The sequence below is a fragment of the Camelus dromedarius genome, chromosome 2, assembly GCF_036321535.1.
Source record: "Camelus dromedarius isolate mCamDro1 chromosome 2, mCamDro1.pat, whole genome shotgun sequence".
Lineage (NCBI taxonomy): Eukaryota > Metazoa > Chordata > Mammalia > Artiodactyla > Camelidae > Camelus > Camelus dromedarius.
Window position 1 is genome coordinate 15,061,492 of NC_087437.1, and position 143,149 is coordinate 15,204,640.

The 143,149-nt window shown below is 50.6% G+C and overlaps 1 protein-coding gene across 4 annotated transcripts; it reads right to left on the reverse strand.

Annotated features, from left to right (window-relative positions):
• Nucleotides 1-12,712: 12,712 nt before the first annotated feature.
• SLCO2A1 (solute carrier organic anion transporter family member 2A1) lies at nucleotides 12,713-89,487 on the reverse strand. Of its 4 annotated transcripts, none has more exons than XM_031438187.2 (14): nucleotides 89,228-89,486; nucleotides 55,442-55,579; nucleotides 48,726-48,888; nucleotides 31,490-31,717; nucleotides 30,601-30,699; nucleotides 28,580-28,716; nucleotides 26,679-26,757; nucleotides 26,019-26,183; nucleotides 24,780-24,969; nucleotides 22,964-23,129; nucleotides 20,543-20,706; nucleotides 17,841-17,905; nucleotides 15,767-15,890; nucleotides 14,411-14,647 (listed from the first exon to the last, which is right to left on the reverse strand). In XM_031438187.2, the coding sequence occupies exons 1-14, from the start codon at nucleotides 89,324-89,326 to the stop codon at nucleotides 14,527-14,529; spliced, it is 1,938 nt and encodes a 645-aa protein (XP_031294047.1). In that variant the 5' UTR covers nucleotides 89,327-89,486; the 3' UTR covers nucleotides 14,411-14,526. The 4 variants fall into 4 exon arrangements, with proteins under 4 accessions (XP_064347368.1, XP_031293969.1, XP_031294047.1 ...); XM_064491303.1 differs by having other exon boundaries at nucleotides 22,964-23,132; XM_064491298.1 differs by lacking the exon at nucleotides 17,841-17,905 and having other exon boundaries at nucleotides 12,713-14,647; nucleotides 89,228-89,487.
• Nucleotides 89,488-143,149: the final 53,662 nt, after the last annotated feature.

A 143,149-nucleotide genomic window follows, 5' to 3' on the forward strand; every position in this document is an offset into this window, starting at 1 on the left:
TCTTTCACATTTATTTTTCTTTCTGTGCTCTTTCCTCTTGATTAGTCGTGACTTGTGTTTTTCTTGAATCGCCTTGATCCAATCCTTCTAGCAGTGAATCATTCATCTGAGTGAGGAACTGAGCTTCTCTCCCATCAAGTTCTCGCCACGGTCCATTGAAGTGGTGCTTCCTGGCTGCTTAACCTACAAGGTGGGTGAGGAAAGTGATTTTAAACTATGTATAAATTGGCAAGCACATTCAGTGCTGGGTGGCCAGAGAACTAAGCAGTGGGTGGATTGATGAAAAGTTGTTCCCACAAGGAAAATATCAGGCCAGTGATGGAGGAAGTCTAAATGAGTCCAAATATGGGTAAAATTTCTGCCTCATGGTCTGTGGCTGTCCTGTTTGCTGATTACTCTTCAGTAAAAGGGATTGGTTACTGTAAGAAGATTAGAAGATTCACTTATTGGGAATATAGTTAACAGAGGGCTCCATGTTTAATAGGATACCATAAGACCCACATTCTCTGTTGCAAGAATTTTCATATGGCTGTGAGACAGTTAGGGTGCGGCTCACAGACCTCCTTGTTGTGTCTGTGGAATGCTGCGATCTTCTCTTGACGGCTGGGAAATGGAATGAGACTAGAAGAGCATCTTAGAAGGATATGGCTCCCTGTTCTATGGAGGGTCTGAGTTTCAGTGTTATTACTGGTTGGATCAGTTGAGAAACTGGTTGGATAAATAGATGAATTAATAGGATAAAAGGATCCAAGGGACATGAGATGGACTGATTTTTGACTGGGTGGCTTTGTGGGTGAATAGATGAATCGATGAAAGTCTGGATGAGTGGATGTAGGTAGGTACATATCCATGTATGGGTGGATGGATGCTGGAGAAAATGAATGTAGATAAATGGATGGATAGGTGACAGGAGGGGTGGCGGGTGGACTGGCAGACGGAATAGGGGAAACATCTGGACAGATAAATGGCTATGTATATACATGTAAGTTTGCATCATGGGTGTGTGAATGGAGTGAAGAAGAAGGAGGTAGATGGATGTTTGATGGGTAGATGGTGTAACAGATGGATAGAGACAGAGCTGCATCAGTGGGATTGATTGGTAACGAACAAGTGTGTAAGTGAATGAGGGCAGTGGGTGACAGAGAGATGACAAGAGGGTGCGCTTTGAAATTAGGCCCATGTTTGCCTCTTTGACTTTGCGCCCTTGCTGTGTGACATTGGGGAAAATCTTTTTTATTTCTCGAAATCTTGGGAAACCTTTAAATATTAAGAAACAATAAATCATAGTAAGTTAGAGGAAAAAATTTAAGGGGAAATAGTGTAGTAGATAAGTACTACTGAGAGTAAAAACATCCAAGAAATAAATATTATTAACAGAAAGGGATAAGGGTCTTACTTGAAGTTAAATGTCTGTAAATCAAAGTGAAGATTTCAGGAGTGGAGAAGCTGTGTAAGGAGTTGGAAACATTGAACTCTGACGTAGTAGTAATATAAAACATTTTACAAGTTATAGTTACAGACTAAAATAGAAATACTATTTATAGAAGAATATTATTATCCCAATATGTGATGACGTGGGGGGACAGGAAAGAAAGGCTCTGGATTTGACGTCTTCATCCTTTACGTCAGGGAGTCAAGTGATAATGCCTACACTGAAGGATGAAGTGTAAAAACAATTACTCTCATCTCAGTGTGTTCCCTGCCCCCAAATCTCTTTTCATAATTATAGAAGGATCTTTAAAAAAAAAAAAAAACTCTCTTGAGGTGAATAAATATTTATGTGAAATTTTACAATTCTTTCATTTTCCTTTTGATTTCTCTTTCATTCAAAATGAAATGAAATGAAATAATGAAATGAAATAATATAACCAGTAATGTATAAAAACAGTCGCATATGTATCACCATATTTCAATATATCTTTGTAGTCTTTCTGGAACACATGCATGAAATAATGTCTAGAATGATACCCTCCCAATGTAAATACTAATTATTTATGAGCAGTGACATTTGAATTTTTTTTAACCTCTATGCAGTGCTTGTTGAATAATTTATAATAAGTATGCATTCTTTTTTTCCAAAACTCGTCCTGGTTTTCCTTCATATAAGAGAAAATTTTTAAAAATTAATTCTCTGCTTATTTGAATCTTGTCATCATTACTGTAAGTAGTCTATTAGCAGGAGTGCTCTGCAAACTTCTAAGTTTAACTCTAGGTTTACTGTTACTTCTCTTTGGAACTTAACCCTTAATCTCAGGACATAGAAACATCTGCGCTTGTTTAACTTTGTATATTTGTTAGAGAAAAGTGTCATTATTAAGATGCTTGTTATAAAAAACTATGAATATTTATCTAGAGTCGCAAATCATATTTGTGGTAGGAAAATGAATTTGCTCACAACCCCTTGACAAGTAATCCTTGACCGTGTCCCCTCCAACCTTGCTGTAATTAACCTGAGAGTATTTAAACTAAATAGAGTCTCTGGGCAATAAGAATTTTAATGGTAAGCTTTCTTTTCTAAAAATACTTATGCAAGAACTAGTAGCATATTCACTTTTCGATAAAAACATAGCATCTTTTTTATGACAATTATGGGGTTTGGGGCATAGTGATGCCCAGTTCCCAGCATAGGGTGTCATTTCATGGGGGGGCCGGGTACACAGCAGACCCCAACCCCAGCTCCAGGCTAAGATTGTGCTTTACAACCACAAAGTTGTATAAAGAAAGGAAATCCTTCCTGTCTGCTGGCCAATTGGGTTGAAAACCAAAATTGTAGAAACTCTGTCAAGGGGAAGTTTTAAGAACACAGGTTTCTGGCTGAGGTGCAGTGTACCAGCTTCCTTCGGCGGCTGTGACAGATGACCACAGAGCTGGTCAACATTTGCTTGCACCAACAGAGAATAACAGCAGTTTCTTCTGACAGTTCGAGACGCAGCACTAGGATCGCTGGGCTGAGATGAAGACATCAGGAGGGCGGCACTCCGTTGGGAGGCTGCAGGGGAGAATCCTTGCCTCTTCCGGCTTCTGGTGACTGTCCGTGTGACTTGTCTCGCAGCCATTTCAGTCCAGTCTCTCTATGGTCCACTGCCTTCTCCTCGTGTCTCATCTTCCTCTCTCTCTCTCTTAGAAGGACACTTGTGGTTGTATTAGGGTCCACCCAGATAATCCCATAGAATCTCTTATGTTCAGATCCTTGATTACTGCTGCATAAAAGTAACCTTCGCAGGTTCTGGGATTAGGGAGAGGATATATTTTTGAGGGCCATTTAGCTAATCCCAGGGCCTACGCTTGGGAAAGAGCTAGCAATGTTTTTCTCTTCTCACACTGCATAAATTAAGATTTCCATCTGAAAGCTGTGAATGTGTGAATTTACTCTGATCCGAGTTGTGAAGCCCTGGCCTGGGAGGTCTCCATCACTGCCCCAGACCAAGGAAGAGCCCGGCTCTGCCCAGCAGCGCTGTGCGGGGCCCATGGCCTCTCTTCCTGAGGCCTCTCTGCAGGGAGAGGGGAAAGCCTCAGCCAGAGAAGATGCCCACGCTGGGGGCCTGAGTCTTTGCCCTTTTGGACCCTGGGTGAGGACAGGGAGGCAGAAAGGGACGTACTGATCCACAACTGGCCATGCTGGGCTTTCATGCTTCCAGCCCCGACTTGTTTCCGCCGGAGTCAGTTCTGACCACACGTCTCTCTCCTTTTCCTGACTGTGCCAGGGCCTGGGCGGGCAGCATCGTTCACATTGAAACAATGGGGCCCACAGTTTGTGAGCCAGAACTGAAAGGGGGCGCTCGCTGGGGCTGTGTCAGGGTGTGTAGTCCCTCTCTGGATGTGCGTCCTCTGCTACGCACCCCAGGAAATCTCCATTCTTATTTTTTTTTATAGCCTTCTTTTTTAAATTTTGTTTTTCATTGAAGTGTAGTTGATTCACAATGTTAGTTTCAGGTATACAGCAAAGTGATTCATTTATAGGTATATATGCATATATATTTTTCCAATTCGTTTTCATTATATGTTATTACAAGAAATTGAACGTAGTTCCCTATGCTATACAGTAGATCAGTTTTAGTTGTAGTTGTATTTTTTATTTCCTTGATGACTAATGATATAAAGTACATTTTAATATACTTGCTGGCCATTTGGACATCCTCTTTTGGGAGGTACGTGTTCACATTTGCTGTCCATTTCTCTAATGGGTGCATCTTTTTCTTGTTTATGTGTATAGGAGTTTTATGCACAGATTCTGGATACAATTTTTTTCCTGTTCTATAAATTGGAAATCTCTTTTTCTTCTCTGTGGCTTCCTGTTTCACTCTTTTAATGGCATTTTTGATGAAAAGAAGTTTGTTTGTTTGTTTGTTTGTTTGTTTATTTAATGCAGGTACTGGGGATCGAACCCAGGACCTCATGCATGCTAAGCATGTGTTGTACCACTGAGCTCTTTCTTTCTCCCAAAGGGTATTTTTTTTAATGCAGTTCAATTTATCAGTCTTTTTTTTTTTATTGTTAGTGCTACTTGAACTCTACATGAGAGATCATTACCAGGGTCTTCCATTTCCACTTCCACTTTGGAAACAGGCAGCTTCTTAGAAAGTTAAACACACACACATGCTATGATCAATTTTTACTACCAGGTATTTCTCCAAGGGAAATGCATCCACGAAAAGACTTGTGCCCAAATGTTCATAGCAGTTTTACTCATAGTAGTGAAAAAAAATGTTAACAACCAAAATACTCAGGTGAATGGGTAAGCAAATTATGGTCTATTCATCCAATGGAATACTAACCAGCAAGAAAAAGGAATAAACTGTTATGTATCCACAATCACATGAATGAATCTCAGAACCATTATGCTAAGCAAAAAAAGCCTGGCACTTAAGAGTATGTATTGTGTGATCCCATTTACATGAAATTCTAAAACAAGTAAAGTTATCTGTAGTGAAATAAAGCATATCAGTGATGGTTTACATGAGGAAGGAGGACGAGGTAAGGAGGTGATGGTAGTATTGACTGCAAAGGGATATCAAAAAATTTCCTGGCGGTCATGGAAATGTTCTATATCTGGATTAAAATGATGGTTGCATGCTTGCAAACACTGGCCAAAACTCACTGAACAGTAAATAGGCTTAAAATTACTGTCTTTTGTTGTATGCAGATTGTATGTCAATAAAGTTGATTATTTTAAAAGCTTATTTTTTATTGTTTCCAAGTTTTTGGTCTGATCAATAGGAGTGCCACTAAGTGAGATGGGAAAGTTGGTGAAAGGAGGTTTAGGGAGCAATATGGGAGTTCTGTTTGGACCAAACCAACCCCCTGCAGTCAACTGTCTCTAGTGGCTTCAACCAGGCAGTCATCCACCTGGCAGTTATTTCTCAAACGCAGCCCTTTGCTCCTTCTCCTGGCCCCAGTTCTGGACCAGTCCTTTCCAACATTCACCTGGATTTCTGGTGGCTTAGCTTGACTCTTTAAGGGTGGGTGTATGCAGGTGATGTGGGGACCGCAGCAACCCTCCGAATAGAGACCACCTGAAAGGGTGGTCTCTACTCAGCTCCAGTCCCTCAGTGTCTGGCTGGAGTGCTGGCCCAGGGTTTTTCCCAGAAAAAAAAAAATACCCAAGATACAAAGTCTCCCAATGTTTGCAGCTAATTAAAAACATAAATGTCATGTGGGCTAATTAGAACCCATGTGTTGGGCCCAGAGACAGCCAGTTTCCAACATCTGCTTCTAACAAGGCACATTCTGGTGCAGGGATCCCACTCCAGCTGGTCTCATGCTAACCCCCAGCACTCTGGGCAGCTCAGCCAGGCCACTGGGAGCCTGTGGGTCCTGGAAAGCTCTGGACCCACTGGAGCATCTCAGCTCTGATCTCCTCTAATGCTAGTGCCCCCAGCAGGGACAATGACAAGAAGGAGGCCTCCTTCCTAAGAACCTAGCTTTGTCAGCCAGTCTCCCTTTCCCAAGTACACATCCAGAGCCAGCAGCCTTTTAAACCCAGAAGTCTGGCTGCATCTTGCCTCTTAAAAACCTGTCAGTAGCTTCCTGTCACCCACAGGCAGCACCCAGTTACTAAAAGAGTTGTACATGGTGGGCCCTCCCTCTAGAGTCTGCCTCCTGCTACACTCTGCCTCCTGCAGCTTGTAACTGTGCCACCTACCCCTGCCCTCCAGGCAAACACACCTTAAGCTTCCTCATCTGAGTCTTCACTCCTGCAGTCCCCTGTGCCCAGAACACCTTTGCTCTAAGTCCCCTGCTCAACAGACTTGCTCTATCCTTCAAGATTCAGCCGGAGGGGAGCAGCCAAGAAGGCAGAGTAGGACACTCTTAGCTCACCCTCTCCCACAAATACACCAAGAGAGACGTCCACAGACCCACCCGTTCACTCAGAACACCTGCTGAACTTTGACAGCGCATTGCTTTCCTCAAAAGACAAAATTCCTCACAAACCTGGCAGGAGAAAAAAAAAAGAAGAAAAAGGAAATTAGTGCAGGACTCGCCCTGCAGGGAGAGAGCGGCAAAGCAGGAATAGCGCTCTTACGCTGGCATGCCCCATCTGCAACGGGGAGGTCAGCGGGGATGGAGCGGGAAGCCGTGAGGCTTGGAGAAGTGCACGGCAGCCTCTTGGCTGACAGAACTAAGAGAAACGGGCACAAAGGTTAAAAAACTAAAAATAGACTTACCATATGATCCAGCAATCCCACTCCTGGGTATGTATCCAAACGGAACTCTAATTCAAAAAGATACATGCACCTCAATGTTCATAGTAGCACTATTTACAACAGCCAAGACATGGAAACAACCTAAATGTCCATTGACAGATGACTGGATAAAGAAGATGTGGTATATTTACACAATGGAATACTACTCAGCCATAAAAAACAATGCCATTCGTAGCAACATGGATGGACCTGGAGATTGTCATTCTAAGTGAAGTTAAGACAAAAAGAGAAAGAAAAATACCGTGTGATATCACTCATGTGGAATCTGAAAAAGAAAAAGAAAAAAAGAAAGTACACTATGAACTCATCTACAAAACAGAAATAGACTTGCAGACATAGTAAACAATCTTATGGTTACCAGGGGAAAAGCGGGGGGTTGGGAACGGATAAATTTGGGAGTTTGAGATTTGCAAATGTTAGCTACTATATATAAAAATAGATTTAAAAACAAGTGTCTTCTGTATAGCACAGGGAACTGTATTCAATATCTTGTAATAATCTTTAATGAAAAAGAATATGAAAATGAATGTATGTATGTGTATGTATGACTGGGACATTGTGCTGTTCGCCAGAGACCAACACATTGTAACAGACTGTACTTCAATAAAAAAATAAAATAAAATAAAAGCTAATTTAAAAAAGAGAGAGAGAGATTCAGCTAGAGCGCGCCTCCTCAGCTCCTGATCCCCAGTGCCCTTAGGGAACTGGCCTGTATTACCTTCGTGTTACCACCGCATACCCCACCTTCACCCTGCATTTCGATCCACGCATCTGTCTGTCTACACTTTTCCTTCGTGGTACTGCTGCACCTGTAATTGATTATTAGCCAATTGCAGCCACACGATTTGTGAACCTTCTTGGTTATGTCAGTCTTCCTTCCCAAAGTGTAAATTGCAGGGGAGAAGGGGTTCTGTTTGTCTTGTTCACCGCCACAAGCCTAGTGCCCAGCACTTGCCTGATGCGACAGGATGGGCGACAGGGTTCGGGATGTAGACTTGGGTTTCACTCTGGTGCCCGCTCCTATCTCAGGGCCCAGGAGGTGCTCTAGAAACGAGAGGAAGGAGGGACCCGAGGATACCTGAGCCCCCTGCAGTGGCGGAACTGGGGGAGGGACCCCACACGGAGGGCTAGGGTGACCGCCCGCCCTGCCCACGACACGGCGGACAGCATGGAGGAAGCCGGGTGTGTGCCCGCGGGCCCTTTCGCTGCTTCCTGGCATCCTTTTCTCTACTTTTCTCATTCTGTAATGTGTTTATTACACTTTCGTAATATATATATTATATTTTATATATTTATCTGTATACAGATAAACAGACTAAATGGTGCTTTATCGCGGGACAGGAGAGGGAAACCTCAAGGCCACGTCCGGTGGACAGGCGCAGGCGGGCTCAGACCCGGGCTGCTAGGGGAGGTCAGGATGGGAGGGTGCATGCGGGAGTGGGATGGGCGAGAGGAGCCCAGTAGGCCCGAGGACGCCGGGGCGAGGACGTTGGTTTGAGAGAGGAACGTGGGGCCAGGTGGCGGGGAGCCCACGGCAAGGTGCGCGGTCGGGACGCAGAGCGGGGCTCCCCTGCGTCAGTCCGGCCGGCCGGCGGGGCGTGGTGCGCCCGCGTGTCGCTGCAGGGCCCCGGCGCGGCGGGCGGCGCCCCCTGGTGGCCACCTGTCGCTCGGCCTGGCTCCCGCGGCTCCGGTCTGGGCTCTGCAGACCCCAGCCGCCTGCCCTGCGCCGCCTGTCTGCGGTGGAAAGGAGAGAAAAGGAACCTGGACTACAGCCCGCTGTGCCTCAGGTTCCTCACGGCAAACGGCCTGATAACTGCATCTCATTGGACTGTGGTGACGATTAAATGTGCAAACGTATGGGAAGCTCTTAGAACCATGTCTGAGCGCTCAACACACCTGAGCTATTGAAAGGCTGGGCTGCAGGAGCCCTTCTGGAATCTCAGCGTGTCTGGGGAGGCAACCGGGGCGAACGAGCTGGACCGGAACACTGAAACCTGCCTGGGTCTGCTAGTGGGGACCCGAGGGAAAGCTTCTGCCTCATAATGAAGACCAAGGTTTAAGCAAATGTTGGCCCCTATCTGGGACCTCTGAGGTCACGTTTATGGATTTGGTGTCTGTAGAAGGGGACACCCGACGTATCGCACATTTATGGACGACAAAGCAAAGAGAAAGGGGTTGACGACAGACACACCGGGGGCCTGAATGGACACTCCTTTGAATTAGCTGCCCCAGTCTGCCCTGAGACTGTCTCTCCGATTCCCAGCTCCAAGCCTGGACTTTCAGCACCCAGAAGGGAAGAGAGAGGAGGTGGAGGGGGAAGGGAGGGGATAGAGCAGCTTCCATCCCACCCGACCCTGCCAGCCCCTGCCCCGGGGCTGGGGCAGCCCTGGAGCTCCGACCAAGAAGGAGGCTGCAAAGGCGTGGTTCCTCCCAGCACCAGAAGCGGGGACTCCCTGGGAGTGTGCTGGGTGGGCTGGTGTGTGCTGGGGGTACTGGGGGCCCCTCTCTGAGGGATGACATGGCCCATGCAGGAGCCCCTTCCCAGGGTAGCCAGAGTCCAGGAGGTGACCCAAGCTGGAAGCACCTCCCTGGGATCGGTTGGCTGGGGCTTCTAGGCCCTCCTCCCAGGCCCTGAATGGGAAGAGGTGGGCTTGGGCCCTGAGCCAGGAGACAGGACCAGGCTGGCCCCACCACTCATGGTGCAAGGCAGCCCTCAAGACCCTCCAGTTCTAAGCCGGGACATGACCACCTCTCCAGAGATGACCCTGGCTCTCCTTCACACACCCTGTGTCCAGCAAGTTCTCAGAACTGGCACAGGTTTCCTTGCTTCCTGACCTACGCCTGGAATGTCTTCACCTGCACTTTGAAATCTCTTGGAATCTAGTCTATCCTGCAAGACGAGGATCAAGCCGCTTCTCTGACCTCTCTGAATGAGCTCGCAGCACTTGGCCTTTGCCTTCTGTTAAAGTCTTATTCTTGCTCCTAATTATGTGCCCTTGAAGGTTGGGGACCAGGTGTGTGTTCCCTTTTGTCCTCATGGACATCAGGTACTAAGTGAATAAATGAGGCACGAGTGACAACTCGGAGGGGCTTTGTTTCCTCCATCTGTAGGACAGGACTAGTTGTACCGGCCTCCCCGGGGCTGGGGGAAGATCTGGGTGAGACTCCTCCACTGGGGATCAACTCACCAACCCCCCTCCTCAGGGCCCTTCTCTTTGACTCCTCAGCCTCCTCGATCCCATGGCCCTTTGCCCCAGCACATCTCTACCATCTCAGGAGAACCCTTCCCTGACCCTGCATCGCCCTCTGCCACCACTCCACTCTGCTTCCTCAGAGCCGGCCTCCGAGTGCAGGCGAGGAGTGTTACTTCTGGGCCAAAACATTTCCTTAGCAGTGCAAGACCTGCGAGGACTTCCTGGCCCTGCCCCGTCACCTGAGGCAGGACGTTATGAAATAAAGGTACTCAGCCACCACATGTCCCGGAGAGTCACCCAGACCCACAGTAGACTTTAGGTGAGCAAGACATGCACTCCCGTTGTGTCACATGACAGATGGATGACGTTTGTTACCACAGCACAGCCAAGCCTATGCTGAGTTACAGTTAAAGGAATTTGTTTAATGAATGGGTGGTTTTGCAAACTGTAAAGGTCCGTGCACTGTTATTGAGTCGGAGCAGGTGCCCGGGGGGCAGGGACGCCAGCAGGCTGCGGTGACACCATGCTGTGTGGCAACAGCACTGCAGGGGCGGGGATGGGGCAGAGAGTGGATGAACGGGCAGGGTGTGTCATGGGAGAAAAACTTTCTCTCCGGTAACGATTTGCCAAGGGCTTGCCCACGACCTGTTCACATATTTAACCTCTGATGGAAGTTTATAGTGAAATCTGTGCTATTAGCAGGAGGTAGACACTTCTCCCAGGTGTGTAGTTCCTGTGGTTGTAAAAGGTAAGGTTTTTCTCTTGGATTCACAGGTTTTTGGGTTGTTGTTTTGGGTTTTTTTTCCCTGTTTCTTTCTTTCACACACACACACACACACAGCACCTGCCAACCCCTCTGGGAATCTGTAATATAATATTTTAATATCAACTTGATACTGACTAGATCCAGCCCCAAACTTAGCTGTATCTCTCCATCTTCGAGGACGGTTGGAGAAAATCACAACGTGGCTTCGTGAGAATCTCCCAAGCGAGAATCTGCTAACCCGTCACCAGGTGGAGGTGTCCCCTTGAAGGTCTGTCTGTGTGCAGCCCTCTCGGGGCCTTTTCTCCTGATGGCCTTTTTTCCCTTTGTCCCTTTTCTCTGTGACTTTCTTTTGACTCTGGGTGCGATAGGGCTGACGCTGCCTTGGTTAATGAACAGTTGTAATGTTGTGACCTGAATAGAAGGTGGGTAAGTGAAACACTACCTGGCTCTCTCCACCTCCATCACCCACTTCCCTTCACCCTCAGTAGATGCCCCCACCTGCCCCTGGCGGTCCAGTGAACTCCCGTGGGAACAGAGGCACTTCCACCCGCCTCCAATTTCAGAATAAGCTGGAGCTGGAGCAGACAGACAGGGCTGGACAGCCTGGTTTGAGTCCAGGTCTGGCTAGTTATTTGCATAGAGTTGACCCCAATGGTTACTTCCTTGATTGCAAATTCCTCATCTTCAAATGGGGCTTGAAGACCAGTCTGGCCTCTACCATGGGGCTATGGGAAGGATCACTCCAGAGGGCTTTGGGCCAAAGGATAATTTATGACAATATGGTGTTTAATTATCACTGCATTTTCTCTCTCTGGAGCCAAGAAAGGTCAAGGAAGGATGCAATTAAAAGGTTCCTGCAGACTCTTCCTTTCCTTCCTTTTCGTTCATCCCTTGAGGGACTGGGAGAGGGAGTGAGGCAGAGGGCAGGCTTCCTAGGACTGGACGTGGCAGGGAGCATGGCTGGGGTGTGCCCAGGGAGCTGGCCCTAGTCTTGGGATCTGGCCTCTGCAGGGTTTCCAGGCTCTGGGGAGAAGCAGGGCTGACAGGGGGCCTCAGACTGGGAACGGACCAAAGACCCCCGGTGGCAGGATCCAAGGACCTGTGGATGGCTCTGGGAGCCAGGCCCAAGGCTGGTTGATACTGAATTTCCAGGCAGCCAGCAGCATGAAGGCTTGAAGTCAGACACAACCGATTTAAAGAACTAACTGTGACACATTTCGCACTCCCAGGCTTGAATTCCCCTCTCAGAACTGGTGAGAACCTAATATAAATGTGAGCTCTTGCACCGTCTTCTGAGCCCACTGGCCCCTGATGGCAGCCACCCAGGAGATCAGATTCACCCTGTCCACATCCACTCACATCTGAGCTAACCAAAGGCCTACTGAGTGTCAATGTCTCGGTGGTCTAAGCATAAGTGGGCGTCCCTGACGCTCTGAGGACCCACCACACTGGGTTTGACCACCACCCGCATCAGCCTCACACAAGGGGCCGGTGAGAAGTGTCACTCCTGGGTCCCCCTCAGACCTAAATAAATAGCCCTGGAGCTGGGTGGAGAGGGCTGGGAGCCTGCTTTAACAACACCCTCTACGAGAGTCTGACACTCAAGGAGGCTTGTTAAGCTTTGCTCCAGACATGAAATGAAGGTGAGTGTTACGGTCCCTGTTGGCAGTTGGAAAGATTTGCTGCGGAAACAGCAGGATTGGCTGTGACCAAGTGATCGGTGATGATTATGACATTAGTTCTGTTCTGTATCGTGGACTTAGCTGTTCGTGTCCAACCCCACTTCTGCACAGAAACTCAAGGGCAGGGATCAGGTCCCCCAGAGCCCTGCACCGTGGGCATTTGACAGTCCCCTGCAGAGATTCACTGACCAAACAAAAGGTGTCTGCTGCCTGCTCTGTACCAGGCTGATGGGTTGAGTTGTGTTACCTCCCATCCCCCCAGCCGTGGGCCCCTGAGGGTCGTGTCACGGCATCCCCTCTGGCCAGAGGCACAAGTTCTGTTGGCTCTCTGACAGATATACATGACAATGCAAATTCATGACCAAGTTACATCAGTAGCAAAATTATAATATATTAATAGCAATATCATAATAGAATAAAGGCTTCAGAGGGCAACCATCTTCCAGAATCTAAAGGTTGGCATTCTCTGTTGATGAGCTCAGCTGAAGGCAGCGCCTTCAGAATTTGGTTAAATTGCAGCGAGAAGGACCAGGATTAGTCGCAGGGAATCATTTTCCAAGCAGGACCATTTTAAAGGCTGACACTGGCCCCTGAGGTTGCATAGAGCCTCCCTTCCTGAGTGAGAGCTTAGGAAACAGAGCTGGTGGCTTTGGAATCAGGTTGTCTGTAGCGGTGGCCTTCACAAAGACTTTGGTCCCATGGCAGAGTGGCCATTGACATTCTACCATATGAGGCCTTCCCCAAAGTGGCTTCTGGAAGGGTCTTCCAAGAGGAGAGGCACTCAACAGCTCCATTCACCTGTGACCATGACCAACGGCCAGCTGCCCCAGGGGACAGGGTGAGTCAGCTCTCTGTCTCTGAAGGCCAGGTGTGGGCTCAGTCCATCTCTGGTTCCTGCTGTGAATCCCCCGCGTTGCCCAGCAAGCCCTCTCTACAGATGGAGGGCGGGGAGGCGAGACCACAGGGAAGCTCAGGGGAGAACCACACACTAGCGCTGCCTTATACAAAAGTCAGTCTCCAATAAATAAAGTATTTGTGGATGAAAGGCCTCCTTTGTTGGCTTCTAACTCTGAACCTCCACCCCACAGCAGCAGCGCCTCTCTGCCCTGGGGGGTTGAGAAGAGGCTGAGAAATGTTGACGATTATAACAGGCATGTTGGGAACCCGGGAAGTCACCTTCTGAGGCCTGTCCTTTCTGGGCTCAGCTGGCCGTCCAGCTTGGCAGCTTCTGACAACCTCTCGGTTTCGGCACTTGTTTGGCTGACATCTCTGACCACCTCTTTACTCCACGACCCACAGGCTAAGTCCAGACAGGGGAGCCAGTGTGAAGCCACGGTCATCTGCACCCGAGGAAACTTGGGGAGGGTCTTCCCATCACTTTGAGAGGAGGAGTCTTGTCTTCACACTGTGGGGCGGGGGTGGCATCATGGCCACCCACAGCCTGCCTCGGCTTCCCCAGGATGTGGCTTTCCCAGTTTGAGAAGTACCCCCGGAAAGACAGATAAATGTGCGCAGAGCCGCGCACGGCAGGGTCCAGAGTTCATGGGAACAGCACTTGGATGACCCATTCTCAGGGTGTCTTAGTCCCAGTTCTGGTGCCTGAGTGTGGGTGAGAGAGGGCGCAGCTGGCTGACCACACTTCCCAACCCGGCAGTTCCCAAAGTGGCCTCTCGGGGCAGGGAGCGAGCATCTGAGGGGAAGGGAGCCAGCCCCTCCTGGGGTCTGTGCTGGTGCTAAACCCAGATGCAGAGGCGGCTGAGCCAGGCTACCCCTAGGCTGGTTCGGGCCAATAATAACTCAGCCCCTCACTTCTTCCTCTGGGCAGAGACCCAGAGGTCTCCCCACTTAGGAAACCACCCCCTGCAGGGTTGGTGGGGGACAGAGCTGCCTCAGTGAGCATCCTCATCGGGCAGGGTGAGCCTGGGCCTCTGGGGGCCCCTCCCAAGGAGCCAGGGAAGACCCAGCCCTCCAGCTCTGTGCCCACCGGGCCCAGGTGCACAGCAGCCCTAAGGGACCCTAGGGGTGGGGGTTTTGGGAGGAGGGGACAGGGAGGGAAAATGGCAATGGGGTTTTCTTTCTTATTTAGGAAACAAAAAGGAGACGCCATGTTAACATTAGTAATATAGGCAGGTGTGGGGCAGGGTCCGCTCCCGCAAGCAGGGCGCGGGCCGAGGTCACAGTCAGATGAGGCCGGCAGCCTTGTCCTGCACATTGTACTCCTTGTTCTTCTTCACCCGCCAGCTGATGAAGAGGAGCAGCAGCGTGCCCAGGGCCTTGTAGCCCACCTGCAGGCCCAGGTACCTGGGGGCAGGAGACGGGACCGCTGAGGGGTGTGGAGGCCCTGGGGCCTGCATCCCAGGGCCAGGGCCACCAGGAAGAGTGGCATCATTGTCACAGTGGCCTAGACAGTGTGTCGTCACCACCCAGGTAAGGACCCGACCCCAGCCAGGTGGGGACCAGGTGGGGACCGCTTTCCTCATTGTTTTTATCCTCAAGGGTACAAGCCTCCCAGGGACTGGGCGGGGAGTAGACATGGAGCACCCAGTGCTCCTCATCCCTGCCCTGGCGCCCCCCAGAGGGCCAGAGGCAACACTGCAGCCTCAGCCAGCCTGCAGGGTCCCAACTTCCCAGCAGAGCCAGAAGGAGAGGGTAGCTTCCCGCTGCCCTCTCGGCCGACCCTCTCCCGGCCTTCTATGCCACTCCTACAGCACTTCCAGACCCCATGCAGCCCCTCGAGCCCACTCTCCCACGGTTGCTTTTTGTTTGTTTGTTTTCATGTTTTTGTTTTAAGTTTTTTGAGGGGGAGGTAATTAGGTTTGTTTGTTCGTTAATTAATTAATTAATGGAGGTACTGGGAATTGAACCCAGGGCCTTGTGCATGCTAAGCACATGTTCTACAATTGAGCTATACCCCCACCCCCTACCTCACTGCTTCTGTCTGCATGAGGCAGCAGGTGAGGTGGCCATAAGGGGTGCAGAACTCAGGGGCGCTGCAGCTGGGCTCGGACACCTGAGGCAGGTTGCACCCACCTGCCCTTGGCCTCTGCAAGGAGCCAGGAAGGGCCACCTCTTTCTGAGCAGCAGGAGGCTGGCCTGGCATCATCACTGCACAGCCATGGCTTCTCCCTTGGGCTCCAGCCACCCTCTGTCCCTTTGACAAAACTCTTTCTGCTGCTGTCCCTCCCAAGAGCCAGGGGGGATCACAGACAGGGGGCCACATCGGAGCAGCCCCTGGGGCTTGTTTCTTGGACGGCTCTCTGTGAGCCCCAAAATGCGTGTCACTGGTGGCCCCCGCTCCCTGCCCATGGCAGCACCCCTCTGGTCCTCCCAGTCAGAGGCCTGACAGCTCCCTGACTGCTAGAGCAGACAACTGCCCTCAGCTCGGGCCTGGGGCCTGGCCTGGGCACGCGGGGCCCTCACCTGTCTCGGAGAGCATCGTTGTCGTAGTAGGCGCAGGCCCCTCGCCTCCCTGAGCACTGTGAGCTCCACCGGATGCAGGAGTAGTCGATGGTGAGGCCGTAGAGGGCTGGAGACGGCAGCCAGGCTGGCACCAGCGGGAAGAGAGTTCAGAGAGCCCAGGTCACACGGTGCTGCTGTCGGCGAGCCCCACCCACATCCCTTGGCGCCCCTGCACGGCTCACATGCATGAGGGCAGCTCTGCCCCACCCCAGGATCCACAGCAACTTTGCAAAGCAGAATAGCTTTCCGTGAAGCCTGAATTACTCTCTCACTTGAGTCTTAGGAGAGAAAAGAGACCTGAGCCATCCTTTCGGGGCCATGTGAGTCACAGATGTCACCGTGCGCCAGCTCAGACAAATTACACAGTTCCCCTACTTGGAATCAGCCCAAGTGGAGCCGTGCTGGGCTCCACTGGGTGGCAGGAGGCTCCTGAGAGCACGAGTCCTTAAGGCCTCCCAGCAGCCGGGAGGTGGGTGGGCGCCCTCATTTTAACAGGGAGAAAGGTGGGCTCGGCCGGCTTACCACGGCGTAGCAGGGCGGGATCAGGGCTGGACTTTGAACTCTTGTTTTTGGAAGTTTGAGTCCCATGTTCTTCCACTAGGCCAAGCTGCCCTGCTGGCTTAGACAACACCCTCCGAAGACCCTCAACACCCTGGCTGCTCAGAGCCTCTGCCCCAGGCCCCCTGAACTTCCACACTGCTGAGAGGTGAGACCCAGGCCCTACAGCTGCCAAATACTCACACCAGCCCCTGCATCCTTAGCCACAGTTCTGGGCAGACCCTGGACTGGGGAGCGGCTTGGCTGGATCCACACCTAGGCCAGGCCACCCCATTCTCAGAACCACTGTGCTGAGAACAGCCTCCCTGATTCTGTTTAGGACCCTGTGAGATGCTGCTTTAGAGGAAAGGAAGAGGCAGTCTTCTGCTGCGGCTCCATCCAGAAATGAGAACCTTCAAGAACCAGCCTCTCTTCTCAGACCCTGCTGATTCCCGAGTCTCCAGGTTAATTAGGGGTAGAAACTGGCCACAAGAACTGACCTTCCTGAATGATGTTCCCTGAATAGAAATAAAGTCCAGAGAAATGTTCAACCACTGAAAAAGCTGGTTCACTCCTCACCCAACACCTTGCACAACCTTGGTTGGAGAGGGCCCCCTGGGGCTTGCATGCAGCAGGCCCCAGGAGAGACGTCTCCCCAGAGCGATCCCGGAAGCCACTGCGGGGTCAAGTGCAGACCAGACTGTGGGCTCCACAGGGATTTCAGCGTTCAAGGTCAGAAAGTGCGCCGTGATCGCAACAGAAGTCCCTCCACTGCAGCCACCAGACTCCCCACGGCCATGTGGGCCCCCGGGTCTTTAATAAACGTGTCCAGTCCTTTTACTTTGAGTACCTGTCACTGCAGGGTCTCCACGTTAGTGTGCTGTGTTTAATCTGGTGCCTGTAAGTGTCTAGAAGGGACAGTCTAGCATGAGCCATCTGGGAAAGGCCCGCAGTGTCCCCACTCCCAGGGAGGGGACCCCGCACTCAGCTCACACTCCCTTCCACGCACACAGCACCCTTCCTCCGTGGGCTCCAGGCTGCTGGAGAGCATGCAGGGTTGCCGGCAGAGGTCCCCGCTTTGCTGAATTGAGGTGGGAGGAGTGGGTTTTGTAAAATGGAAGGGAAGCCAGGGCAGGGCTCTGCAGCTGTTCTGGCTGGGACAGGAATACGAGGTTTTTGTTCCTACAGCGAATTCTTGGAGAGAGATGAAAAAACACCTGCCTTCAACGTGCTCTTAGACATTCTCCACTGTGTCCACTTTTCCTTTTTCTTACATAATTTAGTTTGGAATTAATGTCTGAGATGGAATCTTTCCTAACCTCAAATGACAGGGAAACCGCCCATACGGGGTTTGGCATTTGCTGTTGCGTTGGTACAGCTTCTCTTTACAACAGAGATGAGATGGGGCTTTCCCCCATCCGCGTCCTGCACTGCACAGCCCTCCGATTTCCCCTCACCTGGGGTCACTCGTCAGGAAGGGCGCGTCTGCAACACTTACCCAGCAGACGCATCAGCAAGAACTGCACCCCGATGGCAAATGACTTCTCCTCCTGGTTCACCACGCTGCCAAGGAAAACAGGCAATCAGCAGCGGGAGGACCCAGAGCTGTGCCTTCCCTCCGTCAGAACCTGCCCTCGCGTGGCCTGTCTGGCTTCCCCTTGGCCAGCGCTTCTGTTTTTGGTTTCAGAGATTCTCAGAGCAGGATGGCTGGACCAGCCACATCTGCATCCCTGGGAACGTGTTGGAGATGAACATTCTCAGGCCTTGCCTCAGAGGACGAATTGGACACTCTGGCGGGGGGCCCGGCAGTCTGTGTCGCGAGGAGCCCTCCGGGAGAGTCTGTGCACACTCAGGTCTGGGAACCACTGGTTGAGGGAAAGCATCTGGGGCTGAGGTGACAGTAAGGAGGGAAACTCAGATCTCGGCGTGGGTTTTGTGTTACTTCCATAGTTCTGCTAGCAAACGGGAAAGGGACCCTCTTTCAGTTTCTCAGAATGCCCACTGGGGTGGAGCAGGGGAGAGGTACCTGCTGGGATCCCCCCAGTGGAAAGCGCCTCAGATCTCAATCTAATGGACGCGCCCTTTACTGCCCACAGACCCCTCCTTTGGCCTAGTCCACAGCAGACCTTCCATGTTGTGGTCCTTAACCCCAGGCAGACTCCCTGCATTCTCAATCAAGTGGGTCTCGGGAACCTCAATTTGGTTCTGATGGAGATCTTGGGCCCCTCCTGGTCTCTGCCCCTTCAGCCCTGAATTAACACTGGCCCGCTGACCACCCCCTCTCCTGACATGTTTCCGGCAAACCTTCACTCCCAACCTGTATTTCTGTGCCTGGCCAGGGGCCAGGATGGACACAAAGGAGGCTCCTGTCACAGACAAAGTCATCTTTAAACCTCAGCTTCTCCACATTACACAGCATCCACTCTTTTCTCTTTCTCAGAGGGATTTATCTTTAAACCATTTTGGGATCCTGGGGCCTCTTCTCCAGATTCAGTCCAGCCCCTGACCAGACTTCGAAGGGAGAGGTTTTCCAGAAAAGCCCATCCTGTGCTCTCCCTCCCTCCTTCCCCACCACTGGGGCTTGAGCGTCCTCGGGGAAGTGATCTGACGCACCCCAACCCTCAGCCTCACTGCTCAGGGATTTCCTTATGAAATCTCTTTCTCCTATTCCCGCTCCTCGTCATGGCCACCCACACACCTGTCTAAGGATTCCTGGGTCCACCATGGTCCATCTGACGCCGGGTGCCAGAAGGGAGCCCCACAGGGGCCTTGGGTGAAGGTGCAGGTACTTGGAATGCGCGGATGGGGGCAGCAGAGGAGAGGCTGAGGTGGTGCTGGGAGAGGAATACTCCCTGGGCTCTGAGCATCCTAGGCGGTCTTGCAGAGTATGCTAAGAATGCAGGATCTGACTGCTCGCTTCTGGGTCACTTCTCAGGGTCGTGGTTGCAAGGAGCAACCTCGAGGCCTGAGGACAAAATCTTCCCCTAGACCAGGCGCAAGCTTGCTCTGTACTAGCAGTGGCTCTCCCAGGCTCGGTGCTCCTCAGCTGTGACCTAACCCACTGCAGGTGAAACATACACCTGGGCCCCTCCATGTCACCCAGCAGGACTTGGCGGGGCACAGATAAATGATGCAATAGGGGGTTCACGCTGTTTGCTGTGCTGTGAGCAACAAAGTCCTTTGCCTTTGACCCAGGAGTCTCCTGGCTTCTGCCAGCATCCTTGTGAAGCAGTAACAGAAACAGGAGCTTGGTAGTTTGCAAGTTAACTTGTAAACAGGGTAAAATCCCAGACCCTCCTCATCTTCTAGCCTTCTGGGAAATAGGTCATTGCTACTTAGCTAGCTAGTAATAATAATAATGTTAATAGTGACAATCAATATGCAGAGTACCTTGTCTTTACAAACCATTTTACCATATAAACCCTCACACCCATCTTTTGAGGTCAGTATCATTAACCCACTTTCATAAATGAGAAAACTGAGACCCGGCGAGGCTGGCAACACCCAAGCACATTCCGCCAGCGTAGGGGAGAGATGGGTCTTTGACCCTGGCCCTGGGCTTCCAAATCCTGTGGTTCTCCCTCTCTGCGTGCGTGCGAGGCAGGAGAGGACAGGAGGGAGGCGAGCAGGGGGTGAGTATGCGAACTTGGTTGAAATGTTATTTCCTCCTTCACAGAGTGTGAGGTGAAGGGAGGGTCATTCGCTGTCCAAACCTCAGGGACACCTCTGCCCTCCCCCACCTCCTGCCTGGTCAGCCCCGCCCTTCTGACCTGGCTCCTAGCACACTGGACTTTCCTCATTTGCATCCTTTCCCATAGTCATCATTCTGCCCCTAGAACCTTCCTCATTTTCCTTCCTTGATTTTGTGCATCCAACTGAAATTCTCCTCCCTCCTCTCAGTTCTTTTAGGACTTAAAGATAAGTGAATCTATAGGCGAGTCCACAGTGTGGAGCCAGGTAGCCTGGCGTGGTCCCTCCACGTGCAGGACAGAAGTGCACGGACGCCGTGAGACGAGTGAGGCTGCAGTGAGGGATGTCACACGGGCCCCTGGCACTGCTGCACCAGCATTATCTCCCTGTATCACCCCAAGACCATCACACATCCGTGTCCGGAGGACTCTGAGGGCCAGGAGAGCCGAGATGGGGGCAGCTGGGTACATACAAAGTGAGGGAAGCACGGGGAAGAAGAGGCACACTCACCGCAGAACCATCATGTAGAGGGGGTTGTGAGAAATGCAGGCTATGAGGGCCACGAAAGAGATGAGGAAGACGGTCGGCAGCAGGAAGTGGGCACAGGGGATGGGGCACGGGCCGGTCTTTGCTGAAGCCGATCCCCCGCTCACGCAGCTGCAGTTCAAGTAGGTCTTGGAGGGAGAGGGAGGGAAACGGGAAACCTGCTGTTACTGTTATGCCTCCCCACACTTCAAATGCCTTCTCGCCCCTCTGCCCTGGTGATGCTGGATGCAGAGGCTGAAGAGACCAGGTGAGAGTTTCAGGTGCCCCCTGGAGCCCGCGTCTGACCACTGTTTGGGCAACAGAAATCATCTTCACCAAAAGCAGTTGACCAGGGTGGGCTGGGCTCCTCCCACAGTTCCACCCACAAGGATACACAGGATTCCACCACCAGGCGAGGCCCACCCAGCTAGGGACCAGGAGCTGGGAGGGCTCTCCTCTGGGCCAGGCCATCCTGTGCCCAGCAGTTGTGGTTTTGTGGGTTGTTGTTTTTGTTGTTTGTGTGTTTACTGCAGGGATGGTTAGGAAGATAAAAACAAGAGGAGACAGCAGTGGAAACACAGTGGAATCCACTGAGCTTCCTGCCTGAGAGGAATTCCTCCTATCTGTAAAGGATTCTGTTTCTAGTCTGCAAGTCTCACTTCCCTTGGCAGCCACTGCCAGTGTCAGGTGGCCTCAACTTCCCTCTCACAGTGTCTGATGGACCAGCCTACGACTATTCAAGTGTCAAAGCAGTTATAGAGCCAAGATTGGAGCTAATGAGCTGGTATGCTTCCTTCTATCAGACATTGGAACTACATACCCTCTTTACTTTGGCTGCTGGGAAGCTCAGAATTAAGTTATCTACACTGTTGCTGCTACTTCCCTCAGTCTGGATTTTTTTAAACATCAATATTTTTCCTTATAATTTGCTATTCTTTTTTCTTGATATGATGCTAATGGGTTTTGGTCCTGATGTGCTTGTGCTGTTATTGGAAACTTGTCAAGATTATTTCTGGAAGTAGATGAGTCAGAGGTAAGTAAATAAAGATAAGAAAGCCACAAAAGCCACCACAGACTCCTCCGGCAAGGAGGCAGCCGAGGGAGCATCCTGTCCCAATTCTCTGGCCTCCTGCTGCCGAGAACCATGCTCCTCTGCCCACACAGGTGGCTGTGGATGCAGCCTTGCCCTGTCCTCTCAGAGGAGGATAGTAATCCCTGCCTGTGGATGGGCTAGCCTTGCCCCTGCCCTCCACACAGGCTTAAAGGAATAAGACTCAGTCCTCTCCTTGGGGCATCCTCAGGGAGGACAGACTTCCCAGTGCTCACAGGAAAAGGACACCCAAGTCCTAAGCCTGGCCTGCCGGGCTCTGGCCCCTGCCTGTTCCCTGGTCAGAGCACTCTGCCACTGCCCCTCACTCCGCACCAGCCCTGGCCTTCTCTCTCTTCTACACAAGCTCATTCACACCCTGGGGCCTTGTGCTTGCCCTTCCTGCACCTGGAACACTTTACTCCCAGGTCTTCATAACATTGTCTTCTCTTGGTTGTTCAGTTCTTAAAGTCACCTCCTCAGGAAGGCCCCCAGGCACTCTCTGTCCGATTAAGTCTCTTCATGGGATGGGTTACTTTCTAAATTTCCCTTGTGCATTTATTTGGTAGAATGCAAACTTGTGAGGGCAGGGACCTGGTCTGGTGGGTTCCTTGCTGAATCCTCAGCACCGTGGCTGTCTGGTGTTCACTAAGTATTTGTTGAACAACTTGAATTGGCTTGCAGCTGGCTGATCCCAGAAGGCCGGGAGCTGCAGTGCTCAGAAGGCTGGCCAGGACCTTGCCAAGTGAGCACAGTGAATGTGGGTTGTGTGATCAGAAGACTGGTGGCTGGGAGATACCTGATCTTGAACAGATGTGCCCCAGGCTGAGGCAGGGCCCTGGGTTCTAGTCCCAGATTTGCCCCTGAACAGATGTAGACTTCAGGTCAGCTGCGGAGTGTCAGGAGGGGTGGAACCAAATGCCCTCCGTCACTACTGCCAGCTCTAACCATCCGGGGCCACACTGCAGAGGTCTTCTGCCCTTTATTTATCTGGGCCCACCCATGTGGCTCGGCAGCAAGGCCAGGGCGCAGGACTGCGACATGCCCACTAGCACCCGTCAGGGTGAGACTGGAAGGCCTCCGTGGAAGGAGTGCTCTGGCTCATTTCTGCTCTGAGCACTGTTGGGCCTCAGGAATGTGAATTTTTGGACATCAGCCAATCGTTAATTGACTTTGGGCTGTAGGAATCTGGTCATGACCTTAAAGGAGGGAGGTGCAGAGAAGATGGGTGTGTCCAGGATGCTGGGAATTAGTTGGGTGGAGCCCCGCCCATCCCCGGAGGAGCAGGCTGCGAGGACACACACTGCCCTGGCCCTTACCGCCTGCTTGGTGGCTATCGAGCTGACATTGATGTAGCTGCAGCCGGCATGGCAAGGGGAGAGGTACTCAACCCCATTGTCTCCGCAGACCGGGTGGAAGATAGAGTCCGGGCACGAGCAGTGCCTGCGGCAGGCGGGAGGCTGTGGATGTATAGAACTTGGTGTCCTGCTAACAAAACAGGAAACGGGAATCAAACAAAGCAAGACCAAAGGAAAACCTCTCCTTTCCAGCCCAGTGTGAGTTCCCCGCCTGTTAGTGTGCCTGTGCGTCTCTGTTTGTCTTGGGCCAGCGCCACCCAGGGATCCGAATTATGCCTCTTGGAGCCAACGGGGAGTTTGACGCTGGCCTGTGCTCAGGGCCCCTCTCCATTTCTTCTACCAGGAGGAGCCTGAACCTATCAACTAGTTGTTGGAAAGTCTCGGTTGACAAACCCCTTACTGTAGAAGGGTCAAGACAGCCAACCAATCAGGACTCTGATGAGACAGATGGCAGGTGCTATGGGAGAGTCATGGGCGATATTTCCCTTCCCTTCTCTTTCATCTGGGCTTGGGCTGCGGCCCCTTGAGGCCATTCAGGGTCTAGATGGCTCCTGCCTCTGGGTCTACGTAGCCAGTGTCCAGGTCACTCCATCCCCCAAGCTTCAACCAAGGGGTTTCACTGGCTGATCTCATCAGTCTCATTGTCCCCCATATCTGAAATTCAGGATCTTCTTTGGGGAAAGTTGGGATAGGAGGCCGATAAACCACAGTTTGGAGCTTTGCTGAAATTATAATAAAATTATACTAATGCCAGTTAACAGTAATGGAGCATCTCTTAATGCCAGGCACTGCGCCCGAGGGCTGTTCATGCACCGTCATCACTGTAAGTCTACAATGAATGACACTCCTTTTGTGAATGAGAAAACTGAAGATCAGATAAGTTAAGAAACTCTCCCCAACTAATAAAGAACAGGGCCAGAACCAGAAGCCAGTCTGATGACAAAGCCCTGGGCTAACCTCCCAGTGAAAGCTTTCTTGGTCTCTCAACTCACAGTCAAAACACCAATACTAACGGGGGGAGGGGGCGTTCTGGGGGACCCTCCCTTCCCTCAAACCCACCAGGGACAGGAGAGGTTCTTTCACAGTGAAAGACAGAGGAAACAACAAGGCTGAAAAGTAAGGCATCTCCAAGTGTTGCCACCTCATTAGGCAAAATCTAAAAGAAGAGGTGTTGAAAGGTGGCTCCCAGTGGAAAAAAAGTTAAGTGCTCCTTCTCAGCACCTCCCCTCCTGGGCCTCAAAGCCCTTCCTGAACACGAAGCCAGACCTAAAACTTAAAACCCTGCTGCCTTGTGCAAACCGACAGGTGTACTTTACCTGCCCTCTTCCTCACCTGTCCTAATTTTTCAAGTCTGCCATCACTTTCATTGTTCTTTCTCAGATCTTTTCAAATCCCCATCTCTCATCTTTCTTTGGCAGTTCAATGAGACCCTGTAATTCTAGCCAGTATAGAGCTGATGCTAAACATAGCTATTTCCTGGTTCCTGAGGCTCACAGCCCTACAGATTTATCCTGAGACCAAACCAGTTCGTTTCTGGTGCTTCTAAAAAAACAGAACCCTAACCCTGATTGCTGGTGGTCCACTAGGACTCCCTGGTTTCTTCTCATAATTGAGCATACTATTCAAGACCTGATTTTCTCTTTCACCACATAAGAGATAAGGTCAAAAGAGGAAAAGAAGAGAGGAGAGTGGAAGAAGCAGAAAGGAAGATGTGTGGCAGCCACATCTGGGTTCTGGCCTCAGCAAAGAGCATCTCCTCACCATTGGCTCCCATTACCTGGGGGGATAGACCTCTGCCACAGTGGGGGTGGAGCACCCCATGAAGAAGAGAGGGGCACAGAGGATCATGGAGATGGTGATGATGGTGGCGGCCACTCGGGGAATGGTTTGCAGAGAGAAAACGAAACGCTTCATGAGGATTCCTCCAAACAGCATCCCCAAGGCTGCAGCAGGGAGGTTCACAGCACCTAGAGATAGAAAGAAACTGGTCTGGGTGTACAGGCCTCGGAGTGGGTGGGGCTACCCACAAAGCTGGACCACAGAGAAGGGGGCATGGTCTCCTGAAAGGACATTTGGTATGTTTTACTGCAGTAACTGCAAAAACCAGATGTCATTAACTGAGCATCTACTATTTGCACGTTGACAGTTCTCTTGACATGGAGGCTTGCCCTACCTGTGCAAAGAATAAAGAAAGTGGGGCCCTTGCCAGAGGGATGTGGGCAGAATGTGCATTTATGAAGCACCTTTCATTACCTGTCCCCTCACTGCATCCTTACTATGACCACACGGGGTTAGCAAGACACTGGTGGTGCCTCCTGCCTGATGTGCTAGACAGAGGCCAAAGGCTAGAGGGGTGAGGTCACAGCCAGGAGCCACACAAGAGGTCAGAGGACCTTGACCACATCCATATGGTCAAGCTCACCTGTGAACTGGGCCCCTTAATTCACTTGGGCACTTGGTGGGACCACATTAGTGCTTCTAAGCCTCAGCTGCAAAAAACACTGGTGCTGGATGCTGGCCCCCCCACAGAGATTCTGCTTTCACTGATCCAGGGTGGGGCCTGGGTGTCTGCATGTTTTAAAGCTCTCCAGGGGAGCCTAAAGTGCAGCTGGGGTTGGGAATCACTGGGCCACATACCCCTCATCCAGGTGAATGTCTTCAAATCCTTGGAGAAGAAGGAAAAAAACCCAGAGGCATTTTTCTTAACCCCCAATTCAATCCTCTCTTTCCTCTGTTGCCCCAGTGATGTCAGGCCCTTTGGGAAGCAGTCAGGCCTTCAGCCTCTCTGAGAAAGACAGCCCTCCTCCACCCCAGCCTCCGCCCACTCCTGCCTGGAATGATAGGGACCCAAGAAATCTGCCAAGAACATTCTAGATTGCCAACCAGGAAAAATGTCCTTAAAATTCTTTCTCCTGGGCAAGAACCCTATGGCTCCTGTCTGCGTCCGGTCTGGTCACGCCTGTCTCTGGATGGGCGACAGGAGGGCCCAGAGCCGGCAGTGCCCGGGGGAGCTCACCGATGAGGAGGTTGGCATAGGCTGCAGAGGCACCGTACTGCTTCTCCAGGAACTTGTTGAGGAAGGTGGAGAGGCCGGCAATGACGGAGGAGAATGTGCACTGGGCCAGGACCACCAGCATGAAGAGCGGGTTCACCAGGAGCCGCAGGAAGATGCGGGGAAAGCCTGCGGACAGACTGTCGTCAGGGCCGGGCCTCTGGGCAGCGGTCACCCTGGCCGCCCCCAGGCGGCTCCCCTCTCTCCTTCAGCGCAGAATCCAGCGGCCGGAGCAGTCCAGCGGCCAGTGGGGGGACACGGCCACTCAGACTCGCACTCAGCCTGCTTATGGGCTAAATAAAATGAGGATGGGCCTGGAAGAAATCAGGCGGCGGGTGGATAGAAATAGAACAAACACGGGAACATTCTCCTCATGTGATGGCCGCCTCCACAGGAAGGGAGGAGAGAGGAGAACGTGGGCCAGACCATGGGGCTGGGGCTGCCTCTGCCTGCGTGTGGGTCTCCTGCCCTCGGCAAAGCAGCAGTCACCAGAACCCCCTGAGGGAACGGCCAATTTTAGACCACCCGCTCTTCCTGTGCCTCGCCACACCCTATACCCCACGGGCTGGGCTACCCTTGACCGTCCCCCCACCCCCACCCCCAAGCCAGCCGTCACTCAGTTACGTTTAATGAAATCCAGCAGGGAGCTTCTTGACTTGGCCTTCTCCATCTTCCTTGCCTCATCCGTGATGGCAGGAGTCCTCTGAAGGCAGCAAAGGGGCTGAGTGTGAATGGCCCAGGTTCCCCGCAGCCACCCTTCCCTGGGCTCTTGATCTTGCTGGTCTTGGTGGCCCAGGGCTGGGCAGCGGTCAGCTACCCCAGGTGGTGGTGGGGGGCACTGAAAGCCATCACCACCTGCATGTCGGTGAGCCTAGTGCTCTGGCTCCGACCAGAACGCATCCACGCCATTGCCTTCCAAGGCAGCCTTGGGCGTATCACTTTGTATCTGGTTGCTGACTGATGCCAAAGGTATCTGAGTGGACCTCACTCCTTGACTGTCTGTCATGGCCACTGACATGTCCTCAGACATGTTCTTCCCTGTCCTCAGATTCCAGGGGCTGCTGGCTTCTGAGACACTTGGGTCTAGAACGACCTCTGTTCCCAGATTTCTCTTTCAGTCTCCCCTGTGGAGTCCCTGCTCCAAAAGTTGAGTCCTGCTCACAGCTCTGACCTGGCTCTAAGCCTGGACTTTATGTGCAGAGCCCCTCAGTGAACTCACCAACCACTTCTGAACTCATCAGCTGCAGCCTGAAGCCCCAGCTCTGAACCACCATACCTGCGCTCAGACACCATTAAGAACCCCTGGGGAGACTCATCACAGGCCCAGGAGCTCCCGTTCATTTAGGGCTCACTCCACAGTGGGCACCATGCCTGGTGTCCCACACACATGGTCCCATTCCTCACAGCCTCCTCCAGAGACACGTGCTCTCCCTCGTATCTTAGAGGAGAGGAAACTTAGGAGCAAGGAAACTTGCCTAAGGTCCCTTAACTAGTTTATAAGTAGCAGGGCTGGATTCAAACTCAGGTTTACCTGACTCCAAAACCACCATAATATGCTGCCAACCTCTGAAATTCTTCCCTAAGACAAGCCAAGAAGCCCCTCCCCCATCGCCCCTCACCCCCAAGCTGGGTCTGGATCGCACACACCTCACTGCCTAATGTCTAGCTCTGCCCCTGGCTCTAAACTTTGGTACAAACTTTAGCTCCTCTTCTCCAGTCCTGCTCACTGCTCAGTCCTTCTTGGCTCCGCCTCCAAGAACATCTACCCCTGCCTTTGTCTCAGTTGTCTGGGAGCCACTGCCCTGGTCCTCAGCTGCAGCCCCCATCTCTCCACTGGCGTCATCAGACCTCCAGCTTTCATTCCTTCCCGACTGCCTGACCTCAACTCGACCCAGCTGCCATATTGTCACCCAAGTGGTCACCATTCACTGCAGCGCCTCAGAACTTCACAGGATCAGAACAAGGTTTAGAACCATCAGCCTAATGTCAAGACCCCCACCCAGACTTCTCCCTGTTTTCCATTCTCAGCCTTCCCTGATTTTTTTTCCCCAACAGAGATGACTGGAAGATGCATGGTAGGTCAGTCTGCCCAAAATACGTTCCACTCTCACACTCCTCAGCACTCGAGTCCTCTCCTGACTCAGTCTTTTAGAATTAGACATGATGGGCCCCATTGAATGCAAATGTCAACTGCATGAGGTTACATATTCGGCTTTTATTGGCTCTTAACCCTTTATCCCACTTTAGATGAACTCAGTGGTTCCCAAACTACATTCCCTGGAGCCCTCCTGATCCCTGGGATGCTAACATGGTAAGGGAACACTGATGTGACACCATCTTTTGGAAATTCACAAGCACTCTCACATCTTAAAGCCTCTGAGAAGTCCTGCATCATGAAACTGCTTTACGTTTTACCGAGAATTTACTTAACTTGCTGTAGCTTCTCAGCTGTGTTTATTTTCTATACATATCTCCCTTTCTTAAACTCCTGTAACAGGTAGAACTGTGGGTTCTCAGAAGCTTACCTCCACTCCTCTGGGTATCGCTCGAGGAAAGAAAAAAAAGGGGCAAGAGGTGAGAACCAAGGAGGCTGAGGAAATGAGTAGGCCCAGCCACCAGGCTCCTATCCAACGAGGATCTCTAGGGCTCAAGTTGACTGCAGCTGAAGAGAAAGCAAAGGACACAGTGTTTGTTGGATGAATGCATGATTTCACGTTACTAGAAAGAGACCCTCTGATCAGGGGGACCTCTCTTCCCACCCTGGAGAAGAGGTGAGCCTTGAGCTAGCACCTTGGTCAAGACAACACTCCTCTCCAGGCCATTCTGGTCTTCCCAGAGAACAGAGGCCACTGGGAAGATCATTGAGGTTAACCTTGGCTTGTCCAAGGTTAAGGCTAGCAAGCGCCCTTCCATTGGTTAATTTCAAACCTATGTCTCCGCGGTGTCCAAACCTGCACTCAATCACTGAGTGCTACTGCCTCCCAATTTTATTGCTCCCTAAGAAAGGAGGCTTCATAATCTTCAGATGCTCAAAAAAACCCAACCATCTACAGAGTGGGCTACCAGGCCTCCGAAAGAGATTGCTTTCTCCTGGCAAGTATCCATCCACATCTAAGGGTCTGCCATTGTGTTTCTCTTTGTAAAGAAACTACATGGGCATGGAAGGAGGGAGAAGGTAGCAGAACGGCCCTCAGCCCAGCCCTGTCCTGGGGTACTGTCCCCGGGGGCCCAGGGGCTCCGTTGCTACTCTCTGGGCAACTCAGAGCCAGGTAACAACTCAGGAAGTGCCAGCGAAGGGTGAAGATGGCTTGACCCTGAGCAGAGAGCTGCCCCGTCAGTCCATGCCCTTTCATTTGAACTACAGGTGGATGATGCTGAGTAGGTGAAATCATGGCCAGACAGTGCCAGGGACAGGAGTCTGTGGACTCTGGCAGCATGACTGGGTTTAAGGCCTGACCACATTCTTTGTGAGATGGGCAGGCTCTGACCTGTGTGCTGGACACTGGAGGCTTCTTACTCCTGAGGGTCTGGCTGAGACCTTCCTTCCAGCCATATCTTCCAGCTGCTGGGAACTTATGAACCCACACCCTCTGCTTGTGATCCCCCTCTTGGCTTTGTCCAGATGGTTTCCCCACCTGGGAAGGCCCCTCTCATCACTACCTGCAGAATTCCCACCCATCCACGGGACTTGATGCAGCCGCGACCTCCCTGGGGGGCCCTCCCTGGTCACCCCACACAGGCATGCTCTTCCCGCCTTGGGGGAGGCTGGGGGTGTCAAACAACCGCTCAGCGGCTCTAAGCCCTTTCAGGATCCATCCTGGGGCGGCTGCCTGAACGGTTAACTCAGCACGTGTGCTCTTGTCTATGGATTCTATTTTCTCATCCTAAGATACACAATGGTTTAATCCATATCATTTTTTGAAGAGCTCACTCCTGTCAACCTCAATATCTATCAGGCATGTTCTAAACATTACAACAACTCTGTTTCACTAGCATCAGCTCCATTTTACAGATGAGGAAAACGAGGCACAGAAAGATGAAGATACTTGTCCAAGATCACTCAGCCAGTAAGAGGTCGAACCAGGATTTAGACACAGGCTGTCCACCGCCAGTGTCTACATGGTTAAACATGATGTTATGCCTTTCTGCATTTAAGTCATAGTCTGTGTGCTTCTTCTTTTCCCCAAAAGAGCCCTTATTAAAATTGTTTAAACAATCAAGATCACCTTAAAATCAAAGAACTGTAGAGCTGTCTTTAGTACCACCACCAAGCTGTGGTGGCAACACCTGAAGCCTCTAGGTCTCAAGGTTTGCCGGTATAACCTGGCAGCTCCCAAGGATCAGAAGGAGAGGCTGAATCAGAGGGTTTCAAAGTCCCTTTAGGCTGTCTGAGGGACTGCAGGACTGAGGGAGGGACGGAGGGAGGGAGGGAGGGAGGGAGTGGGCCAGGGAACAGTGAGCTTCATCCTCTGCCCTGATTGGCTGGGGGTTGGGGAGGCTGCCACATGGACCCGCCGGTGGGACAGGCATCCATGCACACACTCACCTGTATCCACCCTGCCGTAGTCCACAAAGATCTGCAGCATGACAGAGCCCAGCAGGTACCCGAAAGCCGGTCCAAATACAGAAATGGCAAATAAGATGGCTGGAAAGGGGAGAGAGTAAGGAGGCTGAGGGTGATTGAGATGGTGGCAGCTCTGGGCTTTCCCTAGCTGAGGGATTCCTGAGAATCCCTCATGTGTCCTCTGGCCCTGACATGTCCAGAAACACCAGTGGCATTTCCCACAGACAAGGCCAGAGTCGCTCAAGATCCTAAGACATGCAGAACCAAAGCCGTTTCACTCCAGCCAGAAGCCAGAGAGATCCGCTTGCCAGGAGGGCAACAGCCTCACCAGTATTTACAGGTGCCAGCCCGGGAGTGTGCCTGTGGACCAAGCTCCCTGCAGGTAGGATGTGGCAGCCCTGGCGGCAGCTCGTGAAACCACAGAGCCCGTGGGTGTGGTCTGTCTGGTCTGGGGTGTGGGTCCTGAGGGTGTGGCTTGTTCACAGGGAGGGATATGAGCATCTGCTATCTGCTTCGCACGTGTTTCTTTGAGGCCAACTTGTCCCTAAGTGGACAGATCAGAAGACGTGTGTGCCCAGCCTGAGCCTGGAGGACTGTCAGCAGCAGTAGGTACTGTGCCCAGCCCAGGGCCCAGTGGTCACACATATCACCTCAGGCACTCCCACGCCCCCAGCACACAGAGACTGTGGGCCCCGTCCTGCTGGTGAGGAGCCAGGGGCTGGGCTCAGCCACTCAGCCCCGATCACACAGCTAGCAGGTCCCAGAGGCGACACTCAAACCAGGTCTGTGAGATCCCCAAACCTCTGCACGCGGTGGCCGAGCCACATCAGGACCCATCCCCGCCCCACCGCCCTCTTCGAGCCCGACTCACAGATGTACAGGGGCGAGTTGTTGGGCTCCGAGAAGTCGTCCACGTAGGAGATCCCAAACGGCTGGATGGGCACCGTGCCGATGCCGGCCAGCAGCTGGGCCACCACCATGAGACCCCACATGCTGCTGGTCTCCTTCCGGGAGTCCTGCGTGCTGCTGTGGCACTTGCTGGGGGGCTGGTCCTGCCTGGGTTTCTGACAGAGCTCGGCCTGGAAGCGGCTGCTGTTCCCTGCCAAGAGAGAGCACGCGCCAGTCACGCCCCACCCACCGTGTTGTCCTGGCCTCAACAGCTGGCCTCCAGACCTGGTCTTTCTCCCAGGTCTTCTGGGAGTGGCTCCAGAAACAAAGGTGAGAGGAGGGGAGAGTGTGGGCTCCCTGCTTTGGGGGGGTGCAGTCCTTGTCTGGTGGGAGAGGCACCCTCCTCTCCCGGGGGTCCATTCCTCCTCTCCGGGTGCAGGCATGGAGGGATCAGTTCCTTCCTCCCCGGAGGCAGGATGACCCAGCTGGGAAAGGGGGGACCATGATCAACACCCGAGCTTGTCGGCCTTCAGCACCCCTGTGGGCAGCCTCAGGCTCTGGCCCCAAAGGGGTGGTTCTTTTTAGAAGGACAGAGGTCATTCTGTCCCACAGAAGATGGTGTCCCCCTGGCCTGGGATGTCCCCCCAGGGCTATGAATCCCAGAGCCCTCACTACTGGACGAACCCAGCACTGGGTCACGCTGGAGAGCCCTACTGCCAAAGGCACCAACATCTTTACCAAACCTGGCAGCTCCCAAGGATGAGGAATGTGGGAAGATGAAGGGACTCTGAGACCTTCTGGTTCAACCTCTCCTATTACAGAGGGGGAGCTGAGGCTGCACCTTGAGATCCTTCTGTGATGGCCTGTGGGCACCTGTGCCTGTGGCTGTGGGGACCTGGCCAGGCTGGACGCTGCTCCCAGGCCGCTGCTTTTAATTTGGCTCACATAAACAAACAGCACTGTCAGCTCTCCAAGGCCCTTGGGCTCTTGAGGGCTCCTTTCCATAAGATGCCTTCTTTTCCAGCCTTGTAGGGGCCAGCAGAAATCACTGACATCACTGATTCTGCTCCGTGGGGTTCAGTTTCATTCTTATTTGTGGTCCTCCCAGACTGGGTAGACCTCTGAGCTAGGGGGGCCTCAGAGCTCCACAGAGAGGAAAAATGAGGGCTGTGGACTAGATCTGCCTGTCACCCTGGACTCTGTGCAGTGCCGTTAAGCTCAGGGCTTGCCCTGGACAGTGGGGCTGAGGGTGGGGGTCTGCCTTCCTCATGGTCCTCTCCCCTCCCCCAAACACACAGGCTTCGTTCAGTTTGGCTCCACAACTCCTGTCACATACACTGGCCTTTACATAGGACACATTTGAAAACGGCCGGCTTGGGGGCTCCCCATCAATCAGGGAGACCTGTCCCAGGAAAAGCAAAGGGGGCCAAGATGTCTGTCGGGTCAAGGTCAGAGCCAACACCAGCCCTGTGCATGGAAGCTCTGTGCACCCAGCCCCGCTGGTGTCCCTCGGTACCTCCCCCTCTGGCCCCACACCCATTATCCTGCCTTTCAATGCAGGGTTCAGATAGAGTGGTCCACCCACACGGTGAAACAGGAGGCAGCCTCTTAGAATTAGGGTGAGAATGTAGCCTTATTGAAAGGGAAAGACATCTTGTAGATTCAAAAAATAACTAGTAGTTTGGAGAAGAATATGAGCCCTAATTTATAAAACTTATGCAGCCTAATTGAATATCCAGAGAACAAGTCTGGAAGATCATGGCTCCTTCTGGGTGATGGGACTGCAGTGGCCTTTGTGTGTACGTGTGCTCACCTCAGCGTACTTTCTAATTTTTCTATAACGAACACATGATACTTTGGAAATAGAGCAACAGTAAAAGCTTTTAAATTAAAAATATTCTTTCATAAGAAAATATAGCCAAAATTTAACAATGTCTTTCTCGTTTCTTGTTTCTTTGTTCCAGAACCATTGCCCCAGGCCTGCAAAGGTATGCATCACACTAGGGCCATGAATCTTGGCCCACCTCCACCATCTCTCCCTAGGGGAGTGGGGGGTGGCGCTGGGCTTTTCTCAGACTTTCGTGCTCTACTGAAGGGATCCAAGTTCTAGCGCCAGAATTTTTAAACTTCCATCTCCTGCACAGGCAGACTCTGCCAAGGCTGTGGCATACACTGTGTGCTGCTTGCAGAGGTTTCTGGCCCACCCCGCCTAAGTGGCCACTTTGGGGCAGAACTGGTATTTGAATCTATGCGTGCCTGACTCAAAGTCCTTAATGAAACCAAGTCTGAAAGGGCAGCTTTGAAAAGCACAACACACATTTTGCAGGGACGGAGGAGCCAGGCTTGGGGAGATTCCTCTACCCATCCCCAGTTACAGCCAAATGCCTGAGCCCTCTGACCTCTGTAGGTGGCTGGGACCTTACCCCTACTTCCTCCCAGGCAGAGCTGTTCTGGAAAGGGGCGGGCTGGGAGTTTTGCTGAAATCCAAGACGAAGAGATGAAACAAACGCACAGTATAAAGAGTCAAGACGTTGGTTTTGGTGAAATAAGCCAGACACAGAAAGACAAACGCTGTATGATTTCACTTAGATGCAGGATCTAAAAGAGTCAAACACATAGAAGCAGAGAGTAGAATGGTGGCTTGGGGGAGGGGGAAATGGGGAGATGTTGGTCAAAGGGTAAAAGGTTTCAGTTATTCCAGATAAGTTCTGGAGATCTACTAGACAGCATAGTGCCTATAGATAACGATACTGCGTTGTAGACTTAAAATTTGCTAGGAGGGTAGATCTTAAGTGTTCTTAATACACACACACACACATACAGACACACACACAGTAATAATAAAGGGGCAGGAGGAAACTTTGGGAGGTGATGTATTATGTCTGTGGCCGTGATGGTAGTGATGGCTTCACAGGTGCATACTCATCCCCAAACTCATCAAATTTTATACATTAATATGTACAGCTTTTTACATGTCAATCATACCTCAAAAAAGGCATTTAAAAAAAATAAATAAATTGGTTTTAGCCCTAGGTAGCTGTGTGACCTTAAGTTTCTAAACCTCTCTGAGCCTCAGTTTCCCTTGAGGCAGAGACCATAAGGTGAATGGATAGAAAGAGTCCCTGTGGGTCATTAAAGGGCTGGAAGACTGTGGTTCCAGAAAGGGGCACAGGCCTGAGTAACTGGACCCAAGGGTCAGTCAGTGTGGCTGAGGGCTGTCCCTGCCCTCTGGTAGGAAGGCTGGGGTGACTCAGTGATGCTCCAAGGGCCTGATTCTCAGGATCGTCATGTTAGTCTGGAAGCACAAAACTGTTAAATGTTCCTGCTGAGAAAGAGACCATGAGTGGCCCACCCGTCACCACACAGGAACCCTTCCGCCAGCACTGCCCCGGGTCCAGCACTCAGACACAGGGGTGTGGTGCTGGCAGTCTCACGCCCACCCCTAGGGTGGCTGTGGGCAGGCAAGGCCCAGAGATATTGGAAGGGCTGGATTGGGAGCCTGAGACCCAAGTTCTCATCGTGATCTGAGACTCTCATGTCAGTGATCTTGACTTTGAAAGACCTCAGAGGACTTTGGGGAAGGCGTCAAGCACTGCAGAGGGTGGGCGGTTGCCAGAGGGCCAGCGGGCCAGTGTCAGGCTCACAGCTCACGCCGTGCACTCACTTCAGCAGCCACACAGGACACCCCAGAGGCTGAGCGTGCACCCGCCCTGGGCTGTGCCAGACCCAATGGTTCAGGAAGGAGAGCAGAGCAGCTGCGAGGCCTGGGAAACCCTCCCTCCGATCCTCGCTGCCAAGTGCAGCTGCACAGTCCCGCAGCCCGGCTCACTTCCCTCTGCCAATTCTCACTGAGTTGATGCACATCTAAAGGGCTCGTAAATAGAAAAGCTGCTGCCAAGTTTTCAAATGGGCATTTCTTTTTAGAAGAGTCAAACAAATTTCAAGTAGATTTTTCAGCAAAGTTTGAAGCTCCCTAAAACCGTGGGCTGCTGTCACTTGTAAAGGTGCCTGGTTGTGCTGTCTCTGTCCGGGGGTGACAGCAGTTCCCTGTCGCGTGTCATCTTGTGAGCTACAGGAGGGCAGGGCCAGGTCTACCCTATACGCATGAGAGGCTTAAAGATCACCTGAAGGCAAATGACATCCTGAGAAAGACATGCAAAGAATCGACCCCTGCTTCCAGTTTGGCCAGGGAAGGTCCACACCCAGGCCCGTCAGCTGCCGGGGAGGATGCCTGCTTCACAGGGGGAAAGCTTGGAGGGTGGGTCCTGAAAAGAAACCTGGACCAAATTTGGCTCACTCTCAGCTGTTCAGTTCTTTGGTAGTGGGCTTGGGCGGGCACTCTGCTGGGGTGACTGAGACAGCATAGGTGCTGTCCTTACAAACCCTCGTCTTCTGTGTACGCACATCATCAAAGGAGCCACCGCAGCATTGTCTGGTCAAACCAAAACCTCAGCGAGATACCGCTTCACAGCCATCAGGACAGTTATTATCAAAAAACAGAAAACAACAAGTGTTGGGTAAGATGTGGAGAAACTGGAACCCTTATGTCTTGCTGGTAAGAATGTGAAATGGTGCAGCCACTGTGTAAAACAGTGTGGAAGTTCATCAAAAAATTAAAAAATAGAACTACTACCTTATCCAGCATTTACACTTCTGGGTATTTACTCAAAAGAATTAAAAGCTGGGACTTGAATGGATATTTGTACACCAGTGTTCACAGTAGGATTATTTACAACAGTCAAAAGATGGAAACAACCCAAATGTCCATCAATGGGTGAATGGATAAACATAATGTGGTATACACATACAATGGGGTATTAGTGAGCCTTGAAAAGGAAGGGACTTCTGAAACACCCTACATACAAAATGAATAAACCTTGAAGATGCTATGCTAAGTGAAATAAGCTTGACACCGAAGTACAAACATTGCATGATTCCATCTATATGAGGAACCCAGAAGAGACAGATTCATAAAGACAGAAAGTAGAATGGTGGCTGCCAGGGGCTGGGGGTAGGAGGAATCGGGAGTTGGTGTTTGATGGGTCCAGTTTCACTTGGGAAAGACAAAAAAGTTCTGAAGATGGACGGTGATAATGGTTGTACAACAGTGTGAATGTACTTACGTAATGCCACTGAACTGGACACTTCCCAGGGGTTACAATGGCAAATTTCATGTTATGTATATTTTACCATGATATAAAAATACAGCCTGGTACCCACTGAGTTGGGAGAGGACAGGGTACCAGAGAGCACGTGGGGAAGGCACCAGACCCAGAGCTGCTGGCGAGAGCATTTGTGAAGGACTCCTGGAGGAAGCGGCTTTTGAGCTGAGAAGATCAACAGGAGGAGACAGCAGATCAGTGGGGAGGAGGGGGGAGGAGCAGCTCACAGGTTCAGTGTGGTTGCTGTGCAGACACAACCAGGGCGAAGTCTGGGCGCCCCTGGGGGCTGGTGCGTCCTGGGAAGGGGCCTGGATTGCATCCTAAGGAGAACTCTGGAGGCTGAAGATCAAAAGCGGGTGGTGTAACAACACACTGAAGGGATTAAGACCGGTTTTCAAGATCTGTGTGTAAAAAGCAGAGTTGACCCAGTCGAGTTTAGGAGTTTGAGGTTTGCAAAGTTTAACCACTATATATAAAAACAGATTTAAAAAAATTCTTCTGTACAGCACAGGGAACCATATTCAATATCTTATAATAACCTTTAATGAAAAAGAATATGAAAATGAATACAGGGATGTATCTGCATGACGGGGACATCGTGCTGTACATCAGAAACTGACATGCTGTAACTGACTGTACTTCAATAAATTTTTTAAAAATTTAAAACTTTTTAAGAAGAGCTGCTTCGGTAGTGATAGGTGAGGCTATGCGCTGCAAGAGAGGCGGGCAGGGAGCGCTGGTCTGCTCCACAGCTGTGTGGACAGGGGCGCCCAGCCCAGAGCGGGTGTGTCCAAGACGCCCAAGGCCAGGCTTGCTGTCCGGGAGCAAGAGCCTGAGAAACCAAGGGCCGGAGAGTAAGTAAGTGCTTCTTTTAAGAGTTCTAGTTCTCGATTTTGCTGATTCTTATTATTTTACTAAATTTGCAGTTCTTAGAACATTGTAGTTGGCTTGGCTGGCAAAATTATTTTTTGTGAGCCATTTAACAGTCATCAAAGATCGTAAAAATGTTGACTGGCTTATTAAGTCTTCACACGGCACTTTGCATAGTGCACCAGTGCCACAAAAATCCTCATGAAATTTCATGTAGTGAAGTGTCCAGGAGGCAAAACTCTCTGGGGATGGTTTAACTGTTATCATTAACTTTTAGAATGTCAGATTACATGTCAGAAACTGCCTTTATTAAAAATGTGTATTTAAAAAAAATGATCAATGGGCCCCCATTAAATCCCAGTCTCCTGAGTTGTTCTTTGGCTATTCTGCATTCCAAATTGATTCAAGATCTCTCAACACACTCTATTTTTCCTTCTGCCAGCCCTGAATGGGTCCAAATCCACCCTGGACCAGGCTGTGACACTGGTGAAAGGAAAGAGCAGTTACAATCACCCCTGGAAGGCCACCTTCCCCGACTCAGGGAGGGAGGCAGCAGCTGGCTGTCCGTCCTGGAGGAAGGGTGTGGTGATGGTAGGACCTGCTGCTTCCTGGTGTGATGCGGAGACAGGTTTTTGTGTCAGAGGCAGACGGAATGCGGGCTTTCCAAGAACTTGTGCCTGGGACTCCCCGCAGTGGGTAGCCGTAGCCAGCTAATTCTGGTGAAGACAGAGCCTTCTAGAATTTAGATCATCAGGCTCTTTTCTTGAAAGTAAGAGGACAGTGATGGGGGAGTGGGAGGAAAAGATCAGGAGCCTTTGGCAGAACTAGGGGGCTTGGCTTTCTTCAGCCCACTCCACCCCTCCTCCCTGGAGCGGATTCAGAAGTTCCGCCCACGTGAAGAAGGAAGAGCGCCCTCTCCCCATCTCCCACGCATTCCAGCAAAGGCCCCAGACCCAGTTCCCTCCAGTGGCTCCAGAGGCTCACCGCCCACCTCCTCCGACCTGCCCACCGTGTCAGATCCTGTGGTAAGGTCAGAGAAATGCCTGCCCAGTCCAGCCACCACAGGATCGGGGCCGCCTGCCTGTCTGGAGGGGCCTGGGAAAGGGCAGACGGCAGTGTGATCGTTAGCTGGCTGTCAGTCTATGTCTCATCTTTCCCGAGGCCCACTTCTGGAAGGCTCAAGTTTATCAGAGCACATTCTTCTTCCCACAAGACACCAGAGGTCTGGCTGTGCCAGTTTTCACAGGGCTGTGAGAGGCTAACCAGAAACAGGCCGGGACGCCCCCGCACCCCCGGCTACCCCTGCGCCATCCCAGCTACACGCGAGTCAACCCTCTGCCTCATCCCACTATTTAAATAAGAATTTTGGCTCGAATTTCTGGACAGGTTTGGAAGGGCAGGGACACAGTGGCAGGAAGGTCTATCTCCCTGGAATGGAGCCCACGGGGGTGGGGCAGATCTAGGCAGACCAAGGTCTGGCCACTCCATTGTTCAAGGACCCATGCTCCAGGCTGAGGCAGGTGGGAGGCTGTCAAGGGTTCAATAAGAGGTCTCTTCACAAAGATCTAGCACTGAGGCCAAGAGAGGGCCTTGGAAGGGTCGAGCAACATAGGAAGGCCATGGCAAGTGGCTTTGACAAGTCCTTCCTGTCACTCTGGTAGAAGAGAGAATTCTGCCAGGAAGCAGAAGGGCAGCCCCGAGTTCTCCTCCAAGTCATGGTTCTCGAGAGCCACCCACTACCTCTCTGCTCTGAAGGGGGCACGATTTGTGAATGAGCAGAGCCAAAGGAGGAGGAGGTTAGCAAGACCCAAACCTCAGACGCGATCCATAAGAGAACAATAGGGAAAGGCAGCGGTCTTCCGGAGGGTTTTCTGGAAGTGTGGCCAAGGGGCCAAGGCTATCAGCAAACTCCTGGAACTTCATTCAGAATTTCCTCTCTGAAGGACCTATTTCCTCACCCTCCTAAATTCTGCTCTTCCACAGTTCTTCCTGAAACCCTGGCAACACCCACGGCAGGTCTGGAACAGCCTGTCTCAAACTCACTCATGATTGAGATCTCGAAGTCATTTATAAAGTGGATTGTTTGCACATCAGAAGTGATGGAGTTTCCCATGGAGTTCACAGAGCCTTGTTAGTTCATAATGCCCCTGTGATCACGTGTGTTGTCTTCCCATGAGGCTAAGCCTCCACGTATACAATGACTTCTATGTGCATATGCATTTGGAGTTTCATTTTTGGGCAACTAGGAGAACATATTCTTCTGCACCAGCAGAAACTAACAGAGTTGGGGTTGACAGTCTGAGTCACATGGTGAAGCAATGGAAGGATCCATTCAAATCTTGGTTCTACTGCTCACTGGTCAGGGAACGCTCAGAGCCTCAATCTCTTCACCTCCAAAATAGATACAGATATTAATACCTGCCTTGCAATATTCTTATTCAGATTGAAACTAATGACAATATTATAACCTGGATCATCGCAATCCTACAATAAGATCAATTTTTATTCAAAGAGGCCAGAAACTCAGGGAAATTTAAATGAATAAGGGAGATGGCAGAACCCTAGAGACAAGCAATATTGCCCAGGTTTTTAAGAACTTGGGGACTGTGTTCAGAAACAAGAGACAAGTAGGATCAACGCTGGCCACCAGCAATGGATGGATGTAATAAAGGAGTGACAGGGCAAGTGGGCTGCTTGCAAGGCTTCACATTCATGAAGGAAAAGAGTGAGCTCAAGGGAGTGGAAGAAGAGGGTTCCTCGGCTCTGCTCTCAAGACTGAGTTTCCCAACCCAAATGTCCATCAACAGATGACTGGATAGAGAAGATGTGGTGTATATATACAATGGAATATTACTCAGCCATACAAAGAATAAAATAATGCCATTTGCAGCAACATGAATGGATCTGGAGACTGTCATTCCAAGTGCAGTAAGCCAGAAACAGAAGGAAAAAATACCATGTGATATTGCTTATATGTGGAATCTAAAAAAAAGGACACAAATGAACTTATTTACAAAACAGAAACAGACTCATAGATATAGAGGACAAACTTATGGTTACCAGGGGTTAAAGGGGGTGGGAAGGGATAAATTGGGAGTTTGAAAATTGCACTTCTTGGGGAATGATGGAAACGTTAGCTATCTTGATTGTGGTGGTGATTTCATGGGTGTACACATCTATGAAAATTCATCAAATTGTACATTTAAAATATGTGTAGTTTACTGTACAGGAATTATACCACAATAAACGTTAAATAGGTGTTTTAAAAAAAGAGTGAGTTTCCAAGACTAGTTCTGAGGCTGAGGCTGGATGCTCCCTCCCACATGGCCACTCTGGCACTAGAGGGACCGTGGAAAATGCCTATTTGTATTGATGAGGCCATGTGACCAATGAGCTAGGTGCGAGAGGGCAGGTCCACTGTGCGATACAACAGGCTGGGTGCCACATCGCTGGCAAGGGGCTCGCCCCTCCCCCCACCCCCAGCCCTGCACACGCGCCCACCCCTGAGGAATTGCCACCAAGCTGAGGAAAGAGGCATCACCTGGCTTGACTTACCATCAAAACTGTTTCTTAGTGGACAGGAGAGAAAGAAGACATACCTGAGGGAGCAGGATGGCAGCTCAGAGATACTTAATTTTCATGTTCAAAGAGATGTGCACTGTGGGGGAAAGTATAGCTCAGTGGTAGAGCATGTGCTTAGCATGGATGAGGTCCTGGGTTCAATCCCCAGTACCTCCTTGAAAAAAAAAAGAGAGAGATGTGAGCTTAATTTGCACCCCCAATTGGGAGTGAAGCAGAACTTACTTTTCACAAATTTAGTAATAGGCTGATGAGCAACAAGTTGAAGGGGGAGAAAAAGGGGACTAGCCGAGCCAACATGAGTTCATCTAGAGCCAGTCAAGCCGAACCAGCCTCATTTCCTTTGTTAATGGGGCTCCCAGACCAGCAGGAAGCTGTAACACAGTGTTACTCTACTGGAGGAAGCCTTTTGACAAAGTCTGTCGAGATATTCTGACAGATACCCAGACAAGATTCAGACACGTGGCTGGAGAGGCCTCTGGGGACAACCAGCTCAAAGTGTACCCAGGGCCCATGTGACCTGGAAGATGGTGGCCCTGGCAGAACACCATGCAACACCACTGTCCCAGGCTTGGGGGAAAGCTGAGAACAGCTGACAACCTTGAGAATGACATGAATTACACGAAGCCGGCTGGGAGCGATGGCTCAGGAAACAGTCCACAGGCTGAAAATTCAAAATCAGAACCAAGGCTACAAGGAGGGGCTCCAACCAAAGGGAATGAATCTAATGGAGTCAGCTGGGGTTGCTGGACCAAAGAATCACAGACTGAGCAGCTTACGAACAACAGAGTAAGTCCTCACGGTTCTGGAGGCTGGAAGTCCAAGCTCAGGGAGCCAGCCTGGGCGGGTTCTGGTGGGGGTGGACTGCTGGCTTCCCATTACATCCTCACAGGCCAGCCCTCTGGCCTCTGCTACGAGGGCACTAATCCCCCCTCGGAGCTCCGCTTCCGCGAGCGCCCCACCTCCAAATACCTGACTTCTCCCTGCAGTTTCCCCGCTATGAGACCTCGGAGCCACACATCCTCTCATGGTGGCTAATCCAAGGTCTGAGCCCTGAAAAGTCCTTTTGTTCCTGAGAGAAAAAAACTACTCCTGCTGGTTTCCTGCGTCCGGGTGGGCAGCTCACGCCCCAAATGTGCCTGGCGGTTCCCACGTCAAGCCTTTGGGCCACAGGAGGCGTCTGAGCATATCTGGCAGCTTCGGCTCTACCAAGCACGGCAAGAAGAGCGGAAAGTACCTCCCCGTGTCCTCTGGGATCCTTGGGGAGCCCAAGGCCTCTTGCAGGAGGGATCAATGGTTTCTTCAAACCCCATTCCCCAGCAGGACAGGGGCTGGCATCCTGCTTCTGTGGCGCCATCTGCCACACCCTGATGGTTTTCCTGGGGTGCCCAGAGCCACTCGGATAGTAACCTGCCTTCCTTTTTCACCCTGGGTGCTGCCTCTGTCAAGGAGACCTTCCCCCTGGCCTTGGGTGGGCCTGAGACACACAGTCTGCCAAGGGTCCCCAAGACCCACACTCCCCGGGGAGGGGGCAGGATGCCGTTGGCGCCTAGGCTTCCCCCTCCACCAACCAGACCTGAAGCAGTCCTGCCCCTCAGCCTCAATCCTCAGCAGGGAAATGAGTAAACCAGCCTCCAGGAGAAGGGGAGTCACGCTCAGGTCCAGATCCTTACTGGGGCCTGAGCTGGAGACCCAGCAGAACAAGGGGATCTTGTTTCCAGGCCAGCTAGGGTAGAGGGGCAGAGTGGGACTCTCCCACAAGTCACATGTTATGAGAGCCTGACAGAGGCAACCCCCGCCAGGCCAGGTGCTGGGGCCATGGCCACAGAGATGCCCGGTCTCCCGCGGCCCTGGCTCCTTCCCTGACTGCCCCTGATGTGCCACACAGCAGCCTGGGTTTCCTGTCATTTCTCCACACGCATTGCTGCTCTTTCCTGTATTGTGCATTGGAAATATGTTCCACATCAAGTCTCCGTAGGCTTTGTTGTGCTCATCTGTTTGAGGCTATTTTTCTCTCAGCTGCCTTAATAACACCCATGTGTTTGGTGATTTTTTTTGTCCCCCTCTTATTGTTTTCTCTTCCTTTTCAGGTTAAACAGATCCAACTGGCCGGGCTGTGCAAATCCCCCGTCCCCCACCCAGACCGCCCACCCCCTCTCCCGCCCAACACTTACACACTTAACCCCACACACCCCCACCCTCACACTCCCACCCCAAACCCTGCCACGCTTCCTCTTCACGGTTCCCCCTGCCACTGTCTCCACCCTCACACGTCCACACGGACCTTCGCATACATCCATCTCCGCACGTCAACACGGACCTCACACACGTCCTCACCCCCACCCTCTCCACCTCCACGTACATCCACCTCCCATCCTCTCCCTGCCACCTCCTCACACTCAACCCCTACACACAGCCCCCCACAAACACACACCTCTCCCTGTGCATGACGTGTCTTTCCCTTCCCCCATGGCTTCGGGTGCACCCCTCTCCCACCACAGCCGGGTGTTCACCACTGAACCGCCCTGAGCTCGTGATCCGGGAGCAGTTCCCTCGGGGGAAGGATGCCAGTTCAGTGGAGTGGGCTCTGCTCCGGCCCTGCGTGTCCTCCACCGAGGAAGGGACGCAGTCACCTCGAAAGCCCGAGGCGTCCCCTCCCCATGCCTTCCTACCCGCTCCTGCTGGTGAATGAGCGTGGGTGAGGCGCTGGCAACCTTAATGATAAAGGAGTAGAAAGGACTCTTCCCTTTCTTTTCTGGACTGCTCCAAAAATACCGCTGACTTGCCCGCCCTGCTTCTACAGGAAGCCCCCTCCTGTGCGCATCCATTGTCTGCGTGGCGCCCGCTTCCCTCTGGACTTGGCTCAAGAGCTCTCCCAAGTTACACCTAGTCCTACCAGACACCGGTTTCCGAAGAACCTCCTCTTATCTCCCAGGAGAACTGGCCTCGTGTTGGCCTGCTTCCCACCCACTCAAACCTCCCCGAGCCTTCAAGAAGCGGTCTTAGAGGCTTTGGCTGGATCTTTGGTCTAAAGGCGCCAGGCACATTTCTGGACCCACTGACATTTGGAAAAGGTAAACATTCATAAATGTCTGCGTGGCCTTTTTAAAATTAGCAATTAGTTGTGAAAGGTCTCCGTGATTCCCACAACGATCAGCCCCTGTTTAATTTTGCTTCCTAAAACACAGAGATACTCTTCATTTCCCACATTCATTTCTGGAGCGGCTTTGCTCCAAGGGGAGGAACTCAGCAGTCAACACGTGATGATAGGTTTGGGGGTCAGGACTTATGAGTGAGAGATTTCAAACACTGCATCAGGACGGGCAAAGAGAAGTGTGAACAGCGGGCATGGGCTAAGCACTTTACTTCCATGATTGTTTTACTTTTGCCCTCAGTGTGTTTTTGAACACGCTGAACGTGGAGGTGTTATTGCTCCTGTTTTACAGATAAAGAAACTGAGGTCCAGAAAGGTGAAGCAGCAGCTTGCCTAAGGAGACTTGGCAAGTAAATGGCTGAGCTGGGATCTGAATGTTGAAGTTCACGCTCTCTCTATCCATCATACCCGGCAGCTCCAACCTGGAGGTCTGGGAGTAGACTAGAACAGCAGCCTAAGTTTCTTCTGAGAGGAATCCTGTGGTCTCACAGGTGAGGATGCAGCAAGGGCGACGCCAAGGGAGGGGCGCTGTTCCCTGCTGGAGGTGCAGTGAGGACCAGGGAGAAGCTGCCTTCAGATGTCCCCAGGACACCCCACCTTAGGCCATGAGCTGTCACACTCCCCATAGGAAGCAGGCACTTCCTCATCTGGGACCCTAGTTTACCTGGCATAATACCTGTATTGTTCCCACCACCACTGGTTGTAAAAGCCACGACTTAATTGTTCCTGCACATGCCAGCCACTTGGCTAAATCCTGAGCACGCAGCCTCTCAGCCCGTGCAGCCTTGCGAGGGAGGGTCCATTTCATACAGGGAGGTACTGAGACTCAGGTGTGGAGGCAGAAGCCAAGGCTGTGCCATTAGGAGGTCTCAGAGCCCAGCGTCAGACCCAGGACCACCTGACTCCAGAAGACCTTTCAGATTCATGACACCAGTCAAGGTGGCGCATGTAATGAAAATCGTTTGTTGCTAATGACCTTGCATAATTCAAAACTAAAGTCCCCATAGGAATACATCTGAAGTAAGAGTCGCATTTCAAACTTTTCCCAGGAAGTGAGACTTTACGAATATTTTAATTTGCACCTATCAGCCTAGCACATGCCCACGCTGCACTGGCACCCGCTAGATCCCACTGATGTGGCTCCTGGGTCCAAGTGCTCCTCGTCCCACCCCCGGCACCAGGAAGATGTCCTGAAGGGAGCTCAGCCCTGAGCACATCCAGCTGCTCCTCTGGTCCCAGCCAGCATGAGGAAGACTGTGTCTTATTGTTGCAAGAAAAAACAACGAAGCTCATTTTCCTGGCCCATGATTCCTCCCTGCAGGCTGAGGGGCAAGCCGTGGTCCCTCTCACAGTCCCCCTTTTAGCTCTCAGGGGAAGTGGGCTGAGAGCACTGAGGCAGAGTATTTCCCTCGGAGCAGGGAGGATGAGGATGGAAATGACCCAAGTTGCCCAACTATCCCTAACAAGGAGCAGAGTGATGGCTCCCAGAGGCCCGTCCATCTCCATCCACCCTCTGTGGTGGCTGCTTTGTGTGAAGCAAATGATGTTGGTTTATGGTCCAGGTTTGGGGAGCCAACCCTCCAGGCTAAGCAGGCCGCAGTGTGTGGTGCCTGGCTGGATGCCCTCCCCGCAGCCTGGCCCCAATGCCCCAGGCTCCCTTGCAGATTTCATTAGCCCAGTCTTCATGCTGATGGAGAAGGGCAGGGACCATGGGTTTGGAGCAAACTTGGCACACGGCTCTCTGAGGGTGGCCAGTACCTCTTGGTTCTCCTTCAGAGCTGGCCTCAGACTCCCTGTCTAGATGGAGGTGGGGGAAGAGCATGTCAGAACCCCTTGGCTTGGGTCTATCTTTCTCTCGGGCCTCTTTGAAGCAAGACTAGGTCCTTAAATAGTCCAAATAGACACAAGGCCACAAGGCATTTAGGAGAAATGATTAGTTCACTGGTGATTTACATGGAGGTGGGGAAAAAATTTGCATGACCAGAACCCAGCAAACATTTCCTCATTACACATCACTGTTCCTGCTCCATTCTTTTTTCATCCCAGCCACCTACATCCCCTCACCGAAGGTCTCACAACCTATGACGGAATCCCTTCTAGCATTCTCAGTGATTCTTCTCTTGAAACTGATCTGCACATAGGACTTTAAAAAAAAAAAAAGCCTGGTATTTAAGCAAACGGGAGTAAGTTATTCCCTCAGTACACCCTGGGTGGCCCATCCATCCTCAGATACCTTCTACTACAATACAGTGGGCGATGGATGGGTGTTTAGCGTGTCACTTGCTCCTCCCCACAAAACCACCGCCACTTCTTACATCCCTTAAAACAAGTGCAAATTTATCCCAAGCCAATATATTATCATAAAATTAGCTCCAAAGCAGTGGAGCTTCCCAGGGTGCCAAGTAAATGAAAGTCCAAAACCACTCTGTGGGGCTATTCTCCACTCAGACAACACAAAATTTCCACAGAGGGAAAAAAATCCCACTGCCACAGTCAAACATTACAGAATGTACAAGGAAATAATCCAACCACAAACAAGAGCAAGTAGACACAGAATGAGGGAAGATGAGCATTCTTAAAACTTGTGCTAATAGAACAATCTGGAAAAGGCTTTAAAATAAATACATTTAAAATAATTGAAGAGACCAAAATAAAAGTAAAATCATAAGGAAATACCAAGAAATCATGAAAATAGGGCAGAAAAATTTGAAAAACTATCATAATAACTTTTAAAAATTAGCAAAACATGTAGAGACATTCATATGTACAGTGTAAAGTATGGGTTAGACGTCAATGAACAGAGCTGGAGAGAGACTATGTGAACAGAAGGACATAGCTGAGGAAATCACACACAGGAAGCACAGATGAATGCAGCACTGGAAGCTAAGAAAGAGGAGTTAACAGATAAGGAAGCCAGAAATGAAAATGTCCAGTACACGTTAAAAAGGAGTTCCAGAGCAAAGAATGGAGAAAAGAGGAGTATGCAACATCGGGAGCAATTCTGGATAAGAATGTTTCAGAATTAAAGGAAAACCTTAATCTTTAAAAGAAACAGTACACTGAACTTCCAAATAGATAAGTAAAATTAACCCCTACTCGGACACCTTATGGTGGACAGGCAGGACAACAAAGAGTGAAAACCTTAAAGGTACCTGGAGAGAAGAAGGGATGGCAGTTCGACTAATAAAGAAGCACCATCAGGCGAAGCCGGAAAACAGAAGCATGGTACCTTCAAAGTGCTGAGAGGGAATAACTGTGTATTTAAAATCCTCTTCATAGCAAAACTATAATTCAAGAGCCAGGGGAAATTAAGACATTTTCAGACAGAGATTTTCTCACTCATAGGCCCACCTGGAAGTAATGCTGAAGGATGTACTTCAGGAAAAAGGAAATGAAATCAACAAGGGTGGGTGAAATGCAAGAAAGCAACGGTGAGCAAAGAAACCAGTAAACTTGTGGACAAACATAAATAAGCACTGATTTATTTATAAACAACGACTATAATAATTATGATCACGGCAGGGAGGTTAAAGACAGGCAGACCTAAAATACTGGCCAAACAACATGCAAGATGGGAGAGGATGGTGGGCATTCAAACATCCTAGGATCCTTGTTTTGTTCTGTTGGGGAATAGAGATATTCATCAGCTTTAGAGCTTGTTAAATCAGACGTCAATGTTAAAATGGAAGAGAAATGGTGAGGCATACTGTGTTCATGGATTGGCAGATTCAACTTAATAAGCATGCCAGTTATCCCCAAATTGACCTATGAATTTAATGCAAGTCTAATCAAAATTCCGGAAGAATTTGTTAATAGACAGACAAACTGATTATAAAATTTATATGGAATGACAAATGAATAAGAAAGATAAAACAATTTTGAAAAAGAAGAATAAAGTGAGGAATCACACTACTTAATTTTAAGACCTCACTGTAAAGCTGCAGTCATCCCACACAGTGGGGTAGTGGCAAAGGAACAGACACACAGACTAATGAAACAGAAGAGAAGGTCTGGAAAGAGATCCATACAAATATGGCCAATTGATTTTTGATAATTATGCAAAAAATTAATGGAGAAAAGATAGTCTTTTTGACAAATGATGCTAAAACAATTTAACTCCCATATGCTAAAAGAAGAAAAAGAATCTTATAAAAAAAAACTAACTCAAAATGTAAATGCAAAACTATAAAACTTTTAGAAAAACACATATGGGGAAAAGGTTTTCTGACTTGGGATTAAGCAAAGAGTTCTTAAATGTGCATTAAAAGCACAGGAGGAATGAGCGGGCATCTCACAAACGTGGTGCGGATGTGACCATGGATGCAACTCTGGGCTATGCTTCCCTCTCCCATCAGAAAGTTTCTTGGCTTTTCTCCCTTGAGTTAATCTGAAGGTCAGAACATACAGAATTATGAATCCTCATCCCCTTGAAGCAGGGATGCAAGGCCACTTACCAATGCTGGTGAAGGTGTATTGGTAAGGCTCTGAGAGGAAGTGTGGGAGGGTGAGGATGAAGGCCCCCGAAGCTAGGAGGAGACCCCCGATGCCAATCAGCCGCGGACGGTGCACCCGGCTGCCAAAGTAGCTGACAAAGATGATGAGAATGGCGTTGCTGATCTGTGGAAAGAGCAGAGGAGCCCAGTGAGATCAGAGGCTCCGCCCTCACCCGCCACTGAGGAGACCAGACTACCACACAGCACACCCGCAAGAGGCTGCCTGGTGTCACCTAAGGGCCAAAGCAGAGCTGCAGGGTTAGGCTTGCCCAGAGAGCCTCGAAGTGAACCAAGCATGCCGTTTCAGCTTTTCCCTGTTGTCAGAAACCCTCCCCAGCCTCAGCCTTCTAGATCAGAGCAAGGGAAGCTTCTAGAGACCATGAGAGGTTCATAGCCTCAACTTCAACCATCTTAGGACCAACCTTTTGGGGCAAAATTCCAGAAAGCCTCTGATTCTGGCTGGCTCCTGGGAACACACATGTGCCCTAACGAACTGCCTGAGGACTCTGACTTCATCGTTAGAATAACCTCCAAGCACCAGGCACTATCCCATTTCCTCATGCAATAAGTCTCATTTTGCAGACGACACAATTGGGGCTCAGAATATTAAGGAACTTGCCATGTGCATGAGGTTAGGATTGCCACCTGAGTTAAGGGGCCCTGGCTAACTGTCTCTTGGAGAAGTGTGTTTCGGCCCCACAGCTTTGCTACTAATCTGCCCTGGCCCTCCCTGGGCACCTCTGGCAGTGAGGGATGAGGACTAAAGCACCCCTGCCCAGCTGGAAGCACCAGTAAGCACCGGTGCTCCCTGGAAGGTATGCTCTCTGAGCCCCACCCGGAGCCCAGCTTGGGGAGCAGGATGTTAAGTGATAAAAGGGGTGCTGGCAGATCTTCTGACCATGACTACTGGTCAAAAAGAGATGATCCTCTGTCTCAGAATGTAAGTTCACCTGGACCCTGGATGTCAGCACCATAGCCCCGGCCCTGTCCACGCCAGTCTCCTTCCAGCTAGAAAAGCTGGTGCTCACGTCTCAGGAAACAGGGACCAGAGTCTGGGTACGTGGTTCTTGCCAAGATCCCCACTGACTGCCTCATTGCCAAACCCACTGGCCAATTCTTTCTTCTCTTTTCACTCGATCTCTCAGCACCATTTGATTCAGTTGATCATTTCTCTCTTCCTGAAACACTTCTTTCGTGAATTTCCTGATATCACCTCCTCCTAGCGTTTTTCCCCTGGCTGACCCTTCCCGATGTCCTTGGCTGGTTCCTCCTCACCTCCCTGATCTCTCAACTCTCAGAACTCAGACCCTCCACCTCTGCTCTTGTCTTGATGAGCTCAGCCAGTCCCATGGCTTTCCTTGTTCTCCATGTGCTTCCATTTCCCACAGGCTCAGCGCACACACCCCAAATCTCATTTCTCATCTTCCATCCCAAAACCTGGTGCGCCCTCCCCAGTCCTCCTCATCTCAGTAAATGGCACCTCATCCTACCAGTGCCTCAAGCAGAACACCTTGACTGCTCTTTCACACCCACATCCAACCGTCAGTAAGTCCCATTGGCTGGACCTTCAACAGCGCCCCCAGAAGCCAACCACGTCTCCCTGCCTCCATCACTACGACCGCCTGGTCTCAGCGACCACCTGGACTTTCCCAGTCACCTTCTACCTGCCTCCACTCCTGCCTCCGTGCAGTCTATTCCCCACCCAGCAGCCAAAATGATCCTGTGGAAATGTCAGACCATGTTCCCTCCACCCAAACCCAATACGGCAAGAAGAACAAAGTCTGTCCCAGAGTCCCCGGAGCCCTGGGAGCCTGCCCGCTTTCCCCGGCACCACTCTGATCAGCTCTCTCGCCTCCCCCTCCCCCGTCCACTCCAGCCACTGTGTCTCTGGCTGTTCTTTGAACACAGCACAGGACCTTTGTCCTTGCTGCTCCTTCCGCCTTACACGTTCGCAGGGCTCCTTTCTCATCTGGCCTTCTTTAGATTTCTGCTCAAATTGAAACTTCTCATTCAGGCCTTCTCTGAAAAAGTCGGGGAGTTGGGTGAGTGAAATGGGTGAAGGTGGTCAAAAGGTAGAAACTTCCAGTTATAAAATAAATAAGTACTGGGAATGTAATGTAACTTACAGCATGGCCAATAATACTATATTGTACATTTGCAAGTTGCAAAAAGAGCACATCTTAAAAGTTCTCACCACAAGAAAAAAAATGAACTATTATGAGGTGTGGTGTTAGACGCTGTGGTGATCATTTGGCAATATACACATACCTCGAACCATTATGTTGTACACCCACAAACTAATAGAATGTTAAATGTCAGTGGTAGCTTAACAAAAAAAGAGTTATTTAAATATAACTTATATTTATAATAATTAACAATAATGAATGATAATAATTATATAATAAATTATAGTAATGTATAATTTAAATATAATTTAAAGAATAAAGAGTTATTTAAAATATAACCACCACGCCTCCTCCACGACTTTATTTTTCTTCATGGCACTTACTGTAATCTGATCTACCATGTGTTATTTATTTCTATAAATCAAGGTCATATTTGTCATTTAGAATGAGCACAGATATTTTTTGTCTGTCTGTTCATTCCTGTCTCCCCAGCACCTAGAATGGTGTTTGACATATAGTTAGTGCTCATTAAATATTTGTTGAACAAATGAATGAATGACGGAGTAAGTGGTAGGCTTTTTCAAGAAGGCACAGCTGCCCAGGAGACCCGTCCTGTGTGGCCAAGAGTAACATGGTTTACAATACACAGAGAAAGGGGATGTGAAGACATGAGAAGGCAGCCTAGTCTGATCGGGAAGGTGCTCCAGCTGCTGGCCTGACGTGCTTCTAGGACATTCTGAAACCAGTACCTGGAAACACAGCTTTATTCTTGTGCTTCTTAGATTTTATTCCCTTTTTGTTTCCCCATCATTTTCCAGGAAATGATTGTAAATATCCGACCATATCAGCTAAGCTCACTGAGGCTGACTTCAAAAGGTCCGGGGGAGGGAGGAGGGAGGGCCCTGAAGGGAGACTCGGGGAGGAGGAGCGGTGGGGTGTGGGGTGCCTGGCCCCGCCTGACTGGAGGGGCCCTTTCCTGCAGCTCCCCCACCCCAGCAGGGCCTGGGCAGGCTTCTTGGAGGGAAGTTGGGCCCCCACAGCTGTTACGGCTGATGCTGGCTTAAGACCTTGGTTCCTAAACATTCCTTTGAAAAAAATTATTTTCCCTAAAATTAAAAAAAAAAAAAGAAGCGGCAGCTGTTCTAGCTGAGAAGATGGGGGCCTCTGCAGCCCAGGCCTCAGCCCTTCAGCACCAAAGTGGCCCCTAACAGTGACTGCACAGCCCATCTGTAACAGCCCTGCCGTCAGGCATCCGGGAGGGGCCCAGGGAAGCCCAGGGAGGCACTCAGGGAGGCTCAGCTCGCCCACTCAGCCACGGCCGCGGGTAGGGGGCAAGAGAAGCCGCTGCCTCTCAGGGCCGGCTGCCCAGCGTCTTCCCTGCCAGCCTGTGACACCAGCCCCCCTTTCTCCTCCATCTCACCAGCCCGCCCCGCAGGCCCGGGCACTCCATGCGCCCAGGTGGGCTCACCTTCCCTCCACCTGGCTGGTCCTTTCCTCACACCCCGTGGGCTTCTGTAGGCGGCAGCCCTGCAGGCTGAGCTGCCTTCCATCTTGCGCTCAAGCAGCCGCCAAACCCTGCCTTTTCCTATTCTGCTGGATCGGCAGGGTCCTCCTCTCCCCTAGCCGCTCAGGCCTGGCTCAGTGCACAGCTTCCCGGCCATCTAACTTGGGGATGCGCTGGCCCCACCTTGGGCATCTCCCAGCAGCCCCCCCCAGAGGGCTCTTCTTCACGAGGCTGTGCGTCCTGCCCAGCTCTGCTCGAGAACCAGGCCAGTCCCGTGCCATCTTCCACAGAGGCCGGGAGCCTCGGGTTGGCCACGAAGGCCCCTCCGATTTGGTCACTGCCTTCTGCTCTCCCGGTAAGACCTCAACTTTATTAGCCAGTCCGTTCCCCAATGCCTGGGTCAGTGTCAACGAGACTGTAGAAAGCCCTTTGCCTGAGGTCCTGTCCTACCTTCTCCACACACTCACCCACCCACTCCCCCTGAGCCACACACAAATACACAGACAAATATACACTCACACAGACATACAAGGCAAACAGACACACAGATACACACACAGACACAGACACACAAATACCTACATAGATACACACATAGGTACACAAATACACACACAGATAACATACAGATGTACACAGATACACAAATACCCACAGATACACACAGATACACAAATACACACATACACACATACAGACACAAATACACACACAGATACATACACAGTCTTAGCTCACAGATACACACATAATCATACACACCCACACACATAATTACTCAGACATGCACAGAAACAGACACACATTTTCACACAACACACAGGATTGTTAGGTTCAAGGAATAACTTACGATATTTACCTCAAACCATGTCCACCGGCATGGTCTAAAACCTGACCATGAAAAGCCCATCTGAATTTAGGAAAGAGAAAATTTAATGGGTGAATTATTTTTATTTTTCATTGAACTATAACCTGGGGGAATATTTGGCTTCTTATTTGCCTAATCAGCCTCCTGTTGTGGCCTGTTCCTGTGTCCCAGCTAGCTACTCCCTGCCCCTTGAGAAATCCAGTTGTTCCTGGGCCCACGTTTTCGTCCCGAGCACAGGAAAAACATCACTGAGAATTTAACCATGGAAGGTCGTAGATTCGGCGATCGCCTGGGCTGTGAAGGAAGAGAGGACTACCCAACGTGCCAGCTCTGATACGTGTGTGCCGAGTGGGCGCCAGTAGAGATTCCAGTGGTGTGTCTGAGGACTACATTAGCAGAGGTGTCTAGAACGGTTATTGAGAAGCATTCGGAGTCTGGACTCAGCAGAAAAGCTGTCTGCCAGGGTCATGGGATAGGACTGCGGTGACACAAATGTCAGAGATTTGTTTTCCCTGGGTCCTTCATGAGTGAGGACAACATGTGCTGGAAGCAAAGTCAGAGGCCCACATTTAGGAGGGTGCATTCTGTGTCGGGGTGCACAGCCTACATAGAGAGGCAGACCCCATCACCTGGGCATCACCAGGAAGCGCAAGACACAGATGGACAGTCAGGTAGACAGAGACATACACGCACATACACAGACATTAAAACACCGGGACACAGACACACATTCGGAAAGCAGTGAAGGCATCCACGTGGGCCTGGGAGTTCAGAGAAGGGCGTCTGAGGTCCATCAGACCAGCAGGGATGACCGATGGGCTGTACCAGTGCAAGTACGGGCACCTGTCAGGGTGCAGGAATGGTCCACGCAGGGGGAGTGCGTGCTGAATGGGCACCAGTAGAGATTCCAGTGGTGTGTCTGAGGACTAGATTTTCAGGGCAGGGCTGGTGGACAGGGGCTGGGCACGGGTGGCAGAAGAGGTGGAACGGGGGTCAGAGCGTGGTGGCCATCAGACAGACCTAGGCTCCAATCCTGGCCACTCTCCGCCCAGGTGTGGCCACTGGGATGGGGGAGGTAGGCTTTCTGATTCAGGCTTCCCGTCTGGAAGACGTGACTGGGGAGGGGGCCCTCCCCTGAGGACAGCAGAGGGATCTGGCACAGGCGGGGGGGGGGCGCTCCTGAGGGGCATGGCTGTGTCGGCGGGGGAGGGCACAGGAGGAGTGAAGGGGAAGGGGTGTGTAGAGCGGGAAGCAAGCTGGGGATGGCGCGACTGGGAGGTGGTGGTTGAGGGGCGTTGAGAGACTTCCCACCTTTTCAGCCCATTTCAGAAGCTGCCTAGAGGAGCTCTAGTCTCTAAATGACAGTCTCCGTTGTCAAGTTAGGGGAGGATCTAATTGCATGTGGGCTCCCGGGAGGGGGAGACCACAGCTTCCATCCTGGAACAGTGGGCCTTGTGGAAAGAAAAGAGAGGAGCCGGGCCCGGGGCCCGTCTCCTCACCTGAAGCCCCAGGGCTGCAGCCACGACTGAGGGACACTGCTGCCTCCCCTGCCCCTTTCTCCCTGGCTTCCAGTGACTCCTAGCTGACTCTGACCTCTGCCCTCCCACCCTGACCTCTCGGCCCATCCTCTTTTCCTCTACTTTTATGTGCAGCCACTGAGGGACAGTGTAAAATCCATGTTGCTGGAGGTCACAGAGATCTGATCTTGTCTGGGAGTCAAGGCCATTGAGCAGCTCTGGCTTCTGTCACCCTCTTAAGGACAGGAGCTGTCAGCCTGAGGCTGCCTCCCTGCCCGCGTGCCTGGGGCTTGTCTCCCCTGAACTGGGGACGGCAGAGGCCGTATGATCTCGCGGGTGGTCACAGAATTCACTTAGAGGTACAGACAGCCCTGCACACCTGAGGCACGTGGCTGCCCTTGCGGAGCCCTGGCGCCCTCACCCGCCAGGTGTGTGTGCAGAGCACCTGCGCGCAGGGCCAGTGAGGAGGTCAGGTGTCCCCGGGGCTCTGAGCTCAGCGTCTGGTACAGAGCAGCCTCGGGATATTAGCTGCCTCCAGCAGACCCGTGGCATCTGTCCATCCCCGTGGGTCCACCCCTGCCCCTGTTCCTCGGCCCCTCCCGGACCCCATGATCAAGGGTGGTGCACAAGTGGGGCCTGATGGACCGGAATGTCCTGCTTACCTCATTCAAGCTGGAAATGAGGCCCGAGGAGGAACTGGAGAGGCCGAAGCGCTTCTCGATGGTGGTGAGGCTGCTCTTGAAGTAGGCGCTGTACAGGAGCTGGCAGAGCTGCAGGAGGCCGTGGCACAGCACGAACACCTGCGGGGGAGACCCGGATGGTGAGGCCTCTGACAGCGCGCCCCGGCTGCCCACCCTGGCCCTCCACCCCGGGGCCTTGGTGGCATGGACGCCCAGCAGCCTGGCCTGTTTCCTCCCCTGTTACTGGGGAACAGTTACTTCACTGGGGGGCCTGGGGCGAGATGCCATCATCCTTAGACCAGTTTCACCCACAGCCTCAGGCAACGCACGTGAGCCATTCCCACCATTCCTGCCATTCTTATCACCAGCAGTGTCGTAGGCATCCTCAACAGCAAGAAAACCACGGAGCTGGAGAAGCATCTCGGAGAGAAGGGCATGACTCGGCCAGCAGAAGCTGGGGCCCGGGGCCATGAGCGCCTTGAATTGTCTTCTGACAGCTCTGCCCTCCCTTCCATGTCCTGTGAGGGCTGAGGGCTAGGCTGCAGGCCATTTACATCACTCACAGGGGCACAAGCAAGCTCCACTCCCCTTGACCTGTCCTCCACTCCCCTGCCCTTCCTCCCAGGCCCACCTCTAATACCCCAGGATGGGCTCTCAAACAGGCTGGTCCCTCTTAGGAGGGGGGCATGCGATTGTGCTGGTTCCCCCCTCAGAGGAACGACAAGGGCCAGATCACTGACTCTGCATCCCTCCCTGCACCATATGCTTTGTCCTATGGGTATGAGTAAATGTGACAAGTGATGTGGTTGATGGGACAGATACATAGCGGGGAGGGTACAGAGGGGTTGTGGCATCCAGAATCAGTTGCAGGCGGAGCTCTCCTGGGCTCTTGGCTGAGCAGGCTCAGAGCCTGGAGCCCCACATCCCGAGCCCCCTGGAAGGGCCCCTCCAGGGAAGGGTGGGGTGCCATTATGTTTCATAGTCTGCCAAAGCTCTTCCCTTAATTCAAGGGTTGGCATCTCAGGAGAGCAACTGGGCCTCCACCTTCATTTCCGTTTCCTTGCAAAGCCAAGTCTACTCCCTCGGCGAGGACCCCGCTCCAGGCTGCGGGATCAGAGCTGACCTTCCCCCTCCTACCTGCCAAGGCAGAGCCTTTGTGGGGCCAGGGCACAGACCTAGCTGCTTGCCTCCACATTCAAACCCAAGGAGGTCCTCACACCAGGGAAACAGACACCTCTCCAGGCTGCTGCCCACCTGGAGCCACATGGCCAACTCACTCGTCATCAGTGGCAGAAGGAAGCCTGTCAACCTGGAGGCAGAGGCAGCCCTCCATCCCTGTCCCCTGGGGAGGCTCCGCTTGGCCTCATTTCATGTACTGGAATTCTTACTATTTTGTGATAAAGGTGCTTTTGAAAATGATCTAGTCTCTCTTACAAATGGGGAAACTGACGTGCAGAACTTGTCCACTCCAGGCATCTCGTGTGCCCAGCACTGACCATCCCCTAAAGGCTAATGCCCCCCAAACTCTTATCTGTAGTCCCCTTCTCTGGACACGACACTCTTTCTGCACACATTCAGTGGAAATCCCATTTGTGGCACTCACATCTCAGACCCTCATCCAGAACTTCCCCCCGACCTCCTACATTCAAGTCTATCCCACCGGGTGCTGGACGTGTCCACCTGGGCACTCTCAGACCCCTCAGACTAATGGCTTCACAGATCAGGCTCAAAGTCCTCTGCCACAAACCCCTCCTGTTTTTCCTTTATCCCCATCACCTTCACTCAGTTCCTTAAGCTGGAAACTGAGAGTCCTGCTGGATGCCTGTTCCTCACCCTCTGGCATCTGGCGCCATTGCTAAGCCCCTTGATCTCTTCTGGGCGCCTCTTGCACTTGACCTGCCCTCAGTCTCCAGGTAATGCCTTGCCTCGGGCTCTCTCCTCTCTCCCCTGGATTCCTTCCGCAACCTCTCACAGATCTCCTGTCTGCCCCCATCAAACCTCCCATCCCACCACTCCAGAAAGAGATTTATCAAACACAGATGTGAGCAGGTTACACCCAAATGAACACCTTTCACTGGCTCCCTGCTTCCTACAAGATAAAAACCAATGCCCTTGGTGTGGTACCCAAGATGCTACAGGTCCTAGACCTTGCCTAACTCTATGGCTCCACACCCTGCTGTGGCGGATCATGTTTTACAAAGATGGCTACACCCATTTTCCTGTCCCACATACACCTCTTACAATGTGACAGTGACATTTGTTCATCAAGAAGTGGGTTGGTGTTCCCTCCCCTTCAGTATGGGCCAATCTTAGTTACTTGCTTCTAGAGAAGAGAAGGAAGCGGAAGTGGTGGTCTGTGACCTTGAGGACACGTCCTGAAAGTCCATAGCGAATCCCCCTGGCTCTTTCTCTCTAGGGACCCTTAGACCCCAGACATCACACTATAAGGAATCCCAGCCTTCTCTACTCACAGGGAATCCACAGGTTGGGGATTCAGACAACTCTAGCTGAAGTTTCAGCCTGCAGCCAGTGTCAAGGGCCAGACGTGCTGCTAAGAGAGCCTTCAATGCTGAGTGCAGCAGAAATGGGCGATCCTCACCAAGCCTTCTATAGACGGCAGATCCCTGACCAAACTAAATGTTGCCGCTGTGTTAAGCACTAAGTTCAGGGCTGCTCTGTTCTGCAACACTATCACTAAAACATCTCGCCCTTCAAACTCCATCAAGGTCATACCACCCCACAGCATGCATTCACCATCTGCGTCTTTGCTTACGATCCTCACAGAAACATCTTCCCCTTCTTTATCTGGATAACTGCCTCACCCTTCAGTGGCCCCCTGACCCAGCATGGGGCCCAGGGATGCATCTAGTTCAAGGTAGCTTCTGAAAATTCGGGCACTTGTCACTGAACTCTGCGCAGAGGCATCTTGCCAGCTGGGCACATGGCTAGCATTTGGGGCAGAAGCCAGCAGAGGAGTGAGGGCTGCCTGACAGCCCGGGGGAGAGACAGTGAGGGCCGGACCAAAGTCCAGGGCAGTGGCGAAGTGGGGAGGGACCAGTTCAGGGGCTCCTGCAGAGGCTGAGTTGACAAGTCTGTCCCTGATTCAAGGTGGAAGAAAAGGGGCGGAATTTCCAGCCTGAGGGCCAGGAAGGGGGCAAGGTCACGTGTGGAGACAGGGGGCCCAGGAGGAAGAGGGTATATGGAGAGGAGGGCAATGAGTTCCGTTTGGGAAAACCCGAGTGTCTGAACATAAAGCTCAGAAAAGACCAGTCTCCCTCGAACCAAATTAGTAATGAATTAACAGGAGTGACTCATCTCTACCCAATTCTCTCGCAGTCTCATGAGAGGAAGGCGAGGAGAGTGGGAGAAAAAAAACTCTGTCTCAGATCTTTTCCTGAAAGATATGCCTTTGCTCTTTCCAGTAAATACAAAAATCCCTTCAGATACGAGGTGGAAGACTCCACCGAGAGCCAGCTGGCTCGCCCCTCGCTCCCCACCCACCGCCACAGAGCCAGCCACACCATCAGCTGTGGGGTCCCGTAGCCCTGTGAGGTCGGGATCCCTTATGGGTGCCCCCAAAGAAATGTTGGCAGATATCTGGGCCCCAGGTTCCAGTGGATTCAGCAGATGAAGAAGAATGAGATCTGTGGCTGCAGGGGAGGGAAAGGTGGGCAGGAGATGCCAGGAGAAGAGAAAGAAGTGGATGGAGGGTTCCAGCAGAGCTTTCTGGCCCGGGGCTGCTCAGGGTCATATCATAGCCATCTGGTCCCCCCTACTGAGCTTATGAGGACAGGACCCAGGCTGCTCAAAGTTACTGGGGACTCACTCCATGGCCGGCATGACATGGAGCAGCAAACACTGCAGATACAAGGCAGGACAAACAGGAATCCATCCCTCTCAGAGAACATGAGGTTTATGAGTGTAAGCAGATGGACTGACAGGAGAAGGAAAGGTTTGCCAGTTGGGTTGCAACCCACCGCCACCATTATGTAGACAACATAGTGTTACGGGATTTGATGGTTTGGGTTTGAGAATCAAACAAGCCGAGGTTCAAATCCTGAGTCTGTAAGGAATGGTGTGACCTTTGGTTCTGTATTTGACCCTCTGAAAGCAGTCTCCCCACCAGTAAAGGGGAGCCGTGATAATACCGCTGCCTTGGGAGGCTTGCACAAGAGAGAGGCTGTGTTTAAAGTGCCTGGCACTCTGCCTGGCCCACAGTGAGGGCTCTGCCTTCTAGAGGGATATTTAATAAGTCCAGGCTTTCTCCACTCCCTCCTCTTGCCCAAGTAATTGAACCTCTCTGTCGCTTTCAAGTCTCCTATGGCATGAAAACTCTAGGACAGAATCTCCCAAGATGTGTTACGCAGAGCACCACTTGCTGGAGATGCTCCAAGCTGAAAGGATTCCCAGAAGAAAAAAGTCTGAAAAATTTTGCACGCTATGATCCTCCCTTGTGAATATTTACAACTCACATGAGCATATTAAAGGCTCTAAGAAAACCTTCGTTAAAGAGTGGCTTAACTCTGTTTTACCTAACCTTCTCCATTGCTTCTTTAGTCATGGAACCCCTCTTCCCCTCCATATACACTAAAAAAAAAAAAAAAATACACACACACACACACACACACACATATATATGTATATGTATATATATAAAACAGATACCAGCATTCTGCAGAATATACTTTAGGGAAAGATTCCATTTTAAAAGTAGCTTATGGTAGAATATGAGTCTTGAGATTTCTTCACAAAAGGACAAGAAAATAAAGACATATTACATGGACTGTATGATCTTTTTAAAACTAGCACACCAGCATTTTCTACCTCCTCACTCTACTTTTTTTCCCTTTTTATAACACTTATTGCTTCCTAAAATTACATCATGCCTTTGACTTCTCACTTACGGATACCCACCTCCACCAAAATGCAGACTTCACCCAGGAAAGATGAAATGTGTTTTTTTTTTTTTTTTAGGATGCCACAGCCCTGTAGTCTGAAATAATGCCTAGTCCTTAATTAGTGCTCAACATTGTCAAGTACATGAATATGTCTTTCAATATTCTAACTGATGAACCCTCATCCAGAATGTACATCCATCGGAGTAGCCATTCGGGAAGCTGCAGATTTGTTCCAATGATCTGTCCTCAATCATTATAAATTCCCCCTTCAGCATTGCTTTTCATCAGTCTACGAGCCACAAAATCTATAAGGCACAAAACATCATTTGTCAGTTTAACTGCCCCACTTATTTACTTGGCTCAATTCTAAATCATTTTTGGCTATTTCTAAACTCAGACTAAAAAGTTAAAGATTTGCATTTGTGTATGAAAAGACTTCCTGGGGTGGTGGAAATATTTTATATTTTGATTATGGCAGTATTTACACAGATGTATACATCTGTCAAAACTCATCAATCATTTAAAATCTGTGCACTTTATTATATGTAAACTCTACCTCAATACTAACTGATTTAAGGAAAAATTAATTTAAAAAAGATTTGCAACCAGGAAGGTATTCAAAATAATGTTCTGAGGCCTTGAAGGGAATTCCACAAATAGTTTTAAAAAAAGTATTATGAGCATTGGCAATGTCACTGAAATAGATCTGTTTTTCCAAGGGGCTCACTTTGAAACCGTCAAAACCCATGTAAATATCCAAGTGTGTATGTGTATGTGTGTGCTAATGTAAACATCTAGGTTTTCACCTGTGTGTGTTAAAAGGATACATGTCTTTAGGCACATCTTGCAGAAGGAAGCTGGCAGGGAAAGCTAATGTAAGGGGACGACATTCTTGCAGGGTGTGGTGGGCAGGAAGCTCTAAGACTTGTAACGTAACTGCTCATGCTCACGGCTCCATTCTTTTTCCAATCTTAACAAACATAAGGAGGAAGTTCAGGGAGGAAGGAAGCAGGAAAATTTGAGTGCTCCTGAAGATCTTTCTTCTAATAAAGAGGAGTCTTTTCACCACTGGTGCCAAAGAGCTAAAAAAAAGTCGAAAAGATGCTGAGATGCCAAGTGAAAAGCTGTAAGTGAGTAATCGGGCCAGAAGGTGATCAGTCAGGGCAAGGAGGGAAAGGCTCGCAGCTCAGATCAAAGTCAAGCCTAGCTGTGCTCTCCTATGCGCACATGGTCATGGCCCCCTTTTCCAAACTAAACACTGGAACTATGATCTGTGGCATCTTATCAGAGTCAAAGGGACACTTGGAAAAAGTTCTGAAATTGCATCCCCATCAGGTTATGACCCGTTTAACCACTGACCCTGCGGCCAACCAACTCTGATTTGGTCCAGACGCATCCTGATGAAGGCAAAACTCTAGAAACCTCACCTAATGCCTTAGGTCCACTGGGATGTGATGTCTCGGAGATAGTTTAATATACTGAGAGAGCCCTGGAGTGGGAAGAAGGCCCTTCAGGGACAGGAGATGGGGCTGGACTGGGACACAGGCTGTGACCTCCCAGTTTGGAACAACTGCTTTGATCCATAAACAGCAGCTGTCAGCCGTCTAAATGGAACCATTCTTCGGAAAGAAGGAAAGAAGGAAGGGAAAAAAGAAGAGAGAGAGAAGAAAGAGAAAACAAGAACTCAGTGATGCTTTATTCTCGCCCTCTCCCCACCAGCAGAGCAGGGAGAGCTCAGCGGCGTGCTGAGGGCCACTCTGCAGTTCTTTCTGAGTCAGTGAGGAGACTCCGAGGTGCCGCTTGCTTTGGCTCCTCCCAACTCTGTGGGTCAAAATCTGGCCCCAGAGTCCACACTACTCCTCCTCTCTCCAGGCTGGAGTGGACTCCTCGCCCCCGACAGGGAGGAACAGCTCTGAGGCTCCTGCATCTCTTGGGCAGCAGCAGAACTGCCCAGCCATGCCAACGACCCAACTGGGAGTGAGCGGCACCTGGCATCCAGAAGCTCCCTTTACAGTCAGCGGGAAACCCTTCGACATAATCATTTATTTTTGTTCTTTCATATTTTTCCCTTTATTTTGGATCAATGTTTTACAGGCACATGTTTTAAAAATCAAGTTACATGGAAGGGCTTAGAATGACGAGGCCAACCCTGCGCTCAGCTCAAGCCACCGCCACGACAGAAGAGGAGTTAGCGCACTTATTTTTACACCTCCCACCCCTCTCCCTATTGCTCCCAACTTTCAATAGTTTTATCAGGATTTGTACGCTTATTGGATCATTTCACTTTGTGGCAAGCGAGCTGGGGGCCAGGAGCGGGTTTCCCTCCTGGGCACTCACACCCGCACTAGCTGAAGGTCCCTCGGTTCCTGGAGAGAAGGTTGCTTGTAATTTTCTCGGAGTAAAGGGCCACTCTGTATTAACCCTTCGGGTTCAGCTCCACTGGTCACCTCTGCCTTCTGCCACACCTGCCCACTCTGAATTTGCTGCCCTCCAGGGCTGTGCCAAGTCCCAAGTCCAAGGGCTCCCCCACTGTCAGCCCCACGCAGGCAGGTACTTAAGAGCCTGCCTCCTCTACTCTATTTCATCCCTCATCACTTCCCAACCACCTCCCATCTTGCTGAGATTATTGAAATGTTTCATCCACTCATAATCCCTCTCCCTTTCTTTTTTCTGTTATTGGCTTTCACCATTTTTGAATCCATTGCTTTCACCATCATGAGACGAGGGGAGATAAACATGAGGGGAACCTACCTGCCATCTTGAATTATGAACACACTACTTCCTGATGTGAGATCTAGCAGACAAATTAAAAATTCTGTCCCTACTTTTTCAATGGGAAAAAAAAGGAGTATGTACTGTCAGGGAGCTAAGTAGTCAAACCAAAAAGTACACCCAGGTCCTTCTCTACAACCATCCCTCCCTCACCCCCCACGTTCATGCATCCTGGTACCTCATTTATTTAATCTTCCATAGTGGTTGCTGTGTCTCCAACAGGAGGCTCATAGCCCAAGAGAAGTACTGGCTTTGGGTGTCTGCCAATCTCCACTTAAATCTTTCTATTTTTTTTTTTAGTGTCTCTACCCTCGTGGCCAATTCTGAGTCCTGGTTGGAAGTTTACCAAATGGGTAAGACCTGGGAGGTAAAGCTCAGGGCTCAAGGGGTCCTAATGCAATGAGGGCAAAGAAGGAAACTCAGAAAGGGTGACTTCTGGCTGTTTCCCAATGACCTCGGAGATGCAGCATCTGACAGGGGAGGAGGGTCTGTGGTTTGGCACCTCTGAGGCCCAAGTGAGAGGTCCCTCAGAGCTGGAGAGGTGAGGGGATCCTTCCAAAAGAAGAAGGAAGCAAAGCAAAGATGCGCCCTGGAATGGTCCTCCGTCAGCCAGTCAGCCTGCTTACTCTCCTGTATCTTCAGCAGGGTGTGATTTTGGAACCAAACCATGGCCCAGTGGCCCCAAAGGGGAATGTCTCTTTTGAGAAGTGATTCAGGAAATCAAGCGTGTTCCCATGCAGGAAGAATGTCTGAACAAGATAAAGTTCAGAGAGTCAGAACAGCCAGTCGAGGGTCCGCGTTGGTGGCAGTCACAGCAGTGGTAACAGAAGGCAGCTTCGGTATTACTCGTATTCCTATGATCTAGAAACAGCCTTTGGAAAGACACAGCCCTGGGGCCCTTAGAAGTATAAAAATCAGAACACCGTAAAAAGAAAAACAGGTTTCCCTCGCAGCTTCCTTGTTCCTTAAGAGGGAAGCGCCCAGACTGGGGAGTTGGAACTAAAATCGCGCCTGTGCGGGAAGCCCTCTGGGCCAGACCCCTGACAGTTTCTCTGCTCAGTGCAATTTTTCTCCCCAGCACCCCCTTGCCAGCCTCTGCTGTCCACACAGTGGCCTTACTGTCTGGCAGGGTTCTTCCAATACAACCGAGAAAGGCCATGTCCATGGGAGCTGCTCCAGGGAGGACTGGAGCCTCAGTGGAGCCCAGGAGCCACTGGGAACCACAACAAGCCCAGAGGAGCCGTGCCCCAACGTGGACTCCGCCTGGGGATGGGGCGGGGCTGGTCAAAGCACCTCTCAGAGCCGGGTCTCAAAGGTCAGATCAGGAGCTTTCGGCCATTTTTAGTGAAGTCCACATGGCTTAGATAAAATCTCACCCAAAGGCCTCTATGTAAGAGATAATGGAATTGGACACTGGAAGTCCCAGTCTGCATAATTGTGTAGTTCTTGTGGTTATCATGAGCTAGGAAAGGCCTTTGATAAAACAGAGTCCCCAGGGCCCTTGGAAGTATAAAGATCAGAACTATCTGTAAAGAAACACGTGGGTTTCCATGGCAGCATCCCTGCTGGAAGGGACACTGGCACGGAGAGGGGAGGCAGACAAGCTTCCCCACTCTTAATACTGGTAATCCTCAAACATTTTTGGCCTTCGGCTGTGGTGGTTTTGTTTTCTTTTTAGCCTGGTGGTGCTAGTCTGGAGTTTCGCCCCAAGGATGAGAAAGGCAGGTGGTTGGATTGACCAGGGACGTTTGTGAGGGAAGATAAAAGAGCAAAGGTCAAGAGACTGCCCGAGGTACAGGACCTGTGGTTGGGGCTTTAGAAATCACAGATTACCAAAAAAAAAAAAAAAAAAAAAAAAAATTCTGGAAGAGATGAAACATGATCACATGAGACCAGATGAATTTATCAGATTAGCTAGAAGCGTGGTGCTTGAGCGTTCCCAGAAAAACAAAAACTCTGAAACAAACTTATCATTGACATTTATGCAAAGATGTGTCCAAATTCTTCAGAGACTCCCAAAGTCACTTTTTTTTCAAGTCAAAAAGCTTTCCTTCATGGAAAACAAGTGCCACTCGTCTTTTTTGGCAGTTGCCATGAGAGAAATTTGTTAGGTGCAACAAGGTGCCATTAGGGAAACTGCTTTGAATCCATTTGTGGCAGGAAATGAACATTGAGACTGTATTAATATGGGGACTTCACCTATTTTATGCGCTTCCTATTCTCTGCACAACAAGATGGGAGGCTAATATTTTCCCCTCACCTCCCTGAAGGGTTTGCAGTTAAGCCCTTCCCTTCCTGACCTCAAGGAAGGGGAAGTTAGTGTTTCAGATAGAAAGTGGGGTGTGGGGTGTGGTATCAGAAGAGCACAGGACCCTGGGAGCTGATCCCAGGAAGCTGGCCAGGAAGGGGGGACCCCACTGCCTTCGTGGCTGGCTTAAGGCCACAGGGAAGCACCAAGGAGTTATCCATTTTCTTCATATTGTCTGGATTCTTTGTTTACTTACTAATTTCTGTCTCCCCATTGGTCGGTCACCCTGTCTACATCTGGCCAACTCTCGGGCATGTAACAAATGTCCAGTGAATGCCTGCTGCATAAAGTGAATCCTCATACCGCCCTGAGAGGCGGCATGATTCCGCTGGTTTATGGATGAGGAAACTGAGGTTCAGGGAAGCTTAAAAAATTGTCTCATCACACAGTTTGTAAATGGTAGCAGCCGTTGGATACCAAGTCACACCCTCTTTCTGCTCCACCCAGTGGCCCAATCGTAAGAGTTTGGGGGAAGGAGGCTTCACTAAACCTGCTTTCACCAAGATTGCCAGGTACCTAATTGCCAAATCCAGCAGACTCCCCAACGGCTTTACCTAAGTTCTGCAGCGTCTGACATTCTCGTTTCCCCTGCATCTGTGATGTCATTGGCATGCCTGAATCTTGCTGTCTCTCTAAGTGGTCTTCCTTAGAAACCCTTGGGGAGCTCTTTTCTGCCTCCCCACCCCATGTGCATGGTGCCCAGATTCTGTCCTCAGCCCTTTGGCCCATCTCTCTCTGCACACGCTAGCCCTAGGCAATTGCTCACCCACCCAAAATGTCATCCTCGGCGGAATTCCAGAGCCTCCAGTCCACAGCTGGGGTACAGACCTCCCTCCTCAACGCCCTGCTTCCCACACATTTCAACTTTGACTTCAGACCAGTAACTGAAATACATGCCCCAAACCATATTGTCATTCCGCACTGCCTCCTCTGGCTTCAAGTGCTCACCCTGGTGCTTCAACCTCCAAGCCAAGGCTCGACCCCGTGCCATGTCTCTACCTCTACTGCCACCCTCCTTCCGCGCCACCTTCAGATGCCACCCAGGCCACTGCCACAAGTTCCCACCCTTTTCCAAACCCACTCCTTCCTCCTTCTAATCTAGTCTTTAACCAGCAGCCAGAGAAATCTTTTAAGAAACTTTCTATGTATAGCACTCATCAAAAAAGGCACACGTCTTAAGGGTACAGCTTGATAAATTTCACACACGGAGGACACGTGAAGGACCAGGACCCAGATGGAGAAACAGAACACTTCCAGCTTCCCAGAAGCCACTGAGCGCCCCTCTCAGTCACCACCCATCGCCAAGGTAACGACTCCCCCCACACCTAGCAGCGTGGGTCAGTTTGCCTGATTCGTACTTTACAGAAATTCCATCATATCGTAGGTCAGCATTGAGCTTCTGAAAATGGAGATCAGAGCCTGTCATGACCCTGTTGAAAAACCCTCCAATGCATTCCCATCAGCTCTGATTAAAATCAGAAAGCAGCCCAGCCTACAGGGCCCTCCCTGCTCCATCTCCCACCCACCGCTGATCTCGCCAAGTTTCCCACCGCAATGGCCTCTCCTCGGGTGCATTCCTGGAAAATCCTTGGCCCCTGTGAGATGATGTGCTGCCCCAGAGTCTTTGGGGGTGGGGGCCATTCTCTCTACCGGGGGGGGGGGCTCTCCATTCCCACCCCCTCCATTGGCTGGCTTCTATTCACCTGTCTGTATGGTGGCAAAGAATGTCCCTCCCATTACACATTCTGCATTGTTCCTTCGTGGCACTGAGCCCAGGCTGCAATTACAAGCACCTCAAGTGTTCGGGGCCCCGCGGCAGCCCTGGCACCCAGCACTTAGCTGCCGCTAGCCAGCGGGGCAGAGTAGGGGAGTGACCACAGACATGCTGCTGCTACTTTATGAGGAGGAGGCAGTCCTTCGGCAGACATCTGATGATGTGCACATCGATGGGAAGGAATACATTTCAGTGACTGACACTGCCAGTTATGTAGGCACCCGTAAGCCGTTAAGTAAGCGGATATAAAATTATCAAAATGGACTGTAAATTCCTTGAAGAAACAGGTATTATTTTTCCTTCTATTGTACCCATTTATCCCCTAAGGAGATAAATCAGTTACTTAATAAGCCCTTGTAAATTCTTTCATTGTCATCAGAAAGACACTCAGGGCCAGCTGCACATCAGAGCTCCCAAACATCTCCACTTGGAGAAATAAAACCCTGGGCTTGTATTCGCCGCTTGGTCCTGCCAGGATTTTTTAGCAGACAAGAGACTGCAGACTCAGGCTGAGCAGTAAGGAGGTGGATGTCTGGGTGTTCTCCCAAGGCCGCCAGGTGAGGAGCCTGAGGTTCCATTGGGAGCAGTGAGTACCCTGGCGGGCTGAGGAAGGAGCCTTTGCCCAGGGATGCCCCTGCCTGGGTAGCCTGTGCCCACCCACCCCAGCCATCCCATCACCCCACAGAGGCTGCTGAGCTCCTGATGAACCACGGCATGACCAGCCCCATCAAAGCCACCATGGAGGTCTGAGAACCAAGCTTCCAGAACCCGTAACAGAGTTGAAGATAGCAGACGCTTGAGATAAGAGGCTGCCCCCCCCCACCACCACAAGAGGCCAAGACACGGACAGGCATGGACACCACGATGCTGGGCCTACTAATCATCACACTGTCCCCTCTCACTGCTCAGTGTCAGAGCTTTCCCTAAGGCTAAGGCATTCCGGAGTCACATACATGCAACAGACAGGCGTGCCCGGCCACCACCCCCACCACATGTACTCACAGAGGCTGGGACTTCCTTGTCACAGGCTTGTCACTGGAGAGATGCTTTCCTGCATGGAAGGTTTCTCACACCCCATCCTGGTCACCCTGGCATTCCTCTGCCTGCTGGGGATCGATCCAACTGCTGTTCTCATAGGTGCCCACTTCCTTCTAAGACACCATCATTCCAAAGCCAACAGCAGCTTCCTTAAAACTCTGTCCCTTGGCAGCTAGGCTAAGATGTTCAGAGCAGATTGCCTCTACACAAGATAACTGTCACACTTTTGTGGTCACGCTCTCTGCTTTTCTTTTGGCAGGTGGAAGGACAGAGAGAGGGAAAAGGCTTTTTGTCCAACATTCAAGCCTCTCTATCCCATCAGATGCCTCAAGAGGATGAAATGTCCCTCCTAAGCACTGTGCTATGTCCCAACACTTGACCTCCTGGAGATGGCTGAAGGGACATGGAACCTGGTGCTCTTGGTTTCCCACTGACCAATGACAGTCCAAATACCAAGAAAATGAACCCAAAGGACTACACCACCTGCAGATGCCCCAGGCAGGGAAACCGTAATATTTTTCGCCACCATGCCCCATGAGCCTCCACTTCACCTCCCCTGCAGCCCCCCAGCATCTCTGCTATGATCCTCACAACTGAGCTCACCCCTCCATCCACCTCCCTCTGTCTCTGTTAAAGATATTCTCTGCCGCCCATGCTGCCCCCAGCCTCCTTGCTGGGTGTTATGGGTTGAACTGTGTTCTGCAAAAAGATATGTCAGAGGCCTAACCCCTGGTACCTGTGAATGGGACGTTATTTAGGGTCTTTGCAGATCTAATCAAGTTATGAGGAGGTCAGACTGGAGTAGGGTGGGCCTTAATCTAATGACTGGTGTCCTTATGAGGAGAGCAACTTTGGATACAGAGACGCAGGACAATGGAGGCAGAGAACGGAGATATGTGGTTACAGGCCAAGGAACACTGAGGATTTCTGGCAATCACCAGAGGCACTGGGGCATGCCCTGCGACTCCCTTGGTCCCCTTCCCTCATTCAGTGACAGAATCCTGTCCCTCTGGCCCAGATGTCCTTAGCTGACCCTGCTAGAAACCTGGGCCCCTTTTCCTGGGCCCCTCACACTTCCTCCTCCAGCTCTATCAGGAGTCTGTGCTCACCTGCTTTCCAGGTGACTGAGTGGCTTTATTTTTCAATTGTTCAAAATCTCTCCAAATTTACCCAGCTATTTTCTTAATTCCTCTATTACTCATTATTGTCCATTCTGGGCAAACACCCTGACAGCCAAGGCCTCCTGGGCAGGTGTCCATTCCCTGCCTCAGCCCCTCTCATCCTCGATTTGACCAGCTCTGGGCTCCACTCCCCTGCCCTGGGGCCCCCTTTTTCATTCCCAGGTTCTTCTGCCTTCCAGCCACACCTGGAGGGTCCTGACTGCTCACAGTCCATGAGTATTTCCCCCAAATGCACAGATCTCTCCTCTGTGTGAGCCAGAGTCCAGGATGCCCACATGGGATGGAGGGGCCTTCCTTCTCTCCACAAGTGGAAACTGCTCCCCCTCCTTTCTTTCCAAGCTGTCTTGGAATGCCCTGCCTTCCCGGCTGATGGCAAGTTCTCACAAGGACCAGAGAGTCACTCTGCAGGCGTTTCTCCCCAGGATGGAGAATGGCAACTCACCAGTTTTTCTAGAACTTATAAAAGGCAGAACTCCAGACTGATTGGCTTTTCCAGACTCGCTCAAATCCTGAGCCTGCAGCACGCTGACCTGTAAGGGGCTCCTGACCTCGCACGGCTGGCCTGCTGGGGAGGCAGCAGCAGCCCCTTCACACTGAACTTCTGTCAACTCCTTGAACTTGGCCCTCTTCATCTGGGGTCCAACTCCTTGTGCGTGCTGCCCTCGGCCCTCTTCTTGTCCCCCTACCCGCCCTGTGCCTCCTTGCCAGCCTGACTCTGTCTCCCCTGTCAAGCTGTTTGAACATCACTTCCCCAGCAAGCATAGCCGGTCCCTTCTTTAGGCTGCTCCCCTGCTGACACATACTCCCACAGGAGCCTGTGGACCCTCCCTCTGACGCCATCACACTTGTGATTCCAGGGCAGTCATGGTTATACGGGGGATCCCCTCCTCCCTGAAGACTCATCCTTCACTGGATGCCATGTCTCCCTGTGAAGACTGAAACAGGCCCCCCCCCACCCCTGGCAAAGGTGCAGACACAGTTCACAATTCCCTTGGCCTGCCAGCTCTGACAGGTCTATTGGGGGCTGGGGGCATGGTGGGCAGGGGGTACATCATTGCTAGTTTTGCCCAAAAGGAACACTTGAAGTAATGTGATAAGCAAATATTTATTGAATATCAGTAGGCCAAACATATTCTCGGGGAGGCTAAGAGTCAAGCAGAGCTAGACCCCTCTGGGGCGATGTGTTAATGAGATGAGGTGTGCACACAACAGCAGCAATTATTCTCAAGGCTGAGGCCAGAGGAGCCAAGTACAAGTAATGATGTCAGAGGGGCTCGGAATACAAGAGGGTGCGGGAGTGCTCCCTGAAGAAAGTGAGGTTGGACCTAGGTTTTTGAGATCAAAGAGTGGAGAGGAGAAAAGGGGCCGCCCGAGGCCCAGGAGACAAGATGAGGAGTGGAAAAACACAAGTGTGAATTGGGGTCAGAGGATGATCTGGTTCATCTGAGAAAGCTCTGGCTAGGTCAGAGAAGGACACCAAGTTAAGCAAGAGGATGGATGCCTGAGAGGAGCCACAGAATTTTCTCTCTGGCCATCACCGAGGACTTCTGAGCAAGGATGACACATGTTAAACATTTTTTAGGAAGGTTAACCTCTAACCGAGTGAGGGAAAGAGGAGAGGGAAGACAGCCTAGAGGCAGGGAGGCCAGTGAAAGGTCTTGGGACAAGGTCAGAGAAGCCTCTAGTCAGGGATGGCAGGGGAACAGGGGATGTCAGCAGGGGAGAAGGTCATGACCTGATGGCTAAGGAGAGGTGGGGGATGGTGAGCAAGCATCTCAAGACCAAGGACGTGGACGCAAGGAGCTCAAGAGACAATGAGGAGCAGGGGGAGGGGTAGGAGGCAGAAGTGGACTCTTCTAAGGCTGGGGAGACCCAAGTGGACATCCAGGAGGCCACCCCTGGGGTTCAGGCTTCGCCGGCAGCTGCCTCTCGGGAAAGAGATCCTCACTTCTGACAGCTATTTAACCCCACACCCAAGGACCATATGGACCCCAAGGACTCATCACCAAATTAAAATGGGGACTCAGCAGCTACTATCTGGGGTCTTGAAGCAAATCCCCTTTGGGCTTTATGCGGGCACTCTGAGTGAGACAGCACTGTGGGAAGATACCTGGTCCCATTCTGTTACTTCTTGTTCCTTCTCCCTGAGGCCAGAGCCCCATGCCACGTTAGACTTCACACAAATGCAAGTCACCATCTAAGATGGGGGGGTTTGTCCCAAATGGGGTATCTCCTCGTAGAACCTCATTTGCTAAATTTGCAAAGAATCAGGAAGACAAGTGGACTTGAGATGAGGCCCTCTGGGACACGAGAATTCTGACTTGAAAGATAATGGATCTGGAGCCTGACAGAGGCTATTTGATTCCTAACAATATATATGATTTGGTCCAAGCTGAGTCTTTTGTCTAGTCTTTAAATGGGTAGAAGTCTGCCCATCTGGTCCCTACTCTGCCCTTTCTCCAGTGGTGGGTGGCTCAGTCACTTCAGGCTGTACCAGGATGCAGGTTGTCAGGCCATCTGCTTGGTCTTCTGCAGTCATCCCCGGGCAGCACACTGGCCGGGGGCATCTTTGCCCCAAGGAGCCTCTATTCCAGTTCTCCTCTCTCCAACACTTCAACTTATATCTGAACTTTTCTGGACTGAGGGCTGCTCCTTCCACGGCCTCAAGTCTTGGACTCTCCCATGTGCCTCCCAAGGAGTTCCCCTTGCCTTCTCCTCCATCTGCCTTCCTCCCCTCTCCACTCTGCAGATCAGCAAGCACAAGGGAAGAGGGAGAAACATTTGCAGGGCGTGGACAGGGAAAGATAGAAGAAATTGCGTGGGATCCAGCCTTCAAGCAGACAGAGAGAGAGGGTTTTAATCAGCACCGCAGAAAATGCCCAAAGTCTTTCTCGGAAAAGTTTCCTCAGGTCCCAGACTTGTGTGAGAAAAGAAAGGAAACTGTTACAGGAGAGGTCATGGCAGGGGGCCAAGCAAGGCATGCTAGCCTCTTTCCCATCTGAAAGCCATGTTTACATAAAAGCAACCAGAACATCCTTTCCTGGTACCCACACCCTCTGTCCCTCCCTCCCAGGCCACCACCCAGGGGAGTGGGGAGTGGGCCGCAGTGATCCCCATTGTTGCCGGAGGGGTCCTCCAGGGCGTCAAGGTCTTCTCTGTGCCGTGAAATGTCCAGTCTAAACACAGGATATGAGGGCAGGAGTGGGAGCAAGGGGGAAAGCAAGCCAATTTCTCAAATTCCCTGTTTACCTACAGTATTTAACTTGAAGCTATAATTATCATTAGTTAGAGCACCCCCTGACCTTGGTCTCCAAAAGCATTTGTTATTTTCCAACTACCTATGGGAAAAAAGAGATTGAAATGGAATTCAGCTCAGCACTGCAAGCCTGTGTGCCCAGGGCTCTCCTGGAGATTCTCCGAATTCCAACACGTGACCACCAGGCTCCTTGAGGCTAAGAAAGCTCTGTCCCACCCCCACCCTCACCACACTCCCTGCTGCACACGGAGCTCTGGGAGGCCTTCGCTGGCCAGTCTAGGATGCTCCCCAAAGTTCCTCCCATCAACTACAGCTCTATATCAGAGACTCATGTTTCCTGGGAACCTTTTCAGTTTAACGTGATTATTTCCTATTAATCACTCTGATGACTCCCTTGGGGACAAGAATATCACAGCCACCTCACTGGGGACATTCTGCTTGTGAATCAGCGCTCCGATATGCGCCTGAGAGCAGAGGTTCTCGAACCCAGGGTGCATCAGAATTGCCTAGAGGGTGTGTTGAAACAGCATGCCAGGCTCCACCTCCAGTTCGGGTTCAGTAGATGTGGGAGAGGGCATGAGAATCCGTCTTTCTACCAAGCTCCCGTGTGATGCCAATGCTGCTGGTACAGGGACCACCGCCCAGACACCAGTAGGTCCCCTTGAACTCTAACCCAAATCCTTCCTTCTAGCACCTCTTTCCTGGAGACAAGACCCAACCTCTGTGAAAACCCATTACAAAGGAATGGGGATAAAACAGAGACACTCCCTTGATTTCTCGGCACTCCCCTTGGCCATCTGCCCATCTGGGTATGGGGTCTGCTCACACAATGGGAGTCTGTCTGTGCTGTCGCGTGGGCCGGGAGTACCCCACAATGAGCTCTGACTGTGGGCTTCCGTTCACCTCCCAACTCCTTTGAACATCCACGCTGCCTTGCCTGGAGCTCTTGAAGGCAAGTGCAAGGGAATGTGGTTTCATCACCCCCATGTCTTGTTTGGCTGGGCTCTCTACCTGCAGGTTTCAGGACTCCTGAAGTCATCAGTAAGCATCTTTAGATGGGGAAAGATTAGCTAAGCAAATACTTGCCGCCTACCAGCTGCAGCCCTCGGAGCAGCAGACGTGAGCTCACCTACCTTTCCAACGCTGCTGCCGATTCATATTTGCAGCCCAGGGGTCTGTGACCTGCTGCTGCGGTCACAGAACAAACGCTGGCAGGCAGTGTAGGAAGGGGCATTGAGATGCTGGTGATACGCTGAGCATCAGCTCTGTGTGCAGGAGGGAAGCACACCGGATCATGGGACTTTCAAACTGTGGTGAGAAGAGGGTGCAATGCCTCCTTTCAGGCCTCCTTGCAGAAGCTCGGCCCTAAGCACAGCTCCCTCCCATCAGTGACTTCAGCAAAGCCTCCAAGCCCCCACACCCCTCCTTGTGGGGATACCTATTACCTATTGTTCTATATTTGCCCTGGATGTCACTGCCCTTTGCTCCTGTGACAGTGTTTTTGAGGTGTGAATGTGGCCAGGCTACAGTCCCCAGTTATTCAATCAAACACTAATCTAGGTGTTGGCTGTGAAGGAAGTTTGTGGCTGTAATTAAAATATACATAATGAGTTGACTTCTTTAAGGAAGATTATCCTAGATAATCTGGGTGGGCATGATTCAATTAATCAGAAGTCCTTAAAAGCAGGGTGGAGAGAGAGAGAGATTAATTCCCCTGAACAGAAGCTTCGGCCCAAAGCCTGTAATCATCCTTGACTGACAGCCTGCTCTATGAATTCTGGATGTGCTTATTCAGCCATCGCAATTGTATAAATCAATTCTTTGAAATAAATTGCTTAATATATACATATACATATACATATACATATACATATACATATACATATATGTATCTGTGTGTATCTTATGTTGGCTCTGGTTTGACTGAACCCTGAAGTAGATAAAATAGTGGCCTCTCCAATGCCTGTGTCCTAATACTCAGAACCCACGAATACGTTGCCTTACATGGCAAAAGGAATTCAGCAGATAAGATTCTAAGAACAGGGAGATTCTCCTGGATTATATGAGTGGGCCCAATGTATTTACAAGGGCCCTTATAAGAGAGGCAGGAGGGTCAGAGTCAGAAAAAAAAATTAGGTGAGAAGGGGAGAGATTTCAAGATGCTAAGCTGCTGACTTTGAGGATGGAGGAAGGGGCCACAAGCCAAGGAATGTCAGTGGCCTTTAGAAGCTCAGAAAGGCAAGGAAACAGATTCTCCTCTAGAGCTCCCAGAAGGAGCACAGCCCTACAAACATCTCAATTTTAGGTCTTCTGTCCTCCAGAACCATCAAAGGGCATTTGTGTTTGAAGCCACTAGGTTTATGGTGATTTGTTACAGCAGCAGTAGACCCTAATCCAAGCCCGAGTTCATACAGCTTTCTTCCCCATCATCAATGCCCTCATTCAGCTTGCTTCTTTTCCCTCAGCAGGACCAAACCTCTTCCTTTCTGATGTCTCCTCTCCACAGAAGTCTTAATGGTCTTGTCTGCTCAGCCCCTCTCCTGAGAACAGCGCTCCCCCTTGTTTCAGAAAAGGGCCCCTATTCAAACACGTGGCTCCAGGAGAAGCCCCCCCCCCCCCAGAGACCCTGCCCTGCCTCTGGGCACATGACCCAGTGGAACCAATCAGAGTCCTGCTCCAGGAGTTTTTCAAGTTGGAACTAAATGAAGGGCAGCAGGTGGGCTGATTGCTGACCATGACTCAGCCGTGAAGAGGACAGAGGTTTACAAGGGAAGACAATGGCAGTGACATTCAGAGAAAAGGAGAGGAGACAGAGCCTGCTGGCACTGCAGGCCACCTGCCCAGACCCTCACACATTTTTCTGTTGTGTTTCTGATCTTTTTTCTTGTTGATTAGCAGGAGATCTTTGTATAGTCTAGATATTCGTTCCTAGTCAGCTGTAGACGTTGCCAGCATCTCGCAATCTGTTGTGCTCTTTGCCGTAAACATTTTTCTCTGTTTTTAAAATAGACATTCTTTCTTTTATTTGGCATTCTTCCAATACACATTCTTTTTGCCCCTGGATTTTCAGCTTTTACCTTTAAGGAACATGGAACCAGATTTTCTCTCTCTTTTTTTAATCCAATCTGAGATTCTCTAGCTTTGATGTGGTGAGAATAGTCCATCTTTGATAAATCTAGATTCATATCTACCTCATTTTGTGGTGCTTCTATCTACCGTAATGTTTTTTGTTTGTTTTCTTTCTTTCTTCCTTTCTTTCTTGCTTTCTTGCTTTTCCAGCCTTCTCTGGGTTAATGCGTTTTCTACTTCTTACTCTCTTCCACTTTGGAAGGTACGCACTCAATGTCTTTTTTCTGAATGATTACCCATACGTTTTAACAAACATGACTGACTTACTTAACAAAGACTAAAGTTAATTAATTCTTCCACTCTCCCTGCAAGCAAACCAAGGACCGAAGATTTTAAAGCCAAAATTTCCCTTCCAATTTTTCACATTATCAGTGCGTCTTACTCTGATTCCTTCTTTTCTGCCCTCCACAATCAACAATTACCACCACTCTTCGTATTGTTTGCATCTGTGTTTGGCTTCTTGCTTTATGAACTTCATCCTTCAGTGGTGTATTTTAGTGAGGATTCGTGATTACTAAATTTGAAAATCTCTATATGCCCTCTTGAATTACCATTTGGTTACAAAATTTGAATTCGGTGGTAATTTTCTTTCAGCATTTTGAAAACTATTCCATTGTTTTCAAGTATATCTATTATTTACTTAGAGATGACTCTTCTTGGTCTAGTTTTTGACTTTTATAGGTAATCTGTAATTGGACTCTAGAAGTAGCTCTGAGAATTTCTCTTTCTTTTCTGTTCTGCAGTTTCAGTGTGATATGTACAGCTGTACTTTTTTTTGTAAATTCCTATAAGAACTTACCGTGCTGTCTTTATTTTGAGATACTATATGTCGTTAATTCTGGAAACTCTCTATCATTTTTTTCCTATATTATCTATCACGTATTCATTCTGTTCTCTTTTTTGGTATTCACTTCAGACTTATATTGGACTTTATTTTTACTGTCTGTTCATACTTTTGTTTTTATTTTGTTTGGCTTTTAGTCTCTCTTTTCCAGCCTCCTCTGGGTTAATGAGGTTTCTACTTTTTACCCTCTTAACCTGCCTTTCACAGTCTCCACTTCTTCATTCCTCTGTGCTGCATTCAAGTGACTTCTTCAACCCTATCTCTCACTTACAAATTATCATCAGATGTCATTAAGTTAAGCACCTCAAGTCGGGAAATTATCTAATCTGTTAATTAACCAGTCATTGCATCTAATCTGCCATTTAACCATTCCCTGAATTTTTACTCTCGATATCTATATTTGTCATTTCTAGAATTCCCATGTGTTTCTCAAATCTGTTCCTTTCTCATGGTGCTTGTTCTTTCCTGGTGTTTTGTGATTCTTCTTACACTTCCTGAAACATTTCAATATATTTTTATAGCCTCTTTCGGAATGTTCCATTACCTCAGAATCTTGAGGTGCTAATCTTCCTCATTGCTGCCTGTTGCCCATGGTGGGTCATTTCCTTGTGTTGCTGTTTATCGTAAGCTCCTCTCCCACCGGCATTGTCTTCTCCTGGGGATTCCGGTTGCTCTGGATTGTAGAAGCATCCCCCTAGCGTGGTTTTACTAGAGTCTACCAGATGGCAAAGAGTTACCACCAGCCCAGAACCAACTGTTATGCTAATTTGTTTAGAGATTCTCATATCACATGGATAGTATACACTCTGTTTCCAATTCCAAGTGGCACAGGCTTGGGGCTTTGACTTCTCAGAGGAGTTATTTCACCCAGAGGTCCTTTTAGAGACAGACCTCTCTGCTGTCCCTAGGGTGGTGGCCAGAGTTTTACTGGTTCCCTTCTCACCAAGGGGCCCAGCTTCTTGTGTGCCAAGTTTGCACGTCATCATTGGTGCCTGTGTGATCACTAACACCCAATCTCCAGTAGGAGTTCCTTGGGGACTTCCTTTCTGACCCGTGCTGCAGGGCCAGCTGGCACACTCCTTGTTTGGATGTTCTACTCATTCATCACTTCCTGTACCTGAAGACTTCACTTTCTTTCTCGCCAGCTCAGCTCTGTGTATTTTAATATTTGGTGGTGTTCTATTTGACGCAGCATCTCTAGGTATTTGTAGTAGGAGGGTCCCATGTTATGTAAACCTGTCATGTTGATGAAAACCACAGTTCACTATAGTTCTTTAAGATCCATCTTATCCCAGCTAACCAGAGCCTTTGGAAGCCAGGGACCTTGTCTGATTCAGGTTTGTTCCCCATGCAGAGGTCACACAGCAGAAGCATGAAGGTGGCTTGTTGAGGTCAGAGACCCTGGGCCCAGAGGTGGCGAGCAGAGCCCTGTTCTGTGTCTCCCCGCCTTCTCCCTCATAAAATTCAGTTCTTTCCTCTCTAATTTGTCACGTCTTATAACTTTGCATCTATCTGTGCATCTGCCCACTGTTTATGTCCCTCATGAGGGCATGGCCCACTCTTTTTTGTTCATCATTGTAAATCCAGTGGTTGACAGAGGTGATCAACCATGACGTGCTACAAGAATGAATGAACGAATGAATGCGTCTCAGGCAGCTGGCCTGACACTGGTCCTGGTCTCAGAGTTCTGAAACCCCTGCTGTTTATGACACGAGCAAAGTGCTGCCTTACAAACAGCACGTCACCAAATGACTCAAGGCCCACCAAAATGACCGGGGGAAAGCCCCCTCTGGGCTGCTACCACACCCTCCTGGGTGTAAAGCTCCAGGCCAAGGACCCGACTCCAGGAGGCACTCGGCAGATCCTGTGCCAGCCCCTGCCCTCGCTGCCTCCCCTTCAGGCTCGCTCTTCCCACCTGGCTCGGAGCCCATCGGGTACACTCACTTCCTTCAGACGCTTGGCCAGCCCTTAGGGCTGGATGCCTGAGCTCTGAGCCAGCCCTTAGGAGTGGGCGTCAGGACAGCAAAGAGGCCCTCCTGGACAGAAGCGCCTCTCAATCTTCCCAGGAAGGAAAACGTTCTATAGTTTTACCTCTCTTTAAGAGTTAAAGTATTGTTACCTGACTTCACCTCCATCGCTGAGGAGCCCGAAGACTCAAATGAAATAATGGATGTAAAAATGCAGTGGGAACAGTGATGGGCACAGGAATGGTCCTTCCAAAAACTCCATCCCCTCACTGCCCTCCTGGCTGCATCCTTGGTCCACCCTCAAGGACCTGGAGACCAGCCTTCTCCCACCTCATGTCTTAATTTCATGTACCACAATAAGAGATCTCGCTGCCCTGGACAAAGATGGGTGCAGGGGGTCATCACAGACTTCGGGGCTTTTTTTTTTTAGGTTTCTTTGGAAATGTATGTATGTATTTATTTATTTAGAAGTATATTTGATCTACAATGTTGTGTTGCTTTCTGGTGTTCAGCATAGTGACTCAGTTATATGTACCTTTTTTTTCGTGTTCTTTTTCATTATAGGCTATTACAAGATACTGAATACAGTTCCCTGTGCTCTCTAGTAGGTCCTTGTTGTTTATCTATTTAGTTGGTAATTTTTTTTTCGAATTGTAAATGCAGGGTGTGTTTACTGTAGAAGTATAGAAAACACAGAACATCACAAAAAAAGAAAACCAAAACCATTTAGAGGCTGTCCACTCAGAGAACTATCTCTGGTTAGGTGTAACGGCTTCAAGTCTTGCGACTTTTAAAAATCTGGACCACCTCTGCGTAGGGCTGTCCATCCCACAGCCTCTACTGAACATCACGGAACGAACACTTGCCCCAAGTTGAAACTATTCACAATAAAACTTAACAAAATGATTTGCAAATACCTCACAGATGGATGTCCCATGATTTATTTATTGCCTCTCCAGTTGCTAGATATACAAGTCGCTTCCTCACCTTAAGTTCCTGAGCAGGTAAGTTACACGATAAAAAGTGGTTCAGCGGACTAGGTTTCCATGTATTCTTTCTGGGAGTGTGTGTAAGCCACCTGATTGCCGCCCCCACCCCATGCTGGGCTGCTGGTCTAACTGCTGGTGCTGTTCAGCTGGGGTATCGGTCTTGCCTTATGACCGATGGGGAGGGAACGTGCAGTAAGAGAGGAAAACTGAGGAACAAGGCCTTTCGGGGCCACCAGGGTCAAATCTGGCTCGGGAAGATAAAACAATAAATATAAATAAGCAGCCTGCTGTCTGTCGGCATGGAGACTGAAGTAACAGAGCCCTGGCGGGGCTGGTCGGGGACTGCGGTGGGACACAGGGAGCAGCCACAGAGGATGAGCCCCCACATCCCAGCTCTGTCACCAGGCGATGTGGCAACTTCCACAAGCTGCCCGCCAATCTCCTCCACTATACATAATGCGGACAACACGCACCTCGTAACACCGACAGCGTTTCTGAAAGGACCTGACCTTGTTATTTCACGAAATCGGCCACATCTGGGTGCTCCCAATGCATTTGCATTCACAGCAAAGTATCTTCCAGCTCCCTGTGCTCTCTAGTAGGCCCTTGTTGTTTATCTATTTAATTGGTAGTTTTTTTCGAGTTGTGTTTTACCACACATACACGTTCTAATAAAATGTATCCGTCTTTGTGAGGATAGCTCACAAAATCATAATTGCTGCTAAAAATATGCTGGGGCTGAGGACGGGAATTCTGAATCTTTGTGACTTTAAGGCAACCCAAACAGGCTTGACTATCGCTTGTCCCCAGTCCTTGTTAAGTGTACGCATTTATGGATTTCATTTACACGTCGATTCAGTGGGTCCATGAAGGAGGAGGCACTGAGTCCTGAAGGAGGAGGCAGCTGGAGCAGCAGTGAGCCCAGGAGGAGCGCCTCCTGACAACAAGGGCAGTTTGAAAATGAAACGGCAGCCACAAGGCCCTGAGGCTCACTTTCCAAGCCAGTGACAAGGTCCAGGGGTGGAGACAGCCCACTAAACAAGGCTGATTCTACATCAGTTTGACTCTACCAGTCCGGGTGAGTGGGATCGGCGGTTGTGGCCCTGGGGTACAGACCGGGACCCACAAGAACATCCCACTGGCATAAGGCCAGATGCCCTCCATAAGGGTCTCTGTTGGGCCCCCTAGTGATAAAGTCAGGGGCTGTGGTCCCCAGTGAGCCCCCTGTCTACTTGCTCCAGAGAGATGTCATCCAGCTGGAGGCTGGAGGGTGGACCGTCTGGGGCTCTTCCAGGCTTGGCATGAATACGTCCTGAAAGCTCCCAAAGTCAGGGAGAAGTGAGGGGCAGCAGGAGCAGGCCTTTGGCTCACGGGGGCATAACAAACTTGCAGGGCCTGATGTGGGGGAGTTCCCATCATGGGAAGGCCTCTGCTGGTTCCAGGAATCCCTGGGCCTACTACCCTCCACAAAGCCTGAGGCCCCCACATGAATGATAACGAGAACCAGCAAGGAAACCTTTGTGATCTGGGATGAGAGTCAGGGGGTCACAGGGGCTTCTCAGTAACGCCCACCTTCAGAGCCTGGCAGGGCTATTTAGAAGAGGGTAGCCCAGGCCACTTGGCTTTCTACTTTCACTCAGTTAAAGGGACTTTTGGGAGAGGGGAGACTGCCTTCTACCAGAAACAGGGAGGAGAGTGACCAGGAAGGCAGGGGTTCTGCCAGCTCCGCTCGGGGGGATGTGCATGGAAGCGTGGGGGGATGTGCATGGAAGCGCAGGGGCAGACTCAGCTCAGAGGAGAAACTTGCCAAAAGCCTGAGGTGCTACCATGGCTTGGCCTGCCTTGTGAGGTGGTGAGTTCTCCATCACTGGGGCTATGCAAGCAGAGGCAAGGACATCATCAAGAGGCTTCCTGCCTCTGAGCACATGAGCTTTCTCATCACTTTCAATTCTGAAATTCAGTAATTCTCCAAGCCAGGAGCACCGTGTTTCTACAGCTCAGTTTTATCATTACACATCTGGATGCTATACAGTGAGAAGTTAAAAATGCTGTACAAATCCTGACAAGTAATGAAGGCAGGACTTCCGCATACTAACCAGAGGAGAAATAGGCCCTGCTCTTGTCGGAAGCCTCCAGTTCCTTCCTGCCAGGGGTCCCTGAGGCTGATGTCCATTGCTGGGCACCATCCCTGACCCTCCATCAGTGCCTCCCCTGCCCCGCAGTCAGTGGGTGGAAGTCCATTCTTATAAAAGGTCACGGCAAGGGAAGGGGTGGGGTGACCAACTCATCCCAACCTGCCCAGAACTTTTCCAGTTTTCAAACTGAAAATCCTGTGTCCCGGGAACCCCCTCAGTCATTGGCAAATTGAAACAGTTGGTCCCACTGGGAAGTAGACACTACAGACAATTGTTTCTTGGAAACTTGGGGGCCTCTTAGGGAGCCAAGAGCAAACAGGGAAGCCTGGGGAAGAGCCTCCCCCAAGCAGACACTCAGTCAAGGCTTATAAACAAGTGAGGCCCAGGCAACTGCACCAACGCTCAGCTCCCTGCCACTTCCCTCAGCCGCACTGCAAATCCAAGGCAAAGCAGGGCAACTTCAGAAGGGCCTGACGCGCAGGCAGGAATGACTTGTAAGACAGACCAAGAACGTGGTCAGTTTAATCCCATCCTGCAATCTCTCTGGTAGCCAACTGGGCAGGACAAGGGTGGCTCTGGAAGCCTGCTGGCCCCCCTCCCCTTCCCCTCCGCCACTACCCCTTTTCCCCAGGCCCACAGGGGTCTCACTGCATTCTCTGGCCAGCTCCTCTCCCGGAATGTTCCATGGGCTCCGCCCAGGAATTGTCTGCCATCCACACCCCACACCAGTCTCACTTACAGTTTCTAGATACCGTTCCCTCTGTGCCCAAAAAGCTGGCTGGGTGAATTAACCAGATAAACTAGCTCTGACTAGAGGTCTGCTGTGTTGTTTCCCAAACTTGTTATGTTCCACCTGGGAGTCACATTTGGGAGACGTGAGTTAGCCACAGCAGAGCTTCCTGGGGCATCAGTGTTACTCCAAGATTTGGGGGAAAATACAGCATATTATTTAGAAAAACATATATATTGTGGAGGAAACTATAAAATTCAGTTGATTTTAGGATAAAACATAAAATACCATGGAAATGTAATATTCACGGTTGGTCAAAACACATCTCCAAACCCTTCCTTCATCCCCTTGTCTTACCCCGTTTGGAAACCCGCTCACTCCCTTCTAGAATTCAGGGCATCTGGGTGGGGCAGCTTGACAAGCACTAGCTTACTACAGCCCTCTCTGGTACCAGCTGCCTTTTAACGGAGGCCTTCTGTGCTCCTAAGGGTGTTGGATGGAGCGGCCTTCAGAGCATAAAAAGTTACGGCAGATGTCTGGGTAAATAAAATGAAATTTGTCATCAAGGGCTTAAGTATACACTCAATCTCTAAGAAAGGGTTAGTCTGCCCACATTTCTAGAGGCAGGGGCACCAGTGCCAATGCTGACAAGATTGAGTGTCCCAAAGGTCACAAGCTCTGGGGTTACTGCCCGGGGCTGGAACCCTTCCCCCAAGCCAGAGCCTCCATGGCATCTCCACCAACAAGGGAAACAAAGAAGCTAAGAAGACGGCTCTGGAAGAGGGCTGCTCACTGGAAGGTACCCTCCCATCCATCACCCCACAGTATAGCCTGAGACTCCTTGCTTTGGTTTCATCCTCTGCCCCTGATCAAATTTAAGCCATCCCAGGGAATCAAGAAGGACACACCCAGGGAATGAAGGTCCTCTAAACTGAGAGAGCTGGGATCGATCCAAGACAAGCCAGCCAGCCCACACCCTCCACTCTTGCCAGGTTTCGGAGCAGGTCTCCCATCACAGCTCAGACCCAACTGGCCCTGCTCCTAATCTCATCTCAGTCGGCAATTTAACTATATGAAATGAGAATCTGAGAACCTGAAAGGACCTCAGAGATCTCTGGGCTCAGGCCCAGATATTCACAGATGAGAGAATCCAGAACTGAGAGGCATCTGTGTTTGTGGGAAGTAGGGGGCTGGGAGTGAGAGGACCCCGGTGGGAACTCCTGCTTTGCCGTGTACTGGATATGTGGTCTTGGACACGCCTCGATTTCAAGTGTGAAATGGAGATGCTGATACCTCCCTTGCAGGGCTGTCATTAAGAACAGAAAAAGTTCAGGAACATAGATTAAAAAATCAAGTTCAAGGGAAAGGACAACCATTCAGCTAAGGCCAGAACAAAAGCTGGAGCACATGAATACATAAGACCCCAACCAGTTACTAAAAGCAAACTTTCAGTCTATCCTTAAATCTTCCTAAAAGGCAGAGTAGAAGGGAAACTGAATGCGTTGTAAGATTTGGTAACCATACCACTGCAGAATAAAAATCAAGCTTTTACCCAATAGCAAGACTTGCTGCTAAGCTACACTAATCAAGACATTGTGGTATTGGCAGAGAGACATACACATACATCAGTGAAACAGGATAGAAAACGCAGAATGGACCCACACAAGTATGGCCAACTGATTTTCAACAAAAGTGCAAAAGTGATTCAATATAGAAAGGATAGTCTTTTCAACAAATGGTGCAGGAGCGATTGCATAACCACAAGCAAAGGCAGCAAACTTTTTTTTTTTTAACATTTTTTATTGATTTATAATCATTTTACAATGTTGTGTCAAATTCCAGTGTAGAGCACAATTTTTCAATTATACATGAACATATATATATTCATTGTCACATTCCTTTCTCTGTGAGCTACCATAAGATCTTGTGTATATTTCCCTGTGCTATACAGTATAATCTTGTTTATCTAAAAGACAGCAAACTTTGTGGTAGCTCACAGCGAAAAAAGAAATGGGACAATGAATATATGTATGTTCATGTATAACTGAAAAATTGTGCCCTACACTGGAATTTGACACAACATTGTAAAATGACTGTAACTCAATAAAAAAATGTTAAAAAATTAAAAATTAAAAAAAAAAAAGACAACAAACTTTGACCTAAACCTCACACCTGTACAAAAATGAATTCAAAATGGATCATAGATTTAAATGTAAAATTACAACTCTTATACAAGAAAACACAGGAGAACACCTTCCGGAGCCAGGATTTGGTGAAGGGTTTTTAGACATGACACCAAAAGCAGGATCGAGAAAATTAAAAATTGATCAATTGGACTTCCTCAGAATCGAAACCTTTTTCTCCACAAAAGATCCTATTAAGAGGCTGAAAAGATAAGCTATGGACTGGGAAAAAGTATGTATAAGCCACATGCCCAACAAAGGACTTGTATCTTACATACACAAAGAATTCTCAAAACAGTAATTTAAAAATCCAACTAGAAAATTGACAAAATATACGACATATTTCAGTGAAGAGGATATACACATGGCAAATAAACACATAAAAAGATGTTCAACCTCACCAGCCGTTGGGGAAATGCAAATTAAGACCGTGATGAGATATCACCACACATTTATTAGAATAGCCGAAATAAAAAGCAGTAACTACACCAATTGCTGGCAAGGATGTAAAGGAACTAATGTTATGGCACCTCTGGAAAACAGTTTGGCAGTTTCTTTTTAAAAATCAACGTGCAACTACCATATGACCTAGCAAATGAACTCCTGGGCATTTACTCCAGAGAAATGAGAATGTATGTCCACACAAAAACAGGTACATGACTGTTTATTGTAGCTTCATCTGTAATAGCCCCAAACTGGAAGCAACCCAAACGTCCCTCAGTAGGTGAATGGTTGGACAGATCACAATACTCCCATGCCATGGACACAGTACACAGCCATCGAGAGGAATAAACTATTGATACACAGAACAACCTGGATGGGTCTCGAAGGCATTGAGCTCAATGGAAAAGAGCCAATCTCAAAAGGTCACATAGTGCATGACTCCACTTATACAATGTTCTCAAAATGACAAAAATACAGTGATAGAGAGCAGATTAGGGATAGTAGTAGGAAGGAAGTCTTTGTGGCGATGGGACAGTTCTCTTGAAGCGGTTGGGTGGTGGTTCCCTGAATCTGTGATCAGCACTCACATTGCAATGTCAATTTTCCTGCCTTTGGTATTCTACTGTAGTTAGGTAAGACGGAACTATTGGGAGGAACCAGGACCTCTTAAAACTATTTTTCCTAGGAATCTATAATTATTTCACAGTAAATCATTCTTCCAATTGTTCTGTGGCAGCACAGGTCACAAATTCATCACCAGGATGCAAAATGAAAGCTAGGAAGGGCTCTGGGCACAGTCACAGGAGGAAAGGGTCTGAGTGACCTTTGACCCACCCGACTCCATCCCACCCATTTCCATTATTCTCCCTCCCCATTCCCTCAAACCATCCCTGAAACCTGTCCCCACAACACACATGCAAGCAGGGCATGTGATGGAGAGGGCTGGGCTGCACAGCAGTTAGGGGCCCTGACTCTAGAGGCTCACATTCCTGGCTCCTCAACACTCCACCCTTTCTGGCTGTATCCACCCCCAAAGATCAGCCTCACCAAGCCTTGTTTTCCTCATCAATAACAAGGTAACGGACAGTAACAGTATCCAGTTGATAGAGGTGTAATGTGGATCACACAGGGGTAAAATATTTCCACAGTTACCAGTACCTGCAGGCAGGCCTGTTGCTGCTAGCTACTCTTGCCATTTGGGGACATTATTTTTTTTTAAGCTTTTATTTTTATTTTATTTATTTTTTTGTTGACGTATAGTCAGTTACAGTGGCAATTTCTGGTGTACAGCATAATGTCTCAGTCGCGTATATATATATGTATATTCATTTTCATATTCTTTTTCATTAAAGGTTATTACAAGATATTGAATAGAGTTCCCTGTGCTGTACAGAAGAAATTTGTTATTTATCTATTTTTATATATAGTGGTCAACATTTGCAAATCTCAGACTTCCAAATTTATCCCTTCCCGCCCCTTTTCCCCTGGTAACCATAAGATTGTTTACTATGTTTGTGAGTCTGTTTCTGTTTTGCGGATGAGTTCATTATGGACATTATTATTATTAACTGTAGTTTCTCTTAACTATTAACTTCGACTCATAAAATGTAATTGGCAGAGTAACAGATCTTAAATGACGTTTGAACGTGCAGTCCTATGTGTTGAGGCAAGAACTGACCTCACGATGATGCCAATCCCAGAGAGCCCAGCATGGCTTACAAAGCCCCCTTCTTACGCCTCATTCCGGGGAATCCTTAGGAAGCCTGCCGTCCATGGGGAACTGTTCATATTACCCGTTTTTTCACTTAAGGACCCTGAGGCTCAGGAAAGGCAAGAAATGCTTCCCTGTATCACAGAGTTAGCAAGAGGCTGGCATGGGACTTGGATCTCAGTCCCATGGTTGCATCCCCTTTCCCTAAATCATATGGTACGTGGGGTTTTGCAGGAATGTCATTAAGCAATCAGTTAAGTTTGTCCCAACAACAAGGAACCTGGAAAAATGGTGGGTCCTCAGGTTGGGTGGCCCCTGTTCCTCCTCACATTGTAAGACATGTATAGTCTGTACCCAACTAGAAGGGGAGGGTGCAGAGCAGCCAGGGAACCTCCCATTGGGAGGAGGAAACCTCTCATCAAATAGCAAAGCCCCCAAAAGCCAGCACCACCTGCTGGAAGAAGAGGCTTCAGGGAGTTTAACTAATGGAATTCCAGTCCTCAGATTTGCCTTGAGATAGTCAATCTCCTACCTGGTTTCGGGCTGATAAGCAAAACTAATTGTAAGTTGCTCCTAACCCTGGTCCTAGAATTACTACGGATCAACAGAGGTAATGATGAAAAGAATCTGGTTTTTAGACTCAAGAAAAAGTCTCAACTCGTGTGAGCCTTCAGGAGGCCAACTGGCGTGGGCCCAGGCCTCAGGCATGTGTGGCTAAATCATCAGCATGTGATAAATTATCTTATTTTTATAGATCTTCAAAGAAACTGCTGCCATAAACTCATTTATTTTAGGGACTCAGGGCAGGTCTGAATGGATCAATCTCACCTGGGGTTGCCCTCGCTGTCAGCTGCCCCTCCTGCCCCCAACCCCAAGAATGGTGAAAACGGAAGGAGCTGCCCCACCCTCGCTCCATCCTGAGACTTTCTCTCTTCAGACCACCCAACAGTTGCTCCTACCTTTTGCTCCCAATTCCAGACAAACACCAAATTTTTAACAGCTCTCTGCTGAAACTTCCCTAAGCTCTCTTAAATGGTGGGACCAGAACCACACACAGTGTTCTTAGCAGGGTCTGGCCAAGGGTGAGGAGATTTGAAGATTATTTTAAACTATCTCAAAATTTCTGTCTTATTTCTATCCAATCATAGAATCAATTCAGCCTTTGCTTACTGAGGTGTGGGGAAAGAGCAGAAGCAGGAGTGGCGATCCCAGCTCTACTGCTAATAATCTGAGTAAGTACATAGGTGGGCTGCACTGTGACATCCAGATCCCTTTCTTTTGGACACACATAACCAGCCCACAGAGACCCCCATTTTTCCTTTGTGTGATCTGGGTTCCCCTTAACTGCACCACTGCAGGCTTTACCTAGCCCCATCTGATGGCATGGTTGTGGGAAATAGCTTTTCTGCACCATAATCACCTGCCTTGACTCCAAGGAGCCCTGACATGAGCTCAACAACCTCCCACATCCTCACCACAGGGAGAACATTAGGCAACAAAACCCGAGTGTGGACTCAACCAGTCGGGTCCTCCTGGACCTGTGAGGGGATGGAAAGCAGTCCTGACCCCGTGGGAGGAAAGCATCCTCAACATACAGCTGCCTACCCCATCTTTTCTTCACCAACTCCCCATACCCTGCCACACAAGAGGCACCTGCCTAGACTTTACTGAATCTACTGTGAGGGCCCGCTGCCTTTCGGGGTCCAGTTCTGGACCAGGAAGGCTGGTCCCAGCGCTGCAGGGATGGTTGCCAGCCTCCGGGGAATTCTCAACATTGCAGGTGGCAGCGTGTCCAAGTAGCAAAGCCCACGCGATGCTGCCCTTGGGGAAGACAAAAGCCTGGGGAAGGAGAACAGCCCTTCTGGCACCTACCCAGGATGAGATGGGCTCTAATCTCCTTCATCTGGGAGGGACCACAGCCCGTCCGCTAAAGGGCGCCAGACCAGGCGTCCCCAAGCCCACTCCCTTAACGAAGTTAACTGCCCACAGCAGACCAAAAAAGGTGCCCGCCAGATGTTCTTTTTCAATCAAAGAATAGGACTCGGCTAGTGCCAGAACTATCTGAATAGAGTTGGCCCAGTAAGCAGGTACTTTCATCGCTCTGTTTATTCCCCTGACACGGGCGTGTGAACGCGCGCACACAGTCGCGCACGCACAGACACACACAAGCACACATGCACATACACAGGCACTCGCACACGCCCAGCACGCGCTTGCCTGTCCAAGCACCCCTCTCCCGCGGTGCGGGGCCGGCGGGGACGCGTCCTGGAGCGCCGCACCGACGGACGGACCGCAAGGGTGGAAGCCCGCGCCCCCAGCGCTTCTTGAGCACCCTCAGCAGACGCCGGGGCTCCTCCGAAGGTGAGCCCGGAGCGACTCCTGCCCAGATGGCCCGGGTTCTCCGCTCACCTTAATGTTGCTGAAGATAGAGCGGGGACAGCGGCCGGCTCGGTCCGCAGAGGCGCCGCCGCTGCCCTGGCGCTCGCTGGACTCGGGCAGTAGCCCCATGGTGGTGGCGGCAGCGCGGGGCAGGAGGCTAGGCGAGCGGGGCCGGGGCGCTTGGCTGGGCGGGCAGCCGGCGGGTGGCGGGCGCAGCGGCGGTGGCTGGAGGAGGCACGCAGCGCGGAGTCTGAGCGCGAGGGTGCGCGCCCAGAAGTTTTATAAGTGGCCGCCGCCGCCGCCGCCGATGATGAAACGCGGGCTCCCTCCTCCCTCTTTTCCTCGGGTGTCAAGGGCGCTGCGAGCCCCCGCCCCGCCGTCACCGCCGCCGCCACCGCCGCCCCCTCAGACAGGTGTGACGCTGCGGCCCGCCGCGCTTGACCTCGTTCCGGCCGGGGTAGTCTCCGCGCCCGCACCCCGCTGGGACCTGCAGGGCTCGACCGCCGCGGGAGAAGGTCCCGCCCGCTGGAGGGTGGGGGCGGGGGGTGGCGGGCCCGGGGAGGGGACGGCCTGTGGGAGGGGGCGGTCTGTGGGAGGGGGCGGGAGGGGGCGGGAGACTGAGGAGCAAAGGGGCGCCAGAGGCGCCGGCGGGGCGGGGTGGCTGCAGCGTGTCGGGAGACTCGAGGGGACCGGAGCAGGGATCGGCACAGGGCTTCGGCTGCGGGAGCAATAGGGAGGGGAGCGAGGGACGCTGGAGGGGCCAACGGGAGCCCGGAGGGTTGAAGAAGAACCGACGATTCTGAAGGGAAGGGGAGCCTCCGCGCCCCTCCCGACGCGCCCTGGGAGATTTACGGAGCCGGTCTCTGCTTGTTTGCACTCGCCGAAAACCTGGGCTCTCAGTTCCGGTGATGGCTTTGAGACTCGAGGAGGCTCTGTGTCGAGGACTGATTTATATTTAAACTGCTCTTTGCGCTGGAGAGGGGCTGGGTAACAAAGGTGGAGAGGTGGGGGCCGCCCGGGGCTGGGTCTGAACTCTCTGGACCAGAGCCAAGGTAAACTGGAGGTGCTGTCAAGTGTCAGCGTGGCTGGGTCTGGCCTGGAGTGTTGTGGTGGGGAGGAAGGGGGAGAGGAAAGAGGGGGAGGGAGGCCCCCGTGAAAAAACGGGATCTACCCCTACCCCCGCCTCCCACCCCACTGATCTGATCTCCTTCTCAGGGCTGGAATAGAATAGCCACTTAATTTTTTTCCCCAAGATTTTTTTCCACCAGGATTCGTAGTGCAGAAAAGAGAAGGAAGGTGAGACTTTTGAGAGAAGGATAAAAACTTTCTGCCAAAAGCAGTTGCAATAAGAAATCCAGTTCTGGACATAGTTTTCCATCTCCCTAATTCCTGCAATTCCCTGCAGAGCCAACCGCTGCAAGCCCCCGCCCCTCTGCTATTCCCAGGAAAAGATGCCCCTCCATACTCAGGAAGATTTGGCTAAGACGGGGCCACAAAACAGATGGACCACGTAGGTTTCTTATTTCTACCCATGGTGTGATGCCTTTCCAGGCCTATGCTGGGCTGTCCAGGGGCTTCTCCTTTCTACCTGTGTCCAAGGAGTCTTAACAGCATGCAGTGCTGGAGGAAAAGCCATTGGACACTGGGTGGCCTTAGGCCGCTCCACCCACCCACAGAGCAAGGGGCATCCAGAGAGGCTTTCCAGAGCCCTGTAGCAGCCACAAATCTTGAGTAGGCGTGCAACTGCAGGCACCAGTGTGCCATCTTAGAGGACTTACACACAAGGGTGGCTGCCCCCGCAGAGCACGCGGTGCGCGCTGGGCACTAGGCTGTAACAGCCATGGCGGGTCGTGCCAGGCAGTCTGCTGCAACGCGCATGCGTGATTCCACAGAACCCCAGTGTTAGCCCAACAGTTATAGGCACTATTACAATATGGATTTTACAGATGATGATGAAGTCAACCAAAAACAGCGACTGAAAGCCACACAGCTAGTAAGTGATGGAGCTGGAACACGAACCCAGCTTCACCTGACTCCAAAGCCCAAATTTGCAGCCCTGTGCTCTTTGAAAAGTTATCTATTCCAGCAGCCTCATTTCACAAGTGAAACTAAGTAGAGACCAGAGAAGACCCAGGCCAAGGTCATGGTCACATTAGAGCCACTGTGACTGGAGCCTCCCTCAAACTCTGCATGACGCCTGGCTGTGGTCCTCTGATAGAACCCCAGGGAGGATCAGCCTCTCCAGCCCTCACCTTGTCCTGCCCCATGAACCTTGCCCAGTGTCAGGACCAGTATCATCTTTAAAGGAAAGGCCTATTCACAAATGCTCACAGATGGTTATCTACCATCCTCTGCCTTTTCTAGGGGCAGTTCAGCTAAATGCAATGGAGGATCAACCAAAGCTGGGGCTTTAATGAGACTTAACTTGTCTTTTTATAGTAAGAAGCCTGCTAGTCGGTAGTGCAGGTGTCAGGACCTAGGTCCCTTCAGGATTCCTTAGTGTGTGGCTCTGGTCCTCATGGCTGGCTCTTCATCACAAGATGGCTACTCCGCCGCCAGCCTCCTCTCCTAATTCCAGGGGGGGAGTGGAAGACAGGAAACAGGAAGCGCCATGCTCACATTAGGGAAGCAGATCTCTCCCGTGCATGCTCAGCAACTTTTCCTTGAGCCTTGTTGGCCCAAACTGGGTCACCGGGCTACCCTCCATGAAGGAGGCTAAGAAGTGGAGTTAACCCTCTGGCTGCTCCCTCTCACTGTCTGCACGTAGAGTAACCCATTTCGGGGAAAGAGCACCCCCACAATCTGTTTCCAAGACTCTCCCCAGATCCTTTGATTTCAACAAATGTTTCTCAGCACCCTAGAAAAACAAAGCACCAGGACAGCCCCTGACTTCAAAGACTCTATGGTCTCAAAGTCTTCAAAGACTCTATGGGGAGCTAGGAGACAAAGTGTCGGTGTGCTATTGTGCGTGCCTGTTATGGGAACACAGAAGAGGGGTCCCAACTTATCCTGGGGCAGCAGGAAGACCTCCTGGAGGAGGTGAGTTTTAAAGTGAGCCCTAGGACCTAGAAGGATTAGAAGGATTAGGGTAAAAGAGGGTAAATCTGCTCCAATTTCATTCTGGCTGGAGCATAAGACCTGGGGACAGTGGGAAGGTCTGCGGTGAAGAAATTGGAATACTGAGTAGCACGCAAAGTGTAGGTCTTATCCCCAACATAATGGAGAGCCTTTAAAGGCTTCCGAACAGAGGGTGACCTGGGCCGGTTTGTATTTTATGTGGGCCTCTCTGGCAGCTGGGCCAGAGTACAGGGGGGCAGTCGGGGGAAGGAATCCCAGGAGCTCTGCGGCAGTGAGGATGGTTCTGGGGAGGAGAGGAAGGCCCAAGAGACATTGAAAGGAAATGGCCTCCCAGTGTCAGTGGGGGAGATGTTAGGGATGACTCCCAGGGTCTAACTTGGGCAACCTGCATTGGTGACGCCAACTACTGGCTGAGGGGACCCAGGGAACGCAGTGAGTCCCCCTAGGTGCATTCTGAGTTCAGACTACCTAGAGCACATGCAGGCAGCGCATCCAGCAGGCAGATTAGTGTCGGGGATCCAGTTCAGGGCAGATGCTGGGCTGGAGATCGGGGCTCCAACCTCTTACATGAAGGCAATGGGTAAGCCTCGAGAACGGAGGAATGTCCCAACAAGAATGAGTTGGAGAAGTTGGTCCAGGACCAGCCACAACAACACCCAGGTGGCACAGGGCTTGGAGCCAACAGAAGAGACAGAGGGGAAGAGTCCAGCGCGGAGGGAAGTAATCCCGGGAGTGGGTGTCGATAGAGCCCAGGGCAGTGTTTCAAGGAGGAGGTCAGAAGCACCCTAGGATACTGAGGAAGGCTGGCAGTGAGAACCTTGGCAAGAGTGTTTCCAGTGGGTAATGTGAGCAGAGGCCAGACTACATGGGCTAAGGAGGAGCTGGAAGGGAGAAAGTGCAAACAGAGGCCAGCAGTAACTTGCCCATTGGGTGCAGAAGGAAGGAGGAAGGTAAAGGAGCTGAGCAGCTCTGGCCCTCCCCAAACTTCCCAGGCTTCCTTTTGGCCTGAAGCTGGAGCAGCTGCAAAGCCCTCCAGGCTTTTGCTCACGCTGGCCCCCTCCTGTGCTGCCTGCCTCCTAGCACTTGATTTCTACCCTTCAAGAGCAGCTCCTGTTACTACATCTGTTCTGGGCCCCCAGAACAACAGTAGAACCTATCACGTACGGTATCCCTTGTCACTCAGGAAACAGAGATCATTATGCCCATGTTACAGATGAATAAACTAAGACTCGAGGCTCTTGGCTAACACGCACCATGCGTTCCTGCCCTTATTATTACCAGTCTCAGTGAAGACCATACATGTTGCTAAGGACACAGACCCCGGAATCAGACACAGATGCCACCACCTTCACGTCATCTGTGTCACTTTATCTGGTCTGTTTAACCTCTCAGCATCTCTGTTTCTTCTCATTAAGTCAGAGATACCAGCGTCCCCCTCCTGGGGCGGCTATGAAGTGTGTGTGAGGTGGTGCCTAGAGTTCCTAGTACATCAGAGGTCTTGGTGTGGGGAGCTGCCCTTGCCCTGGTGGTTGTCAGGATTGATGGTGGTAAGGACACCCATGTCTCTTCCTCCAAGTCAGCTGTGAGCTCCCTGGGATAAAGATTCTGTGCTGATTCTCTTTGTGTTCCCCACTTGGCCCAGCATATCCTGTTGCTTTAAAAAATGCTTATGAAATGGAATTGAGCTAAAATGAATTCCAGAAAGACCCAGTGACTAGGGAAGGCCTCACTGCTCCTGAGGCCTCCAGGCTCTCACGGTCTCTGTCAACCCCCGCTGCCTGCATTCCATGGTGGGGGGAAGGGGGAGAACCCTCCCTTCTGCCCCCTGGAGTCTTCACATGGCCAGTCTTGCCGTCACTAGGGCCCCCTCTGTGTGTTTATCAGTCCCTGGACCACACCCACCACTCCTGCAGCAGCTGATGAAGGTCTGCTGACAATTGGAACTCATGTGTGATCATGAATTAACTGTGGTCACCCAGCTCCTAGTGTGCCAAGGTTGTGGGGGGAGGGCCTGGCCAACGTGACCAATACGCCCCACCAGAGGTGGAGGGCACCTCTGCAGCCACATGCTCCACCACTTTGTCACTGTCACTGGTGGAACAGCCTGCTCTCCTGTGGGCCACCCTGGGCACTAGTTTATATCTTTATTGCACAAACACACAGTGTTGACAGTCCTTTCCTGGCACTGGCACAGTGCTGATTCACTTAATCCTCAAAACAACCCAGTGAGAAGGGTTCCTTTGATTAGTGCCATTTTATATTTGGAGACACTGAGGCACAGAGAGGTGAAGTAACTTGCTCAAGGCCACACAGCTACAGTGGTAGAGCCAGGATTTAAACCTCCTGCGTCCTGGTGCAGAGTCTCAGCTCCTGGGAACCTCTACTCAGAGATGGCACCGCAGCATGTAGGAAGCCAAGTGCGCCCTCCACCACATTGCCCTTCAGGGGTCTGAAGCCCACCTTGAGCCTCACACGTCCCTTACCCCTGGAGCCTCCACTGCCAGCAGCACACCCAGCCTGGAGTGCTCTCCCCAAGTGGGGTCTGCACACAGCCTGGAGCCGCCGGGACCCTCCCGGATCCTGCTCTGACAGCCCTCTGTCACACTCTGCCCTCTCGAGCACCTTCCCTCCTGTTGCACCTGCTGCGCGTCCTCCTCTCAGCCACTGGGATGCTGGGCCCCCCGCGGGGCTGACTGTGCCCTCTTCTCCCCTGGAGAAAAGGCGGCGAGGAGGGGGAGGGGCAGAACCCCAGCTTCTCAGCACGTAACTCGAGGTACAGAGGGCGGGGCGCACAGATGGGATGTCCACGCTCTTCCAGAAAGGACTTCTCAAGGCCTGGTGTCCTCTTCCAGCTCCGGGTCTCATCTAGGGCAGGCCACTCACTGCTTTGACAGGAGGCATAGCAGGGGCAGGAAAAGGAGAGATCCCCACACATCTGGCCCTGCGCCCCTCCAACATCGGGCCCCTCAGCTGCCGGCCTCCTCTCTGGGATTGAGGGGCCCCCCGCCCTGCCCCACCTCTACACTCCACCCGCCTGGGGTTCGGGTTGTATCTGCGGTGCTTATCCCAGGCCATCTGCCTGTGTGGCCGTCGGCCACCCCTGCAGGGCTGGGCCCTCACCTGGGGTCACGCATTGGGCAAGCACCGCTGGCTTCCTTGACCACGTGTGGGCCCGGGGCACCATGGGTCCTGTCATTTGGATGTTGCCAAGTAACCAGAAAACCAGTGCTTTGTCTCTTTGCCATGACGCTTGTTTTTGAACCGTTCGTTAATCTTTGTATTATAGTCTTTCAAAAATAATTTAACTGTGTTTGAACTCTACTCCACCCGTCATTCCACACACTAGTAAAACTTTACCGAGTTTTCTATTTTTCCTATTTCTTTTCCATAAGCCTGTATTTCACTTGGAAAAATCTCAGTATAGCATTTGTCTCCTACTCTTTGCAATTAGTACCTTTTCACGTTGAGAAGGGCTTGTCACCATCTCTCAGAGTGGCTGCAAGGGCGACCAGGAGTTATTTAAGTCCTCTGCTGCTCTTGAATGTCAGGGATGTCTCTAACTTTTGTCTTTTATCGACAGGGACTTGACGGATAACCTTCTGCCAACAGTTCTTTGCTTGGGGACTGACTGCCAGCAGTGTAATTTGAACACCTTTAGGTATTTTTCTCTACGATGTTCAAAATCATTCCTCGAGCTGTATTTCTCCCACTTGGTCCCTTCTTCCTCACCGGTGACATCACCCACCCCCCCGCCCTCCACCCCTGTAGAGGAAGGCTGGCCCCAGGGGGAAGAGCATGACTATTGGGCTGTAAAGCACCCCCAGGCTCTGGGGACTCCCTGGGGTCTTCCTGGTCCCCAACAACCCAGACAAAGCCCTGGAACTCAGTCAGCTCAGGGCTGATCCAAGCGTGCCATGCAGTGTGGCTGCCTCGATCTGAAACTCTGTCCTTCCCCGCCCCCAAGTTCTGCAGGAGGAACCGTAGATCAGAGGCCTTGTGTGGGCACCTTCCTGGGGACAGCTGGATTCCTCACCTGTAGGGTCGAGGCCTCAGACTTCGCAGTCCAAAGAGGGCTTATCTTCTTTCACTCTTCCTGCTCTGTCAGCTTAGGCTGTGTCACCTAAGGCAAGTTGCTTAACCTCTCTGTGCAGCACTTGCCTCTTAGAGCCGTGTCAAGAGTGGGTTGGGCTCACTCGATAATGGTCACATTATTACTGTTGTTTTCTGCAAGCTCAGCAGTGGTCCCCTGTTCCCTCCTCAGCTGTTCCCTGCTTTTCTCCTTAGAAGGCCTACTTCTCCATCAATGTCTCCCCAGAGGCTTCTGCTCAGTGGAGACTGGCAGACACTGAATCCAGCCCCCTCTAAGGAAGCTGAGTCTGGGACGCTGTCACCTGTGACCCCAGGCCAGAGGTGGTTGAAGGAATGAGGGGCACCGCGGGGTGGCGGCAAGCAGGGCCCAAGCCTACCTGTCCCCAAGGAAGCTTAGCTGGAGCCACGTCCTCCCTAATGTTGAGGTGTAGGAGGGGAACTGCAGGCTTAGGCCTCCTCCCAGGCCCCATCTCCCCTCTCCTCCCCGAGACTTTCTCTGTGTGCACCAGGAGAGGCTGGGCGTCCCAGTCCCAGCCCTAGAACTCTACCCCCTTGCCTGGGAGCCCACAGCCTGGGCCCTGTCATGGCTGCTGCACACACACACACACACACACACACACACACACACACACACACACACACACACACACACACACACACACACACACACACACACACACACACACACACACACACACACACACACACACACCACCCAGGCATTTCCTGCTCAGAGGTGCCCCTCCCTCCCCCTGCCCTCTCCTGAACCTTCACACCTGTCCATGGCAGGGTCAGCCCACAGAAGCCCCAATGACGAGGGTGAGCTAAGCACCTTTTCCTTGTCCTAAAGTTCCCACGTGGCCTGTATGCCTGTGATCACCCCTCTGGGGCACCTGGAACCTGCCCTGTGCCCTATCTCCCTGGCTGTGGGTCAAGGTCTAGCCCCATGCTCTCACCTCACTTCTGGAAGGAATCTACTGTTTCATCAGTCTTGCTTCTTGACCCATATCTCCACCTCCTGCATTTGTTCAGGTCTGTGGCCTCCTCACCGGGAAGGCCTCGGGCTCCCTGTTTCCTTCCCTCTCACTCTGCACAGCTCCCAAGGGTTTTCTGGGTCCTGCCTGGCTGCGCACACACCCTCCGGCACTGTTTGGAGTGACCCCGTATCAGGTGGACTGTGAGCCTTCGGGGCAGGGAACAAGTACAAACACAAGCGCAGATAGCAGGATGCCACCTGGGAGACAGCAGGAGCAGAGCCGCCCCTCCCCACTCAGGCCTGAGGAACTGGTGGGAGGCGCTTCGTAGGACAGAGCTTGGCCTCCCCAGCTCCCGGACCTGAGCCTACGGCGGCCAGTGGCTGCTCTGACAGTCACCCATTCCGCCTCTGCCCCGGCCCTGCCCCAAAGCATCAGCACCTCTGCTTCCGAAGCTGTAAACTTTGGGGCCTCGAAAGCTCTGTGGGGCCCTTTGCCTGAGCTGGGGTCCCTAACACGCCCTGGGCCATGATGAGTCACCTGATGAGGTCACTGGAAGTCAGGCCTCCTCCCTGTTCATGGGTCACAGGGCGGGAGGGCCGGGGGGTGTGGCCCCTTGCTGGGGAATCAGAAGAGATATTGACTCTCTTTACTGCCCAGTAAAGCCGTGAATGCATTCCTGCGCAGCCAGCAGGGGAAGGCCGAGGACGCTGGCCAGGGGGATTCGAACCCAACGCTGGGGAGTCCACAGCTCCCTCACCGAGGTGTAGTGGGGACTCAGTCTCGCAGGGACTTCTGCTCTGAGAACCTCGCTCTGGCCACAGCAGTAAGAATGATGGCCTCTCTCTGGATTTGTCCTGACCTTCCTTTGGGGTACCACCCCTCCTTGCTCTTAGGCTATATGGTTGGGGGGCTGACCCCCCAGAGTGGGAGGACATGGGGCCAGGTACTCTGCTGGGGCACAGTCAGGACAGCATGCTCTCTCCCTCCCAGGAGGCTGCCACAGTTGGAGAATCTCCCTCAGTGTGGGGGTCTCCGGCATCTTGGGACAATCTGCACCAGGGAGCAGGATTGTGGGACAGAGGTCACTGAGGCCGGTGACTGTGTCCTTCCGGCCTCAGCATCTGGCCTTTGCAATTCCATGAGCCAATTTCAGTTTTGTTGGGCTGGATTTCCTGTTGCTGGCATGTGAAGGGCCCTGATGAATCCAATAAACTGAGGTTTGGACAACACCGGGCAATTCCCAGAGCGGCCTCAGAGCCAGGCTCTCACTTCACCTCAAAGCTGCTGTACCAGGCAGGCCTGATTGTTACTACCCTCTTTAAAGACGAGGAACTAAGGTGAGAGGTGAGCATGGCCCGGCACCCGCGTCTTCTGAGCACAGATCTTGTCCTTCTGCTGGGTCTCACGTGCCAAGGAGCCACGAATGCTGTGCTGGACTTGGGCCTTGGCGGCTGGACACAAGGGCGGAGGCAGGACTGACCAGCACCCCGGGGAGATGGCCAAGCTGCAGAGGGCTCCGAAAACATGTGGAGAAATAGCTCCATGGGTGTGATGGTCACTAAAAATCATGCTCCCAAAGAATCTGTAATCATGAGGGAAATGGAGGGAGGGTACAGCTCAGTGGTAGAGCACATGCCTAGCATGCACGAGGTCCCGGGTTCAATTCCTGGTACCTCCATTAAATAAATAAAAATCTAATCCTTCCCCCCCGAAAAAAACAAACAAACAAAATTAATGAGGAAAACACTATGTCATGATGTGAAATAGAAAGTAGGACAAACAAACTCATAGATCACACACACACACACACACACAAAATACTTGCAATTATGTTTTCCCAAAATCTGATGCATAGAATTTTTTTAAGACTAAGAGAAAATATAATAAAAAGAATCCTTTCTGTGGTAGAAATGTGAGAGGTTTTTTAATCTCATCTTTTCCTACATTTTTTGCACTACTATGATAAACATTACTGTAGGATGGAGCAAATACAATAAACTTTCTGAAAAAAGAAAGAAGGAATCATTTGGTCACATAGCAGTTTTCCCCAAGTACCATGTTCAGAATTGAGACCAAACCAATCCCTGGAAGGGTGTCGGGGAGGCTGCTCCTGGTCAAGTCCTGCCCTGACCACTGTACCTGGATCTCACAGCTCTGACCTCGGCTGAAGTTCACACACACCCTATTCCACCTTGGAGCCTCAAAACACAGCAAAGGCTGCTGCTTGGCCATGGCCCCCCCTTACGCTGAACTCCGGCCTCACAGCAGCCTGCGGGGAGCTGTGGGCATTGTGCCCCTTTCATTGGGGAGAAAACCGAGGTTCAGCAAACCAAGGAATATGCCCTCAGTCACAGGCTGGTGAGGGACAGAGCTGGAACTTGCACTGCGACCCATCTGGTTCCAAAGTCCGAGCCAGTGGCCGTGCTGTGACGTGGCTTCTATTCTAAAACCTCCCAGGCTGACTTATTATTGTCCCTTTCACAAATATTTACTGAGCATCCAATATACCTATGACATGATTCTTATTCACAAAGGCAACCTGGAGCAAATCTGAGACACCAGCACACCTCCAGCAGCTCTGATGCAACCCAGCCATCACAAAAGGGAGCGTATACAGCTGGTGGGAGTTCAGGACCATCTCTCGGGGGCAGTGGGCAGAATACATCACAGCTTATACTTAGAGCTGTTTTCTGTCTCATATTTTTTCATTTCTATTTTTAAACATTTATGATATGCATAATACACTGATACAATAACATCCACATAAAACGTATGTGCTAAATCTTTGATTGGCATATAATCAGAAAAGACCCACCAGTTTTGTTTATATGTCTATGTACATGAGCCTGTATATCAGGATGCTCAGGAAAGTGGTGGAGAAGGTGAGAGCTGCACTAGGATGGGCTTTATCCAGGCAGAGTGAGAGGAGGGCATCAAAGGCAATAAGAGAACATCACCAACCGCAGCTGGTTGGGAATGTTTCCACCATAATTCAGGGAACGGATTTCAGACCCCTGACCCCAGCCTCCTCCCTCAGACTTGGAGCCTACAGTGTTTGGGCTGGACCCCTGGGCCTCTGTGGTTCAGCCTGTGCCCACGCAGTCCACCAGCTAGGCTCCTGCCCTGGCCTGGGACATGGCCCCAACTCAGGGTCTTTGGATCCACATCCTCTGTCTCTTCCACCTCCAGGTCCCTCTAGGCTTCCTTCTTCCCATACCCAGCTGCAACCACTGCCCTGCCCCTTCCAGCTCAGCCCACCTCGAATCCGGGTCTATGGTCCCATCCCCCACCACCTCAGCCTCTGCCCCTCTGCGCCCTCCACCTGCATCTCAGGTGACCCGGCAGCCCTCAGGGCCTGCTGCCCTGCACCTTCCTGAGCAGAGCTGCTCCTGGCATCCAGGCTCAGGCAGTGGCTGTGGGGCTGACCCGGGGCTTTCTCCCAGGTCCCTGTGGCCACTTTCAAGCCTCTGCTCCTTGAGCCCTGCCTCCTGCAAAGCTCAGACATCCAGCCTAGGCCCCCTCAGCCCTTCCTCATTTCTGTCTCCCATCCCTCACCAGGGCTCTGTCCAAGGCCGTGGCCTTGACCCAGAGTTTTTCCTCTGGGCCTCCACACCACCACCAGGCTGGACAGCTTCCATGTACACATGGGCCAGTCCTATGCCCTCAGTTATTGACCTTTTCCACTTTGAGGCCTTGACCTCCCAGCACATCAGTCACCTGCACCCACACCCCAGGCGCCTCCTTCCACCGGGAACGGCTCCACCCGGAACACCTGCATTCTACTGCGGCCACATCCCACTGCAGCTGGCCTTGCGCTTCACAGAGTCACACGGGGCTTTAGTGCCTTCAGGTCTCCCATCTGTCTGTCCCCACCTATTTTCACTTCCTTGCAGCCTAGAACCCCCAGAATTCCCCGGAAGTGTTGTCTTTCTTCTTGATCAAGAGTGACCATCCCTCGGGCTGTGCCCTCGGTCCATCCCCTCCTGCTTTCTTGGGTAGTAATTTACTGCTTCAAATTTCCTCCACCTCCCCCGACCCAACCCCACAGCGTCATCTCTCTCTCTGTCTGTCTCTCTCTTTCCTGAACCTCTTTCTACAGCAAATTTGCTTATGTTTTCACGTTCCCCCACATTAATAACAGAGCAACTGCCCACTCCTTGGCTTCCTCCTACCACTGTCTTTTTTTTTTTTTTTTTTTTTGTCCTCTTTTATGGACAAGCTTCCTGAGATTGTCTCTGTTTTTCTCACTTGCTATTCATGGCTCAACCCACTGCAAACTGGCCTGGGGTTCTCACAATCATGATGGATTGCTCTTGACCGGATCACCATGGAGGGGCCTTGTTAATTTATCCCCCAACACCTGGGTTCTGCTCCTGGTGGGTTCTCTGCAGCCTCAGACATGCCCTAGCCTAGCAGGAGCTCTCTCCGGGCTTGGTCTACACACCGCCCCCTCTTGCTTCCCCTGCCCCGACTCTGGCTGCTTGTGGCACCCAGGAGCTTCTGATGCAGCGGGTCTGGGAGGGACCAAGAATTTGCATTTCTTACGTGTTCCTAAGTGATGCTGCTGCTGGTGGTCCATGGACCAGGCTTTGAGAACCACCACATTAGAGAAAAGTGCCTTGTCCCGAGCCCCTCAGTGAATATAGCCAGCTCAGTGGGCCCCTGCCACCCAAGCTTGGGGAAGGTTCTGCTCCATTTGGGCTTGGCTCACAATGGTGAGGCCCTTAACCTTGGCTTGGACTCACTCTTGGCTCATTTTCCAACTTGCTCTTGGTCATTGTTGCTGTGGCTGAAGAACAGAAATAGGTATTAAAATGGTCATTAATGGTGCTCGAGGCGGAGGTAAGTGGCAGTGATGGCCATCAGAGGGTGCTCTGCCTGCTTTCAGATTAGACTCAGACCTTCCTTTCTAACCGTGCAGTTTCTCTATGCTCTGTTCTTTGTGTTTTAAAAGCACACAAAGCCGTGCTTCAGCAAAGACCTAAAAATATTATCTAATAAGGGCACTCGGAATTCTTTCTTGGTTTCCTCTAAGGCCCCTAAGCTCCTTCCCAGCACCCACTTCTGGGCTGAGAGTCAGAGGACCCTCCACGAAGGGCCGCTGCCCCCCTGAAGAGGAAATGGACTGAATGAATGTGCTGCTGCAGAACCGTGAAGACAGCCCAAGGCTAGCATCGCTCCCCCGGGGGGGAGAGCCTCAGCGCTGCCCTCTCCTTCCTCTCTGCCCTCATCTGCTCAAAGGGCTAAATATACAGCCTTCACCTTGAGCCCCTGCCAAGGGTCTGCCCTGTTTCCCACAGCCAACAAGGGCTGATCTATCTGCATAGGAAGGAGGAGCTTCTGCTCGGAGGGCTGGCACATTTGTGTTCATGATCACATGAAGCTGCTGAGGCCGGGACTGAGTTTCTTTGCATGAAGCCCAAGAGTGTTTGATACTTTCTTTGGTAGGCACTGTAATAACACGATACTCCCTTCCTTACCGAGACCCAGGTCTGACTCAGTCATTCGAAACAGCCACAATTTAATAGAGCCCAGGGAGAGGTGCCTGGATCCCTGCCAGGCAGTCAAAAGATGCTCAGTAAACATCTGTTGAGTGAATGAATGGGTTCACTCCAGGAAAATCTGTCCATTCCAGAAGATCTGATGTGATCCTGGCTACCCTCATCTAAACTGAGTTTTTTCTGTTTCTTTTCATCCTTCCCTTTTTAAAGTTCTCAGATGGGGCATAAAACACATCCTTCTTCATCCTGCCAGGGAACATGGAGCAGTCATCAGCAACACATGAAAATCCCAGGCCACAGGCTCCCCGTGCACTCAGCCAGCCCAGCCCTCCCTCCCGCCCCAGGAGTCCCTGACCACCCCCTGATGGCCCCAACTGGACGAAGGGCTGTGTCCCCTTCTCTGGAGATTTAAAGCTTCAGGAATCTTCAAGGGAAGGTGTCCTCTGGTGACAGGGGTCCCTCCCCTTGTGGATTCCTCATGAAGTGGTGCCCCTACCCCATTCCCAGACCTCAGGAGATCTGGGGCCTCAAAGGAGAATTAAAGAACAAAGAAGGGCCAGGGATGGGAGCCAAAGGTCACTACAAGGTAGATGGAAGATGTTTTTAAAGAATTGATTTGGTGGCCAACTTGTAAAATAAACTTGCTTTTTGGAGCCAGGAGTTGGGAAGATGGTACACATCCCTGCCTCTCCTTGTGCCTGGTTCCAACAATGACCAAGACCAATGACCCACAGCAAGCCAGGCACAGCTGTCCCCTTAAGGAAGTCACAATCTCGCCAGGCAGACAAAGCCATCTTTATCAAAATGGCCACACACTGTGCCGCTGAGGCAGAGGTTAAAAGAATCACTCTGCAGTGTGCCATGGCATAGTAAATGGTTCTTGGCAAGTTTGGTGTCACATTTTTCTAGTTTTGAACGAACTAGGAAAACATTCGTAATCATTTCCCAGAATGCTAAAGTTTTGGGTACTTAAACTCATGTCAAGTACCACCCCCCTCCCCCAACATTCTCCTTTCTTTGGACAGTGTTGCCCCAGGTCCCAGCCTTAGGAGACTCCACGTGTGCTGCTCCAGCAAATGGCTGTTGTCCCCCAACCCTCACCTCCAGCCAGCCAGGCAGGCACGGCTCATGCTGGACGGGGTTGGGCAACACTGCCCAGTGGGGCCACGTGGCCCAAAGTCGGAGCCCCAGGCTTCCCTCTCTGGGCTGGGATGCCTAAGTGTCTTCCCGGAGAGGAGCCCCTGGAGCGGGCAAGCAGGAAGTCCACCCATCCGTCAGCCGAGGCCGGGGTCTGCACCCTCCCATCCTGGCCCTTTGCCTCCACAAATAAAAGACAGTGCAGCAACCCTCTCTCCCACTCGTCTGTCAACATCCAATGCAGCTCGTGACCTGGCATCTTCAGGGAAACCACGATGAGAAGAAATAGGAGTTTCTAGCAGGTTTCTGAGTCAATCTGCCAACGATTTCAGCCCAGGCTGATGTCAAAGGAAATGTGGCTGCCGCCCCCTCCAAGCTGGGAAGCGGGCAGGAACCCAGGCCACGACCCCCTCCGGAGCCGACCAGAACCCCGTGCAGGGAAGTGGAACAGAGCCTGCCACAGACATGTCTTTTGGAGCAATCATCCCAGAACATTTCACAAGCACAGGAGTAAACACATCAGCCTAAAAATGTGATACTTCACGGGAAAAAATGAATATGATTAATCTAAGTTTTTAAATATTGAATATTTTTCAATAAATGTTTATTTCATTTGAGTATCTTCAATCCACAAGTATTGCTAAGAAGGTTTGGAAATGTTATGGAGTAAAAAACCCCTAATTTATTATTTAAATAACAGATGTGTACAGTGGTGTCATTCACCAGGATAACGCCCAGCTCGGAGCTCTCGTGGGAATCGGTCACGAAGACTCTCAGGCATCCTCCACACCCAAGTGCGATGTCAATCCGGCTGGGAGCTCTTGTCACGCCACCTTCTTCCTTTCCAAGAATGTATTTGGCCTGCGATAACAAAATGCTGTTGCCTGGGTGGCTTATAAGCAACAGAAATGTACTTCTCTCACTTCTGGAGTCTGAAAGTCCAAGATCAAGGCTCCAACAGATTTGGTGTCTGGTGAGAACCTGCTTCACAGTTCACAGATAGCATCCTTTCACTGTGTCCTTACATAGCAGAAGGGGAGAGGGAGGTCTTTGGGGTCCCTTTCATAAGGGCACTAATCCCATTCTTGAGGGCTCCACCCTCACAACGTCATCCTTCCCAAAGGCCCCACCTCCAAATACCATCTACCTTGGGGATGAGATTTCAACATATGAACTTGGGAGGCGAAAACATTTAGCCTATAGCAATGGACAAAGAAGAGAAAGTAAGGCAAGAGAGATTGTGGAGGCATGAATCCAAGCACTGTGCCTCTGTGACCGCTGCATGAACTGACGTGCTGGAGTGACCTCTGAGGGGCCGGAGGGGCTGGGCATCAGTAAGTTTGGCCAGAGGCTGAATGCACTTTCTAGAACCTGAGAGCAGGGCATTACGGCAGGAGAGGCCCAAGCCTGCCCTCACACGTAGATCATTGACAAATTTCAGTTTTTTTACCGCTAGTAACAAGTTGCTTATAGAGCCTCTGAAACCAGATGGCAGACACCAGTGAATGCAGGCGCTGGGTCAGGGTCACCAAGTGAAATAACAGATGCTCAGTTCACTTTGAATTTCCAACAAACAACAAATTTTTTGTTTAGTATAAGCATGTCCCCAAATTGCATGGGACATGCTTATACTCAAAAAAAAAAATTGTTTCCTGGAAATTCACACTGAACTAGATGTCCTGTATTCTGACTTGCTAAATTTAACAACTAGCCTCACTAGGTGGTGGAGGGCCGTTCAGGGTGCTGGTGACAAGCCTCCAGGCTGGTCCCCAGACACTCAAGAGGCAGGGGATGCCCCCTGGTCAGGTGACTGCAAAGCCACTCTTAAGGGACCTCCCAGAGAATGGGCCCATTTAATCCATTCCACAAGCGAGGGTCTTCATGCAAGTATTTCGTCTTAGACACACGAAACATGCCAGTGGGGTAAAAATAAACCGTAGCCAAATTTAATGTGAAGCCCGAGAGTGACAAACTGAACCTAGGTGCTTCATATCAAACGTCTTATGGTGTCTCATTTTGAGGTCACAGATGTCTAAAGTTTAATGAAAGAAGGGCTTAAAATATAGTTTGTACTCAGCTGTTTCTGTGAATTGGGAAAAGACTACCATTATTTTATTTGAAATGCGGAGCGTACTTATTTCAGGACACAGCTTGTTAACACAGATGGAGACCCAGGGGGTGATGGGAGAGGGAGCCCAGAGAGCAAGCCTCAGGCAGAGCTGGACTGGGCCGTGCGGGCCAGGAGAGGGCAGCTTGCCTGCAGGTTTTGGGGATGCACAGTGTCTGTGGGGACACACGGTGGCCGGGGGGTCATGTGTTGTTGTTGTAGTTGGGGACACTCTGGAGAATGCAGAGGCTAGATGACCTTCCAAAGGAGCCCCAGGCTCTGGGAGGCAATGGGCAAGCGTAAGTCGGGCATCGTCCAGATGGGAGGGGGCTTGGGGAGCTGGGGACCCAGAGAGAGCGGGTCTGCTCACGGCCTGTCCCACAAAGGGGCCCTCCTGGGAGCAAGGGGTGGCTGTCTCAAGGGTGGGTGACTAGGGCTGAGAAGCCCAAGTTTATTACCCTGGGAGAAGTGCTGGGGGGACCCCAGGCCTGTTGAGTGAGTGTGGCCTGCCTGGCCCTAATCCAGCAGGAGCGGACAGTGAGGGCAGTAACAAAGTGGCCATGGGGGTAGGCTTGGGTGGACAGAGGTGTAGGGAGCCACACAGTCTGGTAGAGACTGTTAGCACCCAGGTCGGGGGTTCAGCGCCTGCCTTTACCTGCTGTTGGCCAATCAGCCAGATGTCTTCCACCAATACCAGGCCTGACAGCTGGGTCTGCTCCCAGCTCTGGCCCCGCGTCTCTGCGTTGCTTTGGACAAACCACGCCTCCTCTCCAGAGCTGTTTCTTTAGCAGCACAAGGAGGCCCGAGGTCCGTGTGCTCTGGGAAGTCGAGCCTCTCTCATCAGGTCAGCCGGGCCAGCCCAGCACAGCCATGGGTCTGGAACAAGCTGGTTCATGAACCTGCTGCCTCCGCGCAGGAGGGCCCACCTTGGCCAGGACCCTCTCGAAGGCACCTGAGCCGGGCACCCATCTCCATCGCTGCCCCACCTTTCTAGGTGTTTAATCAAGAGAGTCAAAGTGAAAACAACAGGAAGAAAAGTGAAACTGGTCTCCCCTCCCTGGGGAGGGGCAGAGCAGCAGCAGCCCAAGTGGCACAGGCAAAGGTTACTTTGTGTCCCTTGAAATGAAAACCCAGAGGAACCTTTGGGACTTCCTCATTCCTGCCTTCCATCAGCAGTGCCTGAAGGGCTCCGGTTCCCAGGACACCACAGGCCCTACAGAGGCTGGCAGTGCAGCCCGTGAGCCGGGTGACGAGGTGGCTGCCCCACCCCACCCTGCACTAGTGCCAGCTGAGCCACTGAAGACAAAGGGTCATCTCCCCACAGGCCCCGCCACTCACAGAATTGCACACATGCTTGGACACGCACAGCCATCTGCACGCAGGACCACACACATCTGTGCACGGGACCCATCCTCGGGTTCCCCCCTCAGCACTCCCCAAATACAAGCTGCACACACTCCCCTCCCCCAGCTCCACCCTCGCACACCGGTCCTGGCAGGAGCCCACACGCACGCACGGACATGGATCAGCCTGCACTCTCGCATGTCCACCCTCCCTATGTGCGCGTGCACACACACGCACACACACAAAGTGCACGGCCTCGGTGTGGATGGACACCAAGCCCCTGGGGCTGCCATTCCTCCTCTGGATGGGAGGGGACACCTGCTCCCTCCCACCGCTCCAGTCTTGGAACGGCCTCCAGCACCTTCCTGAGCTCCACCAGGTAGGGCCCCACAATTGCATTTTGCTCTGTTTGCACTGACCCAAAGGGCACTGGAGACCCAGCCCTTCAAAGGCTAGGCCACCACCTGCCAGCTGCTTGTCCCACACATTTAACACAGAGTGCTGCAGGAGGCGGGCCTCCTGGCCTCCTGGGTTCTCGGGCAAATCGATATGGTTCTTTTTATTTCCATGTTAGAGAGACTCTTCCAAGCTGCCAAGAATACAGACACACTCAATTTAGTTGGAAAGGGAGAAAGGAAGGACAGAGAGAAATACACAAGCAGGGACGCCTGCAGTGCCTGCTGTCAGGACTCGGGTTTGGGTTTAACACTAAGAACAGCAAGTGCTTGTTGAGCATCTGCCTGGCCCGGGTCCCAGGCCCAGCACCAGATGCTCCGGGCGCATTATCACATCATGCTCACAGCAGCCCCATGAAATAGTTCCCATTTGAGGGGGAGGATGGCGAGGCTTAGAGAGTCTGAGACTTGCCCGAAGTCCTACAGCTTGTAAGTGCAGGGCTGGGATGTATGTCCATGTGGTCAGGGGCCCATCCATGTGTCCAGGAGACCCACTCTGCCAAGGTGACCCCTCATCTGCCACTCCCCGAAGCTGACATCTGCGGCTCTTGCCCTGGTGGATGTGCCACTCTCTCAGGATGACTTCCTCACACCTCCACGTGTCCGTCTGTCTTTCTGCTTCTTGCTCTGCATGTCCCGAGTCAAAACTCCCTGAGAGAGGACCTCCAGCATCAGCCAGATTCCAGCCCATGTGGAACCACTCTGAAACCAAAGGCAGCCAGGCACTGGCCAGACTGGACCCACACTCCGGCTCTCTTTTTTCCCACCAGCGAGCAGCTGCCTTGGGGCGGAACACGCAGCTGTGGTCAGGACAGTGGGTCATAGTCGGTCAGATCAGAGCCCCTGGGGGTGGGGTGGACACTCCAACGACCACAGATTGCCCAGCGTGGTTTCAAATGCTGTTACTGAAAATCTTTCCTGAACATATTTCTCATTTTCCTGACTTGGTAAGATTCCTCTAGTAAGCATGATTGAATAGCTACAACAATTAGTCAGGATTTTCTGATTCCTGGGGCATCCTTCTAAATTCCAACTGCATCAGGCAGCCGAAGCGGGAGGTATGGAGAGCTAATGTGTGGTGACGACCAGGAAACTCCCTAAACATCTTATAAAACATTCCTGTTGGGTTATGGGTTATTTGCCTTCACGTTAATGTGGAGGCAACGGCAAGGAGGAAACTCCCTGGCAGTGGGTCCACTGAGCTCAGGCGTCACAGTTATCAGTTGCAAATGCAGGCAGGGCCCCGGAGTGAGGCAGCTTCCTTCCCCGGGGAGCTTCCAGCCCAGGCTGCAGAGGGCCACCGGCACCGAGGGGCCTCTGGGGATGCCTAGACGTGTGGGGACCCAGACCAGCTCCTCGGTGACCCCAGGAGCCTCCCCCGCTGATGGAGGACAAAAGGTGGGGTCTCAGGTCACTCAGCCCCGCACCTCCCTCCCCCAAGCACAGGCTGCTAATCCACCCTTGGAACTGTCAGGAAAAGCCCATTTTAATTTGATCCTTTGCACAGATAGATTAGAAGCCACGGATCTTGACAACTTCTGTTAGTCCCTAGTTATGGAAAGGCAGGAAGGAAGGAACAGAAGTCTTGAGCCCTGCACTGAAAATAATTCAGCAGGATGGAATACTCACACCCAAAGCTACAGCCTGAGTTCTGGACCCCGTCCCATGGCAAACAGGATTCCCTGTGGAGCTGCAGCCCCGAGTGCCAGCAGCTACCACAGAGGCAAGGCTTTTACAGAACAGCCTGCCCCTTGGGGGCTGTGCTCAGCTGACCCAGGCTGGCTGGTCTTGAGGGTCTCCTTCACCCCTCGCGGCAGCTGGGAGGAAGGTTGTGGGGCGGGGATTCAGACCTCTGTCCCCACATCCCCTGGGGGGTGGGTGTGGGCTGCCAGGGGATGTTGGCCTGTCCCTTGGACTCCTGTTTTCAAAGTCAGGAGCCAGTCAAATGAAGAGATTGCCTGAGACCGCGTGCGGCAGCCAGACAGTTCCACAAGAAACCAACGCTCACAGTTACGCCTAGATTTTTTAAAAAGAGTGTACGTGGGTGGCCTTGTTTTGCCAAGAAAAGCCTCGTTTTGTTGATCTTTTCCCTTACTCAGCAGAAGAAATAGGAGACTTTCCACCAAGGTTTCACAGGATTGCTACCCCAGCACCTGAGCCGGCAACTTCCAAGAGGGCCCCCAGACACAGCGCTGATGCGTGGGCCTCCTGCCCCTGACCGCTAGCCTGTATTGTTGACCGAAGCAGTTTAAAGGGGTGTGTGACCTGAAAGAGGGGCAGGGCTGGGTCTGGGGGAGGCGAGTGGGCCTGCCACGAGCTGTGACCACAGAAACCCAGTGCAGGAGGTGAGCTGCCTGGTGGAAGTGATCCCTGAGCTGCACTCCCCCCACCTGTGCTCTCACAGGTGGGATCTGAAATGCCACCACCCAGGGGCAGTCACTCCATACGGCAGACCTCCCAACCCCAGAGGTCCCGTGCCCCAGATCGGGCCTTGGAGAACTTGGGGAGACCAAGGGGTTGGGCCCAGGCCCTGGCTGTGTGCCAGCCCTATCCAGAGAAAACAGATTTCTCTCCTCGGACTGCCAACAGGAAAAAGGTGAGCAGAGGGTGCACTTTCCTTCTCAATCAACATGACCAAGAACCTTCCAGAAACCCCCACCTTGTGGAATCTCAGCAGTCTGTGCTCCTGAGGGTCTTGGCCCAGAGACGGCCCCCGTGGTGCCACCGACACTCCTCTTGAGCTACGGGACCTTTCAGGCTGAGAGACCCAGTAGGACCCCAGGACCAGGGAGGCAGGGGGTGAACGCAGGGCCCTGGGGGACTGAGGTTTGGGGTCAGTGTGTGTGTTTGGGGAGGGGGTTCTGAGCAGGAGAGGAGGCGAGCTCCATTCTCTGGGCTTCCTAGCCTTCCATCAGTCTCATCCGTAACTGCTCTCTTTGCTTCCTGGGGCTCCTGGGATGACAGCTCCACAGTCCCGCAGGCTGGGGGCTCACACGACAGGAAACGAATGTCCCAGAGCTCTGGAGCCTGAAAGTCCAAAGTCAAGATGTCCGCAGGGCCGGTTTCTTCTGAGGCCGTCTTCTCCCTGCCTTCGCATCATCTTCCTCTGTGTGTGTCCATGTTCCCTGTTCCTCTTCTTATAAGGCACCGCCCGTATGGGATGAGAGTGACCCTCAGGACTTCATTTTAATCTAATTACCTCTCTACGGCCCCTGTCTCACATTCTGTGGGCAGAACATGTGAATTTGGGAGGACACAAGCTGACCCGTGACACCTGCAGAAGCAGCAGGCACCTTACCCTGGGGGGCAGCCGGGCCCCCCACCCATGAGGGCAATCCCATGTTGCCCACAAAGCATTTCACGCACGCTTTCTCCTTCAATCCCTTTAACCCCTTCCTCTGAAGTCAACAGAGACAGCATCCTTCTCTGATTTCACAGATGAGGAAACAGAGGTCCAGGGAGGTGAATTTGGTGGCCCTGAGCCTCCCGCCAGGAAGTGAACAAGCTGGGCTGAGACCAGGCCCCCTCAGTCCTCCCCGCTGTTCTCGCAAACTCACTGCTCTGGGGACCAGAGCATTTCCCTCCAGGGAAGGAAGGAGATATTTCCTCTGAGAAGAGCTGCACACCCGAATCAAGTTTGCGGGCACTCACTCGACTCGTCCTATTCGTGTGCCCGAGCTCCATCTTGTAACATTTATTTGCTGAACAGTCACTCCTCCCTGCAGTTGCTCTCACATGCCTGCTGTGGGCCAGGTGCTCTGTGAGGCCCCCCCATGTGTATTTTATTGCAAAATAAATCGTATTTTGGGAATGAGAAACTGGAGGCTTAAGGAGGTAAAACTAAGCAAAAAGTCAGCACCGGAGGGGTGCGCTGGACCCAGATAAGGACAACGCAGGAGCCATGTCTTCCCAGGGTACCTGCAACAAATGCGTTTATCCAATGAGTTGTTCATTAGGGTCCTGCTCTGTGTGGAGCACGGTTCAAGGTGTTTGGGATTCATCCGTTTACAAAGGAGTTTTCCAGAGGGAGACAGACAATGCAGATAATAAATAAGTAAATTGTGCTCGACATTGGAAAGTGGAAAAGAAAAAGAAATGCTGCGAGCTGGAAGGCGATCAGGAACACTGGGCTGGGCAGGGGCGCGTTGCAGTATTGAACCAAGTGCTCATGGAAGGCCCGCAGGAGCACAGACTCGAGAGGGAGAAGAAGTTAGACCATGAGGATGCCCGCAGAAGAGGGTTCCAGGCAGGAAGAACACGTACAAAGGCCCTGGGCCAGGAGGGCGCCTGCAGTGTTGTAGGGACAGCACGTTGGCCTGTGGTCAGGCTGGTGGGGAGGAGGATGGGGAGGGGAAATCGGAGTGCAACAAGGCCAGGCTGGGTCAGGCTCACAGGCCACTGCCAGGACCTGGGCTTGGCTCGCTGCTGCGAGGCCTCTGCAGGGCTCTGAGCCGAGGAAGGGGTATGGTTTGACCACACTCTCCTAGGCTCGCTGCTGCTGTGTTGAGAACAGATGGCCCAAGGAACAGAAAGGACGTAGACACCAGTTAAGAGGCTTCTGAAATCATCCAGACAGGGGCTGGGATTGGCGGTCCTGGTGCTGAAGGTGCCAGATTCTGTCTCTCTTGCTGCTGTTTCTCTCTCCCCATCCCCTCCTCCTCCTCCTTTTTTGGAAAGTCCGTGGAATGGGGCTAACTGCGTTCCAGTCCTGGTGTTCCCAGAGAAAGCTGCTCCAATGCTCACAGTATCAGTTTTCTCCTTTAGAAAACAGGGTAAAATGGGGTTACGATGCCAGCCTCATAGGGCAGTTGGAGAATCATCCGTGATTTAGCAGTTACAGATGCTCTGGCTCTGTCCAGGACCCTCTAACTCCAGGGCTTGAAACCTGCCTCAGATTAGGGGTCTGAGCCTTGTCCCTCCTGCCCCAAACGGAGGCAGGGACAGATCTTGCTGGGAAACTTCCAGATCAGATGTGCCTCAGGGCACAGGGACCTGAGCAGTCTTTCATTTCCAGGCGTGGGGCTCACCGATAGATGCAGGCCTCTGGGAGGACCCAAAGGCAGATCCCGTGGTCGCGGGGAACCAGATTAGAGAGGTCTGTAGACCCAGGGACAAGCTCCATATCTCAGTCCTCAGAGTTGGGGCCTGTCGGTGAGCACTAGATTAGGAGTCCAGCAACCTGCATTTCTCTATTTTAATTGAGATGTAATTGACATATGACAGTACATTAATTTCAAGAATACATCATAATATTTGTATATATTGCAAATGATCCCCACAATAAGTCTAGATTACAGCAACCTGCATTTCTGCATCAACTCTGCCATTTCCAACAAGGTGTACTTGAAAGTTGAATTCCCTCTGGGTCTCAGTTTCCCCATCCCATCTGTCAAATGTAAGTGTTGGCAACATCTGCGTGCTTCTCTCCAGATTTCCGGAGTTTTTCTGGGCTTGAGAGGAGTCCAGACAGTGTAGAGTCACGGAGTTACTCACTTCCTTATTTTCCTACATGACTTGGCCCTGTTCCCTGGCATCCACCTCTCCCAACCAATTTCTCTACTTGGTCTGAGCGACTCTTGCAAGGAGGGCTGGTGAGCTGAGCCAGGATCGGAAGAGTGCAGGGACAAACCTGGGCCACACAGCCACAGCCCTTACCCTGGAGACTGGTGCTACCTTCAAGGGAGGTGCGTTCACAGCGGGAGGAGAGGGGCATGGTGGGCAGGAGGTTAGGTGGTCCAGCTGGAAGGACTCTTAGAGACGCCCATCTCATAGATGGGGAAGCTGAGGCTAAAAGAAGGGAAAGGGCTTGTCCAGGGTCTCACATGGGTCATGAGAAACATCTGTTTTTGTTTTTTTTTTAATAAACAACAAACTGCTTTATTAAAGTGTAAGTGACATCCATTAAACGCCACATGAAGTGTACAGTTGGACGAGCTCTGATGTGCATGTGCAGCCATCAACCCATCTTCACAATCAAGATCCTTAGCATTCTGCTGCCTCCAGAAGTTTCCTCGTGTCCCTTTGACCTGTCTCCCTCACTCCACACTCCAGGCCACCGCAGGTCTGCTTTCTGTCCGCTGTGGATTCGTTTGCCATCTATTTTAAGGTAGTGCTGGTGAGACTGGTTGGCAGATGGAGTGTGGGCTGTGGGGGTTGGGGTGGGGGACTTCAAGGTTTTGGCATGAGGACTAGAAGCCTGGAGCTGCTGTTGTTCGAGAGGGAGGGGAAAGCTTCCAGAGCGCAGCTTTGCACCTTGTGCGAGCTGCCCCATTGTCCCTGTGTGGGGAGGGGTTGGGGGCGGTCAGCCATAGGAGTCCAGACTTCCAGAGAGTCTGGGCTACAGAGCTGCCAAGAAGGGCAGGAAGCCAGGGACCAGCCAGACCTCCAAGGAGCAAGCGTAGGTGATGGCCGCCCCCAGCTCTCCCGCACTAAGAGATGGGTCAGGGCCGGCCCTCTAGAAAAGACCTGCTCCCCTCCAGGGGTCAGGCCTCCTGAAGCCCTGGAAGCAGCGGGGGTTCTCTGAGGGCTGAGCTGTATTGCTCCGTCTTTTGGTGCCTGCACAGTGCCTGGGGCCTGGGAAGAGCTTGGTACATGTTTGTTGAACAATGGGGCTGGGAAGGCAAGGAAAACTCTCCTCACCTCTGCAACATCTGCAGGAACCTGTTTCTGCCTTCTTCCCAGAGCCGTGAGTCACAGGAGCAGGTCTGTGACCCTTTACTGTCCGCTGGAAGGCAAGTACCCAGACAGTGACGACCGCTCCCCGTGGGCCAGGAGGGCTCCCCACCCCCGGCTCTCACCTCTGGCCTGTGATTCGTGCAGAGAAGGAAAAAGCAAAATTACATTTGACTCACCTTTCATAAACATTCCTTCAGCTGACCTCCCAGTAACTCCATCAGTTAAGTCCTTCCTTTACAGATGAGGAACAAGGGGCTCTGGGAGAAGATGGGACCAGATCTGAACCCACTGCCTCTGATTCCACTGCCACTTCCCCACAAGGAGAAAGTTCTCTTGCAAGGGTGGGACCCCTGGTGACCCCTCGTGGCCTGTAGGCTTGAGGGAATCTGCCTTTGGCTGTCCCCTGGCTGGGCACTGCCCCTTCCACAGGGCTGTCCTCTCTCTGTAAACCCATCACAAGCTATTTTGTACCATTTGGACCAGCTGCCTGGCCTCCCTGCCCAGCCCCAACCTTGGCAGGCCATCCTGGCCTGCCCTCAGAGTAAGCCCACACTCCCTTGCCCTGCCATGTCCTAACGGACCTTCTGTGGGCCAGGTGTGCTTCCTTGCACCTCAGGTGTGTGCAGAGCCTCAGAGCAGTACCTTCTGGAAACCCTGATCCTTCTAGAACATTCAGTAACACAATAAGCACAACTGGGCAGCCCCCACCGTGTCTTGCCTAGCACACAAGACATAGAACTGTCCCAGCCCTCCTGTGGCTGGAGCGGGGGGTCGGTGGGTCATCCTCAGTTCATTAACTCTGACCGTGCTCTGGAGGAAAAGGCCAGGGCATAGAACAGAGGAACCAGCCATCCCAGGGTCCATGAAGGCATTCCGGGGACAGGAGGGGAGGCCTGGGGCTGAAGGATGAGCAGGAGTCCTCAAGGGAAGATGGAGGAGAGATTGCTCCAGGCAGTGGAGGGAGCGAGCAGAGCTGTGAGGGCAGAGGGGGGGCCTGTGTGCCTCAAAGGGAGACACCGGCAGGGTGACTTGGGGTCCAGAGTGGAAGGCAGCACCAGAATTGGTGTGTCTTCTCCACCAATGGAGAAACGTGTCTTTCCCCCAGGCAGCTCAGTGGCTGGGGCCCAGGCCCTGGGAGGGAACAGGGCTTGGGGGCCTCATAGCATTCTCAGGGAGGGAGGCTCCGAGGTCAGCTTCTGCTCAGCAGAGGCCAAGGGGCTCCAAGAGCTTTGCCCGCCAGAGAGGGGGCTGCTGGAACCCACACCCTGTGCACTGCTGGCTCCACGCAGCCCAGGAGGAGGCCCAGGCCTTCCGTCCGCTGTGAGTTTTCTGACTGAGGCGGAAAGGCCAAGCCCTGGAATGTGCTGACCTCTGCCTCCTGCAAGGTCCAGGGTCTAAGGCCCATTCTTTCCAGCACCAAAGCCCCTCTGAAGCCCAGGGTGGGCGTGGTGCAGCACAGGGAAGGGCCAGGCAGGAGCAACGCTTCCCCTAGGATGGTTCCCAGAAGGAGCTTGGCTCCCCAGAGCCTCCTTCACTCTCCCCAGCATCCTTCCCTAATGAGGAGAGGAAGGCCCCTGAGGTCAGGGTCAGCGCAGCACCCCGCCCGCCAGCGCCAGCTCAGTCCTTCCCAGGCAGGGCCTTGCCGGAGCCCTTGAAGCTGGCGGCCCGGGAGCGCCTTTCAGGAAATGTCACTCCTGCCGCACAGGAACAGAGTACACGCGGCCTGAGTTGGGAGGGAGGTTGCAGGGCAACTGGAAGGAGCGGGGAGGGCACCAAGCTCAGAGGAAGCCCACCCTGGCCCTCTCCAAGCCTCAGTGGCCTCACCTGAGAATGGAAACCGCAGCTGCTCTGCCAATGCCAGAGGAAGGGTCTGAGGTCACAGGAAGCTGCACGGCGCTTTCCAGATGTGAGGTGAGACTCTTATCAGGCTCCAGTCATCCTGGTGGAGGACTCTGAATTAAGCCAGTGGCAGCCTTCAATGCGGAGCAGAGAAGCTGCTAAGCTGGGGTTCTCTGCTGCCTGAGGGCACAGCGGGACCTAAAACAGAGAACAAACCTGACTCCATATTGAATCTGTCCCTTTGGCTCTAACCCTGGGCTCTGTTGCCTCTGCTTAGTCATGCTGGCTCTGCACCTTTCCCATAGCCTGAAATACACAGGACAGCCCATTCTGGAGGCTCTGACCTTTAAAGATATAACACTTGTCCATTCATAGAGCAGTAAAAAGTTGCAGGACAGAAAATAACAATTGTCTTATTGGAGGTTTGTAGGAACATTGTGACGAGACTTACGCGGACAGCTGCAGGATCAAAGGATTTCTGCACCAAGAAGTTTTCAACAACCAGCCAGACCTCCTCCTCTTTTAGTATAAAAGAAGCCTGAATTCTAACTTAGGCAAGATGATTCTTTGGGACACTAATCCACCATCTGCTTGGTCTGCTGGCTTTCCAAATAAAGTCGCTCTTCCTTGCCCCAACACCTTGTCTCTCAATTTATTGGCCTATCATGCAGTGAGCAGCATGAGCTTGGATTTGGTAACAGACCTACAGAAGGAAGAGTCAGGCAAGGTCTGAAGACTTTTTCAGCATCCTTGATTCTGAAATACAGTGCCCTGGGATTCTTTTCCCCCAGATAAACTCTGCTCTCAACGCCCCTGTCAGGCTAAGACTTGGGTTTGCATTTGGACTGGTGGTTCTTAATGGGAATCCTCTGAAAGTCTTCCACGGAAGGAGGGTGCACATGTGCATATTGTGGAAGTGCAGAGACTCCCTGGGGTGGGGGATGCACCAGGATCTGGAGTAAGGGTCTCTGGAGGCGGGCATGCAGGAGTTAGGATTAGGCTGGGAATTTAGAAGGAGGCAGGAGCCCTTCCCGGGCAGTTCCCACAGCCCTCGGCACTCATTTTGTGTCTGCCTCTCAGCAGCCTTCCCGTGGTCAGTGAGTTCTTGAGGGCACGGACCATGCTTTATTCCCACCATGTGTGCCGCAGAGAAGGGCCTCTGTAAGTCTGTTGGGAAAGTTAACAGAACAAACTCTTGGTAACTCTCAATTCAAGTCTCCTCTGTCTTTGTCTGTAGCACCGTAGGCACCTGCATCCAACTGGTGCTCAATAAGTGTCTGCAGCCAACTGTTTGTTCCCCAAATAAACCCTGCCCCACAGTCAATATGGACTACTCAAACTTTCCCAAGCACACCTCCTGTTCTCCAGCTTCCCAGCCCTGTCTGTGGGGTCGTCTTCCCAGGCCCCTCTGCACCAGCTGACATTCTGAGCATCCTTTGTGGGCCTCCTTTCCTGGGACATCTTCTCTGACCAGCCTAACCCAAACCCAGCATAAACGCCAGTCAAAGACCTCCAAGGACTTTCCTCGGTTCCACATGAGACTGCCGGACTCTCAACACTCACCCACACCCCAGCCCCAACCTTCTTCGCAGCCCTTATCCTGATCCCAACACCAGACAGACTGTCTGTCCTGACAGGGAACAGTCAGCCGTGTCCAAAGATGGTAGGTGTGTACCCGCCCTCCCGGCTGGGCCAGGGCGCACGCCTGCACGTGCTCCCTCACATGCTCGCCCTCTCTCAGGAGACACCATGCTGGATGGCTAAACAAGAAGCTGTGGACAAGCCACCCTCCCCCAACAGAAAGAAGTAGAGGTTTTAGAGAGCCCCGAGTGGGTGGTCAGGATGTCTGCACGGGTGACCTTGGAAAAGTCACCGCAGAGCCTCAGATTCCCCAGCTGTGAAATGAGGAGCAGGACCACACCATCTTTACCATCTCTCTCAGCGCCAGAGTCCTGACACATTGAAAGTGCCTGACTGGACCATAAGAACGAAATACTCCACAGTGTCTGGAGAAGGAGAAGGGGAGGAGATGCTTAGGGGGTCTGTGGCCCGCACCTCTGCGCTCCAGGCCTGGGGCTCCCCTGTCCGCCCGGGCCAGCCTGCCTCCAAGAACTGCCCAGGAGCTGAGGACACGGCCAGCGGGTGGCTGTCGGGCCCCTGGTCGGGTTTGCCGCGCTGTGCTGTGTGGTGAGTCCTGGCCTGTGATCAGCTGTCCCGCTGCATTGGAGGCAGATTTCCCAGGAGTGAGCCCAGAAATTGGCTCCCAATTTCGGAGGAGGGAGAACAAATTGATTCCAAGGAAGGGTTATTTTTTCCAGAACATTAAAGCCAGCTGTTGTTTCTGCAGCCTGCGGGGCCCCCCACCCCGTCATCCCCAGGGTGGCCGGCAGCCCCCGTCCCCAAACCTGGGACCTGGGAAAGACGTTCTCCCCCGTCCTTTCATCCCCTTACCCGCCCCGGCTCCCTCTCACTTCTGACAAGCAGCACTTCCGCTGGGATTCTCCACCTTGGACTTGCTCCCGGGAAATTCTGGAAGCATCAGATAGTGCAGATTGTTATCATTATGATGATTCTGGGTTTAACCTCCTGGCCCTGCGTCACCAAGAATTGGGGGCTCTTTCTTAGAACCACATGGGGCGAGAGGCCTTTCTTCCGCTCACCCCCTAAATCGGTCTTTCTTTTCTTCCCTCAACCTTGGATCCTCGTCCTCCGCCCGCCCTCCCCGCCTCCTGCAGGCTTTGTCTGAAGCCTTGGGTCTCAGGGAAGCACACAGGCCCAGGTGATCTTGCCCTCCCGCCTGACCTTCATGGTCATCAGATCCTGGCCTCTCTCTAGGGCTGCTTCCCAGCGTGAAGCCAGCGTCTTGGAACCTGCCTCCAAAAGGCTTAGGGGCTCTGCCAACGTTTGGTCTGAATGTTTTTAATACGAAGATTTCCCCTACTCTTCAAAATTGTAATGAAAACGACACGCCCACGTAAATGTGTTGCACACGAATCTTAGTACATCGACAGCTACTGACACATTAACTAAGGCCGCGGCAGGAACTTGCTTTTTGTGCAGACCTCAGAATAAAACTTTTATTGAATTCAAGGCGGACCCAGGAGCGTCAAGAGAGCTGACTTGAAAAAAAGAAGAATACTTTTAAACAACGGCAAGTACTTCTCTATGTGAAACAGGATTTCTTGATCTCGTCCAATCAAAATAGATGGCAGTGGTTCTCAACAGGGGTGACTGACACCTGACAATGTCTGGAGACATTTTTGGTTTTCATACGTGAGGGGAGTGTTACTACCGACATCTAGTGGGTGGAGGCTAGGAATGCTGGTTAACATCCTGCAGTGCTCAGGACACCCCCAACAAAGAAGTCCCTGACCCCCAAATGTTAATGGTGCTGAGTGCAAGAACCTTGATATGTGGGAAGGCACTGGACGCCTAGGTTGGCGTGAGAGTCTAACTGATTTCCATAACCCTGGATTTCAAGTGGTTATGTTGATCAAAACTGCCTGGTTGTTCTCACCAATCAGCTTAATAAGTAAACCTTACAGGGAGGAAGGCACCAAAAGAAAGTTATGCTTAATAAAACACTGTTTACATGGGGTTCCAGTTAAGAGTTTTTTAAAAACAAAAATCTGTAGCTATAAAAGTCCATGTCCAGCTGGGCCGGTGTCTGCTCATGGTGGTCCCGACACCCTGACTCTCTGGCTCCGGCCTGTCTCACTCAGCCACCCTCCTGGTTGCAGGAGAGACACAGCCCCCTCTGGGGTTCCCAGCCTGCAGGGAAGGGGGCTTATGGTGCTGGTGGAGTGTAGGCCCCACGGGAGCAGAGGTTGTGGTCCGCTTTGTGCCTGAGGCTAGTGAGTGCTCATTAAACACATTGAATGAAAGAGACACTTACGGCCAAGGTCTTCGGGGCCTGGAGGTTCTCCCCGACCCCTTCGGAGGGCAGGAAGGGGGGTTGGGCTGTGCCTGTCCTGCTGCTCTGGCCTAGCAGCTCATGTTGCTGCTGAGGGAGTCCTGAACACCCACTCCCAGAAGACTGGCTCCTTTGAAGGAGCCTCTGACATCACAGGCACACCTCCCTCCCCAAGTCCCGTGGTCGGAGTGTCTGTCTAGACACCACCCGGAGCAGCCCCAAGTCTTCCCTTTGATCTTTGAAGGCTCTTCCCAGCTTCCCATGCACTCCCTGGAGAGGCTCCCAGGGGGCGGAGGAGGCGGGGAACGGCTTTGGGCTGATGCTCAGGGCACGTTCATCTGCAGCTTCTACAGCTAAGAGGTATTTCCAAAGTGCCGTCCCTCCCCAGGGCACAGGAAAGGGCCCCGTGAGTCATCGACAGGGCCCACCTGTGCCTTCTGGAGCCTCACCTGGGTGAGCAGATGCCCCGGCCTGGGGTTCCAGTGCAGCAGCCTCTCCCTCTATGAGCCAAGCTCTTTTTTCACTGGAGCCTCCACCAGGCACCTGCCATGTGCCAGGCCCTCAATGGCACTCCCAGCTTGCCCCACTGAAGGTCACAATTCACCACTGTAGGGAAGAGCTTTGTAAGGTCCGAGTCCCAGAAGGCAGGTATCTCAGCCCAGAACTGTTAGCGTCCCAGCTGAGGTCACTTCTTTACTCCTGTCCATGCAGGGGACACTATGGAATGACTTCTGGGCCAGGGTGGCGGTGTAACCCAGCAAGACCCTATTGTCATCAGTGACCATACGGTATTTGTAACTGCTTAATGTATGGTAGTGTATATGGCTTTTCTCACACTCCTGCCGACCAGGGTTGGGCTGGAGACGAGGGAGGCTTGGGTGGTCCACCCAGCCGCTGCGTGGTGCCGTGTGCAGGGATCACGCACAGCGCCCTGCTTTTGCTCCTGACACCACAGAAATGGCAGCTGGGTTTCTGCGCACATGCGCAGTTATTTTTAGTCCCTTGTGGTTTGTTTTTTTGTTGCTTGAGGTGCAGGTCCCAGCCTGTGCAAATACTGCAGCAAGAGGTCCCAGGCTTTAGCCTACCTAAAATGCTAGAAGCATTTATCAGTCTGACTTTTAAACTGCACAAAGTTTTCTCTAGAGCACTTTTCAGGCACAAGAACATTAGGAGATTCCCAAGGCAGGAGGGAAACACCATACCCAGCAGAGAAGGAAGGGGACCATTGCATATGCAAAAACAATATGCAACAATTTGTTACCCTGTACGTGATCTCTATGGAAACCAGCATCACCTCTTGAACTTTTCGTATAAAACCCCCTGCCTTCTTTCCCCGGGAGGCTCACAATCTTGGAGGCATTAGCCTATTGTGACCTCCTTTGCCTGGCAAAGAAATAAATCTGCCTTTTCTGCTTCATCCAAAACTCTGTCCTCAAGTCTCAGTTAGGTAATCGGGGTACAGAGGGCAAGTTTTGGCAACAGTGGGCTCAGCAGATGGTCTCAGCTCTGCTAGGTCACGAGTTCCCTGAGGGCAGGGACTTTGTCCTATTCATCCTTGAACCCCCAGAGCGGGCCTGTGAATGTTGGCAAGGCCCTGGGCTGTGGTGGCAGGATGGCAGATGCCCTACCCACCATGCCTGGACCGCCCTGCCCTGGCCAAGGGCCACCATCGCCAGGTGGGCTCTCTTGATGGGCCATGAAGGCTTCCACCCTGGCCCCACCACCTCCAGACTCTGTGACCTCAGGCAAATTGCCTAAGGTCACCAAAGTCTAGATCTCAGCTGTAAGATGGTACAGTAATACCACCTAGCTTGTTCGGCGGCTGTGAGCATGAGATGGTGTGATCCCTGCTGAGCGCTCGGAACCGTGTGGGCACGCAGTAAGCCCTCCATTCATGTTGGCCACCACCAGTATTATATCCCTGCAGAGACTGGCAGCCTGCAGGTCAGAACTGGCCGCTGGAGGACACCTGTTTTCCTCCTGACTCCTGGGTCCCTGTCTTGCTTCATAGTCCCGTCCTGATGTGGTTTCTTAAAGGAGGAGCAGGAAGCACCCCAACCACGCCTCCTGGAAGGCGCTGCTGTGTGGCCAGAACAAAGCCTCCAACAGGGTGTCCAGAGACTCAGACACCGGAGGACCTTTCTGGCCCCAGACTTACAGATGCAAAGACCTGCAAAGCAACCCCCTTCCCCGCCCCAACTTCCTCACTGAAAGCCCGGAGAATGGAGGGGCTCCAAGCTCAGCCTTGACCTCTAACTTCGGGGAAGGCGCTTCCTTGCAGAAGCTATTCAACTCGCAGAGACCTTGGGGGAGAGGAGGGGTGCGTGCCGGCCAGGACACCAAGGGAAAGGGCGTTGTTTACAGTTCTTCCGACTCTATTGTTTCCAAGGACACAGTGTGGCCATTTCCCACAACAATGGCGTGATGGGGTCAGAATTCCTCGCATCTGTTTGTTTATAACAGAAGTCACCATTTCACCAAAACTGTTTACTAAAAACTGTCTTCCGGTATCAAATTCGAAGATTTTGGTCTAAATGTGACTGGCGGGTTTACTTGCTACAGGGTTCCTGCAAAGCTGGGGCCAGGCTTGGCCAGGCTGCAGGAGTGGAAGGGGCGGCCCCGCAGACGCCCTGCCCCTGAAGAGCCTTGCAGGGCTGAGGAGCCTTGCAGAGCAGCTGCCCTGCGCAGTGGGCCCAGAGGGAGCAAGACTTGGTCTTCCTCAAGCCTGCGTCTCTAAGCACTGCAAGTTATGGGCAGTGAGGAGAAGCTGAAGCCCATTGCGAGGTTTGTTTTGCTGAGTCGGATGGCGAGGTTGGGGGTATCCTGGGTCTTTCCTGGACAGCTCAGTGTCTGCTCCTCCCACCCCTTCCCCATCTCCACTTTCTGGGGTCTCAGGACAAAAAATGGCGCCTCTCCCTCCCACATCCCACTTCTCATCCATCAACAACCCCTGCTGGTCCTACCCTCAGTATCTGGACCACCTCCCATCACCTCCCCGGCGGCCGCCCCACCACAAGCACCATCTTCCACCTGGGTCATTGTCAGGACTTCCTTGCTGTTCTCCCTGCTTCTGCCTTCATGCCTCTACGGTCTGCTCTCTACATGGCTGCAGAGCAATCATTTCAGAGTTAGCCTGGTGTTTTCACTCTTCCAGAATATTTCAGAGTCCAGAGGACCCTTCCCAGCTCACATGGAGTCAAATCCAAAGTCCTTTCCAAGGCCGTACATCCATGTCCAGGTGGCCTGTGCCTTCCATGGCCTGTACAATCTGCTCCCACCCACCCCACCCCACCCCCAGCACACTTACCTTGGGCCTCATCTCTTACCCCCGCCCCCTTGCTCACCCCTCCCAAGCACACACTGGGCCCTGGTTCTTCCCTGAACCCCCCAGCCCCCACAGCCCAGCTGTTCCCTCCTCTCCCACATAGCCTTCCTCGCTTCCTTGAGTCCCTGCTTGGGTACCTCTTCAACAGAGAGCCCTTCCCTGACCGTCCTGACAAACTGCCAGTGTCCACCCCACTGCACACCCTCGTCTTGTCCGCTACTTGCTTCACAGCATTGCTGACACCTTAGCTCTCTGTTTGTGGCTCATTTATTCATCGTGAGCATCAACAGCTCCTCAAGGGCCAGATGTGGTGGTGTTCACAGCTCTATCCCCGCTGCCCAGCAGTCCACACCAGGACCTCCAATAAGACGTGTTGAATAAGTGATGATTAGATGAGTAGATGCTGAGGGCAGCCCCAGACAGCCATGATTTCTCTCTTCCACTCACAGTTGATGGGGTCAGTTACCACCAACCCCCAGGCAGGCCAGCACCTAGCAGGTCAGGAGGAGAAAGCTCAGCCCTCATGCATGGTGGGAATTTGTGGGCCAACCCCACATCAGTCTCTAGTGCCCTCTTTCTCAGGAGTCTAGGGAGAAGATTAGCCAGGAGGTAGCAAGAAAGAGAAGTTACCCACTGAGGGTCCCCAGCTGCAGAGACAGTGGCTTCCCACGGAAAGGCCACAGGTCCACAGATGAGGCCCCAGGCTGCCCCAGGCTGCCCCAGCCCTCTGCTTCCAGGTATTCAAGTGCCACTGGGAGCCATCAGGCCAGGGTGAAGAGCTGTTCCAGCCACACGTACAATATGGTGCTGCTAGTGTCGATGTTAGGATTGGGAGCAAGGTACGGGAGGGTTACTGTGCATGAGTAAGTCCTGTGTGGGACAGAGGACTGCCTTCGGTGGCCTCTGGCTGGTCCAGCTGGTCGGGGAAAGCGCTCCAGAGAAGGAGGGCCAGAAAGCATGCTCACAACATCAACAGGCAATCATGAACTTGGGAGGGTATTCCAGGTAGAAGAAATTAAATACAATAAGAAACAACAAAATTGTTTACTGAGCAGGGGCTGAGAAACTGGAAAACAATCTTGCAGATTGGCTAAAGTGTAGGATTCACCCTGTGGAGACCAGAAAGAGATGATCAGATTTCTCCAGCACCTACTGTGCACCAGGCCCGGTGCTCAGTGCAGGAAGGTGAATCAGGCCTGATTTTCCCCACCCTATCACAGCCTGCACGGGGGAGTGATGCCAGAAATAGTGTGTAGCCAACACACATACACACACAAACGGAGAAGACATACTTGGAATGAGAGCTTGCTTGATGGCCTTTGTCAAGCCTCTGAAACTATTTCTCCCAGAAGAAGACAGCAGCGATATAGGAAAATGAGGTCCAAGAGGATGGCCGTGTCTCAGGTCTCAGGCAAGTCCCTGGGACATGCCCTGCCAAGGGAGGCTTCACGCAGGAAAGAATTCAAGAGTGAGCCACAGTTGAGTAAAAGTTAATTTATTCAGAAATACACACTCCATATACGGGCCTTCTCAAAAGGCAAGAGAAAGGTCTAGGAGATACACGTTCCCTAGGCAGAGTGTAGGCCATCTTACTCAGAAGGGAGAGTGGTGGCCTCGGAGGATGGGGTTGGCTAGGAAAAGTGAGATTGACCACGAGGTAGTTAGTTTTTATGGGCTGGGTAACTTCATATGCTAACAAGTGGGAGGATTATTCCAACTCCTTTGGGGAAGAGGCTGGGATTCCCAGGACCTGGGCCATCACCCGCTTTTTGACCTTTCACGGTCAGCCTTGAAACTGTCCTGGCGCCTGTGGGAGTGTCATTCAGCAGCTATTGTATTTCAATAAGTGTACACTGAAGCGCAAGGTCCAGTGGGAGTTGAATCTTCCGTCATCTTGGTGCCAATTGTTGTGTCATTCTTTTCATGGCTGAGCCCTGCCCCCTTCCCTCTGGTCTCAGTAGCTCTGGAGGAGCCACAGGGCCACTCAGAGGCTGCCCCCAGCTCCTGTTCTGCAGGCCCCTGGAGACCAGCCTCCCACCTCGAAGCAAATTTCTTCAAGCCGCCCTTGTTCCTTCCAACAAAAGCACCAGTTAGGTCCTCCCATCAGAAACTAGCGACTCAGTGGTGTCATTAGTGAGAAAAAGCAGAATGCAGAACAGTGTGTGAGTAGGTGAATTCCGTTTGTGATGTTAAAAGTCACCATACTAGTGGATATATATAGGTTAGCTTTCCGAGGGAACTAAGATGCTGGCAGCATGGGGTGGGAAACAGGAGCGGGACAGAGATTTCGTTTTTACTGGGCTTTATTACACATTTTGCATTTTGCATCAGGTTTATGTATTACTTAATCAAAATAAGGAATTAATTTTTCACATTTTAAAAACTTCCTAAGCTCTAAGGAGCCAGACTGCTTCACAAGCAAGTCCCCAAGCAAGGTGGCCCCCAGGCCTTCCTCACCACTGGGTGCCAGCCAAGTGCTGTGGTCCCAGGCATGCCACGGGCTCCAGCCCACCCATCCTCAGAGCACCCACGCTGGAAGGCACGTGAGGGACTGTGGAGGCCCTGCGGGCAGGGGTTCTGGAGCACCAGGCCAATTCTGAACCACTCCCGCAGCTGCAGTCTGAATCAAGGTCCCAGGAGAGGACACCCCATTGACCAGTCCTCAGTCTGGTGCCCACCCTTGGCAGCATCAGGGTGATAATGGGAGGCCTGAGGCTGGGAGGGGACATCATGCTGGTGCCTGGGACCACCCCTGCCAGGGCTGCCCACAGCGGAGAAGCTTCACTTACTTCACTGGGTGCTGTTGGGTCCCAGACCACCCCACCTGACCGCACATCCTCCATGGGGAGCTGGAACGCAATGCACTTGAAAGGACGGGGGGACAAGGCCTGGCGGATGGTGAGATCCAAGGAAGCAGGGGAGTGAGTAACCAGCCCGGAGACTGCGCGCGTTTCCCCCCACAGCGCCCTGCGAGAGAGATGAGGCTGGGTCTTGAAGAACTGATAAGCTCTTCTGAACACGAAGTTATAATTTCAGGGGCAATTAATGGGATTTGGTTGTATGACTCATGTTATAAACCCATCGGGACTAAACCTCCGAACAGTCGGAGTGCCACACCCTGAGCCTGATTCTTGGCAGGAACTGGAGAGCTGAGCACCGGCATCGTCCCTGGGGATGCTCGGCCGCCCTAGGATGTCGGAGGTGGGTCTGGGGAGCCCAGCATGTCTCTGAACTCTCTGGCTGAGCGGCCTGCTTCTTGGCAATCTTGGGGTGCCCTGCAGTCTATGGAAGGACATTTTTCTTTTGCGAAAATATTGAAATAATTGGAGCTGAGTGACACAAGTCTGGCCTGAAAATCCCTGCCATGAGTCCTGAAGCTCAGGCTGCCAAACATCAGTGTTCTCACTAGCTTGGTCAATATTAAACAATGACTTCCGCTCGTGAGTAGTGCTGATTAAATACCGTTTTCTGAGATTGCTTTTTATTACATTAAAATGTGTAGTTTGGACTAGCTAATAGGGTAACCATACGCCTCACTATTGTTATCAATGTAATATCAACCATGCTGGGGCAGCCCAAGGGGTTTTCAGTTCTGGCTGATACCAAAAAGTCCAAGGCCTTAAGGAAAACTCTTCTCAGCTACAGACTCAGAGAAAGGATGGGGGCACCACACCCCCCGCCCCAGCCCCGATCTCCCTTGGCAGTCAGCCTTTCAAGATGGGGGCTCCGTTGTAACTTCAAAATATTTCTGGTCCCCTCTGTGAGAGCAGCTTGCTTTGTCCTGCTGTGTGACCATCTGAGAACGGGGCGGGGGTGGGGGTGCTGGGGGCTGGCGGGGGCTGTCTCCAACCTCTGGCAGAGGTCCCTGGGGCCCTCAACCCCAGCTTGTTTCCCCAAGAGGGGGACCAACTGTCTCAGTTTATGCAGGACTGAGGGGGTTCCTAGGGCATGGGACTTTCAGAGCTAAAGCCAGAAAAGTCCAGGGCAAACAGGGACAAGTTGCTCAACCTTCTCCCCCATCATTCACTCTGATTCACAGGGATGGGGAGGGGCAGTGTGGGCCTGGCAATAACAAGTCAAATTGTAATAATTTCTCCCGCAATGTGGTCCACCTGCTCCAGACTCTGTGCCAAGGGCTTTTCATGCATTATCTCATCACACACTTCCTACAAATGCTTTCCCCAGGTGTCCCAGAGGTTAAATGACTTGTCCAAGGTCACCCAGACAACAGATGGAGAGGCAGGAATGAGGACACAGGTCTACCTGGAGTCAAAGCCTCACCCTTCACCTTGGAACGACATGAATATAAACCAATCATTCTACAGTTTCCTATGCCACTTGTTTTTAAAGCTTTGCTTGGGAAACCCTAAAAGATTTTTGAAACCACTTTGGACTTTTAACTCTGAAGTATTTTATCATATGTCTAAATTGCTTGAAAATAATTTTTGACCTATTGTAAATATTAAATAAAACTGTCACGCCACTCTTTAAAATGTATGCAATGATGGAAATGCAAAATAGCACCATCTCTATGGAGGGGAATTTGGTAATATCTAGCAAAGTTACATGAGTATTTCCCCCTTTTCTCAGCAGGCCTACTTCTAGGAACCTATCCCAAAGATACACTAGCAAAAAATACAAAACGACATGTTATAAGACCAAAGCACAGTTTATAATAGCAAAAGTCTGGAAATCTGCATTTCCAGCAATCAGGGACTGGTATAATAAACCATAGCATGTCAATACAATGGTGCTCCATGCAGCTATGAAGCAGAATAAAGAAAATTATGAATACATTCTTGGTATTGCTGCTACAAAACCGGACTCTGTTCCCTAAAAACAGGTGGATGCTTGGAGGTAGAGTTTGGAAGCATTAGAAAAGAGCAGCTTTATTGCTTTGCCCGGCAAAGGGGAGTCACAGCAGGCTCGTGCCTCAGGGACTGTGGATCCATCTCGGGGTTGGGATCTTATGAGGTCTTACAGAAAACTGGATGGAACAGAAAAGGTGATAACAGTCAGGGCATTTTACAAGGTGCTACATCCTTACATTCTTTTACGGAGGGGCTGTCCATTCTTCTGGGATTATTGGCCCATTACCTTCTTCCTGGTTAAAGCTATTGAATGTTTGTGGGTTGTTTAGCATAAAAAGTAGTAAGAGAGAGAAAGCAAATTGCAGGATTTCTTAGAAAAAAATCAGCAAACAGTTTTAGCACCAGGGAAGTTAGTTCATTTTCTACTCCTTCAGAATAATCTGCAGGGCATGTATTGTTCTATGGGGAAAAGGCAAGGTGTAGAATCATCTGGATAGTATACTAGTTTTTATATAAGTTCTGGGGGAATACATATAAATATATTTGTCTACATTTAAAGACAAAAACAACAACAGTTGAAGAGGAAATACAAATGGTTTCCTGTATGGAGAGGAAGTGTAAAGGGTGTAGGGGAAGAGAATGGAAGCCGAATTTCTCTAAATTTACTTTGACTTTGCAATCATGTAGATGTTTTAGAGAATAATTAAAGAAAATTAAATGAAATGAACCTAACTGGATATCAAGCTGATGGCTTAATCATGCAGATAGTTACTATTACTGTATTTTATAACATTAAAATACAGTAATTTGGCTGAATATTTCAAATAAGACATATGATAAAATAAACTGCAAGGAAATCTTAAATTGCTCAGTTGAATAATTATACTGTGGTGATAATATTAGTAATATTATTTTGAAATTATTATATATTAGGATAAAATAAATAATGGATATTAGTGTTAGCAGGAATCAAAATTTTTGACATAAGAAAAAAGATACAGGGAGAGGGTGTTGCTCAGTGGTACAGTGTGTGCTTAGCATGCACAAGGTCTTCAATCTCTAGTACCTCCATTAAAAAATAATAAATAAATAAATAAACAGATGAATAAATAAATAAATAAATAAATAAATAAATAAATAAAATCTAATTGCCTCCCTCCTCAAAAAGAAATTTAAAAAAGAGAGAAAAGAGATATAAATACAAAAATTTTAAAGTTAAGTCAAGTTCTGTAATCTTAAAGTTTAATTTGAAATATGAATATTGACTCAAGTTATTTTTATATTTAAAAACAAATACCTATTTCCTAGCTCTGTCCTCTGAAAAGACATAGAATTGATGACTTACCCAGTAGCAATAAGCACTCCAGCACCTAGATTATGGTCTCTAAATACCATATCCCAATAAAAGTCTTCTGGGAGAAATGTCCAGAGGCTGAAGCAAGAAATGTACAAGGTAAGCCTGCAAAACTTTGTTAAACTAGAAAGCAAGGATGCTACCTGAGACTACTGGGGTCATGTCAGAAGATCACAGGAGTCAAGTCCCACTTACCAGATACAGAATGATTTGAGCATCAAAATGAATAATGACTGCAGTGAAATATTACATCAAATATACTTAAAAAACTGAATCCATGCATAATAATACAAAAACAAAAACACTGACTCAGGCCATGGGCACTGAGCACCCCTGCATGTCTTTTATGGATATGCAAAAGATGCAAGGCCCTGGCCACTCTTTGCTCAGGTCATTGATCAGGGTTATGTTAGCAGAGAGCAACCTTGGGGGATGATCAACATCTTCCTCCAGGACAAAGGTGACTCCTCATCCTCCAAGTTAAGTGTTTCTCACTGTGATGCAGGCCTATTACATGTATGACATCCATCTGGGCTGCTCCATGTCACCCCATGGGACCTGGGAGATAAGAGGACTGACACTAACACGAAGTGCATGTTGCTTGCTGTGATGCGAGAAAAAGGTCTCCGTCTCTGACCTAGGAGTTGCATGTCTTTGGCTGTGGTGGCTAACTTGGTAGCTCTTGGAAAGATAAGGTCCCAGACAGACAGACAGACAGACACCCACATCACTGGTCACCTTTAGAAATTATTAGGACACAAAGATAAGGTCCCAGACAGACAGACAGACAGACACCCACATCACTGGTCACCTTTAGAAATTATTAGGACACCAGCTTATTGTTTTGAAAATTGGTAAAAGGCAAGCATTTATTGCAATTCCTGCACAAACTATACATCAGGGTAACTAAATAGTTGATGTAGGAAAGTTCTTTGTAGATGAATGTTAGCTAATAAGTTCAAAAGGGGTGGACAGAATTTGAAAATCACCATTTTGCACAACCTAATGTAATAATTAATCTAGGAAATGTTCGTTAATGACTGTCCTTTAAAACCACTAGCTAGAATGTTGATGAAAAATTCTGCAGTGCATCACTCTACAATGAATAGCTCACAAAAACAGAGACAAGCATTTATGCAACTCTTGCTGCAAAAAATAAGAACCAAATTGCACCATCTATGAAATGTTCTTACAGAAAATTGCTCATGAATCTGATTAAACCTCCAGACCTAACTACCATTCACAGGAAAGCGGGAACAGAGAAACATGTGAATGACACCAAGAGGGTGCAGTCAACAAAGTCCAGAATATGGGAATCTCTGCAGGACAGATGACTTGGTTTCTTCAATAAATAAATGACTAGGGAACAAAATTAAAAAGAGAGAGGCAGAAATGCCGGATATTGCAGGAGACTTAAGTAATGCCCATCAAATTCAATCAATGTGTGAACTTTGTTTGGATGTTTTAAACAAACCATTTATTAAAAAGCCATTTCATGAAACAACTGAGGAATTTAAACATGATGGAATAAATATTCCATGATGGCATTAAGGAATAATTGTTAACTTTTAGGTGTCACAATAGCATGTGGTTATGTTTTTGAAGAAAGAGTCCTTACTTCTTAGGAACTAAAGTATGCACAGATGAAACGATCTGTCTGGAATTTACTTTGAATGAATCCAGTGCCTAGAGGCAGAGGAAGGAGTGGGAGTGGGGCTTGGAGATGAGACCAGATCCATCATATGCTAATTATTACAGCTGGTCCTGGACACATGGGGATTTGTTCTACTATTTTCTTTACTTTTATAATTGACGATTTCCATAATTTAAAAAAAAGTATTTCTAAGCAAAATGGTGCTATTCCTGGGCTTCTTAAATAATGCAACTAATGAAGTCCAAATATACACCAGTTGTGTATTTGATGGAATTAAAACAGTACACCAAATCTGAGAGGAAGGAATTAATCTATTGAAATGAAGCTGACTTTCTAAAAATGGTGAACATTCCATCCTAAAGAGCATTTGGGACCATTTTGTCCCACGCCCTTACCTAAGTAGACAGTTTGCTTTTAATTCACTTTCTGGAAATTACTAGCTTAAAGAGAAGGCAAAAACACTGTCAATCATGTGAAAGACATCAGGGTTTTGGTTACCAAAAGGGGATTGATATGCTTGAAAAGATTGGAACTCGCTGGGCTGGGGGTAAGTGGAGTGCACCCCTCGGGATGCTGCCCTGGCTTCCTCTGCCCTGTCCCAGAATCCACTAGGCACCTTCTCTCTGTACTGGGAGCCTGCCATCGGGCCCTCCGGGGTCAAGCTCGCTCAGGCTGATCCTCCCCTCTTCCCTCTCTTTGCCCATCTCTCTCCAGCTCCTGTGTCTGGACCTGCAGCCACATGTAATACAGAATGGGAAGCCGCAGACGCCTGGCCCTGCCATAAATCTGCCCTCGGGGAGTGAGGCCCATCCTCTCTTTGACCCTCTCCTCCTCATAGACCCTTCCCTCCATCCTCACTATTCATCCCCTGGGTTTCCAGACAGGCCTTCCTTCACCATCCCCATCAGGGAAGGCAGCCTCCTGTGTGCTCCCCAGGGCCCAGTGGCAGACCTGCATCCTCTCCTGCGAAGTGCTGGCCTCCTGGGGAAGCTGGCCAGCCTGGAGCCTCTCGAGCCCTCCCAGTCCTTTGCAGGCCGCTACCCATGATGGGAAATGAATGAGGAGGTGCTCGTGGAATGAGAAGACAGAGTAGAGGCACAGGGCAGCGTGTGGTGAAAGGGAAAGGACGGGCTTAAATGCCCCCCAAGAGGGCACAGTGTGCAGTGCTCAAAGAAGGAAAAGGTGAGTGCAGGCAACGATGAGCAGATGGTCAGCAGACACTCCTGGGGTGGGTGGGGTGGAGTGTGGAATCCTGGGCTAATGAGGAGGAGGGACAGCCAGAGGGAAGTGGGCCAGTCAGTTACTGATTCATTCATTCTGAAAATGGATGTTGTGAGAGCCTCCGGCAGAGCTGCAGTGTCTGAAACCGGGTCCTACGGCAGAAGAATCCCTATTCAGAAGGTGTTACAGAGCTTACTGCCTGATGGACCACTGTCAGATCTCAGGTCCTGGGGGACCCTCATCAGGGCTCGGAGCCTGGGGGACCCGCATCAGAGCTCCAGGCTTCTCAGGGCTGGCCCTAATGCCTCATGGCTTGCAAGAAGCTACCTGGCAGTGTTTCAGGGTTTCTACACCTTCTTGATAACAGGGCTCTCTCCAAACACTCAGCTCCTATGGGGAAAGTTGGGCTGGAAGTACAGTGAGATTGGGTCAGGTGAGAAGAAAGGAAGGGGTTCCCGGGGACTCTGGCCTGTGGCAGGTGGCTGGGCCAGTGTGTCCCTGCAGGGAGGAGGAGTCATCAAACAGGAAGTCCCTCCAGACGAGGAGCTCTGCCTGGAGGGGCTCTGATGCCCCGACCCTCCTCAGTGCCCCACCAACACGCGGGGAGGCGGCGGCACAGGCAGGGAGGCTGCGGTCTGAGGAGCATCAGGTGCCCAAGAAGGAGCCCCCGTGAGTTCAGCTGCCCCAACGCCCCTTGCTCAGAGGCACTGTGAACCCCATGAGAACTCCTGCCACAGCTCAGACCCCTCACTTCTGGTTTCTCTAGGGCAGAGTGAGACGTAGGCCGGGAGTCAGCCCAGAAGACGGGCTGGCCAAAAGCAAGAACATATGATTGGACAGGCAAATGTGCACAGCCCTGTCCCACACTGGCCCTGCCAGAGCGCACCCACCCCGCTGCATCCTCCGCACCCTCTGTCATGGCCACTCAGCAGTCTGTCATCCATGAGGGTGTGTCGCCTGTGTCTCCTTATCAGCTCCCTGACTCAACAGCGGCGGAGGGCTTGCCCAAGAGGAGTGGCTGACATAAGCTGAATGAACAGAGGAAGAAAGGAAGAGAAGATGCCTGTCGCCTTGGGAGCCCCCGGGGAGTGTCCCACTCATTTGGCCCTTGGCTCCGTGGCTGCAAAAGGGGATGGCACTCAGCCAAGCCCAGAGGACTATAAAGTCAGACTTCCAAGGAAAAAAGTTAGAGCACCGAAATCCTGAGGAAGAGGCGAGCCGGGAACTGGGATCCATCCTTCCGGGATATGCCCAGCCCTGTCCAGACATGTGAAGACTCTGGCTCTCCAAAGGGCCCAGCCAGCCCCATTGGGCATCGGGGGTCCACTCAGCAGAGGCCCCACAGCTCAGGCCCCTCCACCACCACTGGGTTCCAGTTCAGAACCTCCTATGGGGCCAGTAAGTCTGAACCGGAGGGCGGTGGGGAGGTGGTGGGGGCAGCATGAATTTGCACCATCCAAACCAGGGGTCCTGACCTGGGGCTGCAAACTAGGATCACCTGGGGTAAGGAAGATTTTTTAAAAACAGTAATATTTCTTTCCCAACCCAGACCAACTGAATCAGGATCTCTCGGGTGGGACCCAGGTCAGGGGATTACAACACACAGCCAGGACAGGGAGCCCCCAGCCCAGTTCTAATTGCTCACAACTTCTCCTGATGTGAAATGTGAAAAAGTGGTGTGAAGGCTGGGCTGGGAGGTGAGCCTTTGGCCACAAGACGTCTCGGCGACCTAACTTAAACTCTGCAGTCACCTCTCCTGAACCATGCATTGGTGTCCTGCTAACTGTCCTTGTCCCCAAGAGAAAACACAGGCTCCTTAGCCTGGCACCCGGCAGAGCGCCCACTGTTCAGAGAACCACCCTGAGCGATAAAGCGCGAGTCCCGGAGATGCAGCTGGGTCTGCGGCTCCTGATGGGGCCAGAGAAAGGGAGAGAGGGTGGGTTGGAGGAGAGAGGGCTGGGGTAAGAATATGGACTTGTGGTCAGTTGGGTTTCCAATCAGACACCGCGACCTTGAAAAAAAATAACCTCCCTGAGCCTCTGTTTCCTCTATAAAATGAGGATGGAAATTCTGACTCAGAGATTTGAGGTGAAGGATTCAGTGAAGAGCCCTGACGGGCCCCCAGGAAGGGCTTGATGCAGAACTGTCACAGCATCCACGTGGGCCTTAACGTGTTACCTGCTGCTAAGGGGAACCATCTTTGGGGAAGGGGTGTCGGTCAGTCTGTCTGTCTGTCTCCCTGAGACTGGCCAGCAAGAGTACTGGTTCCTGCTGGGCAGGCAGGCGGTGAGAGGGAGTAGGGCTCAGCCCCAGAGTTTAACTTGTCAAGGGAGTAGCCCTCCCCGAGACTACCGCAGAGACTGAGTAAGAAGTTTGGGGGTGCTCTCGGAACACACTGAGTCACAGCCCTGGCCACTGCGACATTCGGATGCCTGCAGGCTGTGAGAGAGACACCACAAATGTCCCTCTCCCTTTGCTCAGGAGTGTCAGAGGGCGCAAAGGTGAGCCCTGAGTTCTGGGGGAAGGGCTAAGACTTGCAGGCTGACAGATCCATGTGCGAACCCAGGCTGGGCCTCTTCCCAGTTGCATGGCTGGGACAAAACGGAATCCCTCTGAACCTCGGCCTGCTCATCTCTAGAATGGAAATAGCGATCCTGACCTCACAGAGCCGTGCTGCAAACACGTAGAGGACACCCAGCACAGTGCAGGGCCCACAGTGGATGCTCAGTGCCCGTCAGAACCCACTCCACTTCCCTTGTGCCAGGAATGAGAGAACCACAACTCTGGGCCGGGCTTCCAGGTAAGGATACTGACTCACACAGGATGGCCAGGTGACATCAGTGCAGGTGTGTAAGAAGTGGGTGACAGTGCTCTGCTTATCAGAACTGTTGGAAAGAAAATCCTCCGAGTCTCCATCACTAAAGAAATCAGTGAAGATTGGTGCAACTTTCATTCCTGAGAAATTGGATTGTGGCCTTCCCCAGAAGCCTTCCCTGACTTCCTGCCACACCCCCAGGGTTCTGTGTTTACTGTCCTCTGAGTTCCTGCTACTCCCGTGCCTGCCCCACTGGCCGTTTGCTTGTCTGCCTCCCTGCTAGATGATAAACATCAAGAGGGCAGGCCTGTGACTCGTTCATCATGTATCTCTGGCACCCAGCACAAAGTTCCTTCCAGTACAGCCTCTGAGGCCCCAGGCGTGGAGTGAGAACATTCAACACAGGCTGGACCGTGTCCTCCCGATGGCACAGGCAGACACCCCTCCCCCTCCAAAGCCAAGGAGGCTGCTGCTGAAATTCTCTCACCCCAGGATCACCTAGACATGACACACAGCTCATCAACAACTCAGGCACCTTGGCTGCTGGGTGGGCTGACCTCACTGGGGTCTCCCCAGCCTCTGCAGCTTGCCTGTCAAGCCTTTGAGAATGGGCTTTGTACCCAGTGCCACTTCGAGACTACCCTGTGTGCAGTGACAAGGCCCTGTTATCTCAGGGAGGGAATGGGAGTTGGGGCTGGGCAAGAACACACTTCCTGGAGGGTAGGGCTGCCTCACCACCCTCAACAACTCACACAACTTCCTGTGGTCCACTCCCTGCAGAGGGGAGTCTCTGAATTGTGAGGTGGGGGCTTTTGTAGACCCTCCTCAGCCTAGACTAGCAGGCTCTTGTGAGGGCTTTGACTTTGAAATGGGAGCCACTGGAAGGTTTTGAACTAGAGTATGATCTGCTCTGCCTTACCTTTTCACAGGATCCATCTAGCTGCTGTGTTGAGAACAGGCTGACAGGACAGGGCTGGAAGTGTGCGACCACCTAGGGATTTATTTGATACCGACATTCAGTGTGCACTTGCCACGAGCCAAGGCTTAGTTCTCACACAACAACAACAAAACCCCACTATGAAGTAGGTATCATTGTAATCGCACTCTTTTTATAAATTAAAAAATTGAGTCAAAGAGGTTAGGTAACTGTCCAAGTATATACAGCCAGTAATTGGTAAAGTCCAGATCTGAACCCAGACATTCTGGCTCTAGAGTCCATGCATTGAACCAGCTCATTATATAGAGTGTATCAGAGGTCACTTGACTCCAGATGTATTTCAAAGGAAGAATCAATATGATCTAATCATGACATGGTGTGGGAATTCAAGAAGGAAACCGAGAATGCTCCAAGAATGAAACTAAGATGTTTGTCTCACCACTTCTAATCAACATAATAGTGGAGGTACGAGACAGGGCAATAAGATAAGGAAAAGAAGTAAATGAATAAAGGTTAGGAAGGAAGAAGTGAAACTGTCTTTATTTGCAGACAACATGCTCATATATGTTGAAAATCCTAAGGAATCTACCCCCAAAAAGTTACTAGAAGCAACAAGAGAATTTAGAAAGATTACAGAATATAAGATCAATATATAAAAATCTATTTTATTTCTATTTACCAGCAAAGAATAACTGGAAATGAAATTTTTAAAAATACCAATCAAAAATATGAAATATTTAAAGATAAATTTAACACAATATTATAAGTCCTCTTCACTAAAAATTATAAAATATTATTAAGAGAGACCAAAGAAAACCTAAAGAAAAAAGAAATATATCATGTTCATCGGTTGGGAGATGCTACACAGTTAAGATGTCAGTTCTCCCCTACAGTGAACTATATATTCAATACCATCTCAATAAAAATTCCAGCAGGCTTTCCTTGTAGAAATAAAAAACTGATACTAAATTTACATGGAAATGCTAAGGATAAAAAATAGCCAAAATAATCTTGAAAGAGAAGGACAAATTTGGAGAACTTATACTATACTTAATTTTCAGATATACTGGAAATCCGAAGTAATCAAGAAAGTGTTACCTAGGCATAGGATTGATGGAACAGATTAGAGTCCAGAAATAAACCCACACATATATGGTCAATTGATATTCAACAAAGATACCAAGATAATTCAATAGGAAAAAGGGAATCATCTTTTCAGCAAATAATGCTGAATATCTGTAAAGGGAAGAAACAAGGAACCTCAATTCTTACCTAATTTGAAATGGAGCATATACGTAAATGTTAAAGCCAAAACCATACAATTTATGGAAGAAAATATAGGAGTAAATTTTTGTGACCTTGGGACAGGCAAAGATTTCTTAGACAAGAACATAAAGCACTAAGCATAAAAGAATTCATCACTTAGATTTCATCAAAATTAAAAACTTCTGCTCTTCAAAAGATGCTGTTGAGCAAATGAAAAGACAAGCCACACACCAAGAGAAAAATATTCACAATACAAATATTATATGAAGAATTTGTATCTAGAATATACAAAGAACTCTTACCACTCAATAATCAGACAAACAACTTGATGTTTTAAAATGGGCCAAAGATTTAAACAGACTTTATAAAAGAAAATATGTGAATGATTGATAAGCCACATGAAAGGATGCTGAGATCATTAGTAACCAGAAAACTATGGATTAAAATCACAATGAGAAACCACTACACAGCCAGTGACCCACTAGAAAGGTCAAAATTTAGAAACTGACAATACCAAACGTCGGTGAGAATGTGGAACACCCAGAACTCTCATACGCTGTTCAGACACCGTGGGTGTGTAAAATGGTACAACAGTTTTGCAGTTTCTTATAAAGTAAAACTTTATACTTGCCATGTGACCTAGCAATTCCACTCTTAGGTTTTGAGAGAAATGAAAACACATGTTCATGAAAAGACTTGTACACAAATATTCATAACAGCTGTATTCACAATAAGCCCCAAACTGGAAACAGCCCAGCTATCCATCAATAGATGAATGGGTAAACAAATTGTAGTATATATATCCTCCATGGAATATTACCCAGCAATAAAAATGAACAAAATGTCAAAATATCATGCTGAGTAAAAGAAGCAAGACCCAAAAGAGTATGTACTGTATGATTTCATTTATATGGACTCCTAGAAAAGACAAAACTAACCTCTAGTGACAGAAAGTTGATCAGCAGTTGTCTGGGGCTGGGGCTGGGGAGGGAGTGGAACTGACAGAAATTTCTAGGGGTGATGCACATGCTCTATATGTTGATTTAGGTTGTGATTGCTCAGGTGTACACATTAAAAAAATCCATTGGAGTGTACACTTAAAATGGGTGCATTTTATTATATGCAAATGTATAGTACCTAAAAATTACCCTAATAAAGTTGATTTTAAAACATTAAGAGAGAATAGGAAGAGAAGAAGAGATAGCGAGATAGGGTGCAGGGAGGTCTTTGTGGCTGGTGCAAAACCCAGTGGTTAGCATATAATAAATTGTCAACTGGGGAGGAGGATGTAGCTCAGTGGTAGAGCGCGTGCTTAGCATGCACAAGGTCCTGGGTTCAATCCCCCGTACCTCCATTAATACATACATACATTCATAACCTAATCCTCCCCAAAATTAATTAATTAAAAAAATAGGTCTTTGAAAAAAAAACAACCTTCAATTCCTCACTCACCCAAGCACTGCCTACCTCCCACTCACTTACATCCTACCCCCCCACCTGCCTCCTTGCCACCTGTGTTATTCAGGACAGGCTCTCTGTTCTATAACAAACAGGGCCAAACCTCACCTGGCCTTTGATCTCATTTCCCTCTTTTCTTGGACTTCTTTTGGATCAACTTAGAATTTTTCTTTCAGAGTTTTTTTTTCATCTCTTTTTCCTTTGTTGGCTGATAAGCGACAACTCCACGCTGTCTTAGTTGTTACTTTAGAGTTTACAGTATACCTTTAATATTTGTTATCATCTCCTTTCAAGCCATGTTTTACCACTTCATGTACAGATAAGACCTTGCAGTAATTTATTTACGTTTTCCCCCTCTAGGTCTTTGTGCTACTGTTGTCATAACATTTTATTTCTCCATATGTTACAAATGCCACACTGCATTGTTTTTATTTTTGCTTTAAACAATCATCTTTTAAAGATATTAAAACTAAAACTGTCTTTATATTTACCCAACATAGTTATTATTTCTGGTACTCTGCATTCCTTCGTGTAGATCCAGATTTTCAACTGTTATATTCATTCTGCTTGCAAGACTTCTTTTAGTATTTCTTGCAGCACAGATCTGTTGGTGACTAATTCCTTTTGGATTTTTATACCTAGAGAAGCCTTTATTTCACCATTTTGAAAGGTATTTTCACTAGGTAAAAAAATTCTACAGTGACAGTTCTTACTTTTCAGTACTTTAAGGTTTTGTTAGATTATTTCTGACAACATTTATTCCAACGTGAAATCTATGGTCTTTTCCTCTAGCTACTTTTAAGATTTTCTCTTGTTTTGAACAATTTGATTATGTAACACCTCGGTATAGTTTTATTATTTCATGTGCATGGGATTCACTGAGTTTCTTGAAATATCTAGGTTTATAGTTTTTACTTAATTAAAAATTATGTGTCCATTAGTCCTTCAAAAAATTTTAAAAGAACTACCACATGATCCAGCAATCCTACTTCTGGGTGTGTATTCAAAGGAAATGAAATAGGATCTTGAAGAAATACATGCACTCCTATGTTCATTGCAGCATCATTCACAATAGGCAAGATGTGTAAACAACCTAAGTAAATGATAAAAAAGAATTCACACACACACACACACAAACACACACACTGAATATTATTCAGCCATGAGGAAGAAGGAAATTCTGCTACTTGCAACAAAATGGATGGACCTTGAGGCCATTATGCTAAGTGAAATAAGTCAGACAGAGAAAGACAAATAGTGTATGACCTCACTTATATGCAGTATCCAAAGAAGCTGAACTCACTGAAACAGAAAGTAGAATGACAGGGACCAGGGGGGCAGGGGAAATGGGGAGATCTTGGTCAAAGAGTATGCACTTTCAGTTATAAGATGAGTAAGTTCTGGGCATCTGAAAATGTTTTGCAAATCCTCTCCTTCGGGGACTCCAGTTACAAGTATATTAGGGAGCTTAAAGTTGTCCCACAGTCCACTGATGCTTTTTTGTTTATTTGTAGTATTCTTCCTCTTTGTGCTTCATTTTGGATGGTTTCTATTTCTCTGTCTTCAAGTTCACTAGTCTTATCTTCCATAATATCTAATCTGCCATTTGTAACATCAGGTGTATTTTTTTTAAATCTCAGACATTGTAGTTTTCATGCCTATAAATTCAATTTGAGTATTCTTTATATTTTGTCTCTACTTAACATGTTCAATCTTTCATCTATCTTCCTGAACATATGGATTATAGTTCTAATAAATGTTTTAAGGTCTCAACTTACTGAATCTATTGTATATATTATTTCTGGGTGAACTTTTATGATTTATTTTTCTTTTTATTATGGAACATATCCTTCTGTCTTTTGTATGTCTGGCAATCTTTGAGTGTATGCCAGACATTTAAATTTTTATCTTGCTGGGTGCTACATGTTTCTGTATTCCCATAAATATGCCTGACTTTTGTTATGGGACATGATTAAGTTACACAGAGCTGGTTTACTTCCTTCACACATCTTGCTTTTAAGCTTTTTTAGGTAGGACCAGAGTAGTGTTTAATTAAGTAGAGGGGCTGAAACTTCCCCACTACTAAGGTGAACTCTTCTGTATATTCTCCCCGATGCCTTGTGAATTATGTGATTTTCCCCTCTGGATGGTGAAAACAGGCATTATGACTGTCTTTGTGTGAGCTACAGGGATTTTCCTTCTGATCCTTTTTGGGTGACACTTTCTCCTGCCTTGTGAAACTTTCTCATATACATGCATTAGCCAATACTACAGGGACCTTCTACACATTTCTAGAGTTTTCTCTCTGCAACTCCTCCTCTCTGATGATTTGCCCTGCAAACTCAAGTCACCTGGGCCTCCCAAATCCAACTTCTTAACCTGAGGAGACTGCTAAGCTCTCCCTGGATTCCCTTCCAGGAATTAAGCTGGGGCCATCATAGGGTTCACTTCATTTGCTTCCCATTTTTCAGGGATCACTGTTCTTCATTGCCTAATATCTAACGTCTTAACAACGCTGTTTCATTTATTTGTCCAGATTTTTAGTTACTTTGGGTGGAAATAAATCTGATCCATTAATCCATCTTGGTCAGGATTGGAAGCTGTAAATGTTCACCTTTTGACAAGGTAAGTTTGAAATCTCTATTAGTCATCCAAGTGGAGATGTAGAGCTTATGATTTCATGATTCAAAGACTTTGTGGGAAGCCAACATGTTTAATTCATTGTGCTTACTTCCTTGGAACCTGATGCAAATACCTTGGTTGCTGACAGATAAGAGATAATCCCAGGATGTTCTGTTCATGGAGGAATGTGGGGTCCAGGCTCACCTCCCACTGCATTGCCACTACCACTCTGATGATTGTCTTAAGTCTTGAACAGTCAGAGCTGGATTTTTGTCCAGGCTTGTGGTAGCTTACAAAATTTAATTCCTTCAAACACTAGGTTGTTAATCTACTTGCTTTTGGCTCCATTTATTAATCATAACCAAGATTTTTTCCTGGTCATGTTTCTCAAATCCTAAAGTTCTTTCTTAACCCTTTTCTTTGCCTCTCTGTCAATGTAAAGGCAGCTACCTTCAGCCTATCTAGCTTGAAAAACGAAAGTCCAAAATGTAAAATTTTCCCTGAGTGCTTTATTCAACATAAATTATACCAAGCCTTTATTATTCAAAGCTTTAAAAAGAAATCCTATCTCTTCCTAGTTGAGGCTTCAAAATACTTGTCTTTCTCTCCTTTTAAGGTGTCAAATTTCTGGAATCTCTCAACATCCTTTCATTTCTACATTTACACTGGCTAAGTCTTTCCTAAATGCATACCTCTCTTGCAGTATCTTGCCATCAAGGCCAATAAAATCCACACATACTAAGACTCTGATCCCATTTTTACCCTGGTACTGATGACTCATTAGGCATGTGATTGTCTTCTCACATTTCAAAAAATGATTATTTTATCAATTTTTTTCTCTAACAATATGGATCTCTATTTCTCCAGTCCTCAACATAGCTTCCTCACTGCTTATCACCTACTGCTATGCCAATGTCCCATACTGTAGGATTTAATTTCAACAAGAATCCACTTCCCTTACCAATTTCTGTATCAGTTACAATGGACTAACAGCTATAACAAACCTAAATTTCAGTGGCTTAATACAACGGCTGTTCCTCCCTCAGGTAAACAAAGTGAATGTCCCTGGTTGGGTGTCCCTTCCATCTTATGGATCCCCCATCCTCTTGCAGTCCTCTTCTGGGTCCTCTGCATCCAGATAGCTGCCTTATAGATAATGAGAGAAGCCAAGAAGCTCATGGGTTATCTTAGAAGCTGGACCAAGAAATTGAATTCCATTGGCCATAACTAATCACATAGCCCTATCCAGAGGCAGGGGACACTGGAAAATGCAGTTTTCCTCTGTTTCTACAAGAAAAAGTAAATGGCTCAGTGACTTCACAGCATTGTGCAAGTGCTACCTTTATACCTACTCACCTATCTTGAGCCCACTAT

Coding starts and splice junctions, on each gene's coding strand:
- SLCO2A1 (XM_031438109.2), bottom strand. CDS start 89,326: ATGGGGCTACTGCCCGAGTCCAGCGAGCGCCAGGGCAGCGGCGGCGCC. Junction 30,700..31,489: donor CAACTCGCCCCTGTACATCT/GTGAGTCGGGCT, acceptor TCCCCTTTCCAG/CCATCTTATTTGCCATTTCT. Junction 26,758..28,579: donor CGATACCCAGAGGAGTGGAG/GTAAGCTTCTGA, acceptor TGCTGCCTTCAG/AGGACTCCTGCCATCACGGA.